The 135,980-nt window shown below is 43.2% G+C and overlaps 5 protein-coding genes across 8 annotated transcripts; all 5 read left to right on the top strand.

The window, feature by feature from the left end:
* Window positions 1–13,748: 13,748 nt before the first annotated feature.
* On the top strand, window positions 13,749–28,849 carry LOC309385102 (thiol S-methyltransferase TMT1A-like; the record flags this gene model as incomplete). Its single annotated transcript, XM_081939201.1, is given in 3 exon segments — window positions 13,749–14,008; window positions 14,014–14,253; window positions 28,613–28,849. Coding segments are annotated over 3 exon segments (723 nt in total). The 5' UTR covers window positions 13,749–13,762.
* A 2,455-nt stretch (window positions 28,850–31,304) lies between these two features.
* Window positions 31,305–39,496, top strand: LOC309384128 (transmembrane protease serine 12-like; the record flags this gene model as incomplete). Its single annotated transcript, XM_081937320.1, has 5 exons — window positions 31,305–31,383; window positions 34,171–34,372; window positions 36,396–36,667; window positions 37,919–38,061; window positions 39,260–39,496. 5 exons carry the CDS (start codon window positions 31,305–31,307, stop codon window positions 39,494–39,496), a joined length of 933 nt encoding a protein of 310 aa, XP_081793446.1.
* A 5,396-nt stretch (window positions 39,497–44,892) lies between these two features.
* On the top strand, window positions 44,893–70,498 carry LOC309385313 (transmembrane protease serine 12-like). Its single transcript, XM_081939648.1, has 5 exons — window positions 44,893–45,232; window positions 50,982–51,177; window positions 64,773–65,038; window positions 69,344–69,486; window positions 70,109–70,498. The coding sequence occupies exons 1-5, from the start codon at window positions 45,142–45,144 to the stop codon at window positions 70,337–70,339; spliced, it is 927 nt and encodes a 308-aa protein (XP_081795774.1). The 5' UTR covers window positions 44,893–45,141; the 3' UTR covers window positions 70,340–70,498.
* Window positions 70,499–72,775: 2,277 nt separating this feature from the next.
* On the top strand, window positions 72,776–93,244 carry LOC309385322 (transmembrane protease serine 12-like). Its single transcript, XM_081939659.1, has 5 exons — window positions 72,776–73,011; window positions 78,919–79,114; window positions 89,878–90,143; window positions 92,191–92,333; window positions 92,951–93,244. Exons 1-5 carry the CDS (start codon window positions 72,921–72,923, stop codon window positions 93,179–93,181), a joined length of 927 nt encoding a protein of 308 aa, XP_081795785.1. The 5' UTR covers window positions 72,776–72,920; the 3' UTR covers window positions 93,182–93,244.
* A 908-nt stretch (window positions 93,245–94,152) lies between these two features.
* On the top strand, window positions 94,153–119,541 carry LOC309385299 (transmembrane protease serine 12-like). 4 transcript variants are annotated; one of them, XM_081939605.1, is made up of 7 exons: window positions 94,153–94,365; window positions 98,580–98,781; window positions 105,345–105,610; window positions 110,342–110,484; window positions 111,129–111,185; window positions 114,117–114,208; window positions 118,603–119,541. In XM_081939605.1, exons 1-7 carry the CDS (start codon window positions 94,275–94,277, stop codon window positions 118,619–118,621), a joined length of 870 nt encoding a protein of 289 aa, XP_081795731.1. In that variant the 5' UTR covers window positions 94,153–94,274; the 3' UTR covers window positions 118,622–119,541. The 4 variants fall into 4 exon arrangements, with proteins under 4 accessions (XP_081795731.1, XP_081795732.1, XP_081795730.1 ...); XM_081939606.1 differs by lacking the exons at window positions 114,117–114,208; window positions 118,603–119,541 and having other exon boundaries at window positions 105,345–105,461; window positions 105,546–105,610; window positions 111,129–111,647; XM_081939607.1 differs by lacking the exons at window positions 114,117–114,208; window positions 118,603–119,541 and adding an exon at window positions 95,714–95,775 and having other exon boundaries at window positions 94,239–94,365; window positions 111,129–111,647.
* The last annotated feature ends 16,439 nt before the right edge of the window (window positions 119,542–135,980 follow it).

Raw genomic sequence — 135,980 nt, 5'->3', positions numbered from 1 at the left:
ATATTGTGGGTTGTTTAAGTAACCATGGAATAATAAGAAGAGGCATGTTGTTAAACTTTAACCTGATTCTACCACATTTATAGAAACATTTTGGGAAATCAATTTGGCACATTTGTTTAGTGCTACCCCATCCTATTTCTATTATTTACAAAAGGTCCCAGGTTTGTGGCCAATTAATGGAAAGCAGTGGTTGCAGCACAAAGAATCTTCCCTGTTGATGGCCTCTGAGAGATTCCAGATTTCCAAAATCATAGCTTTATATGCCCTCAGCCTAGTGCTTTTTTTCATTTTTAAAATTTATTATGATAAAAGACTTATATGGAACAAAACAAAGTGTTTAGAAGGAAAAGAGGAAGGATGGATGTAAAGCACAAGGTTTAAAAAACATACAGAATATTACAGGACAAAGGGGACTTGCAATCCAGATCTGAAGTTCCAATGGTTGGCCACACATCACAGTCACGTGACCACAATTCAAGGGTTTGTCAGCACAGCTGCATTTAGTCCTTGTTCTTGGGTGTCCCATTTTCTAGGATTAAGCCTTTCTGGCAGATCAAAAAATAAGCCTTTGGAACTCTTTGCCATGCTAGTTATGTGAGTTATTGTAATACTAGTAGCCCTACCATTAGAAAGCTAAACTATTATTTTCATACACGGGCACTATCCAGGTAATCCTTGATTGATGAGTGGTAACTTAGCAACTGTTCAAGGTTACATGGATCCACCTAAGGGCTACTTATGACCTAGATTAGAAGTTAGGACAATCCCATCCCATCCATGGGAAAATGACCAAACTTTGCGAGCTCAGCTCGGCAACCACACCATACCTGTGGCTGTGGATAGTGTCCTGAGGTCATGTGACATCATTTTACAACAGTTTTAACAAAAGCCAGCAGTTTCAGATGAATTATTGGTTTGTTTGTTTGTTTGTTTGGATTTATATTCCGCCCTTCTCCCAAAGGACTCAGGGCGGCATACAACATTAAAAAACACACATCCCAAAAGTTAAAAAGAAGATTAAATCCATATCCAAAAAAACAAACCGAATTTAAAAGACAATACATTTAAAAGGAGTTAAAATTAACAGGCCAGGCCGGTTTGTTTCAATGACCATGGCAATTGCTTAATAACCAAAAAAAAAAAATCCACACTTATGGTCTGGATTCATAGGTTCCATTATGGCCATAAGTTGCATACTACCAGAGGTGGTATTCAGCGGGTTCTCACCAGTTCTGGAGAACCGGTAGCAGAAATTTTGCGTAGTTCGGAGAACTAGTAAATACCACCTCTGACTGGCTCTGCCCCCATCTATTCTCTGCCTCCCTAGTCCCACCTGACTAGGAGGGAATGGGGATTTTGCAGTATCCTTCCCCTGCCACACCCACCAAGCTATGCCCACCAAGCCTTGCCATGCCCACACAATTGGTACTAACAAATTTTGAATCCCACCACTGCATCCCTCCCTCCCTCTCTCTAATTCTACTTATTCTATTATTGTTATATCCCTCCGTGACATCTTCATTTGCTCCCTTTTCTTTTAGGACAGCTTGCTTCCTGTCAATGATAGACTAGGGAAGCATATTTCTTGGGGGTGGTCTTGAAAACCATGATATTTTTTGGTTTATCAGGAGGGTTAGCAGACACAGATGAGTCTATGACTTTCATCCCAGCAATGGTTGACTTAACTATGTGCTGGATCAAAGGGATGAAACGGGAGGAGAAGAGGACCACCAAAGGCTAAGAACACTAGAAACCCAATCCTTTTCTAGGCAGAGAAACTAGGAGAAGTCGACTGCCCCAGTCCAAGTCTGTACTGGGACGTGAATGACTTTCCCCACTTTGGCAGTTTTCTCCTCTATAGCTTGTCCTTGATCATCTATTTACAAATCACAATTTGTGAGATTAAATTTTCCACAGACACCTTCTTTTGCTAACAAATAGTGTAAAGCAAGTTTATTCTGATACATTGCTGTTACAAACTGTGAGAAAAAATATCCCAGATATATTTTCTACATCTCAAAAAAATGGTCAAGAGTATGATCAACAAAAAGCATCTATTTTATTACACTTGCGCAAGTGGATTCCCAAACAAATGAGAATAACAACAAGGTGCATAGGCGCACCTTAAATACACAAAATGACATATAAAATGCATCATAACTTGGATACAATAATACAGTTGCGTGCAAAAAGTACAATGTGAAAAATACATGGAAATTCCCCAAATGTTCCGAAAAACCCAGGTAAATTCCAGTATCATATGTGTTCAGAAAGCACAAAAGACCTCGCTTTCCCAGAGCTAAACAATAAGATCATTACCGGCTTCCTGAAAAACATCTCCTATTCCAACCCATCAGGTTATTTCTGGTCAAGTCACTATAACTTTTTGATTTTGCTCAAAGCTGTGATTTTCCAGAGTAGCTTACTAGCTAGTCACATATTCAAGATGGAGTCTATCAGGTTCCTCAAATAACCTCAACCAATTAATAACTAGGATTTCACCCCTATTCTCACAATTCATCCTTTTCCTTTCAGGAAAGTTTATTTGGGTAATTTGAACAAAGGGAGTAAATTGATTAATTACCAGCTAGACAAATCAAACAGCACTGGCTACATTCAATACATTCTAAGCATAAAGGAGCACATCTGACACATGGAGGCATAACTCTCGCAAACGCTTCCTTCCTTCAACCAAGAAAAGTCTGGCAACCAGGAAGTCAAGAGATTCCAAACAATCCTAAAAGCAGAGCTTTCAGTAGCATGAGGGAAATGTGCAATTATATTGTGCAAAGCCTTCAGCTTAGCCTCAAGGAATTGAAACGATCTCCAACTTTGAAACAACAAAGTCTCTCACACATCCATCTCATCAGCAGCTATCGCTGAGGAAGTTTCATTGGTGCCCTCAGCCAAGGCACAAGCAAGATGACCAAGCTGGGCACGATTGTGTTGGGGATACCCCAAGGGGATTATTCTCAAGATCCCAGCCTGCACTTTATCTACAATATCACTTTATTATTATATCCAGTATCATAAACATATCCCCCTATACCACAAGTCTGGTAACATTCACTGGTGTTATCTTTCATCTTACAGGATATGCATCTGCATATATAACAACATGTGGCTCTTGTCCCCTTATAGGTGGTTCCACATGTTCATGTTGCCTTCCACCATCATGTTCATAGGCGCACCTTAAATACACAAAATGACGTATAAAATGCATCATAACTTGGATACAAAAATACAGTTGCGTGCAAAAAGTACAATGTGAAAAATACATGGAAATTCCACAAATGTTCCGAAAAACCCAGGTAAATTCCAGTAACATACGTGTTCAGAAAGCCCCCAAAGATCTCGCTTTCCCAGAGCTAAACAATAAGATCATTACTGGCTTCCTCCAAAACATCTCCTGTTCCAACCCATCAGGCTATTTTTGGTCAAGACACTGTAACTTTCTGATTTTGCTCCAAGCTGTGATTATCCAGAGTAGCTTACTAGCTAGTCAGGTATTCAAGATGGAGTATATCAGTTCCTCAAATAATCTCAAGCAATTTACTCAAATAACTAGGATTTCATTCCGATTCTCACACAAACTGAGTATGCTTTTTAGGTATTAAATTTAAAGCAATAGTGGTTTCATTAGTTATTACGTCAAGCACTGCCTATAACCTTATCATTCTATTCAGAACATTAATGGGAGTTCTATAACCATACATTTGCAAAAAGCGGGTGAAAAACAGGTCATTTTTCACAAAAACGGAGGCATTTTTGCCTTCCCACCATCCCCCAACAGCACTCTGCAGGCTTCAGCAGGGCTGGGAGAAAGCAAAAACACCTCAGTTTTTGTGAAAAACAGCCTGTTTTCCACCCATTTTCCACATAAATGGGGGTGTTTTTGCCTTCCCCCAGCCCTGCTGAAGTTTGCAAAGTGCTCCTGGGGTACGGGGAGGAGAAAAGCTTTTCTTACTCACCTCTTCAAAAACTTGGTACGTCTAGGGACTTCCGGTTGTTCCTGGTGCCGATGGCAGGCTTTTCTTTGAGCCTGTCAGATCAAGAGACAGTTAGAGGTGTTTTTTTACGATCTTTAACACCTCGGACACTCGTAAATTCTTGGAATTTATGAGGGAGAGATTCAGCTGCTGCGTTGAGCCCTCGTGTACCCTCCGGAGTCCGGAGTCAGACGAGGTTTGCCCCCCTTCGCAGTTGTTGTATTCTCCTGCCTTTTTGATAACCTCTGCTATAAAAAGCAGAGCCAGTCGCCGGGAGCAGCCTTAACATCTTAACATCTTAACATCCCAAGAAGGAAGCAAGACTTTTGCAAGTATTTTAAGTTTTAATTGGGGGAAGAAAAAAAAAACTCTTTAAAAAGAACGCTACTGCTGAGTTCGAGAGGCGGGGGCTTAGAACAAAGGACTCAAAATGGCGTTGATTTATAGCTGAAAACCTACAGAAAACGAAAGCTAATTACCTGCTGATAGCCGGGGCAGTAAAGGCGGAACGGCTGAAACAACCCTAACTATTAACAATTTTAAGCCAGTTTACATAACCTGAACTACTTAAATGTCAAAGTTTTAATTTCGAGCAACTTAGAAAGAAACATTTGCAAGTATTAATTTACAGCTGAATACCTAAGGAAAACGAAAGTTAATTGAATGGTGACAGCTAGAGGCGGCTGTAAGAATTATTAATTATGGCAACGGAAAAAAAAGCCTCACCGGGTGCCACAATAAATTATCAGGATTTCAAGGACTTTATAAGGGAAGAAAATGCTTTTTTACGCAAAGAAATTAAGGAGGTTAAAGAAATGGTTCAGGATACCATTAAAAAACATGATCAACTTGATAAAAAACTACACACTTTAGCCACAGGTCTGTCAGAAGTTGTTCTTAAGGTGGACAGCAAAGTTGATCATCTGGCTTTGGATTTGGAAACTAAAACGAAGGAAACAGATTTGAAATTTGTTGAAATGGAGGGGAATATGCAGAGGATGGATAAGGAGATTATCATGATGATCTCAGAACCACTGAATTATATCTTTCAGAGATCCTGGAACACCGGGGAACTACCAGAGGACTGGAAAAGAGCTGATGTGGTTCCCATCTTCAAAAAAGGGAAAAAATTAGATCCAGGAAACTACAGACCTATCAGCCTAACCTCAATACCAGGAAAGATTCTGGAAAAAATAATCAAGCAACGAATTTGCGAACACCTAGAAGCAAACAAAGTAATAGCCAAAAGCCAACATGGATTTGTCAAAAACAGATCATGCCAGACTAATCTTATTGCATTCTTTGATAATGTGACAAAATTAGTGGACCAGAGGAATGCCGTTGATATAGTTTACTTGGACTTCAGTAAGGCTTTTGATAAGGTAGACCATAACCTACTACTAGATAAAGTAGAAGAATGTGGGTTAGACAGCATCACCACCAGATGGATTGGTAACTGGCTGACCAACCGCACTCAACGTGTAGTTCTCAATGGAACTGCATCTACATGGAGGGAAGTATGCAGTGGAGTACCCCAAGGCTCTGTTTTAGGCCCAGTACTCTTCAACATCTTCATCAATGATTTGGATGAGGGAATAAATGGGGAACTCATCAAATTTGCAGATGATACCAAGCTGGCAGGAATAGCCAACACTCCAGAAGATAGGCTTAAGATACAGAAGGATCTTGACAAACTTGAACATTGGGCACTATCTAATAAAATGAAATTCAATGGTGAAAAGAGTAAGGTTCTACATTTAGGCAACAAAAACGGAATGCACAGGTACAGTATAGGTGATACCTTACTCAGTAGTAGTAACTGTGAAAGGGATCTTGGAGTCCTAGTGGACAACCATTTAAATATGAGCCAGCAGTGTGCAGCAGCTGCCAAAAAAGCCAACACAGTTCTAGGCTGCATCAACAGAGGGATAGAATCAAGATCACGTGAAGTGTTAATACCACTTTATAATGCCTTGGTAAGGCCACACTTGGAATACTGCATTCAGTTCTGGTCGCCACGATGTAAAAAAGATGTGGAGACTCTAGAAAGAGTGCAGAGAAGAGCAACAAAGATGATTAGGGGACTGGAGACTAAAACATATGAAGAACGGTTGCAGGAACTGGGTATGTTTAGCTTAAGAGAAAGAAGGACTAGGGGAGACATGATAGCATTATTCCAATATCTCAGAGGTTGCCACAAAGAAGAGGGAGTCAAACTATTCTCCAAAGCACCTGAGGGTAGAACAAGAAGCAATGGGTGGAAACTAATCAAGGAGAGAAGCAACTTAGAACTGAGGAGAAATTTCCTGACAGTGAGAACAATTAATCAGTGGAACAGCTTGCCTCCAGAAGTTGTGAATGCCCCAACACTGGAAGTCTTTAAGAAGATGTTGGATAGCTATTTGTCTGAAACGGTATAGGGTTTCCTGCCTAGGCAGGGGGTTGGACTAGAAGACCTCCAAGGTCCCTTCCAACTCTACTATTGTATTGTATTGTATTGTATTGTATTGTATTGTATTGTATTGTATTGTATTGTATTGTATTGTAAACCAGAGGATTACAGGCCGATATCTCTTCTGAACACAGATTATAAAATATTTGCTAAAGTATTAGCCAACAGATTGATGCCGGTTATTCAAGAGATTATTCATCATGATCAAGCAGGATTTATTGAAGGCAGACATATGAAGGAGAATGTAAGGCAACTCATAGATTTAATTGACTATCTTGATAAGAATAAGCAGATCTCTGCAGTGCTGGTTTTCTTGGATGCAGAGAAGGCCTTCGATCGAGTGAATTGGAACTTTCTAACCAAGACTTTGGAAAAGATGGATATGGGACCACGATTGCGGCAGGCGATTGGAGCAATTTATCAGCAACAAAATGCACAACTTATTATTAATGGAAATTTGTCAACAACATTCGAGATACAAAAAGGCACAAGACAAGGTTGCCCATTATCCCCATTGTTATTTATTTTAACTTTGGAAGTCTTGTTGAACGCAATTCGGGACTCAAAATCCTTAGATGGCATAGCTATCAGGCAAAAGGAATACAGAACTAGAGCATTCGCCGATGATCTGGTTGTTACCCTTTCACATCCTTTGAAATCAATAATCCAGATGAAAAATATCATAATAGAATTTGGCATGGTGTCTGGGTTTAGACTAAATCAAAACAAAACGAAAATGATGGTTAAAAACATGACAGAGACTCAAAGAAAGAGACTTGTAAGTTTAGCAGGTTTTGAAATAGTTTCTAAAGTTAAATATTTAGGAATACAAATTTCAGAATCAAACACAAAACTTTTCTCAAATAACTATGAAGTGTTGTGGCAAAAGATACAGAAAGATCTTGAAGCGTGGAAAAAGTTACAATTGTCTTTGCTTGGAAGGATCTCAGCAATTAAAATGAACATTCTACCTAGATTTATCTTTCTATTCCAGATGATTCCGGTGCTCAAGTCAGATAAAACCTTGTTAAATTGGCAAACAACATTAAATAAATTTGTTTGGAAGGAGAAAAAACCGAGAGTAAAGATGAAGATTATGCAAGATACACGTGAAAGAGGCGGCCTTAGACTCCCAAACCTTCGATTGTATTATGAAGCTGCGGTATTAACGCATGTAGCAGATTGGTTCGGGAAAACAAAAATGGAATTGCTCAATATAGAAGGCCATGATCTTGTTCTGGGATGGCATGCATATCTTTTTTATGAAGACAGGGTGGATAAAGTGTTCAACAACCATGTTCTCCGTAGTGCCTTGATGAGAATATGGAAGAAGCACCGGCCCAATTGGGATTATAAAATACCGCTTTGGTTGGATCTTGCAGACACCATGGGGATTATGAATATTAAGTCACTCGGGGGGTGTTTATATAAAGATGTGCTTATTGCTGATGGGGGCGAATGGAAGTTAAAAACTTTGGAACAGCTGTTGGAAGAAGGAATTACTTTAAATTGGTTACATTACATACAGCTTCAGAAGAGATGGGAAGAAGATCGCAGGGTCGGCTTTATGGATAAAGAAGTGGAACTGATTAAGCAGATAAAAGAGACTGGTCCAAAACAAGTTAAAAGAATATATAATGTACTGTTAGAAAGAGACTCAGAAAGTGAATTGGTTAAGGATTGTATGATTAAATGGGCTCAGAATTTTGGTGAAGTGGTTATGTTGGAAACGTGGGAAAAAATATGGGTTCAGAATGTTAAATTTACACAGTCACAGAATTTAAGGGAGAATTTTTATAAAATGTTTTACAGATGGTATTTAGATCCTAAAAAATTATCATGCATGTACCCAAATGTTCAACCAAAATGTTGGAGATGCGGGTGTCAAGATGCTACCTTTTTTCATGTATGGTGGACTTGTAACAAGGTTAAAGCTTTTTGGATAAAAATATGGTGGGTTATGCAGAATGTATTTAAGAAAAGAATACAATTCACTCCACAAATGTTTTTATTGGGTATAGTTAAGGATTTTACCAAAGGGGAAACAAAATTGGCCTTGTATATGGTTACAGCAGCTAGGTTGTTGATTGCGCAACATTGGAAAAAAGATTTTTTGCCGACAATTGATCAATGGATTCAGAAGGTGGCGGGGTTCGCTGAAATGGCAAAAATTTCAGCTTTCTTAAAAGCTCAGAAACAGGAGGATTACACACAGGAATGGGCAAAATGGATTGATTATATACAGAATAAATACCAGACTAGGAGTTATTACCTAGCCTTTAGGTAAGAATGTTTAGACCGATAGATGATCTGAGTAAATAGTATATGGGATGTTTGGAATTGTTAGAGTGGTATACAGCGGAAGTCAGGGGGGTGGGTTTGTGTGGGAGGTGGGGGAGGGTTAGGGTGGAGGGTGGGGCAATATATATGTATGAATAAATTAGAAGATGGGACTAATGAAACATTGTTAGGCTAGGAGAAATTTATATTAAGAGTTATAGATGTTAAATTAGCTTAGAAAATGATCAATGTGTTATTATTAATTTAAGAGTAATTTATATAGTTTTTGTTGGGAGGAGAGGGGTTATGAGTAATCTATTTTAAGATGGGGGGAGAGGAGGGGGTAAAGTGTTTGGTATAATATTTGAATGTGAATTTTTGCGGGGGGGGTTGGGGGGGTATAGCATTTGTATGAGATTTATATTGTGTGGAGGGGGGGTGAAAAGGGGGAAAATTTGTTTGTACAAAACTCTTTTAATAAAAAAAAAAAACTTGGTACGTCTTATACACTGGTGGGTCTTAATAGTCCTAAAAATACAGTATATGCCCTACTCTAGATGTTTTTTCAGTGCCCAATTACTGGGTCTACCCTGAGTCCACCCAGGGCACTGCTCCCCTCCTTCACAAGCTCATTTCCATTGTTGCAGCATACTAATATACTTGTGGTCAATAGAATATTGCTTCTCATTATCTGAGCATGGTATTATGGAACAAATATCTACCTGAAAGATTACATTAAGTGAAGAAAACATCCTTGCTTGTAATATATGATTTTTCACACTTATCACTGTATTATATTCTCATCCTATTATTCCTTTTCCCATGAAAAAAAATATTCTGAAATATTTAACCATTGCATTAAATCAATCCATTCTATATCTTCAGGGATCATTATATCACTATCTCCTAGGAGAGTGGTTCTCAACCTATGGGTCGGGACCCCTTTGGGGGTCAAACAACCCTTTCACAGGGGTCACCTAAGACTATTGGAAAACACATATTTTCGATGGTCTTAGGAATTGAGACACCAATTTTATGGTTGGAGGTCACCACAACATAAAGAACTGTATTAAAGGGTCGCAGCATTGGGAAGGATGAGAACCACTGTCCTAGGATCATGATGGCGAACCTATGGCACGCTTGCCACAGGTGGAACGTGGAGCCATTTGTCCGGGCACGCGAGGCAAAATGGTTTTAGCCCTCCAGAGCCTTCAGGAAAGCCTCCTGAAGGCCCCTAAAGGCTCCGGAGGTCTAAAACTGGCCCTATGAGCAAACCGAAGGTTCGTTCCCGAAGTTCCAGTTTGCCCAAACGGACGGTTTTTCACGCTCTGGAGCCTTCAGAGAAGCTCCTATAAAACCTCTGGAGCCTGGGGAGGGCAAAAAAGGCACACCAAAAATTGGGGGGAGCGCTGGTCAGGCACGCAGGCGTGCTGGGGTCATGTGCATAGCATTATGGGTGTGGCACACCTGCGTACCACCCTGTACTCCCCCTCCTTTTGGCACGGGAGCCACAAAAGTTTCGCATCACTGTCCTAGGACTACTGTGTTCAGTTACTATCACAGAACCAACACATCTTGTAGGGTGAAAAGTTCTACAGCTTGTTTTGGGATCTTCAGATGGAATAACGTAGGCTACCACTCAGTCCCAAAAGACCAAAATTACTACTCCTGCAACGAGAAAAATCACAAACAAAACCCATTCATACCACAACAACCACATCAGTTTTTGGTAATTTTTATTCTCAGTCAGTCTTCTCCAGAATCACATTCTACTCTTGAAGTTCTTCCACTGGTCCTTTTACACATGTGTAGTGGATTGTCCCCATCCCCCCCTTTGTCTTTAGTTTGAACTGCTGTTTCAGTGGTCAGCAGGACTTGGTAGAACCTGTCCCAGGCTTGGCTAAGTTTTGCCCCACCTCAGCTTTTTATCAGGACCCAAACACCAGGGTGGAACTTATGGACAGCAAATTAGAGTGGAGGCATTTGAGCTAGCAGTCCTTTGTTCCTGAGGTAAGGTGAAGAAGAAGACAGGCCAAGTATACAGTTCTTTACAAACATATCCTTAGCTTCCACATTGTGGAATCACCTCCACTCTGCCCAAAGGTGGTAATATCCCGTTTTGGGAAGGTTCAAATTGTGAGCAAGGCCAATGGTAAACATTCGCTTCATAGCATAAAAGAATTTTCATTCTATGGTACATTGCATTCCACAATACATGATATTCCTCCTAATTCCCACTAAATTGCCACTGCCCCCATGATTGATTGAAGCCCTTTTGCAGTAAAACAAGTCCCTTGGTTGCTGTATATAACTGCTATTATTCCATACCTAGGTATTATCTGTTCCAATACAATTTTGGTGACTACTAATGCAGTGGCCCTCATGGCTGGATAAGCTTCAGCTCATCCAGTCAAGTGAGCCACTCTCACCAATAAATATTTAAGTCTCCTCACTTGAAATAGTTCAGTAAAATCAACTTGAATGCATTGAAATGGTCTCACACTAAATGTCACTCTCCCTTTTCTTTATGTTGTAGAACTTGTTTATTAACTCTTTTACATACTGTACATTTGTCACATATTTGTTTAGGTGCTGTATACAATCCACAGCATCCATAAGCTTCCCAAAGCAAATCACATCATACCTTAGTCCCCCGATATAGTCTTCCCAAAATCAACATTTCCCTTCCATCAGGTACTACCCACATAGCTCCTCCAGTTTCTACTGCTCCTACTTTCTCTAACTCCTTCTTCTCAGAATATTAAATATTCAGTTTGTTCTGCCACTGCCATCCTGTCTTACAAGTCAGCTAAATCACTGCACACGAGCTTCAAAAGAATTCAAAGCTTCATTTAAGACGGAACTTTCTGGCTTCCTCCAAGATTCCTTCGCTTCCCTTCTACTACGTTTTCTTCCCATCTACAAACAAATTAACCTCTTTTCAGCAACACCATCCAATCGTCCTTCTAAATCTCCTCTTAAAACTGAGAGGGAAGCAACCTAAGATCAGTGGTTAAGGCTAAATCATTTTGTTCCATAAGCACATTCTCATATTTCAAAATCCTTGAATCTGTCAGCCACTGACTGGCATTTGTTGTTATTGTTGTTGTTCTTCTTCTTCAAGATGACAGCCTCAGCTTCCAGCACACGTGGTCCCATTCCCTGCCTTCCTGATGACAACACCAGCCTCACCAGCCATAAACCTCACTGCACGTCACTGCTTCCAAGCCAGCAAAATTATTGCCTCGAGCTTCAAAGGAATATTCAACTTGATTTAAGACATAATTTTCTAGCTTCCTCCAAGATTCCTTCGCTTCCCTTCTACCATGTTCTCTTCCCATCTACAAACAAATTAACCTCTTCTCAGCAACAACATCCAATCGTCCTTCTAAATCTCCTCTTAAAACTGAGAGGGATGCACCCTAAGATCAGTGGTTAATGCTAAATCATTTTGTTCCATAAGCACACTCTCATATTTCAAAATCCTTGAATCTGTCAGCCATCGACTAGCTGTTGTTGTTGTTGTTGTTGTTGTTGTTGTTGTTGAAGATCACCTTCACATGAAGTGGGGCACAAGGGCTCCTTCAGAAGTCAATCTTCTCCTTTCTCTCATTAACAATGCCATAGTCGCAGCCGCTTGAACACTGTCTGGTGACCCTTGAGAGAGTCTAACAGTTTAGACAAAAATGCCACTGGTTGCCTCTTTCCTCCCCACTTCTGGGATAAAACCTTCAAAGCCATTCCCTTATCTGTGTAACACTAGGATCTTCTTCTGATAGTTTTGCATACCAGTCTTTATTCAAAATAGCATAATTATCTATTCACAGCCTACAATATCCAGTCAATCCTAGAAATTTCCTCAACACTTTCTCCTTTTCAAAATCATTTCTTATATATATGTTTAATTAAGCATTTTAAACCTCAAAGATTTCCAGGAAAAAAAGCAAAATCAAAATTGTAACAGAATTGGGGGGGGAAAAGCAGTAAAAGACAAGACTAGGTATGGAATGTCACCCCTTTACCTCGGTGACAGGAGTCTCGGTGGTACAGTGGTTAGAGTGCAGTACTGCAGGCTACTTCTGCTGACTGCTGGCTGCCTGCAATTTGGCAGTTCAAATCCCACCAGGCTCAAGGTTGACTCAGCCTTCCCTCCTTCCAAGGTCAGTAAAATGAGGAGCCAGTTTATTGGGGGCAATATGCTGACTCTGCAACTGCTTAGAGACAGCTGTAAAGACACTGTGAAGTGGTATATAAGTCTAAATACTATTGATATTTAGCCCCCTTTTCTGGAGCTAGCTCAGTGCAAGTAAGCAGAGAGGGAGGAATGGTTAAAAGGGACAGAAAACTGCAGGGCCCCCCATTCCTGCCTCTCTCATCTTCCAGGACAAAAAGTCCATAACAGAGTTGGAAGGGATCTTGGAGGTCTTCTAGTCCAACCCCTTGCTTAGGCAGGAAATTCTACACCACTTCAGACAAACGATTATCCAGTCTTTTCTTTAAAACTTCCAGTGTTTGAGCATTTACAACTTCTGGAGGCAAGTTGTTTCACTGATTAATTGTTCTAACTGTCAGCAAATGGTCGCGCAGGCACGGCACGCTGTGAGCGCATGCGCAATTGGCCGGTCGCGTTATAAACGGTCATAGAATGAGGGTGGCCGGGTGGGCCAAACGAGCCACTGTACCGGTACGGTGGACGCTGCTCCTGTCTACTACCGGTACGCCCGTACCAGGCCGTACAGTCCAGAACCCAACAACTGTCCTGGTTCCAGTAATCTCCATTTTTTTTCTCTGGAAATCCATCCCTACTCCTACACCATTCAAAGCGTGTTCATCCCAAATTGTATAACTGAAAGATTTTCTTACATGACTAAAACAGTCGCTGTCGCTTTAAGGAAGAACTGGAACAGATTCAAACTGAGGACCTGATGTAGACGCTTTGCTTACGAAAAATCATTAAAGGAACAGGGAATAACCAGGAGTATTTAAAACAAATCATTGAGGTAGTCAAGCAGGAAGGGTTTCTTTTCTTCCATCAAACACAATGCTGGTTCTCATCTTCCAACAATGCCTTAAAATCCTCATCCTGCCCATCTATGTGCTTGCCTATTTTGGCTTATGGGATCCAATTTGCAAAAGAACTTTCCCACTTTTCATGACGCAGTTCAACAAAATCTACAATAAAGAATTGGGCAAAGAAAAGGAGAAGCTGTTCCAGAACATGCGGGAATTCACCGATGCCTCGGGAAAGCTCCACTTGCTAGAGATTGGCGTGGGCACCGGCCCCAACTTCAGTTTTATCCCCCCCAAACTTACGTGACCTGCTTGGACTACAACCCCAACTTTCAAAATTACCTCCTGAAAAGCATGGCTCAGAACACGCACCTCCAGTTCGAGAATTTTGTGGTCGCCTCCGCCGAGAACATGCCTTCGGTGTCAGACAACTCTGTGGACGTGGTGGTTTGCACGCTCGTTTTTTGCTCTGTGAAGAGCACCCAGGCTGCCTTGAAGGAGGTCCTGCGAGTGCTCAGACCGGTAAGTCAAAGGGCAAAGAGAGAAAGTTAATTCTGGGGTGTCCAGACAAATGAATAATGGGCACTAGGTAGGTGCACATGTACACTATGCAGGTGTGGATGGGAGCAAGGGCTTTAGATCCCACAAAAACAGCATCTCTCTGCTGCTCTTTATGCTGCTGATTTTCAGGCTTAACCTAAACCGGATCCCTTATTTATTTATTTTTATTTATTTATTTTGTACAAGCTAACAGGTATTAGTATAGACATGGACATTATCGCATGAGATTGGTACAAATAAATGGATATAAATGAGTATCACATGAACACATAAAATGTGCACATATCAAAGGGGACAGTAGGACAGGGACGGTAGGAATGCTGGTGCGCTTATGCACGCCCCCTTAGGGACCTCTTAGGAAACGTGTGAGGTGCACAGAGGACAATTTAAGGTTAAAGATATGGAGGTTTGAGGAACTAACAACAAAATCAGGTACAGCAGAGATGTCGACGCTTTTTGTACAGAGAAATGTAGCAGTCATTTCAATGGGTGAAATAGTTATTCTGCAGCATTATCTTCCAAATAGGAACTGTGGGATTGTTCCTAGCACCTGGAATGTGACTAAAATCCATATATTATTTTTTTAAATCTTTTGTGTTAAACAATGTTTAATGCAATGTGGCTTGGTGGGGGGGTTGTCATGTGACTGGGTGGGCGTGGCCAACTTTTTTCACTTTTTAAAGCATTTTTTTCCCTGCCAGTTCACCCAAACCGGCAGGGAAAAAATGCTTTTAAAAGGGGGGGGGGAGAGCTTCCAAGGATCGTGCAGCTCAGCTGTGAGCTACGCAATCTTTGGAAGCTCTTTTTTTTAGTTTTTATAGCATTTTTCACTGCCGGTTTGCCTGAAAAAAAGGGAAAAAACGCTTTAAGAAGCAGAAAAGTTTCAACTCCTGAAATATAAGAGAACAAGCTCTTTTTAATCAATGAAGATACAAAGTGTTATGGCACCAAATCCTGCAAAAAATATCCAATTCTAAACAAAACTCTATTCGTATCCAAAATTATTCTTATTGAGCGGAAACTTTCTACTCCATGTCCAAATTATTCCACTGAAATTACAATCTGACCCACAAACAGGGGAGTCTCCTTTTTTCCCCTTTGATCCCCACAATGGATAACATTATTCACAAGTAAGCCAAGGTAGGCTTGCTTCGTGCATCTTTTTTAGCAAGAGGGCTTATATATTTATGGAAGCCGCTTGTTCTCTGAGCAACCAGTGACAGAAGGAACAGTTCGGGGGCTTGGCGCAAACCTGTGCGAACCAGCTGAATACCACCTCTGGAAAGAGGATTATCAAGCATTACCATCTGGACATTACCATCTGGACATTACCAAATTAACATCTGGACATTAAAACTCTTGGTCCTCCATTGAGACTCTAGCCCTGCTGGCTATTAACTGTTAACTGTGTTTCATCAGCACCCTTACCCTATAGAGACTTTTAACATTCAACAATTTACTCGAGGTTAGACCTGCTCCACCTGCGAGAAGCCCCTTGGCTCTTTCAAGGGCCAGCCTTGATGACAGGTTTGTGAACCCCGAGAGGTGGAAGAAAAGGAAGCTGAGGGGCTTTTTATCAAAATGTTTTTTATTATTTTTAGGGGGTTCTGGGAAGGGGGGGGACAACAACGCCAGGAGGGAAGCCAGCGCCAGACGAACGGGTGAGTCCAGGAAGGAAGTGAGCGGGGTGAGGGGGGAGAGGGAACAAGTTATTCCAGCAGAGGGTTGTTTTATTACAACGGTTGCGGGGAGGGGAGGATGCGAGGACAAGAAAAGATCACATGGTCGGTTGGGAGACCGTGGCTGCTGGCTACGCCCGGTCGTTTGCACCAACCCCCACAACCTAGGTGGTCAGGAACTACAGAGCCAGGGCCTGAGGCTGATGCTCTGCAATGCAAGGTCCGTGACCAACAAGGCCCCCCTCATTAATGAGTTGATCTCAGAGGGGGAGCTGGACCTTGCAGGGATAACGGAGACCTGGTTGGGCCACGAGGGTGGTTTACCCCTCGTGGAAATGTGCCCACCGGGTTTCCGTGCATTCCATCAGCCTCGGGCCCTGGGTAAGGGTGGTGGGGTGGCGGTGGTTATATGGGACTGTCTAGAGCCGAGGGAGTTCACTGTTCCTCAGATACCCGGGTGTGAGTCACTAGGTATGAAATGGGGCCCAGGGAGGCAGTGGGGCCTGCTGATTGTATACTTGGCTCCTCGCTATACGTCAGCGGCCCTGCCCGAGCTCCTCGAGCTGGTCTCAGAGACGGCGGTTGAGATCCCCAAACTTTTGGTTATGGGGGATTTCAACCTGCCGTCGACGGGAGCAGCGTCTGAGGCGGCTCGGGAGTTCATGGCTTCCATGACAGCCATGGGCCTGACCCAATTAATTCAGGGCCCCACACACGAAGGTGGCCACACACTGGACCTTGTCTTTGTATCTGAGCAGTGGACGAGTGATCTGGGAATAGGGGATTTAGATATTACTCCCCTGTCATGGTCAGATCACTCATGTCTCCGGCTGGACTTCCCTGGCGCTACCCTCCACCGTGAGGAGGCGGAGCCAGTTTGTTCAAGCTGGTACCGCCCCAAGCACTTGATGGAACCGGATAGGTTCCAGGCGGAGCTTGGGCCACTACCTGTAGCCCTGACCCGCGCTCGGTCGGAGGACCTAGTCGACGCCTGGAATAGGGCGACGGCAGGGGCCTTGGGCCAGGTTGCGCCTTTGCGACCTCTCCTACGGCAACGACTCACCCGGGCTCCCTGGTACACTGAGGAGCTAAGGGTGATGAAGCGCCATAGGAGACGTCTAGAGAGCAGGTGGAGGTCCTCACGCTCCGAGTCTGACCGAACACAGGTAAGAGCCTATTTATGGACCTACCTTGTGGCATTGAGAGCGGCCAAACGTAGACATTGTGCCGCTCTCATTGCGTCTGTGAATAACCGCCCTGCCGCCCTGTTTAGGGTGACCCGCTCTCTCTTGTCGCAGGAGACGTGGGGGGCACCCTTGCAGGGAAGAGCAGAGGAGTTTGGGGAATATCTGCAAGACAAAGTCACTCAGATCCGGAGCGGATGGGCCCCCCTCAGTGGCCCGGACGAGCCGTCAACAGTGAGTCTTGTGAGTCCACTCTGGGAGGAGTTTGACTCTGTTGCCCCCGAGGATTTAGACGTGTTGCATGGACGGCTGCGACCCACCACATGTTCAATGGACCCGTGTCCCTCCTGGTTGGTACTGGCATCCTGGGAGGTGATGCGAGGCTGGCTCCTGGGCCTGGTGAACGCCTCATTGAGTGAGGGTTCCTTACCGACTGCCTTGAAAGAGGCGGTGGTGAGGCCCCTACTCAAGAGGCCTTCACTTGACCCAACGGAGCTAGCTAATTATCGTCCAGTCTCCAACCTCCCCTTTTTAGCGAAGGTTGTTGAGAATGTGGTGGCCCAGCAATTTCCACGTCGCCTTGATGAATTCGTATATCTAGACCCACGCCAGTCTGGCTTCCGACCCGGGCACAGCACAGAGACAGCCTTGGTCGCGTTGGTTGATGATCTCTGGAGGGCCAGAGATAGGGGTTGTTCCTCTATCCTGGTCCTATTAGACCTCTCAGCGGCTTTTGATACCATCGACCATGGTATCCTATTGCGCTGGCTGGAGGGGATGGGAGTCGGAGGCACCGTTTTATGGTGGTTCGGCTCCTACCTCTCCGGCCGGATGCAATGTGTGTTGACTGGGGGGCAGAGGTCGACCCTGAGGCCACTCTCTTGTGGGGTGCTGCAAGGGTCGGTCCTCTCGCCCCTTTTGTTCAACGCATATGTGAAGCCGCTGGGTGAGATCATCCGTGGCTTTGGGGTTGAGTACCATCTGTACGCTGACGATACTCAGTTGTACATCTCAACCCCAGGCCACCCCAACGAGGCTGTTGATGTGATGTCCCGGTGTTTGGAAGCCGTCGGGGTCTGGATGGGGGACAACAGACTCAAACTCAACCCCTCCAAGACCGAGTGGCTGTGGCTACCGGCACCTCGGTTCAGCCAGTTAACTCCATCACTGGCCATAGGGGGCGAACAATTGCCCCCTGTGGAACGGGCGTGCAATTTGGGCGTCCTCCTAGATGCCCGGCTGTCAATGGATGACCATGTGGCAGCCGTGGCAAGGGGGGCGTTCCACCAGGTTCGCCTGGTGCGCCAATTGCGCCCCCTTCTGGACCAGGATGCCCTACGCACGGTCACTCATGCACTGGTGACGTCTCCAAGACCGAGTGGCTGTGGCTACCGGCACCTCGGTTCAGCCAGTTAACTCCATCACTGGCCATAGGGGGCGAACAATTGCCCCCTGTGGAACGGGCGCGCAATTTGGGCGTCCTCCTAGATGCCCGGCTGTCAATGGATGACCATGTGGCAGCCGTGGCAAGGGGGGCGTTCCACCAGGTTCGCCTGGTGCGCCAATTGCGCCCCCTTCTGGACCGGGATGCCCTACGCACGGTCACTCGTGCACTGGTGACGTCTCGCCTGGACTACTGTAACGCTCTCTACATGGGGCTCCCCTTGGGACGCGCCTGAAGACTGCAGCTAGTTCAGAACGCAGCCGCGCGGGTAGTCATGGGGAGTACCAGGTACTCCCATGTAACACCTCTCCTGCGCGAGCTGCACTGGCTGCCTGTGGTCTTTCAGGTGCGTTTCAAGGTTTTGGTTACCATCTTTAAAGCGCTCCATGGCACAGGGCCTAATTACTTGCGGGATCGCATCCTCCCACACACATCCCTGCGGCCAATTCGCTCTCACAGGGAGGGGCTTCTCCTGGTGCCGTCCACTAGGCAATGCCAACGGGCGACACCGAGGAGTAGGGCCTTCTCTGTGATGGGCCCAACCCTCTGGAATGACCTCCCCCCCGACATTAGAACCACTACTGACCTCCGCTCCTTCCGACAGAAATTGAAGACTCACCTGTTCTGACTGGCTGGTCTGGCATAATTATAATGTTTTCCTCCTGGCATACACACTTTTATTGGTTTTTAGAGGGATTGTCTCTTTTAAATTTAATTTTACAGGATATTGGGATTTCAAATTTTGTATATCCTGATTTATTTATTCAGCTGTACAGTTTGGCATATCTTTTATCCTCCTCACATATCTATTTATTTAATAATTTTAACTTGTTGTATTTTTGCTACGGACTGTACACCGCCCCGAGTCCCTTTTGGGAGAGGGGGCGGTCTATAAGCGCTAATAAATAATAAATAAATAATAATAATAGCAGCAATCCTGGCAAGAAGTTCAAGAATGAATCACAAAGCTCACAATGTTCCAATGTCCTGGGGGTTGGGTGGTTTTTCCCAGGAAAATATTGCATGCCAGAAGTTCCACCTTTCATATAAACCAAGTCACAATTCAGGCATATTGCTATTTGAGAGCAATAGTTCTAAGCAAGATGTAATTCACAATATGCCACCCTTGAAATTTGGTACTTCTGCTTTGAGTCATTGGCACATACAGAACTGTGTCCTGACCAGAGTGATCTGAAGTCTTTGGTGAGATCTGGCTGTTGAGAATCAAAAAAGGTCAGCAACTTAATTGCAAGATACTATAGGCAAGGATTTATTGGGTTTCTACGGCATGACAAGATTTGGTGGTATCACATAACATCTTTCTTTAACACAACAAAAGTAGAATGGATGAGAGAAGATCTAGAAAGGGGATTCTCAAGGTGATATGGTATCTAATGTTATGCATAAAGTTAAGGCACAACTTTCTATTACCGTATTTTTCGGAGTATAAGATGCACCTTTTCCTCCGCTAAAAGAGGGTGAAAATTTGGGTGTATCTTATACACTGAGTGTAGTGTATCCCCCACCCACTGGCCTCAACCTTTTTGCCTCTGCCTTCCAGCAATTTACCTCTTTGCAGCAAATGGGGGCTTGCGGAGGCTTCAATAATCTATAGCCGTGATGGCGAACCTATGGCACGCGTGCCACAAGTGGCACGCGGAGCCATTTGTCAGGGCATGCACGCGCTGGCCAGCTGAGTTCACCTTTTTAAAAGCTATTTTTCGCCTTCCCCAGGCTCCAGAGGCTTTATAGGAGCCTGGGGAGGGCGAAAAGAGCCTCCCACGTCCCCGCCCCCCCCCCGGAGGCTTCAGGGACCGTCCCTGAAGCCTTCGGAATGCTTAAAACCACCCTCCGAGCAAACCGGAAGTTCCGGGTTGCTCAGAGGGTGGTTTTAAGCGTTCCGAAGGCTTCAGGGACTGTCCGAGGCTTCCCTGATGCCTTCGGAGCACTTAAAACGACCCTCCGAGCAACCAGGAAGTCACTTCCGGTTTGCTCGGAGGGTCGTTTTAAGCACTCCGAGGGCTTCAGGGACCATCCGAGGCTTCCCTGATGCCTTCGGAGCGCTTAAAACGATCCTCCGAAGGCATCAGGGAAGCTCAGACGGTCCCTGAAGCCTTCGGAGCGCTTAAAACCACCATCCGAGCAAACAGGAAGTGACTTCCGGTTTGCTCGGAGGCTGGTTTTAAGCACTCCGAAGGCATCAGGGAAGCCTCGGACGGTCCCTGAAGCCTTCGGAGTGCTTAAAACGACCCTCCGAGCAACCAGGAAGTCACTTCCGGTTTGCTTGGAGGGTCGTTTTAAGCACTCCGAGGGCTTCAGGGACCATCCGAGGCTTCCCTGATGCCTTCGGAGTGCTTAAAACGATCCTCCGAAGGCATCAGGGAAGCCTCAGACGGTCCCTGAAGCCTTCGGAGCGCTTAAAACCACCATCCGAGCAAACCGGAAGTGACTTCCGGTTTGCTCGGAGGCTGGTTTTAAGCACTCCGAAGGCATCAGGGAAGCCTCGGACGGTCCCTGAAGCCTTCGGAGTGCTTAAAACGACCCTCCGAGCAAACCGGAAGTCACTTCTGGTTTGCTCGGAGGGTGGTTGTAAGCGCTCCGAAGGCTTCAGGGACCATCCGAGGCTTCCTTGATGCCTTCGGAGCGCTTAAAACGACCCTCCGAGCAACCCGGAAGTCACTTCCAGTTTGCTCGGAGGGTGGTTTTAAGCACTCCGAAGGCTTCAGGGAAGCCTCTGGACAGTCCCTGAAGCCTCCGGAGGGCCTCCGGGGCATCGGGGGAGGCTCTTTTCGCCCTCCCCAGGCTCCTATAAAGCCCCTGGAGCATGGGGAGGGCAAAAAAAATGTAAAAATGGGGGGGGGTCCACGCGTTTTGCGTGCATGCGCACTGGTGGGGTCGCGTGTTGCATTAAGGGTGCGGCACGCCCACACTCGACCCCCCTGCGCTCCCCCCTCTTGTGTCACACGAGCCAAAAAAGGTTCGCCATCACTGATCTATAGCAATCCCTGCAGCCTGTACAGTTGATGATCGGGAGAAACTGAAAGTGAAACTAGCTGTTTGCTCCAGGTGGCAAATTGCTGGGAGGCAGAGGCAGATATTTTCCCCTTGTTTTCCTCCCCAAAATCTAGGTGCATCTTATACTTCGGAGTATCATATACTCTGAAAAATACAGTACTTTTTATTTCCACAGAGGGTGAAGTGAATGAGTCTTCCCTGCCCAGCTAATAGTTATATTTAGCAATTCAGCTTTCAAACGAACATCATCCAGTACTTTTTTCTTGCTGCAAAATGGATAAAAATCCCAATACATTGTCAAAATCTTGTTCCCAACATTTATTATTTATATTTCCAATTGTCACTTTTGGGGAACAAATTCAAAGCACACGTGAGCAGAATGCAAAGGGATGAGCTACTCCATAGTTTTGGATATATTTTTCTTGCATCTATTAACTCCAAATGTGTTTTTTCCTAGAGTTTATTAAATTTATATGCTATCCAGTTCATGGCTCAAGGTGATTCTGGACATATAAATAAGCTCCAAGGTTTATTTAAAACTGTAGTTAACAATACAGCAATTTATTCATTTATAGAATTTAATGCTGTCCATCTTGAAATTCAAATTGACTGGGTGGTTTTAAAATGTATTTAAAACTTTAATACACAAATTTATAAAATCTATAAGCCGCCCATCTCAATATTCAAGATGACTCTGGGTGGCTTTAAACTTTGTTTAAAACTTTAATTAACAATAATGTTGTTGTTAGTTGCAAAGTCGTGTTTGACCCATCATGATTCCATGGACAACGTTCCTCCAGACCTTCCTGTTCTCTTCCATCCATTTAAGCAAGACCTATGCATTAGGGTACTGGAGACTAAAACATACAGGAACTGGGCATGGCTAGTCTAGGGAAGAGAAGGACCATGGGAGACACGATAGCAATGTTCCAATGTTTGAAGGGCTGCCACACAGAGGAGGGGGTCAAGCTATTTTCCAAAGCACCTTAAGGCCAGACAAGGAATAATGGATGGAAACTCATCAAGGAGAGATTCAACCTAAAAATAAGGAGGAATTTTCTGACATGAGAACTATCAACCAATGAAAAAGGAAGTTCCCTTCGGAGGTTGTAGGGATTCATCTGAGACTTTTGAGAAGAGATTGGACTGCCAATTGTCAGAAATGTTGTAGGGTCTTCTGCTTCAGCGGGGGTGGAGGGTATTGGATTAGGTGACCTACAAGGTCTCTTCCAACTCTGGTAATCTGTTAAAGAAAAATTAGACAATGTTTAGACAAAAGGCAGATGAGTCCCCAGAAGCACTGGGGACATGGCAAACTTCCCTAGTTTCTTATACTGGAAATATGTGCTTTCAGAGAGGCAAGTTTCTGTGAATTTAACATTACAATAAATCAAGAGCTAGAACGTCTGGATGTGCTTCTTGTCTGGATTATCTTGCAAAGCTTATTTTTATGATATAAAAAAGCATATATATATATATATGTTTTCTGAGGTTTTCGCGGGTGTTTGTATGTATGTCTTTGGTTGTTCGGGTTTTCTCCCGCGTAGAATTGGAAGTATCTTCACGACGTTTTGATGAAGTCTCATTCATCATCTTCAGGCTGCTGCTTCCGGCTTGGTGCTTCTGGCTTGGTGCTTCCAGGAGCAATGTGAGATCTCAGCCGGTTCCTCTTTTTAACTGCCAGTGGGGGTTTGTGCTGATTGGGTGGGAGCTTGGCTGCATTCTGATTGGGTGGAGGTGTATTCTGATTGGTAGGGGCCTTGGCTGTGCTCTGATTGGATGGGAGTTTGGCTGTGCTCTGATTGGATGGGGACGTGTTCTGTTTGGGTGGGGGCCTGGTTGTGCTTGTGTTAGTCTGAGTTGCAGAGAGATTTGAGCTGGTGAGCTGCGTTACTGTTGTTTGGCTTCGCGTTTGTGGTCGTGCCACATCTCCGTGGTGGGCAACAGTTTGCTTCATGTATGGATTGGAGGGGTTTAAAGTGGCTAATAATGCAGCTGTGGTCTGGCTTCTGGTTTGTGGTCGGGCTTCTGGTTTGTGGTCATTATCGGTGTGGGTTTGGGCTTGCTTTTTGCGTGGATGTGTGATAGTGATATCCTGTGTGGTTTTCGTGAGTGTGGGTCTGGTATCATTCTTAGTGTTAGGGACTCGTTTGTCAGTGAGGGCGGGTTTCCAAATGGCTGGTAGGCGGGAGGTATCATCTCGTTTATTCATGCTGTGTGGTCGTTTTTCTATCTCAATAGCTTCTCTGATTATTCTGTTGTTAAAGTGTTCAATTTTGGCAATAGTTCTGGTCTTTTTAAAGTCTATATCATGTCCTGTGGCTTTGAGGTGTTGGACCAGGGAAGAAGTTGGTTCCTCCTTTCTGACTGAGTTTTTGTGTTCTTCAATGCGTGCCTTTATTCTTCTGTTGGTTTGTCCGATGTATGTGATGGGGCAGGTGGTGCATGGGATTTCATATACTCCTTGATTTTCTAACTCTATTTTGTCTTTGGGGTTTCTCAGGATAGTGGATATTTTTCGGTTTGTGTAGAATGCTGTCTTGATGTTGTGTTTGTGGAGGATCTTGCTGATTCTGTCTGTGGTGCCTTTTATGTATGGGAGGAGGGCTTTGCCGTTTTCTTGTTCACTGTCTTGGATTTTAGTGGGGTTTTCTTTTTGGATTAGGTTAGTGATATTGTTTCTTTGGAATCCGTTGGATGTTAGTACGTTGGTGAGAGTGTGTAGTTCGGTTTTGAGGTGTTGTTCGTCAGCTAAGCGTTTTGTTCTGGAGATGAGTGTCTTGGCTACAGAGTTGATCTGTGCTGGGTGGTGGTGTGAGAGTGCGTGCAAATAGCGGTTTGTGTGTGTTTTCTTCTGGTAGATGGTGTGTCCTAGGGATCCATCGGATTTCTTATAAACTAAGACATCCAGGAAGGGGAGTTGGTTATTGGCTTCTGTTTCCATGGTGAACTGTATTTTGGGGTGTAGGCTGTTGAGGTGTGGGAGGAAGTTGTCCAGTTTATCTTTCCCGTGTGGCCAGATTATGAAGGTGTCGTCTACGTATCTGAGCCAGAGTTTGGGTTTGTGATCGGATTTTTCTAGAGCTTGGGTTTCAAAGTGTTCCATGTAGAGGTTAGCAATGACAGGTGAGAGGGGTGATCCCATGGGTGCTCCTTCTGTTTGTTTGTATTTTTGTCCGTTATAGATGAAGTATGTGTTGGATAGGCAGTGGTTGGTCAGATCTAGGATATGTTTGGGGGGGTTGTATTTGTTTTGGATAGCTGTCAAGGCTTCTTTGATTGGTACTTGGGTGAAGAGTGATACAACATCGAAGCTCACGAGTAGGTCGCTGGGCTGTAAGTTTTGTTTCTTTATGATCTCTATGAAGATCACACGTAAAAAACTCATTCCAGTTCGTAGAGATCATAAAGAAACAAAACTTACAGCCCAGCGACCTACTCGTGAGCTTCGATGTTGTATCACTCTTCACCCAAGTACCAATCAAAGAAGCTTTGACAGCTATCCAAAACAAATACAACCCCCCCAAACATATCCTAGATCTGACCAACCACTGCCTATCCAACACATACTTCATCTATAACGGACAAAAATACAAACAAACAGAAGGAGCACCCATGGGATCACCCCTCTCACCTGTCATTGCTAACCTCTACATGGAACACTTTGAAACCCAAGCTCTAGAAAAATCCGATCACAAACCCAAACTCTGGCTCAGATACGTAGACGACACCTTCATAATCTGGCCACACGGGAAAGATAAACTGGACAACTTCCTCCCACACCTCAACAGCCTACACCCCAAAATACAGTTCACCATGGAAACAGAAGCCAATAACCAACTCCCCTTCCTGGATGTCTTAGTTTATAAGAAATCCGATGGATCCCTAGGACACACCATCTACCAGAAGAAAACACACACAAACCGCTATTTGCACGCACTCTCACACCACCACCCAGCACAGATCAACTCTGTAGCCAAGACACTCATCTCCAGAACAAAACGCTTAGCTGACGAACAACACCTCAAAACCGAACTACACACTCTCACCAACGTACTAACATCCAACGGATTCCAAAGAAACAATATCACTAACCTAATCCAAAAAGAAAACCCCACTAAAATCCAAGACAGTGAACAAGAAAACGGCAAAGCCCTCCTCCCATACATAAAAGGCACCACAGACAGAATCAGCAAGATCCTCCACAAACACAACATCAAGACAGCATTCTACACAAACCGAAAAATATCCACCATCCTGAGAAACCCCAAAGACAAAATAGAGTTAGAAAATCAAGGAGTATATGAAATCCCATGCACCACCTGCCCCACCACATACATCGGACAAACCAACAGAAGAATAAAGGCACGCATTGAAGAACACAAAAACTCAGTCAGAAAGGAGGAACCAACTTCTTCCCTGGTCCAACACCTCAAAGCCACAGGACATGATATAGACTTTAAAAAGACCAGAACTATTGCCAAAATTGAACACTTTAACAACAGAATAATCAGAGAAGCTATTGAGATAGAAAAACGACCACACAGCATGAATAAACGAGATGATACCTCCCGCCTACCAGCCATTTGGAAACCCGCCCTCACTGACAAACGAGTCCCTAACACTAAGAATGATACCAGACCCACACTCACGAAAACCACACAGGATATCACTATCACACATCCACGCAAAAAGCAAGCCCAAACCCACACCGATAATGACCACAAACCAGAAGCCCGACCACAAACCAGAAGCCAGACCACAGCTGCATTATTAGCCACTTTAAACCCCTCCAATCCATACGTGAAGCAAACTGTTGCCCACCACGGAGATGTGGCACGACCACAAACGCGAAGCCAAACAACAGTAACGCAGCTCACCAGCTCAAATCTCTCTGCAACTCAGACTAACACAGTGCTTCTCAATTATTTTCTGTCATGCCCCCCCTAGGAAGAAGAAAACATTTCGCGCCCCCCCCCCCGCGCGCGACTGTAAATAGTATAATTTGTCTATAAAATTGTTATAAGTACACCTCTGCATAACATAGCACACCGGTCTTTCCTCGTCTCCCACCGTAGTCACATGCTTTCTTTCCTCTTTCCCTCTTGCTTGTCTATCCTTCCTTCCACCCTCCCTTCCTCCTTCCCTTCCTTCCTGCCTCCCTTCCAGTTCCCTCCTTCCTCTTTCACCCTGCCTGCCTGCCTTCTTTCCTCTTTCCCTATCCTCCTATCCTTCCTTTCTCCCTCCCTCCTTCCCTGCCTCCCTTCCAGTTCCATTCTTCCCTCCTTCCTTCTGCCTCCTTCCTGCCTGCTTGCCTTCTTTCCTCTTTCCCTCTTGCTTGTCTATCCTTCCTTCCACCCTTCCTTCCTCCTTCCCTTCCTTCCTGCCTCCCTTCCAGTTCCCTCCTTCCTCTTTCACCCTGCCTGCCTGCCTTCTTTCCTCTTTCCCTATCCTCCTATCCTTCCTTTCTCCCTCCCTCCTTCCCTGCCTCCCTTCCAGTTCCATTCTTCCCTCCTTCCTTCTGCCTCCTTCCTGCCTGCCTGCCTTCTTTCCTCTTTCCCTATCCTCCTATCCTTCCTTTCTCCCTCCCTCCTTCCCTGCCTCCCTTCCAGTTCCATTCTTCCCTCCTTCCTTCTGCCTCCTTCCTGCCTGCTTGCCTTCTTTCCTATTTCCCTCTTGCTTGTCTATCCTTACTCCCTCCTCCCTTTCTTCCCTCCCTCCCTGCCAGCAGCTCCTCCAGCATCCCAGCTGGAAGCAGCAGCACACCAGGGGCGAAGGGGTGGCGGTGGCAAGATCGGGCGACCGCCGCCCCTTTGTCCCTTCCCCAACAGCGGCTGTTGCGCTTCCGCTTCCAGACGGAATGCTTGCGGGTGAGCTGCTGGCGGGGAGGCGAGCTACCTGCATAAAGACGCCGCCGAGGGCATGGCAGAATATATCCCGGCTTGAAGTGGCAGCGCTGGGGACTGCTCAGAGACTCATCAGAGCCGCGGGCTGGAGCTGTGCAAAAAGTCTGCTTGGGCCGGGGGGGGGGGAAGGGAGGGAAGCCTGGGACAGCCATGCTTCCCTCCCTCCCACCCCCGCCCGAGCAGGCTTCTTGCACAGCCCCAGCCTGCGGCTCCAATGAAAATCCACAGTCCGAAGTGCTGCCACTTCCAGGCGGGATATATTATGCCTCGCCCACGCCGCCGCCGTTGCACCGATGGAAAGGGAGCCTTCACGCCCCCCTTTACGGAGCCTCGCGCCCCCCCAGGGGGGCGCGCCCCACTATTTGAGAACCGCTGGACTAACACAAGCACAACCAGGCCCCCACCCAAACAGAACACGCCCCCATCCAATCAGAGCACAGCCAAACTCCCATCCAATCAGAGCACTGCCAAGGCCCCTACCAATCAGAATACACCTCCACCCAATCAGAATGCAGCCAAGCTCCCACCCAATCAGCACAAACCCCCACTGGCAGTTAAAAAGAGGAACCGGCTGAGATCTCACATTGCTCCTGGAAGCACCAAGCCAGAAGCACCAAGCCGGAAGCAGCAGCCTGAAGATGATGAATGAGACTTCATCGAAACGTCGTGAAGATACTTCCAATTCTACACGGGAGAAAACCCGAACAACCAAAGACTAATTTAATATATATATATTAACTTGCCACCAAAATCTCCACTATAATGTTTAAAAAACAAAAAAGGAAAAATAACACCATGCACCAGCTTGCTGCTGGAGGTGGCTGATGGGATAAGGCCTCATCCCCATCCTGTCCATCTCTTAGCCCTTTTAGTTTCAGTTTTAGTAAAATATAGTACAGTTTTTAATAATATTTTAATCTATGTAATTTTACTATTTTAATTACTTTTTATTTGTTTCATAACTTGTAAGCAACTCAAAATCATCTCGTAAGGGAGATGGGTGGCATAAAAATGTAATAAATACACAGTGATGCTTACAACGTTGCAAACCCTTATGGATTTATATATATAATATTATTTTACTTTTTCCAGGGTGGTGCATTCTATTTCATGGAACATGTAGCAGCTAGCAGATCGAACTGGACCTCCTTCTTGCAACAAGTCTGTAACCCTACTTGGAGATATTTGACAGACGGATGCTCCTTGTTAAAAGAGACCTGGAAGGATTTGGAGAATGCTGGGTTTTCTAAACTGTACTTGCAACACTTCACAGCCTCGTTGTACCTAAGTATGGTTAGTCCCCATGTTTATGGATATGCTGTGAAGTAATTTAAGAGAAAGTATCTTTCTCTTAAAATCAGATTTTTGACTTTAAGGAATTAAGAGTAACAATGCATACGCTACAATAAGAAAAGTGTTTTCTCTATTCTATACAATTTGGAGTGGAGAAAGGCTGCTAAAAGTTCAGGCTGCACTAAACCTAAATCAGGGATGTCAAACTCAAAGCCCAGGGGCTGGATCCGGCCCATGGACTGCTTAGATCTGGCCTGGAAACAGCGAAGGACTGGCCTGTACTGCCTTCGCCAGCAAAAATGGAGCTTGGGAGGGCCACCCATGGCCTCCTCAAACTCCATTTTCTTTGGCAGAGGGTTGCAGGAGGCTCGGAAGCCTGTTTTTGCTGGCAGAGCGCTCAAGCCACCACAGGAGCCCTCGACATGAGTGACGTCGAGCTGGCCATGCCCCCCTGGCCACCACCCCCTCCTGCCCCCCCAACAAACACAACCCTGATGTGGCCTCAATGAAATTAAGTTTTACACCTCTGACCTAAATGGGTACCTTGGATCAGATTTGGAGGGAGGACAAATAATTGGTAAAATCAATATAAATGAATATTAATATAAAATAATTAATATAAAATATAAAAGAAAAGAAAAACAATCCTACTAGCAAAAGACCATGTGAGGGTGAAAAAAGCCTACCTCCATTTTGCTGTGGCATCATTCAGTCCACCATGTCAGCTTCCCGGGAAGGAAAGCTAGAGGAGGCCTGTGTTTGAGTATCACTCGCAACCTGTGTGGAGTTCTCTAAGAACAAACTGGGGATGGACAAAGCTCTAACTTAAGCACTAGCAGAGCAGGGAATCTTGGTTAAATAAAACTTCAGGCAGAAGGCTTTGTTGGCCTTTAGGAGAGGCCTACGCAGAAAGATTTTTCTCTGCTTCTTATCCCCTATAGTTGTAGAGCGGGTAAAACTCTGCATGCGTTGTATGGAATTAGACTGAAAGCTAAAAATGTAGACACTGATAATGTATCAAGGCTTGCTAACTGCTGAATTGTGTATTTCTTTGTTTTACTTATGCTTTACTTGTGCTTTTTTCAATAAAAAAAGGTTTGGGGTTTTGTTGTTGTTGTTGTTGTTCTCTGGTGAACTTTGTCTCATGACTTTTTCTGAATATGGCAAATGCAAATATCAAATCTCGTGGTTCTGGGGTATATTGTGGGTTGTGTAACTGACCCTTGAAAAAGGATATGTACTATACACAAGCTAAAGATTACTTACAGCTACAATTTTCTCTTAAATATGTTTGGGAAGCTTTTGAAGTTTTCTTTAAGTTCCTCTTCTGTTTTTCCTGTCTCTCTGAGAATCGTAGATCCAATGACACCATTAAATAAACAGAACATGGCCCATTCTACTTGATCTAATTACTTGCATAGGGAGTATACTTTATACTATTTATGTTATTTGTATTTTTTGTCATGGATTGCACCATTGAGGATAAAACCAATTTCGTTGTATACATGATCTACAATGAAACTAAAGGCTATACTATCTAGTCAACAGGCAGAAGAAAGGATGTCCTGCAAAAAAAACAAATTGGCCCTGTTCCATATTGCATCCAGAAGTCTATTGGGAGTCAGTGCAGGTTTTCTAATGCACAAAATTATACATACCAAGGGAAGTGTCTGAGGATATAACAAGCAGAATTATTTTTTGGCTTTAATCATTTCTTTCCTAACCTTGAGAGCATTCCATACTCTAGCTTTAATGTGAGGGGAATTATGAATTTCAAGAATCTGAATAGCTATTTATCAAACCACTTTCTCTTGAATTATCAGATCAGGATATGTAATGGCATTTATTTTTATATATCAAAATAGGGGAAGGGCTATTGAGTTTTCTGAATGTATAGAAAATCGGATTATGGTAGAACAACCTTAAGGCATTTCCAATTGCTTGTGCCTATGGCTAGTTAACTGCCAACGAGTACAAGTGGGTTTCTCCCTAACAGAACTTGGAAGAAAATAACGCTTAGTTGCAAGGACACGGAACTGCCCCGCCTGGATAGAGAACTTGGTTTCCTCCCAAAGTTTTGAACTGCAACATCCCATCCAGACCATTTTAAATATAGTATGGCTAACAACAAAGCATAGATATCTTGAAGTGAGATTTTTTTAAAAACTAAAAGTAATTCATTTTAGACTTTACAATTTAAATCTAAACAGTGTGTGTCCAGGGGAGGTCAGGTGAGCAAAGCCCGACGAAAGAAAGAAAGAAAGAAAGAAAGAAAGAAAGAAAGAAAGAAAGAAAGAAAGAAAGAAAGAAAGAAAGAAAGAAAGAAAATAAAATAAAATAAAATAAAATAAAAATCGTGTTCCCGTGTGCTGAAACCGCGAAGCGCTCACGCCACGTGAAACTCGCCCCACGAGACCCGCGGCACCCGAGAAGGACAACCGCAAAAGAAGCCGTCCAGAGGCTCGGCCGCCATTTGCTTCCTGCATTGAAGATGATCCGTTCGTCCATCCTCTCTTTGTGGCCGTTGTTTCTGCTGCTGGGGCTCTTGCCCCCCGCCTCCCTCACAGAGGGTGAGAGCGAGGCTGCCTTGCTTGAGCAGGGGGTTGGATTACAGACCTCCAAGGTCCCTTCCAGCTCTATTCTGAATTTTAACCATTTCATTTAACTTAACCTGTTGGGTGCTCCGTAAGGCAATGGCCCTAGAATCAGCTTGCTCCCAAAAGACCGAGTGGCAGAAAGCACCGCTGTTATTAGGAAAGCGGCTCCCTGCAGCCCCAAGGGTTTTCAGGGCGGCTCTAACCGCTGCCCCCCCCCCCCAGCTTGAAACCTCCGTAAGGAAAGAGCTCCGCTCGTCCCCCTGAGATTTCTGCAATCTCCTGTCAACAAGCATCAGATTCCTCTGTCCTCTTCCTCTCTTTTGGCTGCGAAGGTGAGCCCAGAGCCCGGAATCTCCAGCTATTTCTGGGAGTTGAAGTCCACAAGTCTTAAAGTTGCCAAGTTTGGACACCCCTGCCTTAGGTCATTCAGAAGACATTCTATCCTCTTGCCCAGAAGAGAAGGGAAGGGTTGCTGACCAGCTAATTGCCTAACCTGAAGTTGGCTCCTATCCAGAGGAGGTGGAGATAGTAGCCTGGAACTGGGTTTTCCTGCTCCACTTTGAAAGTGTTTCCAACTTGGATTGACATGAATCCAGTCCTGCACTTTCACTGCTGTGCTTTCACTCAACTCAATGACAGCAGTTCTTTTGGGGGATGTAAGGAGCTGCCATCACATCCTCTGCCCCAGGGAGCCCTAAATCGCACCCTGTATTCCCAAATCCTCGGTATATCTGTCCTGAAGTAGAATGTGGTAGTGTGAACAAGTTCACTTTGGTTTGTGAACTAGGTCTCCACTGCTTGGCAATTTCTTCATCTTCAACAAGCAGAAACACTGGCTCGTTGGTTCCTAACCACACAAACAACCAGTGGTTAGGGCATAAAAGAAGTACTGAGCAAGGATTGATGAATGACTGCCCCAAGATAATGAATTGGTGATTTAAAAAAAAAAAATTGAGCCAAAGTGATTAGTATTCCACCAATTTATCCTTCTAAGTCAAACCACAGGCAGGTAAAACTGGGGTTCTGCTTTCTTTAACCAGTCAGCTACGGTAGTAGACATGCCAAATGGGAAGTTGTTAAGTACAAGGAGAAGTTGGTGAAGGAGTCTCACACGAAAGCTCTATCGGTAAAAACTGCACATTGTAATAAGTATCCTATTATTCCCCACTGTTTTGTTAGACAAGAGAAATGTGCAGGTGTTGAGCAGTGACTGCAGGAAATTTCACGGGCGCATACTGCAGACCGTCTCTCCTCCAACTTTCAATTGATAACTTGGACCTGGGGTGGGAGGGCGTTTGGGAGCTTCAAAGATCAGAATACTTATTACCTTGCATATTGTTGAATATAGCCCCATTGTGTATTACAGTCATAGAATTACTAAAAGCATTAATAATACAATTTTTAAAAGGTTATTCATGTGGAGATACAATACTGTATGTCTATGAAGAGGCTTAATCATCCAGGTCATGGTTGTCCCAAAGGTGTTTTTTTCCAAAAAGCAACTGGACTTCCTTGTGTTTTTTTGTTGTTGCTTATTTGTAAAATGTTTCACTTCTCATACACTGAAGAAGCTTCTTGGTTAAGAAGCAAAATGTTTTCAAAGGGAAAAAAAAACAAGCAAGAAAGGCCAGTTGCCTTTTAGAAAAAGCACCTTTAGGACAAATATAGAGATATCAAAGAAGCATGATATAGGACTAGTGCTCCTTCTTTCCAGTACAAAGCAGGTAAGTCTTGCTAGCATACCTTGTAGTGTCATGTGGATAAGGTATTTTTTTAAAGTGATTGCAAAGCCATACTTGTTAGGTGCAAGTGGGGAAAAATCTGTCATAATGCCCGTAGTAGCTCTATAAACGCTTTGAAAGTGGTTAATAAATCATGGATTTTCAATTAAGACATACTTTTGTTGTTAACCATACCCTATTTAACATGACCTTAAGCATTTCACTGAGACCAAACATTTATTCCACATTTTCAAGCACTAGGAACAATCTAGCAAAAAAAGAAGTATGCACATTGTATTGATTACTGATGCTTTTAAAACTGTAGGATGAGAGCTGGGCTAGTCTGGATAACAAAAAATCAGAAGGGACCTGGTTCTGACTAATTTTACTAAGTCATAAGCTTTTGTGAGATGCAGCCTTTTAATAGATTTGGTTAATCAGAAAAGGTTAATCAGAATAATAAAACCTTATATCAAGCTGTTGAATTTTTAATATTTATATCGTTATCTTCTGAACAAGAAAAGTGGTAATTCCCTCCCCTCTCAATTTCTAGTACAAGTGATCCTTACAGCAGTTCCTTTAGTGACTGTTCAAAGTTACAATGGCACTGAAAAAGTGACTGACTGTTTTTCACTTACAATCATTGCAGTATCCCCATGGTTAAGTGATCAAAATTTGGATGCTTGGCAACTTGTTCATATTTATGATCATTGCTGTGTCCCAGGGTCATGTGATCACCTTTTGCAACCTTTTGACAAGCAAAGTTAATGGGGAAGCCAGATTCACTTAACAGCTGTATTACTAACTTAAGAACTGCAGTGATTCACTTAACAACTGACAGCAAGATAGGTCGTACAGTGAGGCAAAATTCATCCAAAAAGTGTTTTGCTTAACAACATAAATTTTGGGCTCAATTGTGGTTTTAAGTCAAGGACTTACCTGTAATTTCTAATTCTCAGGAGCTAGTTTTAATATATTGTTGAACATTGGTTTTGTTTTAATCTTTCATTTCTCACCATTAAACTATTTTGATTTCTAGAATGTGGAATAAGGCCTGCGGTAGATGAGTCCACAATGGCCTCCCGGATTGTAGGTGGACATGATGCTGAACCTGGAGCATGGCCGTGGCAAGTCAGTCTTCAAATTCATTACAGTGACAGAGCATATCGTCATATATGTGCAGGAGTTTTAATCAGTAACAACTCAGTGCTGACTGCAGCACATTGCATTCAAGAATATCCGTATGTATCTTTCAGTTTTAAATTGTTTTCTGTCCATTTGTGATGCATGTGTACATAGAAATAGTAATAGCACTTGGAATTACATACCGCTATAGAGGTGCTTTGCAGCCCTCTCTAAATGATTTACAGTCAGCATATTGCCCCCAACAATCTGAGTCCTCATTTTACTGACTTTGGAAGGATGGAAAGCTGAGTCATCCTTGAGCTGATCAAGATCAAACTGCTGGCAGTCGGCAGGGTTAGCCTGTAATGCTGCATTCTAAGCACTATGCCACCACAGCTCTGGTGAAGATGAGTATATACACACAGACACACACTAAAATCTGGATTTACAAGATTATGTGGCAACAGACTGATTTTGGAATTCATCCTCCAAAGAAAGAAGGAATGTTTTGGGAAAAGGAAATGAAAACAGGAGACTTCCTCTTCCCATTAATTGGTACACATGTGTACACTGTGTATATATTACCTGTCATATTTGAAAGGGGAAAAATAGGAACCAGGGCAACAAAACATTTTAATTAATTCCTGTAAAATAAGCAAAAATGAAAGAGAAGGAAAAGAGAAGGAGAAACTTGTTTATGTATTATAGAAAGACACCAAATTGTATGATGCATATAATTTACATTACAGGGTATGAGGCATTATGCTCATGGCAAGTACCTAAAGGAAAGGGCTGTTTTAACTCTGAGAGTGCTGTCATAAGTAACACTGATGTGCCAGTTATTTATTTATGAATCTCCTTCCTATACTTTGTCCTTCTTCCACATATCTTTTGCTTATAAGGACAGGAAATATTCTGATACCTTAACCGACAGTTAAGATACTTAATAAGTGTAAAAAAACCACCCCAAACCTTAAAAAGCATTTATTGTAGGCTTCAATGTTTGTAGGTCAAGTACCAAAAAATTACTTGGCAAAAATTGCAATTAATAAGTTTATTAATCAAGTCCAGTTGTTTACTGTTTTGCATCAATCTCTGGCATTCAAGAGAAATCTTCAAAGCTTTTATCAGCTAACTTTGTAAATTCCATAGAGATATTGTCCAGACTTTCTTGTTGCAGCTAAAATACATTTTATTGCTGAGTTGTATGTCTTTTCCACTCCTGAAAGCATTGAACATCTAGGTTTGGGATGAGGGGGAATTAGGGTAAGTTTCAATTGTTTATGCATCCATTCAACTGTCAAATCAGGATAGGAAACAGTACTATTACTTCCCCTGTGAGATTTCACAGGTTGCACTCATCTGCCATTTTAAGTTCAGAACAAATCCTGCAGATCACAAAATAAGCTATCTTCAGGAAAGGCAAATGGAAGAAATATAGACTACTTGTGTGCAGCTTTTGCATCCTCAGGGGCCAGTAAATGTATCTCGTTGCATTTTTGTAAATCAAGATAGGAAAGTAGGGAAAAATATCTGGGAACCTAAAAAGATCAAAGCAATTGGGGGCAAAGCAAGTGGTGGCAAAATAATCAAAATATCTACAGGATCGAGGACTGGCAGCAAGACAGCCATTGAAGAATGGAAGAAGTCACAAGGCGAAAAAAAATGGGGTGGGGCAAAGCATCTAGCTTCAAGAAAAAGAAGCTGGATTTGGTACTTTGTGCTTCTTGCTCAATACTAGTATTAAAATTCTGTAGAAGTATTTTTCCTGGATTCTCACAAGTTTAAGTACTGCCAATAACATACTTCGATGAGTATTAATTCTGAAACCTTTTACTAGCAGCGAAAATTATTTCTGTAGTTCTTTGAATTAGTCCTCATTCTATGGGCAGACTTCCAGTTTCTAATAGGAATTCCTTGCTTAATTTTGAACAGAATTTCCAAGATAACTGCCTTCATTTTAATGACATAAATAAGAAGATTGTTTTTGGCAAAGATTGGCTTTGATTTCCAACCTCAACATTCTTGAAATGAAATTACTGAATTATTTTGACTCTGTTATCAGTATCTCTGATGTAACAATTCTATAGTATCTATTGACTCTTATGGACTTTTGATTTCCCCCCCCCCCCCACCTAGGAAACCAGACAAGTGGAAGGCTGTAGTTGGTTTGCATCATCTTTACATACATTGGCCTTTTTCTAAAGCATATCCTATCAAAGATATCTTTATCCACTCTGGTTATGAATTTGGAACTTTTGAAAATGATGTTGCCTTGTTCAGACTGATGCAATTTGTGAAGTACAATGACTATGTCCAGCCTATCTGCTTACCTGACTCTGCTCACTTTCTGAGTGATAAATCTAAGAATCCATGCTACATAAGTGGGTGGGGAAGCACAAAGGAAGAAGGTAAATCTATTCTTATTATTTTAATATTAAGATCAAGGTTTTAGTTATTTTAAGCTGCAATCTTATTCACAAATTAAATTAAATCATGGCTGCTAATAAATGGACTCACTAAAAAGTTACCAGCCATAGTGATAGTACCTTTTTAATCACCTTTTCACCAAACGTTTAGATGTGTATCCATAAATAACACCGTTATCCATAAATAACCAAACGTTTTAGATATGTATCCATAAATAACACAATGTATTCATTTTTTAAATTTTCTTTTTTTTCCTGGATATTGAACTTTTAAAAGTAATCCTCTTCAGAAACATTATGTAAGGGATGTTATTATCAAATAAATTATTTTTATCTGGATGTAACAGTAGTGGAATTTTCTTCTCTTGTTCTTGCATGCATTATTGACAAAACCTGGATAGGACAGAATAGTAGTTTACTTCAACAAATGGAAAAAATTTAAAGGTGCAAAACCTGTGGGCTTCTATACGTTGCTAAGTGAAAGCTTTCACTGCCTTGGTAATGGTAAGAGATGCTGGGAATCAATACTATAACATCTGGAGGGCCAGAATTTGCAATTTCTCAAGGTCCTCCAGATGTTGTTACACTTTGATTCCCAGCATTTTTTCATCATCACAATGTTACTCTTACCCATGCCACAGGCATGCCTACCATGCATCCTGAATTGGCAATATACCAATCCCTTATTGGTATATTGCCAATACATAAGATGCAGGCTAGTCCATTACTATTAGACATTACCTACAGTAGCCAGGATTGATGGAAATGCTACTACCACTAATGATCAATGAAAATTGAAAGCAAACTCGTTCCAAATGCAATAATCTGACCTAAAAACAAAACAATTATTCAATACTTGAATGTTATGATTTAGCACAATGGTGTAATGGTTTGTGAGATGATAGCTTACTGCACAGATAACATGAATTTTAAAATTCTCCATAGTGATATTTGACCTTAATACTGTCACTCAAGAGTTGTAGTAATGAAAAGATGAAAGTGAATAGATTGACAATATAGCAGTCAAACAAATAATATGGATTTGTTATATAAAATTTGCAAAGATTGTCAATGACTTGTGGATACAGTATGAAGTATATGGGGCAGGAAATTTGACTTATAGTCGAAAAACCTTCAACATTCCATCAGTTTTTCCTACCAGATTCCCTACCCTATCCCTACATGACACAAATACAAACATACCTCCAGCTTTATTTTATGCTTTCATTACAGGTAAAGGTGAACATATATTACAAGAAGCTCAGGTTGACATTATTCCATTGCAAATCTGTAATAGCTACGATTGGTATGGAGGCACAGTATCCCTGAAAATGATTTGTGCTGGCTCTGAAAGTGGACATGTTGATAGTTGCCAGGTAAATTGTTAATTATTTCATTATAAACTATTGTGAAATAATCTATATAGCTTTTGCTTGATCAATTTTTAATAAGTAGAAGCACAGAGGTATGCCAAAATAATAGGAATGCAATCAGTTTGGGAAGGAAAAAAATAATTGGTGACAGTCTATGTCATAAAATGATTATTTGAATTTATTTTAGTAAAATTCAAAGGATAGTTTGCTTTTTCTAAAATCATTATAGTTACAAAAGTGACTATTAATGCCCACAAAGAGAAAAACAAGTCAACCAACTCATTAAAAAAAAATTCCTGAAAGCAAAAAGATGTTACAGGAAAACTAAATTTCTTATAGAAATGTGTGAGATATATTTTTATTTTGTGCATATGAACATGAATATAAAGAAAAATAAATAATTATTTTTCCCCAGTCTTTCAGTGAAGGTTTTAGCAGTGGCTGTGGCATAGCAGTAGGACATCCCTTCCGTCTCCTAGTTCTGGTTTCAGTATAGTTTTTTTTAATATGTGGTTTTAATGTTTTTATACTGTATATTACTTTGTTTTATAACCTTATAGGGGAGATGCATGGCAAAGAAAATTAATAAATAATAGTAATAATAACATATATTTTTTTCTGAATCAGATTACCTCTTTACCTCTTTTCAGAATAGATCACTTGGAAATACAGGGTGATTCTCAATACCTGTGTACAAAAATGCTTGATAGTAGATAAGCCCCTAACATGCTGAGTTTATAGTGCAATTTTGGTAAAGTGTAGTCACTAAGATGTTGGGCTGAGACTAGGGAGACTCAAGTTCCAGATTGCCTTCAGCCATGGAAACTCACTGGGCCACTTTATTCTACTCAGTATTTGTAAAATCTACTTCAGAAGGCTGCTGTGGGAAAAATAGGAGAGACTATTACGTATTCTGCCTTGATCTTATAATTGAAATGCATCTTATGAATAAATAATCTGCAATTTACCCAATCAAGGTATTAATGTATGTATATTTAAAGTAATTGAATTTTAAATCTTTTTGGTCCAACAAAAACAAATATTTCCCCTTCAGGATATTCAAATTCCCAAATGATCAATATTTTCATTTGATACGTCATGGCAAGTACAACTCAGACTAATAGGGTTATATGCTAAATCTTCAAAATAGCCATAAGGCAACACTTAACTTGTCTTATCTTATCTATTTTTCACATTGTAGGGAGACAGTGGTGGTCCTCTGGTGTGCTATTTCCCAGATACAAACAAATATTATTTAATAGGAATCACCAGTTCTGGTGTTGGCTGTGGCAGACCAAGATTTCCAGGACTCTATGTGCGTGCTGCAAGTTACAAAAAATGGATACATTCATATTTATCTAACAAAACAAATATTGTAAGCCTTCAGCTTGTCCTAATTTTGGGAACTGCAGGATGGATAACTTTCCATATTGCATAAAATTCAATTTTTTATTGAAATAGGGTAACAGCTGATTATATTTTAAGTTTTTTCCTTTCCATCGCAAACATAACATTTTTCAGAAAATTTTCAGTAATGGAACTAATTGATTTAAGTGGTAATTCAATATAATAAACTTATATTCCAATCTTAGTATTCTAATTTGCTACTTATGCACTCATACTTAGAATTTAACATTTACTTAATCTATATTTTAAATATTAGCACCACTGTTATGTATCGTTTATGAGCTATAAAATATATAAAATCTATCACACTATTAAAAAAATATTTATTTATAGACTCTATGATTGCTTAATGAATTATAAGTCCTGTCTTACACATGTTCCTAACATTTCCATACTTTTTACAGCATTTCAAAAGTAACCATTATTTTACAAATGTGTGAAATTGCACAAGAAAATACAGAATAGCCATTCTCTTTCAATTGATTACTTAGAAGTAGAAACAGAGACACATATATAAAATAATAAAATAATAAAGTGACTAAATTAGTGGATCAGAGAAATGCTGTAGATATAGTTTACTTGAACTTCAATAAGGCATTTGGCAAAATAAACCACAACCTTTGTCTTGATAAGATAGAACAATGTGGGATAGACTGTACCATCACCAAATGGATTTGCAGTTGGCTGACCACCACAGTGTATGGTCCTTAATGGAATTATCTCTACATGGAGGGAAGCATGCGGTAGGGTACCTCAAAATTGTGTCTTGAGTCCAATGCTCTTCAACATCTTCATAAGTGATCTAGATGAGAGACAGAAGGAGAACTGATAAAATTTGCAGATAACACCAAGCTGGAGGGGAAGGGGAGGAGAATTGGCAACACCTTGGAAGATAGGCTCATGGTTCAGAAGGATCTTGACAGACTTAAGCATTGGGCCCTAGCCAATGAGATACAATTCCGTGGTGAGAAAAGCAAGGTTCTGCACCTAGGCAGGCAAAACTAAATGCATAGCTATAGAATAGGTGGTATCTGGCTCAACAACAATAACTGCAAGAAATATCTTGGTGTTTTAGTGAATCATCACTTAACTTTGAACCAGCAGTGTGCTGCAGCTGCCAAAAATGCCAATGCGATCCCGGGCTGCGTCAACAGAAGGACAGCATCAAGATCACAAGAAGTGATAGCACCTCTTTATATTGCACTATGAGTACTGCAACCAGTTTTGGTTTACCGCACTACAAGAAAAGTTGTTGAAACACTTGAAAGAGTGCAGAGAAGAGCAACAAAGATGAGAGGCTAAACTGTATTGGATTGGATTGGATTTATTAGATTTATATGCCGCCCTTCTCCCAAGGACTCAGGGCGGCTTACAGCATTGAAAAACACATAGTACAAAAGTTAAAAGGAAATTAGAAACAGTCCAAAAAACAAACCCAATTTATATAACACTCACATTTTAAAAATTAAATAAAATTAACAGGCCAGGCCAGCTTGCTGGAAAAGCCAACTTTTTACGGTGCGTCGAAAGGACCAGAGGTCAGGGATTATGCGAAGCTCTGGGAGCAGCTCATTCCAGAGGGAAGGCGCTCCCACAGAAAAGGCTCTCCCCCTGGGGGTCACCAGTCGACACTGTCTGACCGACGGCACCCTAAGGAGGCCAACTCTGTGGGATCGTACTGGACGGTGGGAGGCTATTGGTGGCAGTAGGTGGTCTCGCAGGTACCCTGGGCCTAAGCCATGGAGCGCTTTAAAGGTCATAATTAGTACCTTGAATCGCACCTGGAAGACAACCGGTAACCAGTGCAGGCCGCCTAAAAGGGGTGTAACATGGGAGCACCTAGGTACCCCCATGATAACCCGCGCGGCCGCATTCTGGACCAGCTGAAGCCTCCGGGTGCTCTTCAAAGGCAGCCCCATGTAGAGAGTGTTGCAGTAGTCCAGGCGAGAAAGGACGAGGGCATGAGTGACTGTGCACAGAGCATCCCGATCCAGGAAGGGGTGCAACTGACGTACCAGGCGAACCTGGTAAAAGGCCCCCCTGGTCATGGCCGTCAGATGTTCTTCTAAACTAAGCCGCCTATCCAGGAGGACTCCCAGATTGCGAGCCTTCTCTGAGGGGGCTAAAATTTCTCCCCCTATCATCAAAGATGGAACAAGATGCACAAATCGGGATGACGGAAACCACAGCCACTCAGTCTTGGAGGGATTGAGCCTGAGCCTGTTCCTCCCCATCCAGATCCGCACAGCCTCCAGGCATTGGGACATCACGTCGAGGGCATCGTTTGGGTGGTTTGGGGTAGAGTTGAAAAGTTGGGTATCATCAGCATATTGATGATACCGTACCCCAAAACCACGGATGATCTCACCCAGCGGTTTCATATATATGTTGAACAGTAGGGGTGAGAGAAACGACCCCTGGGGCACCCCACAAGTGATGCGCCTGGGGGTCGATCTCTGCCCTCCAGTCAACATAAACTGCGACCGATCCGATAGGTAGGAGGAGAACCACCGTAAAACAGTGCCCCCCACTCCCAACCTCCCGAGTCGTCGCAGTAGGATACCATGGTCGATGGTATTGAAAGCCGCCGAGAGGTCTAATAGGACCAGGACAGAGGAGCAGCCCCTGTCCCGGGCCCGCCAGAGATCATCGACCAACGCGACCAATGCCGTCTCCGTGCTGTACCCGGGCCTGAAACCCGACTGAAACGGATCCAGGTAGACAGCTTCATCCAGGTACTGGGGAAGCGGACGTGCTACCACACTCTCAACAGCCTTCGCTACAAAGCGAAGGTTGGAGACCGGACGGTAGTTGGCTAAAGAAGCTGGGTCCAGGGAAGGCTTCTTAAGGAGGGGCCTCACCACCGCCTCCTTCAAGGCAGTGGGAAAGAACCCCTCTCTCAATGAAGCGTTGGTAATCGCCTGGAGCCAGCCTCGTGTCACCTCCCGGGAAGCCGAAACTAACCACGAGGGACACGGGTCCAGCACACAAGTGGCAGCACTGAGTCTCCCCATAATCCTGTCCATGCCCTCGGGGGTCACAGGGTCAAACTCATCCCAGATTGTCTCCTCAAGATTCATCCCCGTCGGCTCGCCCAAATCTATCCAGTCAGAGTCCAAGCCTGTCCGGATCTGAGCGATTTTATCCTGCAGATACTGAACAAATTCTTCAGCCCTACCCTGCAAGGGGTCTTCCCCAGTTCCTTGGTTAAGTAAGGAACGGGACACCCTGAACAGGGCGGCTGGGCGGTTATCTGCGGACGCGATAAGAGGGGAAAGATGTTGCCGTTTTGCCGCTTCCATCGCCACTAAGTAGGATTTAATATGAATTCTTACTAGTGTTTGATCAGATTCGGACCGGCTGGCCCTCCAGCCACTCTCTAGGCGTCTTTTCCGGCGTTTCATCTCCCGGAGCTCCTCGGTAAACCAGGGAGCCGTCCGGGATCGACACCGGGTCAGAGGCCGCAAAGGCACAATGCGATCCAAGGCCCCAGTGGCCGCCCTATCCCAGGCTTCCACTAGGGCTTCGGTCGAGTTGTGAGCAAGGGATTCAGGAAAAGTCCCAAGCTCCATCAGGAACCTTTGGGGGTCCATCAGGTGCCTGGGGCGGAACCATCTGGTCGGTTCCGCCTCCCTGCTGCGAGGGGTAGCTGTATGGAGGTCTCCTGCTTTTACTAGGCAGTCTGCCTTCAGCTCTCCAAGTGGGTTTATTTTGATAGTGTGGTTGTAATCTTTTCAAAGAACACTAAAGTCATACTCAAAACTATAGTAAAGCTGAGCCATGTAGTGTGGTGTGTGTGTGTGTGTGTGTGTGTGTGTGTGTGTATGTGTTGCCTGATAAAAGGACAGAAGTTGCCCTGATGTTGCTGTATTCTGAACATGATTGGGTTAATTTTAGAAGTTCAGAGTTCAGACAACTCATGTGGATGGTGAAAGGTAATCAATATGGAGAAAAGTCTGTATTTCTGAACCCATCACTTCCAGTATAGTATGTATAATGTACATATATAGTACCAGATAATCCATACTCTCTATGGATAGAGCTGAAGAGCCCAGTGAAATAGTTGGGATTTCTGATTCTCCAAAAGAGGAAAGGGCATGAAGGATACTGCCTAAGATTGAGAAGGGAGTGGGATGCATGATCAACTTTCTGTGTATGTGTGTATGTATAAAAATTCCTGTCTTACAGAATATTGTTCAAACATGGATTTCTGAATTAAAAACTACACATTAGAAGATATGATATAATGAAAATAATGCAATGTCTCTTCTTCAATGGATTGCTTCTTGCAAATTAAATCTGTAAGAACAGCAAACTGTTCTCAGGCTAGCCCTAACCCTAACCCTAAATTGGGTTCTACTGTGGAGACAGCACTTTCGTACTTACTCAAGGACTAGAGGAATGCACGTTAATGTGACCATGAGGAAGACCTAATTCTTTGTTCTGAGTTTGACATATTTGGCTTATACTATCAGAACCCTGAATGTCACTGAAGTTATTTGGCTGCTGTATCTTCACTAGAAAACTAGTGGTGAGATAGCCTTTATGCATGCATGCTTATAAATAATATGAATCACTAATTGTTCTTTTTCATTTTTCAGGGAGATAGTGGTGCTTAAATGTGTTTTTTTCAGATTCTAACTACTATATTATAGGAATCACCAGCTATGGTGTTGGCAGCTGCCAACCAAAATTCACAGGGATTTACACTAATAAGCCTAAATACATGCTCTGGGTGAGGAGACAGCCTAGCAAAACCAACACTGTGAATATTCAGCAGGTTCTTTTTTTGCTTGTGGTGTGGAACATTTTCCATCTAATTGTATGAAGCAGCAAACCTGCTTTTTAATGCGCTATAAATATATCACATTGCTTTTTAAACACATTGAATTATCTCATTATTTCTGAAAAAAATATTATTTAACAATAAAGTTTATCATTTTAATTTGCTCATTGATATATTAAAGCATGCATTTTCATCTGTAATAAACTCTATGAACGCTCTTTATTGTTGTAGGATAGAAAGTCTGTTTCTTTCTGCCCCATATTATACCAAACAGAGTCAAGGTGGGGTTGAGTTAATGGGTGTATTCAGTTGCCCAGAAGAGGGAATGAGAGAGTGATGTTCTGGTTTAGGTATCCGACTGGCACCTGGAGACCCAGGTTCCAGTTTACCCTGAGCCACAGAAGCTCAGTGGGCGAGTTTGGGGCCATCATTTCCCCTCAGCCCAACCGAAGGCTGCTGTGCAGGATAGTGGTGAGGAAAATGGGAGGAGGGAGCACTACTGTATGTACCTCGAGTCAAGTTCCTGAATTAAAAACCAAATATAGGCCCAGGCTATAAATACGTTTATTGGTTTACCTTTCATGCCTATTAAAAAGATACAGGAAGATAAACGGCGTAGAAATCGATTACTTCACGGGGATTAGAATCGCATCTCGACAATTGGTAAATAACCGCAGGGAAGCGGATTAAAACCTCTCGCGCTGGTCGAAAAACCCGGACCTTTCACGTGTCGGCGAAGCCTGTCGGAGGCCGAGTTCCAAGAACCTGTTGCGGGAAGGCGCGCGAATCACTTCCCTAGGCCTGGTTCAACCGCCTCGTCGGCTCCTTCCAGCCTCCTCCGTTGCGGACGGCGAGCGGGAAAAGAGGCCGCCATTTTCTCCCCTGAGAGGATGATTAACCGGAGTTCCCTACTCGCGATCGTTTCCCTTTTTTCCCTGGTGCTATTCTGCGCGACCTCTTCCCTTGCGAGTGATGGAAACGGTGAGGCCACCTTCTCTCGCCTTCGGGTAGCGGGTTGGGCGGGCGCTTAGCCTAGGCAGGCTCGGCTCCTGGTACTTCGGGACGAGGCCAGCGAGCGAGCAGCGAGCCTGGGTACGACGGCCGCAGGCCCTCCCAGGAGCCTTGGGAAGGGGTATAGGCGCCAAGCGCTGGCGGTCCGCTCCCGGCTCTTACTTTGCGGCACCTCTGACTCGCAAACCCAAATAGCCGGCTGGTTCGTTTGATATACCGGTACTTTCAGGAACATATTTTGGAAACTGGCTGGCTTTCTTTTTTTAACCTTACTTTGGACCTTCATAGAATCAGAAAGCTGGAAGTAACCTCAGTGTTTTCTAGTTCAACCCCCAGCTGAAGGCACAAGCCTTATCAGTCAAATGGTTGTCTGATCTGTTCTTGAAAATCTCCAGTGAAAAAGCATCCACAACTCCAGGAAGGAAGCTATTCCACCGATTAATCCCTCTCACTGTCAGAACATTTCTTCTTACTTCTAGGTTGGATTTCTCTTTGGCAGGTTCCCCTCATTACTTCTTGTCCTGCCTCTGGAAGTACTGGAAGACAGCTATCATGCCCCCCCTCCCAACCCTTGGCTTCAGTAGGCTAGTTATGCCTAACTCCTCCAACTATTCATTGTACAATTTAGCCTCCAGACACTTTTTTTTTGTTCTTCTGTGCACACTTTCCAGGGTCTCAACATCTTTATTGTATCATGGTGACCAGAACTGGATACAGTATTACACAAGCTATGCAGGTTATCTTTGACTTATGACCATTGGTTTAGTGACCGTTTGCAGCCCTGGAAAAAGTCTTATGACCATTTTTCATACTTAAGTCTGTTGCAACATCCCCATGATCACTTGATTACATTTTGGGCGCTTGGCAACTGGCTTGTGTTTATGCTGTTTGCAGTTTCCTGGGGTTATGCGATCATCTCTGACAAGCAAAGTGAGTGTGGAGGCCAGATTCATTTAACAACCATGTTACTAGTTTAACAACTGCAGTGATTCACTTAACAACTGTGACAAGAAAGGTAAAAACAAAGCTCACGTAACAACTATCTTGCTTAGCAATTGAAATTTAGGGCTCAATTGTGGTCATAAGTCAAGGACTACATGTATATTAACATTAGCTTGAATGACAGCCACAACCCACTTTGGAATGCTCTCTGATTCTATACATGTCTTACCTCACTTTTCAATTTTTATATTAACAGTCTAGGCAGGTTAGGATTTTTGTCCTAATTTGTATATGTTTACATTACTTACATCAACACATTTTCCACTTTAATTATGATCACTGAAGGGATGGGAAATAACTTTGGAATTCTTAACCCAGATGGTGTAGCCAAGAAATTTGATAATATTGTTTCTCACTCCTTTAGTTCTAAATTATTGCCAAATGTTTTTGAAAGATCAGGAAAACAAGCCCAGAGCAACTGGGAGAGATATCCAATATAGAATGCTCTAAGCCCTGTTCTAAGAAAATTAGACATTCATGTATTCACAATTGTTGCAAATTTAACAAAGGGAAGGAACTTAAAAGAACAGTTGGTTTTAGAGAAATGTAAAAATGGTCATGTAGGGCAAAAATCAAAGCTATCCATATAGCTAGTTATTTTAGAACAGCATTATAAAGTATCACAAAAGAGTAGAAGCAATTATCTTTACTAGGCAAAATATTAGAAGAAGAAAGGGAGGGAGGGAGGATTAGGTGCACATCTCCAGGTGATTTTTCTTCTGACAGGACGCCAAGTTGGCTCCATGTCCAACTGTGCCAGGGTGACTTGTTCTGCACCCACCTGACCATGTCCCTCCAGCCACACTCACCTGGCTGTTGTGAGTCATTCTATTCTGACTCTGTAAGGCAGGAGAGGCCTCCTGCTTTTACTGGACAGCTTCTCTAGCCTGCTTCAGCTCTCCAAGTGGCCTATGTTAAAAGTGGGTTTGTAATGTTTTCAAAGAATACTAAAGCTGCAATCAGAACTATAGGAAATCTGATTCACGTAATGCATGTGTGTGGGGTGTGGGGTGTTTGTGATAAAGTGAGACAGGCTGCCCTGGAGTTGCTATATTCTGTACATGATTGTGTTTATCAGACAACTCATCTGTGGAAGGTGAAAGATAGTCAATATGGAGAAAAGTCTGTATTCCTCAACCCATCACTTCCAGTATAGTATATATATAGTATAATGTAAAGTACAAGACCAAGATAATCCATGGTCTCTGTAGATAGAGCTGAAGCTGATTTTTCACATCTTGAAGCTGACAATGATCACAATTAGCCAAAGGCGGAAAAGTACCCGTCACCTTAGAACAACTGAGTATAGAATAGGATTTGCTCAGTTGTAGATTAACAACAAAATAAAGGCAATGCCATGAGAATGTGGCAGCAAAAGAGGACTCAGGAGCATATTCTCCTATACGTAAATGCAAATGAGGAAATTATATTATTATTACCAGAGGTGGTATTCAGCTGGTTCTCTCCAGTTTGGTCGAACAAGTATCGGCTTCAGGAGGCTCCACCCCCCACCCCCCTGCTCCGATGTAGTGCGCGACCTTCTGCGTGTGTGTGCTTCTTTTGTGAACCAGTAGGGAATGTAAGTGAATCTCACCGCTGGTACAAACCAATGTAAAACCAATGGCCTTGGTATTCTATATAATACAATCTCAAGTTTAAAAAAGTGGAGTTTGGATTTGTGCTCACTTATTGGTTCCCTGAGACTGTGTTTAGCAAGAGAACAGTTATGTAGCTAGATATGGACTTATGAGCCTTATTAAAGGACCCACATTGTACGAGATTTGGCAGCTGATGGGTAATTTTCAAGAAAATGATCAATCAATCAATGAAAAGCACCACAGAAATGTGATTTTTTCCCTTTGCTTCGTGACTGCTAAGTGCTCTGGAGAAAAGATCTGGCAGGAGGTGGGATTTATTTATTTGTTCTGTTTTATGATTGCTTGTTGGTGTTTGAAAGCCCCTTTCTGAGATTTATGCCCAGGAATGTGGAATAATAAATAGAATTTTTAATCAATATCTGTATGGCCAAGTGTCGGGTAATGTCAAGTGCCAGACAATTGATTCTTTGAGGATCCAGGGACAATAAACACAACAGTATGTAACAAGTTTTAAAGCCTTATTATTAAGTTTAGTAGACAGATTTAAACAGAAATACATGTCAAACAAGATAACAATTCTCTGTTCAGTTATTGAAATCTCCAGTGGTAGAATAACAGAGACTCCATGACAGCCAATGCACCCAGGACCCAGTGCTAGGTCTGGGTGTGGATAAAGCTCCCATCTGAAGGGGGAATATACCATTGTTTTATCAAAGACTGGTACCAAAACCTCACGACCTTATTTTCAAGATATCAAGAATGCAAGACCTTGGCTAGATTGAACATTTGTTTCTCATGCAAGCTGACAAACCCTGGGATATAAACAAGAACCTAATAAGTCAGATAAACCTGTGCCAACCCAAATAATCTTAAAAGTTGCCCTACAGCCATGTAAAGATTTCTCCTTTTAGTAGTTATTCTGAAGTATTATATCCTAAAGTCTACTGTTTTCCAAAACAGTGGAATTATTGCAATGTTCTCCTACATGGGGCTACCCTTTAAGAGTATTTGAAAGCTACAATTGGTTCAGAATGCAGTGGCATGAACAGTTTGGAAGACACCTAGGGTAATACACAACAGTAATAGCAATGTTATCTGAGCTGCAATTGGCTGCCAATCTGCTTCTGGATGCCTGTACTAACACCTTAAGCCAAGGTCTTGGTTTAAAGCCCTTTTTGGCATGTGTTCAGGATATCTACAGAATTATCTTTTCTCAATAGGATTGGCTCGCCTACTTGTGCTGACAGAAAGGGCCTAATGTGGACACCATCAGCCAAGGAATTTTGACTGGTGGGATCCAGGAGAAGAGCCTATATTGCTACAACCCCTACATTGGGCATGACAGGAACAGCCAAAGGGCCAGATGTTGCCCTTTAATGGGCAGGATGGCAGGATGTGGGCTATAATGGGCAGGATGTGGCCTGCAGGTCATAGAATGCTGAAGTCTGTTTCAACACCATCAAACATCAACATCTGCCTATCCCAGGACTTGATAGGTGGATAAAAATGCCAAATCCAGGCTGAACATTTGGCTGACTATGCAAAGAACCATAATATATTGAGAAGACAAGCAGAAACAACAAATGCTACTTCTGCAAAGAAGCTAAAGAAACAGTGGACTAGCTGGTTAGCTTTTACAAGAAGATCACACTACAAATAATGGCATGACAAAGTAGCAAGAACACTGCATTGGAAGATTTGCAACAAATACCATTTGCCTGCAAGCAAGAACTGAAAGACCATAAATAGAAAAAGTAATAGAAAATGAAGCTAAAGTGCTCTGGAACTTTAGAATTCAAAAGACAGGCACCTGCTACGTAACACACCAGACTTAACAATTGTCGATAAACAAAAATCTAGATAGCAGATGTGGCTGAACCTGGTGGCAGCAGAATAGAAGAGAAAGAACTGGAGAAGGTAACAAAATACAAAGACCCACAAATAAAAATAGAATGACTGGCAAAAGAAAGCAAAAGTAGTACCAATAGTAATAGGTGCTTTGGGTACAATCCCCAAACAACTGAAGTATTACATTTTCAAGAGCATTGAAAAATCATCAGTTGATTACAAAAGTAGCTTTATTCAGAACAGCTTAGTTCCTGCGACAATATCTTTCCCACCATCAAGCATCAATATCTGCCTATACCAGATCTATGGGAAGGATTCAGTAGGTGAAATAAAAAAGCAAAATTCAGTCTGAACATCTGGTTGACTGCGATGAATAATAAGAAAACTCTGGGCCTAATTACATACATACACACACACACACACACACACACACACACACAATACAATAGAGCTGGAAGGGACTTTGGAGGTCTTCTAGTCTTCTAGACAAATTCCTTGCACCATTTCAGACAAGTGGCTGTCCGGTCTCTTCTTAAAAATCCCAGTGATGAAACACTTACAACTTCTGAAGGCAAGCTGTTCCACTGGTTAATTGCTCTCACTGTTAGGAATACTGCTATCATGTCACCCCTAGTTCTTCTTTTCTCTACACAAGCCAACTGTTCTTCATATGTTCTCACATATGTTCTCACATGCAGTGGTTCTCTTAACCAGAAATTAATCCAAAGACCCAGATGTGTGTTCGTTCTGATACAGAAGTACCAAAGTTTCTTTCAGTAGTTTCAGAGCACCCAGTTTTTTTGCTGCTTGTGATGCTCCATGAAAGCATTAGCAATAAGTTGTCCTGCTATACAAACTAAGTAATTTTTCTGCAGTATAAATGAATTAATGAGGCCTTTTTCATTAATTTCTGTGAACAGCTTTTATTTTATCCTGAAAACTATTTTTAAAAAATGAAAATGAAGAGAATATATGCCTTAAATGTTCCCCACTGAGTTATTTTCAGATCCACTTCTTATCTCCACCCAAGGTAAGTAAATGGAAATAAAATAAAGGAGGAAAAGAAATTATTTTCTATCATTGAAATAGAGCAAGTATTTATATACAATGATGTTAGGAAATAGTTTAAAAATATTTATTGAAATCAACTTCTTGATTCTTTTTGACTATGTATGTATGTAGGTGTGTGTACTGAAAAGTATGGCTATTCAGATAAACCCTAAAATTTGCATTTATAAAGTCAAATCTAACAATTGTGATTTCATTTCTAGAGTGTGGAATAAGGCCTGCTATAAGCACATCAGGGAGTCGGATTGTAGGTGGACGTGAATCTGAGGAGGGGGCATGGCCATGGATAGTTAGCCTTCAAGTATATAAACATGGTGGAGGATTTATCCATTTATGCGGTGGAACTTTAGTTAATGACCGCACAATATTGTCAGCTGCACACTGCTGTATTAAAAAAACGTACGTATTACCTATCCCTATATTTTTATAGATTTTAGTGTAAGAAAAAATACATGGATAAAAAATAGGTGCCAAATTTAGAAATTTATATTTTTAAATATCTATTTTGAATCATCTTCACCTGAACCGTTTTCCAGATTGAGAGAAGTATCTGGAATCTTCATCTGAGTTCTCAGATTCGAAATTAACTTTAGGAACAGGAAGAGTAACAAAAAGACATTCAATATCAATTTCTGCAATTGTATATTATCACCATAAACTCCAAAATAAAAATCAAATCAGATCTCACTAAGTGTGGCAATACAATACAATACAATAGTAGAGTTGGAAGGGACCTTGGAGGTCTTCTAGTCCAACCCCCTGCCTAGGCAGGAAACCCTATACCGTTTCAGACAAATAGCTATCCAACAACTTCTTAAAGACTTCCAGTGTTGGGGCATTCACAACTTCTGGAGACAAGCTGTTCCACTGATTAATTGTTCTCACTGTCAGGAAATTTCTCCTCAGTTCTAAGTTGCTTCTCTCCTTGATTAGTTTCCACCCATTGCTTCTTGTTCTACCCTCAGGTGCTTTGGAGAATAGTTTGACTCCCTCTTCTTTGTGGCAACCTCTGAGATATTGGAATAATGCTATCATGTCTCCCCTAGTCCTTCTTTCTCTTAAGCTAAACATACCCAGTTCCTGCAACCGTTCTTCATATGTTTTAGTCTCCAGTCCCCTAATCATCTTTGTTGCTCTTTTCTGCACTCTTTCTAGAGTCTCCACATCTTTTTTACATCGTGGCGACCAGAACTGAATGCAGTATTCCAAGTGTGGCCTTACCAAGGCATTATAAAGTGGTATTAACACTTCACGTGATCTTGATTCTATCCCTCTGTTGATGCAGCCTAGAACTGTGTTGGCTTTTTTGGCAGCTGCTGCACACTGCTGGCTCATATTTAAATGGTTGTCCACTAGGACTCCAAGATCCCTTTCACAGTTACTACTACTGAGTAAGGTATCACCTATACTGTACCTGTGCATTCCGTTTTTGTTGCCTAAATGTAGAACCTTACTCTTTTCACCATTGAATTTCATTTTATTAGATAGTGCCCAATGTTCAAGTTTGTCAAGATCCTTCTGTATCTTAAGCCTATCTTCTGGAGTGTTGGCTATTCCTGCCAGCTTGGTATCATCTGCAAATTTGATGAGTTCCCCATTTATTCCCTCATCCAAATCATTGATGAAGATGTTGAAGAGTACTGGGCCTAAAACAGAGCCTTGGGGTACTCCACTGCATACTTCCCTCCATGTAGATGCAGTTCCATTGAGAACTACACGTTGAGTGTGGTTGGTCAGCCAGTTACCAATCCATCTGGTGGTGATGCTGTCTAACCCACATTCTTCTACTTTATCTAGTAGTAGGTTATGGTCTACCTTATCAAAAGCCTTACTGAAGTCCAAGTAAACTATATCAACGGCATTCCTCTGGTCCACTAATTTTGTCACATTATCAAAGAATGCAATAAGATTAGTCTGGCATGATCTGTTTTTGACAAATCCATGTTGGCTTTTGGCTATTACTTTGTTTGCTTCTAGGTGTTCGCAAATTCGTTGCTTGATTATTTTTTCCAGAATCTTTCCTGGTATTGAGGTTAGGCTGATAGGTCTGTAGTTTCCTGGATCTAATTTTTTCCCGTTTTTGAAGATGGGAACCACATCAGCTCTTTTCCAGTCCTCTGGTAGTTCCCCGGTGTTCCAGGATCTCTGAAAGATATAATTCAGTGGTTCTGAGATCTCGTCTGCTAGTTCCTTCAGAACTCTGGGGTGTAATCCATCCGGTCCTGGTGATTTGAACTCGTCTAGGGTAGACAGGTGCTTACTTACCATTTTCTTCCCTATTTCAATTTGTGTTCCTAATTTTGTGGTGCTGCTTTTGATAGGTTGGACTGTTTTATCCCTTTGTGTAAAGACAGATGCAAAACATGAGTTAAATAGTTAAATAGTTCTGCTTTCTCCCTGTTGCTTGTCACCTTCTTGCCACTTTCTCCTAGCAATGGACCAATTGTTTCCTTAACTTTTTTCTTGTTTTTAACATGTTGGAAGAAGCTTTTTTTGTTAATTTTTACTTTTGTGGCAAGCCTTTCTTCATTGTGAGCCTTAGCTTTCCTCACTTCATCTTTACAGGCTCGGGCTATTTGCTGATATTCTGCCTTAGTTATGTCCCCCTCCTTCCACTTTTTATACTTACCTTTTTTGTCTTTCAGTTTGTCAGATAGTTGTTTATGCAGCCATGCTGGTTTCTTTTGGGAGCTGTTGTTTTTCTTCTTCATTGGTATTGTGTTAGACTGGGCTTTTCTAATCTCATTTTTCAATATTTCCCAAGCTTCTTGAGTTGTTTTCCCCTCGAGGATTCTCATCCATGAAATTTTTCCCAAGCTCTCTCTAAGTTTATTGAAATTAGCTTTCTTAAAGTCCAAGACTCTAGTTTGACTTTGTTCTACTACTTGTGTTTGGATAATGTTGAATTCCAATATTGCATGGTCACTTGCCCCCAGGGTTCCTATGGCTTCAACACCTTCTATCATTTCCTCTCTGTTAGTGAGAATTAAGTCCAGTATGGCTGATCCCCTTGTTTCCTTCTCTACTTTTTGGAAAACAAAGTTGTCTGCTAGGTTTGTTAGGAACCTGTTGGATCTTCCACTTGGTGCAGAGTTTGTTTCCCAGTTGATGTCAGGGTAGTTAAAATCTCCCATTACTATTGTGGTGTGCTTCCTACATACCTTAGTTAGCTGACTAGCAAAAAGTTCATCTTCTTCCTCTGCTTGGTTGGGTGGCCTGTAGTATAGACCTATGGCAATGTCATTTCCCCCACAACCTTTAATATTGACCCAAATGCATTCAAGATAGTTCTCATTATTGTTGTGCTCTATTTCTGTAGAGACGTAGTTATTTCTTATATATAGTGCAACTCCACCTCCTCTTTTATTTGGTCTATTTCTTTTAAATAATTTAAATCCTTCTAGCTGTATGTTCCATTTGTCAGTTTCATCCCACCAAGTTTCTGTAATGGCAATAATATCATATCTGCCCTCTTTTACTTGAATTTCTAATTCTCCCTGTTTATTCCTCATACTCTGTGCATTGGTATATAGACATTTGAGTCCATTTTGATTGACCTTGTGTTTACTGTCTACATAACCTGTATTATGCCTGACTGCCCCTATTTTCTTGCCACTTGTGTGATTCATGCACATGGTATGACAATCACTATTACATGCTTGGTTTTGCTTGACAGCAGGAGTGATAATCTTACCCACACACACATCTATGTTACATGCATTTATAACCCTATGAATTTTAGTTTGCTGGGGACAGAGATGTTCTGTATCTATTAATTCTCTGTCCCCGCTCTTCAGTTTAAATGTTTATCAAGAAAATCTGTGAATTTAATGCCAAGTAACTCAGTTCCTTTCTTGGATGGGTGCAACCCATCTCTTTTGTACAGTTTTTCATTGGACCAGCTGCAGGCATCATGACAAATAAAACCAAAGCCTTCCCTTTTACACCACTCCTTTAGCCAAACATTAAACTCTGCTCCACGCTGGCCCTTCCCTTTTTGTTCCTTATATACAGGTAAAACCTCTGAAAAGATAAGCCTACAACCTATACTATTAAGTTCATACCCCAAGTTCTGGAAATCATTCTGCACAGAAAGTACATCTTTCTGGGATAGATCATTAGTGCCAAGATGTATAATAGCATCAACGTCACAGTCCTTACTTGCATTCTTGACTATCTTAAGAATACGCCTCTTGTCTCTGCTGGCAGTAGCACCTGGCAGACACCTGACCTCTTTTAAAACCTCCGTATCCTCTCCTAAATTAACATCTCTTACGATTGAATCACCAACCAGAAGGTGACTTCTCTTTTTACATACCTTGATCTTCTTCTGCGACTGATGTGTGATACCTGGTTCCCCTTTTCGCCTTTCCGAAGAAAGTTCTTCGTTTTGGACCACGATCCCCTGCTTATTTGAGTCATCATTATCACAACTGCCTTGACCTATCTCTTTAGTGTCCCCATTAAGGTCAGCAAGGGCACTATATCTGTTTTGCTGGGTCACAGCAAAAGCTTTGGGTTTATGGTTCACAGCTCTCAACCTGCCAGATCCCACAGTTGTCCAGACTGCTCTTCTCCTGCAAGATCTTTGTGGTAGAGGGGGCTGATAGTGTGGCTTCACCATAGAGTGGAATGGCTGACGTAGACACCTAGTTTCTGCTTGGAGAGCACAGATTACAGATTCTAGATAGGTAATCTGCCTATGTAGACTCGTAATTGGTTTACAAAGGGGACAGTATCCAAATTTGAAAAGAGTACTGCGAAAGACAGGTGCAAAACAGCTATTACATTGAACTAAGCCAGTCATTTTGAAATAAATAAAATCACAATCTCAAACACACTAATCCAGAATGTATTATTGCTATTTTGTTTTATAGATATATGATTCTCGCGCCGTTAGGCGCGCGGGCCCCCACCTCAGTGTCTTTGTCTCTGTGACTCACCCCCCCTTCTCTCCAGCAGCTCCAATACTAGCTTCAGGAAGGTTCAAATGATATGGAGTTTAAGGGCCCCCACCTCAGTAAATAAAGAACATAACCTCATGATGTTGCTTTCCTTTCACTTTTAACCCTCTGCAGGAGCAGCATACATTAGCTATTCTGGTTTAAAAATAGTATTTTCCCTCTTCTTGGAACATAAGTCTTGCTCTACAATATAGGATGCCTCTTCAACTATGCCAATAGTGATGGTCAGGGCAAGGCTAAACTCCTGCTGGTCACTGATTAACCTGGATGCAACCCATGTCCTTACAACCCACCACCTCTCCCTTTCTCCCATCCCTCCCCACCTGGACCCTGAGCACTTGCAGCTGCTTCCCATGCCTCCTGAGAGTGGCTGCCATTTTCAGCACTGGCAATTCCTTATGGAAAGAGCATCTGTTTTCAGAACTGTCTGCCCCAATCAGCTGACTGTTGGGAGACTCCAAACTCCCTTCTGGCTCTTGCTATTCTTTGGGGAGCCAGCCCTTGCATGCAAAAGCAGCAGCAGCTGCAGAACAAGCATCCCAAAACCTTTCCCTTCCATTAACTACCTCCTCCCTCCCCCAGAAAGCCACATTCCTTCAATAAAACAAAAACAAAAAAAGCTGGGAAGGTGAGACTTGTTGATCTTTCTCCCCCTCCCCATTAGGTGTTAAAAACTAAAGCCTCCATCTCTGCCCTCAATCTCTGTCCCTTTTAAAAACCTTACTTTGACTCATGGTGAAAGGAAGCAAGCAAGCAAGCACAGAAAATCTTTCTACAGCTTTTTGTCCTGAGGAGTTGAAGAAAAGCGGCTATAGCAGAAACAGTCACAACAAAAGCTGGGTCCTAAAGGGAGTCAGAGAGGCTTCCAAGCTCTTTGTTTGCTTCCTTGCTTACTTTCCTCTACTATCAAGAGATTGGATTTTGAAAAATGGGGTTCTATGGGTCTACTCATCTATCAAACTTTGCCTAGTCAAGGAAAATATGTGTATGAATAAGATAGGTAATCTTAGTGAGAGAACAAGAAAAAGAGAGAGAGATGAGATGAGAGATATAAGAGAGAGAGATGAGATGAGAGAAACCTCTAAGTAAAAACTAAATGCAAGCAAAATACTGTTGGTACTAGGAAGAAAGATTTTGTTAATAATGCTATGCCTATAAAGCTGATGTGTGTTTTTATCTGCATGATCAGGGCTTTTTGATTTTTTTAAGAGTGTTGTCACAATAATAATGTATATACTTGTAACTAAGTTGACTCTTAAATTTTTAACCAAAATACCATGAAAAATGCACCATCCACCAATGAACGAACCCACATTTTTCATGGCGTTTGCTTAAAAATTCCATGATCTACTTAACCACCAATGGACTTATTTGCAGGCATATTATATGATGTATGGGTGCTTTTGAAAAGTTATTACTGCATACGCCCACATAAAAGCCAAATGTGGATAAGCTGAATGCAATTTTTAGGTGCATTTTGGCACCTAAGATTTTTGGCTTCTCCACAAGTATCTGCAGTAATAATATTTTTAAAGCGCTATTTGTAAAAATGGTGTGAAGATAACCTTTATTTAAGGTAGGAATTTCAGGAGTATATAGATACTAAGAATATGTATGGCTTTATAGTTGTTTAGATTTCTGTGTAAGCCACAAAGCTTTTCCAAATTAACTCAGATTGTTATTTATTATCAAATCCGTATAGACTCTGGGCAGTGAACAATAAAACTAAAACATATATAACTAATACTGGGCATGATTTGATATTTTCCAATCATTCTGACCAACACAGGATTTTAACTGATACACTAGCCAAAGATGGGCAAAGACCCAGCTAAGCATCCACAAAGGGTCATGAGTCATATAGAATTATTTCAGGAGTACAATCCAAACCCAGACTAACTGCTTTGATGTTTACATATCAATAGCAGGTTCATCTTGGTAGGATTTAATCTGATTTTAATCAGATCTCCCCCCCATCCCCCGCCCACAGCTACACCCTTGCAACTTTCAGACACAGCTTCAGGGCTTCAGGACTTTGTGGCATCTCCAGATTGGCCCAAAATACCAAATGGGTTTTAATCACTTTATTTATGACACCTCATCTTGAACTGATGATTGACTCCCTCACAAGTTTCATGTAGATGTTAAATAACAGTGTCCCAAGGGCTGGAACACTGCCTCTCCCAATCATTGACTAATACTGCCCACTTAGGTGCCAATGCAGCAGGGGTGGGTTCTGGCCAGAGTTACTGCCGGTTCATTCGTGCGCGCTTTGCGTGCTTGAAACACGCTGTGCATGCATGCACAGTGCAATGTAAATTGTTGTCTGCATGCGCAGAACTGAAAAATAAGTTGGCGGTGGCAACTGGGGAACCATTTCGGGGGTATGGCAGGCCTGGGTTGCTGCTGGTTCCAGCGACCCAAGCTGCCAAACCACAACTGGTTCTGCAATGTGGCCACCACTGAATGTGCCCCAAACTGCTATTTCTTAAAGGCAGTTCAGAAGGTTATCATTGTTGATGGTACAAAGCCCACGAAGAGGTCTATAGAAGGTAGTATGCGCTATTCCAAAGAAGCATTGAGTATCTCTCAAATACAGTCATTCACACTCCACCTGGCCATCCAGAGGAGTGCATGGATCAAGAATGCACGTGGCAGAATTGCATTGTAGAAACTCAAAAAATCCCAGATTATTATACAGAAATAATTATTTCCGTCTCAATCTCCACTAAAGCCTTTGTACACTATAGACTCTGTCCAGGGGTGGGATTCTAACGGTTCGGTAGAATCCCGCCATGGAGGGATGACCACGAACCACATGACCACGGAGACGTCTTCAGTGCTGACTCTTCGGCTTTGAAATGGAGATGAGCACCACCCCCTAGAGTTGGGAATGACTAGCACATATGTGCCAGGGGAACCTTTACCTTTTCCTTTTATAAAGATCCAGAGCATCTGTGAGCTGTAATTCAATGAGAAAGTGATCTAATTATGGCAAAGGAAAGATTAATGACCTCCATCTTCAGATTGCATATCATCTGCTCTGAAGTAAAGGTATGATTAAATGTACATTATCTTATGCTGGCCACAATTAGTTATGATAAATCCCTACCGTGTTAGAGTATAATATGGAAAGAAAATACAGTAAGATCTGGCTAGAATGAATTCATATTTATGAAACAAATAGAGTCTATCTCACTTTATGCTCGTGTGGTGAGGAAGGAGAAGAAACAGGAGTTAATAATTTAAATAACCAGGTCGATTTTAAAGGTGAACTGAGTATGACCCAAACTTTTAACACAATTTGAAACTCAAAAGAAAATATTTGGTATTGTCTTTGTAGTGTCCTTATTCCTATACAGATGAAACTCGAAAAATTAGAATATAATGCAAAAGTTCATTTATTTCAGTAATGCAATTTAAAAGGTGAAACTAATATATGAGATAAGACTCATTACATGCAAAGCAAGATAGTTCAAGCCATGATTTGTCATAATTGTGATGATTATGGCGTACAGCTCATGAAAACCCCAAATCCACCATCTCAGAAAATTAGAATATTACATGCAATCAATAAAACAAGGATTGTACATAGAACAATATCGGACCTCTGAAAAGTATAAGCATGCATATGTACTCAGTACTTGGTTTGGGCCCCTTTTGCAGCAATTACTGCATCAATGCGGCGTGGCATAGAAGCTATCAGATTGTGGCACTGCTGAGGTGTTATGGAAGACCAGAATGCTTCAATAGCGGCCTTCAGCTCTTCTGCATTGTTTGGTCTCATGTCTCTCATCTTTCTCTTGGCAATGTCCCATAGATTCTCTATGGGGTTCAGGTCAGGCGAGTTTGCTGGCCAATCAAGCACAGTAATCCCACAGTCATTGAACCAGGTTTTGGTGCTTTTGGCAGTGTGGGCAGGTGCCAAGTCCTGCTGGAAAGTGAAGTCAGCATCCCCATAAAGCTCATCTGCGGAAGGAAGCATGAAGTGCTCCAAAATCTCCTGGTAGATGGTTGCGTTGACCCTGGACTTAATGAAGCACAGTGGACCAACACCAGCAGATGACATGGCTCCCCAAATCAACACAGACTGGAAACTTCACACTGGACTTCAAACATCTTGCAGTGTGTGCCTCTCCATTCTTCCTCCATACTCTGGGTCCTTGGTTTCCAAATGAGATGCAAAAGTTGCTCTCATCAGAAAGGAGGACTTTGGACCACTGAGCAACAGACCAGGTCTGTTTTTCCTTAGCCCAGGTAAGACGCTTGTTGTTCAGGAGCGGCTTGTCAAGAGGAATACGACATTTGAAGCCCATGTCCAGGATCCGTCTGTGTGTGGTGGCTCCTGATGCACTGACTCCAGCCTCGGTGCACTCCTTGTGAAAGTCCCCAACACTTTTGAATGGCCTTTTCCTGACAATCCTCTTCAGGCTGCGGTCATCCCTGCTGCTTGTGCACCTTTTTCTTCCACACTTTTCCCTTCCACATAACTTTCTATTAATGTGCTTGATACAGCACTTTGGGAGCATCCAACTTCTTTTGCAATTACCTTTTGAGGCTTTCCCTCCTTATGGAGGGAGTCAATGATGGTTTTCTGCACAACTGTCAGGTCAGCAGTCTTTCCAATGATTGTGATTCCTACTGAACCAGACTGAGAGGCCATTTAAAGGCTCAGGAACCCTTTGCAGGTGTTATGGCTTAATTAGCTGATTAGAGTGGGACACTTTGAGCCTAGAATATTGCACCTTTTCACAATATTCTAATTTTCTGAGATTGTGGATTTGGGGTTTTCATGAGCTGTAAGGCATAATCATCACAATTATGACAAGTCACAGCTTGAACTATCTTGCTTTGCATGTAATGAGTCTATCTCAAGGGTGTCCAAACTTGGGAACTTTAAGACTTGTGGACTTCAACTCCCAGAATTCCCCAGCCAGCTGGCTGGGGAATTCTGGGAGTTGAAGTCCACAAGTTTTAAAGTTCCCAAGTTTGGACACCCCTGGTCTATCTCATATATTAGTTTCACCTTTTAAGTTGCATTACTGAAATAAATGAACTTTTACACGATATTCTAATTTTTTGAGTTTCACCTGTACATATTGATTCTCCCCTTGCACAGAGTCTCCTTGGGAATTATAAAATTGGACTAAGTTCTAGCAGTTCCCTTGGCCCCAACTCTCTCTGCATACGTTTCCTATTTGGTAATAGCAAAAGTAGCAAAATGTATGTAATAATAATAATAATAATAATAATAATAATAATAATAATAATAATAATAATAATAATAATAATAATAATAATAATAATAATGAATTTATTAGCCGCTCCCTTTCCAGGCAGGACTCGGGGCGGCGTACACTAGAACATATAAAACATAACACGTGTGTACAAACACATAAACATACATATATACAAAGACATACATGCATGGAGGAGGTAATAAATTACAACATTTAGACAATTAAAACCATTAACATACCCCAATAATAAAAACCCAATATACAATAAAAATTTAAAATTTAAAAAGACAATCAGGAGGAATACGAAAAAATTACGGTTGAGCCAGGCCAGATAATTGAAAGAGGTGGGTCTTCAACTGTACACGGAAGGAGCGGAGATCGGAAATAATCCTGATGTCACGGGGGAGGTCATTCCACAGGGCTGGGCCCATCACAGAGAAGGCTCTGCTCCTGGGTGTCGCCCCCCGACACTGTTTGGTGGACGGCACCCGGAGAAGTCCCTCTCTGTGTGAGCGAATTGGTCGTAGGGATGTGTGGGGCAGGATGCGATCCTGCATGTAACTAGGTCCTGAGCCATGAAGCGCTTTAAAGATCATAATCAAAACCTTGAAACGCACTCGGTAGACCACAGGAAGCCAGTGCAGCTCGCGCAGGAGAGGTGTTACAGGGGAGTATCTAGTCCTCCCCATAATCACCCGCGCGGCCGCGTTCTGGACCAACTGTAGTCTCCGAGTGCATCTCAAGGGAAGCCCCATGTAGAGAGCATTGCAGTAGTCCAGGCGAGACGTCACTAGCGCATGGGTGACTGTGCGTAGGGCATCCCGGTCCAATAAGGGGCGCAATTGGCGCATCAGGCGGACCTGATGGAACGCCCCCCTAGCCACGGCTGTTACATGGTCATCCATGGACAGCCGGGCATCTAGGAGGATGCCCAAATTGCGCATCTGTTCCATGGGGGCTAGTTGCACGCCCCCAATGGCCAGAGATGGAAGCACCTGGTTGAACCGGGGGGCCGGAAGCCACAGCCACTCCGTCTTGGAAGGGTTGAGTTTTAGTCGGTTGCCATCCATCCAGACCCGTACGGCCTCCAAACACCGGGACATCATTTCGACGGCCTCATTGGGGTGGTTCGGGGTGGAAATGTATAGCTGAGTATCATCAGCATACAGATGATATCCCACCCCAAAACCACGGATGATCTCGCCCAGCGGTTTCATGTATGTGTTGAACAGGAGAGGCGAGAGCACCGATCCCTGTGGCACTCCACATGTGAGTGACCTCCGGGTCGAACTCTGCTCCCCTGCCAACACACGTTGCGTCCGGTCAGAGAGGTAGGAGCCAAACCACCGTAAAACGGTGCCCCTGACTCCCAACCCCTCTAGCCGGTGCAACAAGATACCATGGTCGATGGTATCGAACACCGCCGAGAGATCTAATAGGACCAGGATAGAGGAACAACCCCTATCTCTGGCCCTCCAGAGATCATCAACCAATGCGACCAAGGCCGTCTCCGTGCTGTGCCCGGGACGGAAGCCGGACTGGCGCGGGTCTAGATAATCATTTTCCTCCAGGTGACGTGGGAACTGCTGTACCACCACACTCTCTACAACCTTCGCTAAAAAAAGGAAGGTTGGAGACTGGACGATAATTGACTAGGTCCGTTGGGTCCAGGGAAGGCTTCTTGAGCAGGGGCCTCACCACCGCCTCTTTCAAGGCGGCCGGTAGAGACCCCTCACCCAACGAGGCGTTCACTAGGCCCAGGAGCCAGTCGCGCATGTAATTTTCCACCCTTGTTGATTTCACAAAATGTTGATCATGAACAAGGTGGAGCCAGGGGAATATTTACAGAGAATGCTCTTGGCATCTATTGGAGAAGGTAGAACTGCATAGGTCCTATGGAGTTGCCTGAGCATAGCCTTAACTGATTAGCTGGGAAGAGTTTGAACCTGTTAGCCTGATGAAATGAACAGGATCCTCAGAGCTATTAATTTCGCTATCTCTGCTTTACATCTCTGTCTCTCTTGGCTGGTTAAGGCCTTGTGGCAGGTGATGTGGTTGGGTCCATCTAGTAGTTAATGCTTCTTTACAAGATGAAGTGGTTCTGCTGATCTTGAAAGAAGTGTACCCTTTTCTCAAGAAGCCCATGCTAGACCCAAAGGAACTGGACAAATTTAATCCAATCTCCAACTTAGTTTTATCTTTTCAGGATAAAGCTCAGGATGAAGGAAGGAAATTCTCTTTTCACTCAGGATTCAGACTTGTTGAAGCACTGAGATAGTATTAGATGTGCCTGTTAATTGCCTCTGATGGGTCATGAATTAATCCTGGCCCTTACTGATTTCTCAACAGTCTTCAGTGCTATCAACCACAACTTCCTTCAGGAACAGCTCAGGAGATTTGGATCAGGGAGGCACCATCTCTCAGGAGATTTGGATCAGGGAGGCACCATCTCTCAGGAGATTTGGATCAGGGAGGCAACATCTTGATGTGGTTCTACTTTCTCCAGGGCTAGTTCCAGTCAATGCTGATGGGAAAAAATAAAGACTGAGACTCCTGCTTTATGGAGTTCTTTTGGGGTCCAATCTCTCCATTCCTATTTAACATCTACATGAAACCACTTACTGGGGTCATCCATCAACATGAGGCTTCCATCAGAATGTTGATGATATCCAACTATACTTTTCTGCCTTGGAATGATAAGTGATGACACTGGAGTTCTTTCAGTGTCTGGAAGCTTTGGAGTCTGGGTGGGGAAGAACAGGTTTCATCTGTGATCTGAATTTTTCTAGCAAAACTAAGTATCTGTGGGTGTTAGAGCCAAATGAGCTAATGAACAGTTTGGGAAACCTCTTGCACTCTGATTCTTTTTCAAAGAGCTTGTGGCAGGTGTGACCAAGAAGGCTCTTTGGATAGGTTCATCCCATGTACCAATTGAGCCCTTTTCTGCATTGGGAGGCCCTAGTCACAGAAACTCAGATCTGTCTACTGTTTGGATTACTGTAAGGCACTCTACATGGAACTACCTTTCAAGAGCATTCAATATTTGACCAGAATGTATAAAATACAGTGACATGAGCAGTTTTAAGTGTTTCCGGTTGTATAATACTACTGCAGTGTGAACTGCACTGGCTTTCAAGAAGCTTGAAAGACTGTTTTCTACCTATAAAGTTTCAAATGGCACAAGGCCAATTGCCCTACCAGAACTAACAGGGTAGACATTCTCTGACGCCTTCTACTGAGCAGTGTCATGGGAGCAGGGATTGGGTCCTGTCTGTAATAGCACCAGCCCTGTAGAGTACATCTCTCTGGAGATCCAGTTGGACCCCACTCTGTTCGTCTCTCACAAGGCAGTTAAACCTGATTGTTCCCTTAGACATTGGGGCCAGAATGCTAAGCAATCTCTGCTGTTGAGTGGGTTGGTGGGTGTTTTTTAAACTAATTGTGAATATATGTTCTTAGACCTTGGACATGTGTTATATTGATGGTCTGTGGTTGTTTTGGTTTATAATCTTTTGTTCATTGTGAGATAGTTGGCTGTATAAAATCTATTTAAATTATAAATTTCAGATACATTATTTGAGAATTCTTGATTAGGAATATTGCAATTGTTTAAATTACTATTTAAACTGGTTGTATTTTCTATAACAGCCTGCCTTTTGTCATCGTCTGAATAAAACCTGGCTCCATGCTTATTAGCCATGCATACATTTTGAAATAAACAATTTCATTTCTCTGGAATTACATTTACATAATAATTACTAACTTTTAAAGATACTTTATTTTCTCCCAGGCGTCCAGAGATGTGGAGGGCTGTGATTGGCTTGCATCATCTTTTCAAACACAAAACATATACTATAAAAAGACGCATAAAAGCCATCAAGGTCCATTATTACTATAACTCAGCAAGATATGAAGATGATATTGCTGTGTTTCAACTAAGCAAACCTGTCATATTTAATGACTATGTTCAGCCCATCTGCTTGCCTAAACCTAATCTTGCCCTGACTTCTGATATGGAATGTTTTATAAGTGGGTGGGGAATGAGAAAAGAAAAAGGTAAGTGCTTTATTTTTGCTTTAAAATAACCTATTGTTGAAAGTTAAAATGAGTTTAGTGACCTCAGAAAGTTTATTTGCACTGTTGGAAGAAATGTCCTTCTGGGTTCGACTCCAAGTGGGGAAAAAGACACTGGAGACATGGAGGCTGCTTGGAAAGATAGTTTAATGGTGGACCACATGGCTTGAGTCCTGAACAGAAAAGGTGATCACATGCTTCAATATTGGGTGAAGAAGAAGGAAGAGCTGAAAGTTCCTGGCTTTATACCCTCTGTTCGGCCCCACTTCTCTATTTCCTGGTCCTGTGTAAGAAATGTATTCTGGTTGGTTGTCAGACTCCCATGGGGCCAAATTTTGAGTTTCCAGATGCCATGTGGTGAGTTTCTGTGGAAGGCTAATATTATCGCCGACCCGAGTCCCTTTGTGGAGAGGGTGCGGCCTATAAATTGAAATAATAATAATAATGATAATGATAATGATAATAATGATAATATAATAATGATAATAATAATAATATCATGCCTTAATCCCATCAGCCTGGAGCTGAAGGGGAGAACTCTTTATTATGTAGAATAGACTGCCTTGGGCATTTTAATGGCCCATTAAGAAAAGTGAGGGCTATTCAGAGTGAGTCTGTTTCCTGCCTAAAAACATGTTTCTCCATTTCTGATCCAGGGAAATATAATATTCTGCCTTTTCAATACTTCCTAGGTTATTTCATTTTTCTGGGAGAGGGCTGGGTGCTAACTTCCTACAGCACTAAAAATAATGTATTTGGTGGGGGGAAGGGAAACTTCAAATCATCCTGACTCCTGGTGACTGCCTGGACAAATCGTACAGTTTTCTTGGCAACTATATTTTCAGAAGTGGCTTGTGGTTGTCTTATTTCTAGGGCTGAGAGAGAATGACTGACTCGATGTCACTTAGCTGGCTTCATGCCTAATCTGGGACTAGAAACTGGGACAAGCCAGTTTCTAGCTTGGTGCTTTTAACCTGTTGAAAGAAATGTCCTTCTGGGTTCAGCTCCAAGTGGGGAAAAAACACTGGAGACATGGAGGCTGATTGAAAAGATGGTTTAATGGTACATAAAGAATAAAGAAAACATGAACAAGGCTCCACTGCACCCAACAGACAGGCGGCTAGAATAGGCGAACCATCTGGGTGGAGCTGGATGCTCTTTCCCCCTTATTAGAAGAGGCATATCAGGTAAGTACTAATGCCCTTTCTCAATAAGGTGGAGATAGCATCCATGTATGGGACATACCCAAGCCTAACTGGTCTCAGGGCAGGATCCAGACTGTTCTAGCTGACAATCCTCTGCCCTGACAGCTTGCAAGACCCTATGACCAAGGCCGCATCCAAGGAAGCGAATTTATCCAATTTGTAGTGTCTAATAAAGGGCGAAAGAGATGCCCATGCTGCAACCCTGCAGATCTCATCCAATGAGGCCTGAGTAGCCCATGCCATGATGGAGGCAGCACTCCTCGTGGAATGGGCTGTGATGCCCTCTGGCACCGCCAAGTCTCGCGACTCATAACGCCAGTCCAATGCAATGCTTGACCCACCTGCCTATGCAAGCCATAGAGACCTGACCAAGAGATTGTTCCTGAAAAGAGATAAAAGCAGTATTGGACAAGAGGTTGACCTCAGCCCATGTTCCCAGAGTACTGGCATCTAGCATTAGGTCTTTAGATTTGGTACCTCCCTGTCTACTCCCGGTGCCGGAGAATTAGCAGGGCCCTCGCACGCGTGCATCTGAGCGGCAGTTGGGGTGAGCATGGCAGTGAGATGACAGAACGCTTCAGCAGGCTTTGAATGACAGGAGAAGCCCCGCTGCGGCTCTGGCTGCCAAGAAAACGTACGCTCATCTTCTCCCAAAGGGAAACCTCGCTGAGGCAAGAGGCGCACTGGTAGGAGATATACAAATTGCACGCAAGCCTGTGGGCCGAAGTCCTTTGGCTAGAAAATGGGTGCCTCTGAACTGTCAGTTCAGGAGTACTCACAGCCCTTACAGTGATTGCTCTGTCATTGTAATAATTTCTATTGCTGGAAGAGTTATCAGAAGAAAGGTTGGATAACCTGATCGTCCCAGAGTGGGCTGAGTCAGAAACTGCGTAGTGTCACACCAGGAGGGGTTTATAAAGCTCACTAATTAATTAGTAATTCAGACTCAGTCCAATCAGAGTACGGACAGTGTCAGCCCGTACATGGATGCTATCTCCACCCTTGAGAATTCAAGATTTTACATCACTCTGCAATTAGGCACATGGGTCGTCTTTAGCAAGCACAGTTGGGTCTGGCAATTTGGAAAGTAAAGTAGCTGCTAAGAGAAAAATCCCACAACCACAACTGTGCTTATGGGTTTACTTCAGTTTTCTTTTGCTTTACACCGTCAGAAGTATATGACCCCCAAACAGTTGGATGAAGCCAAATGAGGGATATGTTTTCTGAAATTTGACTCATGAGTAAGTTGGGTTAAGGGGCAAATTCCTATAACCTTTTTCCCCCACTCCCCCACCCTTTTGAATGCTAACCCTGGCACTGGAATAATTAGAAGAGAATTTATGTTTGTATTTACATTCATTGACAAGAGATTACAAGAGAGTAAGCAGGCACAAAATGGGGAATACACATTAAAGAATGTGCCAGCCTGCGCTGTATTGCCAAGCAAGCTACCAGGCTTAAGAGGCAAAAAAAAGCCTTAAGTGTGAAGGCTTTTACATTAGAACCTCCAGGTCTAGTTCAGGTAGCAGCACAAGATGGCAAAAGGCTATAATCAACTAATTAAGCTGACAGAGCTGAGCTTGTTAATTTGCAGTTAACATTTTTCAGGGACACCTTATGCTTTGGGGGGAAAAACAGGAAGAAAAAAAACTTGTTTAGGCAATCACTCCACTCTGTGAGAGGCCAGAAAGGGGACCAGGCATGTGTATTAACTGATTTTAATGGGAAACATGTGACTCAGATGTTGCAAAGGTTATAAATGTGGGCATTGGTCAAAAAACGACTTCATCAGCACTGTAACTGAACAATTGCTATCCAAGTCAGTTGCTAAATGAGGACTACCTGTAGTAATAGATATGCAATGGATATTTCATTGGATGAATGCTTAAGTATATACACAAAATATACTTAAGGAAAATATTTTTATCATTGATATATTACCCCAGACCTGTTTGCTAACTAAGCTGTATATTCTTACATCTATTGAACTGGCTTTGCATGTACTAACTGCTGTGAGGATATGTTACATCCCTTATTGAAAAGGATGTCTGATTCCCTCCATAGAATAATGGCTAAATTGATATCAGGAAGCCATGAATAGATGTATGTTTACATACTTGTGAATCTATAGAGCTTGCAAAGACCCTCCAGGTAATCAGTACTTGTACTTTCTGGTAAAAAAAAAAACAAAGTTCAGGTAACTGTCAGCCAGACAGTGCTTTCTTGCCAACTATTAACAGCACCTCATCCCATCCCTCAGTCTATGCCTAAACATATGTTTATTCCCTCTTACAAAAGGAATAATAAATATATACATCTATCCATTGTTTTCAAAATTCATAATACTAACAAGTGTGCTCTTCATTTGGACTACTCACTTGGACTACTCAACCATGACAATATTTTTCTCAGGAATTGTCAGACACTAGAAAGAATAAGCCAAAAATCTTTTCCAGTAAGCACAAGGCAGTAATTGTTGTTTCTAAAGTGGCAGTGTTAAAACCACTTTTTTTCTTATCCACAGATAACAGTGCTACCAACACAAGGATATGTCAGAATTGCTTACCGTTGCAAGTTCTTACTTGCATTATAGAAATTGAAGTATAGATAACAGATTCTATTAAACTATTAAAATATGTAACTATAAAATTTGCATGTTTTTGTAGTTTTCTAAATAAATGGTTCCTCAGTTGTTTGCTTTAGTCATAACCCTATATATTATTATTAGATCTTGCACATGATCAACTTTCTGTGTATGTATGAACATTCCTGTCTTACGGAGTGTTATTCAAATACGGATTTCTGAATTAAAACTTACATATTAGAAGATATAATGAGGCACATTCAAGGATAAATGATATTCTCCCAATATTGCAGTTTTAATCTGCAGACAATAGCTGGCAATTAGAATTTGGCACATCTCTAAACATAAACATTGTGGCAATATAGATCCTCCCAATTGCATAAGGATAATTGGACTGGTGGGTTAGCATTAGATCAAGAACTGCTAATTCACGATGTTTACATATTTCTTGCTGCAGATTAGAAATAAATAAACTAAAAGCTATTGCTTTCCTTACAGGTAAAGCCAGCCTCACATTGCAAGAAGCTCAGCTACAAATTTTTTCACTAGACACATGCAATCGATATGACTGGCATGCAGGATCAGTATCAAGTACTGCTTTCTGTGCTGGCTCTGAAACTGGAGATGTTGATACCTGTCAGGTAAATGGACCTAGATTTAACTCAAATCACACTCACTAAGTTTACTAGATTAACAATTTGCAGATGCACTACAACAGATAGGAAATTTTAGAAAAGAAAATTAAAATTGATGCAATTTTAGAATTTTATAAGTGGGATATTGGTGAATTGAGGTAAAAGATCAATTACCACTGCTTTTGCTATTCTAGAGCCCAGCCAAATAATGCTTTCATTCTAATATAATCAGTGAGAGTGAAGTTGACTAATTTATCCTACTGATTTCAATGCAAATAAACCAGAGGTAATTTATGAAATCAACAAAATTTCCCTCCTTCAGTGGACTGCCTCTTGCAAATTAAATCTGTAAGAAAAGCAAACTGTTCTCAGCCTACATCAGGCTCTACTGTGGGGACAGCGCTTTCATACTTACTCGTCAGGAGGAATGGACACTAATGTGGCTATAAGGAAGACCTATTTCTTTGTTCTCAGTTTGCCATAATGGAATGAGAACCGTGATTGTCACTGAAGATACATGGCTGCTGTACGTTCACTAGAAAACTAAATAAGAGGAGGGATAGCCTTTATGCATTCATGCTTTCAAATGCTAGAATCACTACTCATTGTTATCTTTTTCATTTTTCAGGGAGATAGTGGTGGACCTCTTGTATGCTATTTATCAGATTCTAAATATTACATTGTAGGAATCACCAGCTATGGTGTTGGTTGTGGCCGACCAAAATTTCCAGGAGTTTACACTAATTTGCCTAAGTACATGAACTGGGTAAAGAGACAACTTAGCAAAACCAACACTGTGAACATTCAGCCGGTTCTTTTTTTGTTTTTGGTGTCGAACATTTTCCGTCTAATTGTATGAAGCAACAAACCTGCTTTTTTAATGTGCTATAAATTTATCATTGTTTTTTAAACACATTGCATTATCTTGTAATCTCATTATTTCTGAAAAATATTATTTAACAATAAAGTTTATCATTTTAATTTGCTCATTGATATATTAAAAAATGCATTTAATCTCTATGAATACGCTTTATTGTTGTAGGATAGAAAGCCTCTGTGTTTCTTTCTCTTCCATATTATATCAAAGAAAATCAAAGTGGGGTTATTTTGTGTTTCTCATACGTCTCTCCAAAGGAGTGAGTTGCTGCGTTCATCTCCCTTAGCAGTTCACTGTTCTCTTTTCAAGGCCAGATCTACACTTCATGAAAAACATCTGGAGGAAAATAATGGCAAGGCACTTCTGTGCTGCTGTCAAGAGTTGGGCCAGCATCTATCTCTCTGTGGCGATAACTAGTAACTGATCTTGGTGCTGTTGGAAGAAATGTCCTTCTGGGTTCAGTTCCAAGTGGGGAAAAAGACACTGGAAACATGGAGGCTGCTCGGAATGATGATTTAAATGGTGGACAGGACCACATGATTTGAGGTCCTGGGGGAAAAGGTGATCACATGCTTCAGAATGGTGGGTGAAGAAAAGAGACAGATGCTAAAGCCCCTTGTTTTATGCCTCTCTGGGCTTTGATCTTGTATTCTGATTGGTTGTTAAGACTCCCATGAGGACCTGTAGGGGCAATTCTGTAGGGTGTGTTTTGGGTCCAAGTTTGGTTGAGCATTGCTTCTTCAGAGGTGCCCTGTGGTGAGATGGGTAAAGGACTAATACTATCATGCGTTAATCCCATCACCCTGGGGCTGAAGGGGGAGGTCTTTGTTATGTAGAACAGACGGACTCTTGCCTTTTTCTTTTCTTTTTTTAAATTTTCAATAAATTTTACAATTATCATCCCTTCCCTCTTCCCTCCCTCCCTCCCCCCGCCCTCCCAGAGCAAAGTACAGGGTATACACATTTAACAACCATACGCTAAGATAAGCTAACTAATTTTAACCTATTACTATACTTGTGCTTTAACTCCCCCTTTATTAAACTAGTTTTGAATAAATTGTAATGTCCTTTATGCCTTCATTCATACGCTAACTGAATTTTTTTAGTCCGGTATTTATTTTGAATATAGTCAATCCATTTTGCCCTATCCAGCTTGTACTTCTCATCCGAATGATCTTTCAAATATGCTGAAATTTTGGCCATCTCTGCTAAGTTTGCTACTTTTAATGTCCATTCTTGGATGGTAGGCAACTCTTCCTTCTTCCAGTATTGCGCCACCAACAATCTTGCTGCAGTCGTTAGGTTCAAAATCAGATTAGTCTCTATAACAGTACAGTCTGAAACTATACCTAACAAGAACAACTGGGGTGTAAACTTTATCCTCTTTTTCAACATATTTTGAATAACCCACCATATTTTTATCCAAAATGCTTTAACTTTTTTACAACTCCACCAGATATGGTAATACGTGGCATTAACACAATCACATCTCCAACATTTAGATTGTAGGTTCAGATACATACAAGCTAGCCTTTTTGGATCTAAATGCCATCTGTTCAACATCTTATAGAAATTCTCTCTCAAGTTCTGGGCTTGTGTAAATTTTACATTTCTTACCCAAATCTCTTCCCATGTTTCCATCATTATTGGTTCCTCGAAATTTTGTGCCCATTTTATCATACAATCTTTAACTAATTCTGTTTCTGAGTCTATTTCTATCAATACATTATACAGCCTTTTTATATGCATTGGACCCTGATCCCTAATTTTTTTGGCTCTCCCCTTTTAATGGCCCATTGACAAAGGTGGGGGCTATTAAGAGTGAGCCTATCTCCTGATTAAAAACATGTTTCTCCATTTCTTATCCAGGGAAATAGAATATTCTGCCTTTTCAATATTTCCCAGGATATTTCATTCTTCTAGGAGAGGGGTGGGTGTTAACTTCCTACAGTACTTAAACGGCTGTATTCAGTTGCCCAGAAGAGGGAATGAGAGAGTGATGTTCTGGTTTAGGTATCCGACTGGCACCTGGAGACCCAGGTTCCAGTTTACCCTGAGTCACAGAAGCTCAGTGGGCGAGTTTGGGGCCATCATTTCCCCTCAGCCCAACCGAAGGCTGCTGTGCAGGATAGTGGTGAGGAAAATGGGAGGAGGGAGCACTACTGTATGTACCTCGAGTCAAGTTCCCGAATTGAAAACCAAATATAGGCCCAGGCTATAAATACATTTATTGGTTTACCTTTCATGCCTATTAAAAAGATACAGGAAGATAAGCGGCGTAGAAATCGATTACTTCACGGGGATTAGAATCGCATCTCGACAATTGGTAAATAACCGCAGGGAAGCGGATTAAAACCTCTCCCTTTCTCTCGCGCTGGTCGAAAAACCCGGACCTTTCACGTGTCGGCGAAGCCTGTCGGAGGCCGAGTTCCAAGAACCTGTTGCGGGAAGGCGCGCGAATCACTTCCCTAGGCCTGGTTCAACCGCCTCGTCGGCTCCTTCCAGCCTCTTCCTTCGCTGACGGCGAGCGGGAAAAGAGGCCGCCATTTTCTCCCCTGAGAGGATGATTAACCGGAGTTCCCTACTCGCGGTCGTTTCCCTTTTTTCCCTGGCGCTATTCTGCGCGACCTCTTCCCTTGCGAGCGATGGAAACGGTGAGGCCACCTTCTCCCGCCTTCGGGTAGCGGGTTGGGCGGGCGCTTAACCTAGGCAGGCTCGGCTCCTGGTACTTCGGGACGAGGCCAGCGAGCAGCGAGCCTGGGTATGACGGCCGCAGGCCCTCCCAGGAGCCTTGGGAAGGGGTATAGGCGCCAAGCGCTGGCGGTCCGCTCCCGGCTCTTTGCGGCACCTCTGACTCGCAAACCCAAATAGCCGGCTGGTTCGTTTGATATACCGGTACTTTAAGGAACATATTTTGGAAACTGGCTGGCTTTCTTTTTTTAACCTTACTTTGGACCTTCATAGAATCAGAAAGCTGGAAGTAACCTCAGAGTTTTCTAGTTCAACCCCCAGCTGAAGGCACAAGCCTCATCAGTCAAATGGTTGTCTGATCTGTTCTTGAAAATCTCCAGTGAAAAAGCATCCACAACTCCAGGAAGGAAGCTATTCCACCGATTAATCCCTCTCACTGTCAGAACATTTCTTCTTACTTCTAGGTTGGATTTCTCTTTGGCAGGTTCCCCTCATTACTTCTTGTCCTGCCTCTGGAAGTACTGGAAGACAGCTATCATGCCCCCCCTCCCAACCGTTGGCTTCAGTAGGCTAGTTATGCCTAACTCCTCCAACTATTCATTGTACAATTTAGCCTCGACACTTTTTTTTTTGTTCTTCTGTGCACACTTTCCAGGGTCTCAACATCTTTATTGTATCATGGTGACCAGAACTGGATACAGTATTACACAAGCTATGCAGGTTATCTTTGACTTATGACCATTGGTTTAGTGACCGTTTGCAGCCCTGGAAAAAGTCTTATGACCATTTTTCATACTTAAGTCTGTTGCAACATCCCCATGATCACTTGATTAAATTTTGGGCGCTTGGCAACTGGCTTGTGTTTATGCTGTTTGCAGTTTCCTGGGGTTATGCGATCATCTCTGACAAGCAAAGTGAATGGAGAGGCCAGATTCATTTAACAACCATGTTACTAATTTAACAACTGCAGTGATTCACTTAACAACTGTGACAAGAAAGGTTGTAAAAACAAAGCTCACGTAACAACTATCTTGCTTAGCAATAGAAATTTAGGGCTCAATTGTGGTCATAAATCAAGGACTACATGTATATTAACATTAGCTTGAATGACAGCCACAACCCACTTTGGAATGCTCTCTAATTCTATACATGTCTTACCTCACTTTTCAATTTTTATATTAACAGTCTAGGCAGGTTAGGATTTTTGTCCTAATTTGTATATGTTTACATTACTTACACCAACACATTTTCCACTTTAATTATGATCACGGAAGGGATGGGAAATAACTTTGGAATTCTTAACCCAGATGGTGTAGCCAAGAAATTTGATAATATTGTTTCTCACTCCTTTAGTTCTAAATTATTGCCAAATGTTTTTGAAAAATCAGGAAAACAAGCCCAGAGCAAATGGGAGAGATATCCAATATAGAGTGCTCTAAGCCCTATTCTAAGAAAATTAGACATTCATGTATTCACAATTGTTGCAAATTTAACAAAGGGAAGGGAACTTAAAAGAACAGTTGGTTTTATAGAAATGTAAAAATGGTCATGCAGGGCAAAAATCAAAGCTATCCATATAGCTAGTCATTTTAGAACAGCATTATAAAGTATCACAAAAGAGTAGAAGCAATTATCTTTACTAGGCAAAATATTAGAAGAAGAAAGGGAGGGAGGGAGGATTAGGTGCAGCTGGCTCCACCCATATGACTTGGAGTAGATGAGGCAGGCTTTCCCTTCCCTTTAATTGCAAACTTGCAGGGAAACCTGTCCTCATAAAGGAAAATGAGAGTATTTCTGCAAGGGGGGAGGGAATCCATTTTCATTTCAAATTTTGCTGCTTCCTATTTGCCGGCACATCTCCAGGTGATTTTTCTTCTGACGGGACGCCAAGTTGGCTCCATGTCTAACTTGGCCAGGGTGACTTGTTCTGCACCCACCTGACCATGTCCCTCCAGCCACACTCACCTGGCTGTTGTGAGTCATTCTATTCTGACTCTGTAAGGCAGGAGAGGCCTCCTGCTTTTACTGGACAGCTTCTCTAGCCTGCTTCAGCTCTCCAAGTGGCCTATGTTGAAAGTGGGTTTGTAATGTTTTCAAAGAATACTAAAGCCGCAATCAGAACTATAGGAAATCTGATTCACGTAATGCATGTGTGTGGGGTGTGGGGTGTTTGTGATAAAGTGAGACAGGCTGCCCTGGAGTTGCTATATTCTGTACATGATTGTGTTTATCAGATAACTCATCTGTGGAAGGTGAAAGATAGTCAATATGGAGAAAAGTCTGTATTCCTCAACCCATCACTTCCAGTATAGTATATATAGTATAATGTAAAGTACAAGACCAAGATAATCCATGGTCTCTGTAGATAGAGCTGAAGCTGATTTTTCACATCTTGAAGCTGACAATGATCACAATTAGCCAAAGGCGGAAAAGTACCCGTCACCTTAGAACAACTGAGTATAGAATAGGATTTGCTCAATTGTAGATTAACAACAAAATAAAGGCAATGCCATGAGAATGTGGCAGCAAAAGAGGACTCAGGAGCATATTTTCCTATACGTAAATGCAAATGAGGAAATTATATTATTATTACCAGAGGTGGTATTCAGCTGGTTCTCTCCAGTTTGGTCGAACCAGTATCGGCTTCAGGAGGCTCCACCCCCCACCCCCCTGCTCCGATGTAGTGCGCGACCTTCTGTGTGTGTGTGCTTCTTTTGTGAACCAGTAGGGAATGTAAGTGAATCTCACCGCTGGTACAAACCAATGTAAAACCAATGGCCTTGGTATTCTATATATCTAATACAATCTCAAGTTTAAAAAAGTGGAGTTTGGATTTGTGCTCACTTATTGGTTCCGTGAGACTGTGTTTAGCAAGAGAACAGTTATGTAGCTAGATACGGACTTATGAGCCTTATTAAAGGACCCACATTGTACGAGATTTGGCAGCTGATGGGTAATTTTCAAGAAAATGATCAATCAATCAATGAAAAGCACCACAGAAATGTGATTTTTTCCCTTTGCTTCGTGACTGCTAAGTGCTCTGGAGAAAAGATCTGGCAGGAGGTGGGATTTATTTATTTGTTCTGTTTTATGATTGCTTGTTGGTGTTTGAAAGCCCCTTTCTGAGATTTATGCCCAGGAATGTGGAATAATAAATAGAATTTTTAATCAATATCTGTATGGCCAAGTGTCGGGTAATGTCAAGTGCCAGACAATTGATTCTTTGAGGATCCAGGGACAATAAACACAACAGTATGTAACAAGTTTTAAAGCCTTATTATTAAGTTTAGTAGACAGATTTAAACAGAAATACATGTCAAACAAGATAACAATTCTCTGTTCAGTTATTGAAATCTCCAGTGGTAGAATAACAGAGACTCCATGACAGCCAATGCACTGAGGACCCAGTGCTAGGTCTGGGTGTCGATAAAGCTCCCATCTGAAGGGGGAATATACCATTGTTTTATCAAAGACTGGTACCAAAACCTCACGACCTTATTTTCACAATATCAAGAATGCAAGACCTTGGCTAGATTGAACATTTGTTTCTCATGCAAGCTGACAAACCCTGGAATATAAACAAGAACCTAATAAGTCAGATAAACCTGTGCCAACCCAAATAATCTTAAAAGTTGCCCTACAGCCATGTAAAGATTTCTCCTTTTAGTAGTTATTCTGAAGTATTATATCCTAAAGTCTACTGTTTTCCAAAACAGTGGAATTATTGCAATGTTCTCCTACATGGGGCTACCCTTTAAGAGTATTTGAAAGCTACAATTGGTTCAGAATGCAGTGGCATGAACAGTTTGGAAGACACCTAGGGCAGTGGTCGGCAAGCCGCGGCTCGCGAGCCACATGCGGCTCTTTACACACTTTAATGCGGCTCTTCTGTGTGCCGGGCGCCCGCTCCCCTCCCTCCTCTCGGGCGGCCGCCCCAAAAGTCAGGACTCTGCAGCTAGCCTCTGTAATTGCGCCGCTGCTCCACGCCGTGGAAAACATAGGCGCAATTACAGCCCGGAGCAGGAGCAAAGCCCCTTTCCCAACTGGCCCTTCCTCCCTCGGAACACTTCGGAGGGAAGCTTCTGCAAAAGCCCAGACGAGTGACAACAAGTTCCCGCCGTTACGAAGTCTCCGAGGCTGTAATTTTCTGAGCTGTGCGCGCGCTCCTGTTTTCCACGGCATGGAGCAGCGACGAGCGATGATTCCGGAGGCCATCAGTGGGGGGGCAGGGTCCCACCTCGCGTTCCTCTTCCCGGATGGCCCCCGGAATCATCGCTCGCCGCGCAGAATCTCACCGCTGCTCTATGCCGTGGAAAACAGGCACGCGCGCACAGCTCAGAAAATTACAGCCTCGGAGACTTCGTAACGGCGGGAACTTGTTGTCACTCGCCCGGGCTTTTGCAGAAGCTTCCCTCCGAAGCGTTCCGAGGGAGGAAGGGCCAGTTGGGAAAGGGGCTTTGCTCCTGCTCCGGGCTGTAAGCTTCCCTCCGAAGTCTTGGGATGTTCTGAGGAGCCCCCCAAGGCAAAACGCCGCTGCCAGGTAGTTAAAAGTACCTCTCTGATTCTGTCAGACTCTGTCAGTCTCTCTCTGATTCCCTCTCTCACTCACTCTCTCTGTTCCTCTGTCTGTCTGTCTGTCTGTCTGTCTCACTCACACACACACACACACACTGTGGTCACCTTGTTGAGTGTTCCAATCACATTTGAAACACTCAATAACTGGCCTGCATTTATGGTATTTTGCAGCATTCTGCAGTCATAGGACAGAGGGAGAGACAGAGACAGACACACACACACACAGAGTGACAGAGATGGGGGAAGGAGGAGAGAGAGACAGAGATACAGAGAGAGAGGCAGACAGATAGACACCCAGAGAAAATGACAGAGGGAGACAGAGAGGGAGGGAGGGAGAGAGAGACAAAGAGCCAGAGAGAGAGAGAGAAAGAAAAAGAAAAAAAGAAAGTGGGAGAGAGAGATGAAATTAAAAACAACAACATACAAGCCTGACTTACTCAAACTATCCAAGGAAATGCAAGGCCAATGTTCACATTAGTGGTTGTGACTTTGTCAGTCATTGTCAGGATGTAATTTTCTCTACATTGTAAGGCAAATTTTACGGAATTTAACGTTATCGATAAATAATATCGTTCTAAAGTTTTTGTTTTATTAGTTGTGTTATTTGTATCCTCCCGACCTATGTGGATACTTGCATGCAGAATATTCTCAATAAAAACTTATTGAAACTAAAAACAGTGTACCATCCTATGTATTTTCAGTTTTAAAAATGTGGCTCTCAAAATAAATTTCAATCGTGGTTTTGGCGAGATTTGGCTCAGTTGAAAAAAAAGGTTGCCCACCACTGACCTAGGGTAATACACAACAGTAATAGCAATGTTATCTGAGCTGCAATTGGCTGCCAATCTGCTTCTGGATGCCTGTACTAACACCTTAAGCCAAGGTCTTGGTTTAAAGCCCTTTTTGGCATGTGTTCAGGATATCCACAGAATTATCTTTTCTCAATGGGATTGGCCCGCCTAATTGTGCTGACAGAAAGGGCCTAATGTGGACCCCATCAGCCAAGGAATTTTGACTGGTGGGATCCAGGAGAAGAGCCTACATTGCTACAACCCCTACATTGGGCATGACAGGAACAGCCAAAGGGCCAGATATTTTCCATCATTGAAATAGAGCAAGTATTTATATACAATGATGTTAAGAAATAGTTTAAAAATATTTATTGAAATCAACTTCTTGATTCTTTTTGACTATGTATGTATGTAGGTGTGTGTACTGAAAAGTATGGCTATTCAGATAAACCCTAAAATTTGCATTTATAAACTCAAATCTAACAATTGTGATTTCATTTCTAGAGTGTGGAATAAGGCCTGCTATAAGCACATCAGGAAGTCGGATTGTAGGTGGAAATGAATCTGAGGAGGGGGCATGGCCATGGATAGTTAGCCTTCAAGTATATATCCATGGTGGAGGATTTATCCATTTATGTGGTGGAACTTTAATTAATAACTGCACAATATTGTCAGCTGCACACTGCTGTATTAAAAAACCGTACGTATTACCTATCCCTATATTTTTATAGATTTTAGTGTAAGAAAAAATACATGGATAAAAAATAGGTGCCAAATTTAGAAATTTATATTTTTAAATATCTATTTTGAATCATCTTCACCTGAACCGTTTTCCAGATTGAGAGAAGTATCTGGAATCTTCATCTGAGTTCTCAGATTCGAAATTAATTTTAGGAACAGGAAGAGTAACAAAAAGACATTCAATATCAATTTCTGCAATTGTATATTATCACCATAAACTCCAAAGTAAAAATCAAATCAGATCTCACTAAGTGTGGCAATAAAGAACATAACCTCATGATGTTGCTTTCCTTTCACTTTTAACCCTCTGCAGGAGCAGCATACATTAGCTATTCTGGTTTAAAAATAGTATTTTCCCTCTTCTTGGAACATAAGTCTTGCTCTACAATATAGGATGCCTCTTCAACAATGCCAATAGTGATGGTCAGGGCAAGGCTAAACTCCTGCTGGTCACTGATTAACCTGGATGCAACCCATGTCCTTACAACACACCACCTCTCCCTTTCTCCCATCCCTCCCCACCTGGACCCTGAGCACTTGCAGCTGCTTCCCATGCCTCCTGGGAGTGGCTGCCATTTTCAGCACTGGCAATTCCTTATGGAAAGAGCATCTGTTTTCAGAACTGTCTGCCCCAATCAGCTGACTGTTGGGAGACTCCAAACTCCCTTCTGGCTCTTGCTATTCTTTGGGGAGCCAGCCCTTGCATGCAAAAGCAGCAGCAGCTGCAGAACAAGCATCCCAAAACCTTTCCCTTCCATTAACTACCTCCTCCCTCCCCCAGAAAGCCACATTCCTTCAATAAAACAAAAACAAAAAAAGCTGGGAAGGTGAGACTTGTTGATCTTTCTCCCCCTCCCCATTAGGTGTTAAAAACTAAAGCCTCCATCTCTGCCCTCAATCTCTGTCCCTTTTAAAAACCTTACTTTGACTCATGGTGAAAGGAAGCAAGCAAGCAAGCACAGAAAATCTTTCTACAGCTTTTTGTCCTGAGGAGTTGAAGAAAAGCGGCTATAGCAGAAACAGTCACAACAAAAGCTGGGTCCTAAAGGGAGTCAGAGAGGCTTCCAAGCTCTTTGTTTGCTTCCTTGCTTACTTTCCTCTACTATCAAGAGATTGGATTTTGAAAAATGGGGTTCTATGGGTCTACTCATCTATCAAACTTTGCCTAGTCAAGGAAAATATGTGTATGAATAAGATAGGTAATCTTAGTGAGAGAACAAGAAAAAGAGAGAGAGATGAGATGAGAGATATAAGAGAGAGAGATGAGATGAGAGAAACCTCTAAGTAAAAACTAAATGCAAGCAAAATACTGTTGGTACTAGGAAGAAAGATTTTGTTAATAATGCTATGCCTATAAAGCTGATGTGTGTTTTTATCTGCATGATCAGGGCTTTTTGATTTTTTTAAGAGTGTTGTCACAATAATAATGTATATACTTGTAACTAAGTTGACTCTTAAATTTTTAACCAAAATACCATGAAAAATGCACCATCCACCAATGAACCAACCCACATTTTTCATGGCGTTTGCTTAAAAATTCCATGATCTACTTAACCACCAATGGACTTATTTGCAGGCATATTATATGATGTATGGGTGCTTTTGAAAAGTTATTACTGCATACGCCCACATAAAAGCCAAATGTGGATAAGCTGAATGCAATTTTTAGGTGCATTTTGGCACCTAAGATTTTTGGCTTCTCCACAAGTATCTGCAGTAATAATATTTTTAAAGCGCTATTTGTAAAAATGGTGTGAAGATAACCTTTATTTAAGGTAGGAATTTCAGGAGTATATAGATACTAAGAATATGTATGGCTTTATAGTTGTTTAGATTTCTGTGTAAGCCACAAAGCTTTTCCAAATTAACTCAGATTGTTATTTATTATCAAATCCGTATAGACTCTGGGCAGTGAACAATAAAACTAAAAAGGGCATTGGTATCTTACCTGATACTCCTCCATCCATGCATGGGTTGACACTGTCCGTGCTCTGATTGGACTGAGTCTGATTACAATTAATTAACCACTATATAACCCCTTCCATTAGTGGTACCACCCAGTTTTCCTGCTAAGAGAAAAAAAGACAGACTCCTCGTGTTATCCCAATAAATTCAAGTTTAGTGATTCCAAGAAAAAAAGGTTACAACATTAAAGGGAGCAATATAAGCATTCGAACTCATCAACAGAAGAAACAGTCCCAGGAAGACGAAGAACAGTCCAAGAATGGCCGGGGCTGGATGCTATCTCCAGCTTATTTGAAGAGGCTTATCAGATAAGATACCAACGTCCTTTCTAAATAAAGGTGGAGGTAGCATCCATGCATGGGACATACCCAAGCCACATAATACTCAAGGGTGAGCAAACGACTGTTCCTGGACTGGTTCAACTGATCGAACTGCCTGGAGCACCCTCCTTCCGAAGGGAGCTTCTGCTGAAGCGAACCTGTCAAGCTTGTAATTGTGAACGAATGGGGACGGGGAGATCCACGTAGCCGCCCTACAAATCTCTTCCAGAGACACGTCGCCCATGCCGTAGTTGTGGCAACGCTCCTTGTAGAGTGGGCGATCACCCCAACCAGTCTCGGTTCATGGCACAAGTCATGCGCCACAGCAATGCATCGCTTGACCCACTGTCCAATGGTCGCTGTTGAAACCCTCTGCCCCAGGGGAAATAAATGGAACGAAATAAAAGGGCCTCGGAATGCCTGTGGCCTGCTGTGTGCTCAATGTAAATGCCCAGCGCCCAGCGCACATCTAACTTGTGCCAGCGATGTTCCAGTTCATGACTGGGAGAAGGATAAAATTTTGGAAGTACCACTTCCTGTGTGCGATGAAACCAGGACCCTACCTGTGGTATGAAGGAGGGGTCCAGCCTGAGGACCACTCTATCCTCATGGAACCTGCAGAGATCCTCCCACACAGACAAGGCATGCAGTTTAGATATACGCCTTGCGGACGTTACGGCCACCAGGAAGGCTGACTTCCAGGTAAGCATCTGCAAGGACACCTCCCGCAAAGGCTCAAAAGGTGGATCAATCAGGACTTCCAGGACCTTGGCCAGATCCCAGGTCGGATATTGATGTACCGCTGGGGGTTTGAGGTTAACCGCCCCTTTCAAAAAAGCCCAGATGTTGGGATGATGTGCTAACTACTGACCCCCACCCCAGGTAAGTACACTATTAAGGGCCGCCACCTGTCGTCTAAGGGTGTTGGGAGACAGCCCCTTTTCCAAACTGTCCTGCAGAAATTCCAGAACCTGGGAAATGGTAGACTGAACTGGTGAGATCTGCTTGTCCACGCACCAACGTGAAAATTTTTTCCAGGTGGCATTATAAATGCGGACTGTAGACGCCCTCCTGGAGGCCTGTATGGTAGAAATGACCCTATCAGAGAGATTTCCCTCCTTCAGCGCGAGCCACTCAACCGCCAGATGGTCAGTTGTAACCACTGTGGTTCCGGATGTCGTAGAGACCCCTGGGTGAGGACAACCCGGTCTGGTGCGATCCTCCAAGGTCTCTCCACCAACAGTGACCGAAGGTCAGCGAACCAGGGGCGCCGAGGCCAGTGAGGTGCCAGAAGGATGACCTCCGCTCCCAGGCTGATGATTCTGCGGATGACCCTGTGAAGAAGAGGGATCGGAGGAAACGCATAAAGTAACCCCCTGGGCCAGGGGCAGCGAAGGGCATCCATTGCTTCCGCCCCCAATGTGTTGAACCGTGAGAAAAACCTCAGCAGCTGGGTGTTGTCCGCGGTGGCAAACAGGTCGACGATAGGAAGTCCAAACAACTGTCTTGTTTCCTGAAAAAGACAAGGGTGCAGAAGCCATTCAGCTTGGTCAACCCTAGATCTACTAAGCCAATCCACCATGATATTAGTGATGCCCGATATATGCTCTGCGGAGATGGACCCGAGGGTCCCCTCGGTCCAGGAAAATAAGAGACTCGCCTTTGCCATGAGGCCACCTGACCTAGTACCCCCGTTATTAATGTGGGCCCTGGCCATCATATTATCCGTAAGAATGAGGAAATGGCATCTAGAGACAGATTCCTGGAAGCTCAACAGGGCTAGTCTTATAGCCCATAACTCTAACCAGTTGATGCTCTTCTCCGCCTCCTCTCTTGACCATTGTCCCTGAGCCATTTGCGTTCCCATATGGGTCCCCCAACCGTAAAGGCTGGCATCAGTGGTAACCGTCACCCTATCGACCGCCCTAAAATGGCATCCCTTCTCTATGGCCGGGGACCTCCACCAGCTGAGGGACTGGCGAACCTACTCGGGTAACAAAACCTTGGCTAAGGAGACACTGCAGTTGGCCTTCTGGTAGGGGAGGAGGAACCATTGCAACTCCCTTGTGCGTAACCTAGCCCAGGGTACTATGGAAAAAGTAGAAACCATTTTTCCCAACAACTTGGATAGAGGGGCCAAGGATACCCTGTGACCGCGTAGCACCTCTGTCACAATATGCCTAAGGCTGTTGAGCCGTTCCTCCGAAAGGAAAACCTGACCTCCCACTGTATCTATCCAAGCACCTAGATGTAAAATACGAGTTGTGGGAGTGAAATGGCTTTTGGCTTCATTGATGGAGAACCCATGCTCCCTCAAGACATCTAATGTGAGATGGAGATCTGACACCGCCCTGTCCCTGGAACTAGATTGAATCAATATATCATCAAGATATAGCTGTACCCTGACCAGGATAGAAGGTAGATGGGCCGCCAAAACTGCCAATACCTTGGTGAAAACCCGGGGTGCGGAGGAAAGGCCAAAGAGCAAAGCCCTGTATTGGTAATGATGTGACATGTAACAGAAACACAAGAATTGCCTATATTCCCTCTGGATAGGCACATGCAGGTACGCCTCTGTGAAGTCAATTGAGGATAGAAAATCACCTTCGCGAATACCTTCCAGGGTAGCGATTAAGGAATGCATCTTGAAACGTCTATATTTGACAAACTTGTTTAATGTTTCAAATCAAGGATGGCCCTCCACTCTCCAGAGGCCTTAGGTATGACAAACAGAACAGAATAGAAACCACAGCCGGCTTGTCCGGCTGGTACCTCCTGAATAGCCCTAGCAATCAAGCAAATGTTGTATAGCGGACTACATAAGGGACCTCCTCTGGGGGTTGTTAGAAACTGGACAACAAAGAAAAAACTTTGGGGGTGTGGAAACAAACTCCAAGGCCAGACCGAACCTGACTGTGGTCCTAACCCAGGCATCAGTGGTTGTGATCTCCCATTGGTCAGCGAAAAAATGCAACCTGCCTCCAATGGGGGACTGTTCCTGAGAAGGATTAAGGTCTGCGGTAGTATCGGTTACCGCCTCCTCGAAAGGGGTGCTTAGACTGATTACTCCTCTGCTGCTGATACTGTTGTTGTCGGGACCTCTGAAAGAATCCCCCCCTGTGGGCGATACCATGAGGAGGAATACTCCTGCTGCCTGTTGGAACCTCCATATTCTTGATTGCGAAAGGGTTGCTTTTAGGGTAAGGAGCTGAGATTGGGATTGGAGGGGAGGATTTTATGTTTATCCTTACCCTCAATCAACAGGGGAGTGAGAGAGTCCCCAAAGAGCGTGCCCCCCGTGTATGGCTCAGAAGCCAAGCGCCATTTATGTTTGACCTCCATCTGCCACTGTCACAGCCACAAAAGCCTGTGTGACGCCACCGATGACCCCATTGCCTTAGAGGCAAACCGGGTGGCGCTCAGAATGACATCCACAGTGAACTGTACAGCAGCTATAATTCTATTCAGGTCCTGATGGGGCCTTGAATCCCTGACCGGCATCCGCCGCTGCAACTGCTCCAGCCAGCTGAGGCTGGAACGGGAGGACGCCGCTGTCAAGGCCCTCACCGCCCAGGCAGCCACCTGGTGGTCCCGCTGGATGACCTGGTCAGCCCATCTATCCTCCGGTTTGAGGATGTCCTCCTGCACCCCCGGCATTGTGGTGTTGGTGTAGGGGGCTGCAATGGGCAGGTCAATTGTTGGCCATAACAGTGCCTTGTTGAGGCCGTCTGCCACATTATAGAAGTGTTTGTCAGTGGTCGACGAGGCCGGACCCGACGTAGGTGTGGACCACTGACGTTGAACAGTGTCGACAAACAGCTGTGGGGCCGGAATGACGTCGGATTCCATCTTGTGTTCGGTGAACCAAACACTCGTTGACTGGGGCTGAGGCGTGGGCTCCCTTGCTGCTTGGTCTCCCAGCTCCGATGCCGCCTTGGCTTTGCAGAGTAAAGGTGTGAACAGGTTAGACGGAAATAGGCCCGTATAAGAGGGCTTGTCTGCAACTGGCCCCTCCTCGTCTGACAGGTCGACATCTCTTCTGAGGTGGGGGAGGGGCAGCAGTCAGGCTCAGGTGTCTGGGAAGAGTCTGAAAGCGGTGGAAGCCCCCCTGCACGTGTCGACCCCCGAGCGACCGTATTAAGCGAAGCCTTTTCCTTCAGGCCAGCTGCAATCCCCCGTTTTATAGCCTCTGCTATAATGTCCTGACAAGCAGGGGGCATGGCATGCATGGCAGTAGGTGCACACGGGGGGGGGCATGGAAGCCTCCCCTGGGTGGAGCCCAGCTGCAGTTGGGGTGAAGGTAGCCTCAGCGCTCCTCCCTTGGCCCTGAGAGCCAGAGGTGCCCCAAAGCCCTGATGTGTTAATCGGTAACATCGGGCTGAATGGGCCCTGAGTCAAATTAAATGTGGGGGCAATGGGCTTGGTTGTGCCAGTGCCCGCGGCTCCTTATCAAGTTGGTGCTGGGACGAACCCGGTGGGTCAGAGTGCTTACTTTTGGAAGAGGCCTTAGAAGCCTTCCTTGTCTTGGAGCTTTTGCTGTCAGAGGAGGGGTTTTTGTGCGCAGGCTTAGTCTGTGACGAGGGCCCAGAGGTGGGAGGAGGGGTCGCCACCACAGCCAGGAGGCCAGGCTCCATCAGCGCTGCCTCCCTGCCAGCGTTAAAGACGATTCCGGCATGCTGCTGTCGGCCATGTCCCCAGGGAGCTGCAATGAGGCTTAAAATGGCGCCGGCGGCTGGTCGCTCACACTGGCTCTGCCCCCTTTCAAAATGATGTTCGCGCCTTTATTTCCGGCTGGGCCCAGGCTCCCCGGCGTGGCACTAGGCCCCTGAGAGGCCTGCACGCTCCTTCAAGTGATTCGCAGCCTCTAAGCCTCCCCTTGCTCACCGCAGTGCCTGTGGTCCTCGCGCTGCTGCTAGATCGATCCGGCAAATTTGTGTGCCGCTGAGCGGCATTCTGGGCTCTCCCCCTGTGTGCGCGGTTGTCAAAGGCCTCTGCCGCCTGTCTCTCACCGCTGCTGCTGCGTGCCGTTTAGCCCAATCCACAGGTGAATCTAGAGCTCACTGAGGTGAGCAGGGGGAAGGCGTGAGGCCTGTGGACAGTAGCCTTCCTCCCAGGGGTCGGAAGGCCTGGTGGTAGGAGCAGGCTGTACTCACAGCAATGGTAGAGTAATAATAGTAATAATGAATAATAGAATTGAAATTCTGGTCTAATTATTCAAATCTTGCCAAAGAGTGAAGGATAACACGACTGTCCCAGAGTGCACTGAGTCGGAAAACTGGGCGGTACCACTAATAGAAGGGGTTATATAGTGGTTAATTAATTAGTAATCAGACTCAGTCCAATCAGAGCACGGACAGTGTCAACCCATGCATGGATGCTATCTCGACCCTTATTGAGAACATATATAACTAATACTGGGCATGATTTGATATTTTCCAATCATTCTGACCAACACAGGATTTTAACTGATACACTAGCCAAAGATGGGCAAAGACCCAGCTAAGCATCCACAAAGGGTCATGAGTCATATAGAATTATTTCAGGAGTACAATCCAAACCCAGACTAACTGCTTTGATGTTTACATATCAATAGCAGGTTCATCTTGGTAGGATTTAATCTGATTTTAATCAGATCTCCCCCCCATCCCCCGCCCACAGCTACACCCTTGCAACTTTCAGACACAGCTTCAGGGCTTCAGGACTTTGTGGCATCTCCAGATTGGCCCAAAATACTAATGGGTTTTAATCACTTTATTTATGACACCTCATCTTGAACTGATGGTTGACTCCCTCACAAGTTTCATGTAGATGTTAAATAACAGTGTCCCAAGGGCTGGAACACTGCCTCTCCCAATCATTGACTAATACTGCCCACTTAGGTGCCAATGCAGCAGGGGTGGGTTGTGGCCAGAGTTATTGCTGGTTCGCTCGTGCGCGCTTTGCGTGCTTGAAACGCTGTGCATGCATGCACAGTGCAATGTAAATTGTTGTCTGCATGCGCAGAACTGAAAAATAAGTTGGCGGTGGCAACTGGGGAACCATTTCGAGGGTATGGCAGGCCTGGGTTGCTGCTGGTTCCAGCGACCCAAGCTGCCAAACCACAACTGGTTCTGCAATGTGGCCACCACTGAATGTGCCCCAAACTGCTATTTCTTAAAGGCAGTTCAGAAGGTTATCATTGTTGATGGTACAAAGCCCACGAAGAGGTCTATAGAAGGTAGTATGCGCTATTCCAAAGAAGCATTGAGTATCTCTCAAATACTGTCATTCACACTCCACCTGGCCATCCAGAGGAGTGCATGGATCAAGAATGCACGTGGCAGAATTGCATTGTAGAAACTCAAAAAATCCCAGATTATTATACAGAAATAATTATTTCCGTCTCAATCTCCACTAAAGCCTTTGTACACTATAGACTCTGTCCAGGGGTGGGATTCTAACGGTTCGGTAGAATCCCGCCATGGAGGGATGACCACGAACCACATGACCACGGAGACGTCTTCAGTGCTGACTCTTCGGCTTTGAAATGGAGATGAGCATCACCCCCTAGAGTTGGGAATGACTAGCACATATGTGCCAGGGGAACCTTTACCTTTTCCTTTTATAAAGATCCAGAGCATCTGTGAGCTGTAATTCAATGAGAAAGTGATCTAATTATGGCAAAGGAAAGATTAATGACCTCCATCTTCAGATTGCATATCATCTGCTCTGAAGTAAAGGTATGATTAAATGTACATTATCTTATGCTGGCCACAATTAGTTATGATAAATCCCTACCGTGTTAGAGTATAATATGGAAAGAAAATACAGTAAGATCTGGCTAGAATGAATTCATATTTATGAAACAAATAGAGTCTATCTCACTTTATGCTCGTGTGGTGAGGAAGGAGAAGAAACAGGAGTTAATAATTTAAATAACCAGGGTCGATTTTAAAGGTGAACTGAGTATGACCCAAACTTTTAACACAATTCGAAACTTAAAAGAAAATATTTGGTATTGTCTTTATAGTGTCCTTATTCTTATACATATTGATTCTGCCCCTGCACAGAGTCTCCTTGGAAATTATAAAATTGGATTTAAGTTCTGGCAGTTCCCCTGGCCCCAACTCTCTCTGCATACGGTTCCTACTTGGTAATAGTAAAAGTGGTAAAATGTATGTAATTTTCCACCCTTGTTGATTTCACAAAAAGTTGATCAGTGGCTCTTTTTAAGGTTGCCCAGCCTGTCATGAACAAGGAGGAGCCAGGGGAAGATTTACAGAGAATGCTCTTGGCATCTATTGGAGAAGGTAGAACTGCATAGGTCCTATGGAGTTGCCTGAGCATAGCCTTAACTGATTAGCTGGGAAGAGTTTGAACCTGTTAGCCTGATGAAATGAACAGGATCCTCAGAGCTATTAATTTGGCTATCTCTGTTTTACATCTCTGTCTCTCTTGGCTGGTTAAGGCCTTGTGGCAGGTGATGTGGTTGGGTCCATCTAGTAGTTAATGCTTCTTTACAAGATGAAGTGGTTCTGCTGATCTTGAAAGAAGTGTACCCTTTTCTCAAGAAGCCCATGCTGGACCCAAAGGAACTGGACAAATTTAATCCAATCTCCAACTTAGTTTTATCTTTTCAGGATAAAGCTCAGGATGAAGGAAGGAAATTCTCTTTTCACTCAGGATTCAGACTTGTTGAAGCACTGAGATAGTATTAGATGTGCCTGTTAATTGCCTCTGATGGGTCATGAATTAATCCTGGCCCTTACTGATTTCTCAACAGTCTTCAGGGCTATCAACCACGACTTCCTTCAGGAACAGCTCAGGAGATTTGGATCAGGGAGGCACCATCTCTCAGGAGATTTGGATCAGGGAGGCACCATCTCTCAGGAGATTTGGATCAGGGAGGCACCATCTCTCTGGAGATCCAGTTGGACCCCACTCTGTTTGTCTCTCACAAGGCAGTTAAACCTGGTTGTTTCCTTAGGCATTGCGGCCAGAATGCTAAACAATCTTTGCTGTTGAATGGGTTGGTGGGTGTTTTCTAAACTAATTGTGAATATACTGTACGTTCTTAGATCTTGGGCATGTGTTATATTGATGTTTTGGTTTATAATCTTTTGTTCACTGCCTAGATTTACTGTTGTGAGAAAGTTGGCTATATAAAATCATTTAAATTATACATTTCAGATACATTATTTGAGAATTCCTGAATTAGAAATAATGCAATAAATTGTTTGAATCTGATTTTGCAAATGCTACATTTTTAGGTCAGTTTAAATGACTATTTAAACTGGTTGTATTTTCTATAACAGCCTACCATTTTGTCATCATCTGAATAAAACCTGGCTCCATGCTTACTAGCCATGCACACATTTTGAAGTAAACAATTTCATCTCTCTGGAATTACATTTACATAATAATTACTAACTTTTAAAGATACTTTATTTTCTCCCAGGGATCCAGAGATGTGGAGGGCTGTGATTGGCTTGCATCATCTTTTCAAACACAAAACATATACTATAAAAAGACGCATAAAAGACATCAAGGTCTATTTTTACTTCGATTCAGCAAAATATGAAGATGATATTGCTGTGTTTCAACTAAGCAAACCTGTCATATTTAATGACTATATTCAGCCCATCTGCTTGCCTAAACCTAATCTTGCCCTGACTTCTGATATGAAATGTTTTATAAGTGGGTGGGGAATGAATAAAGAAAAAGGTAAGTGTTTTATTTTTGCTTTTAAATAACCTATTGTTACAAGTTAAAATGAGTTTAGTGGCCTCAGAAAGTTTATTTGCACTGAGAATAATACTTGGCAGGGGGGGGGGGTGTCTTCAAATCATCCTGACTCCTGGTGACTGCCTGGAAAAATCCATGCAGTTTTCTTGGCAACTATATTTTCAGAAGTGGCTTGTGGTTGTCTTATTTCTTGGACTGAGAGAGAATGATTGACTCAATGTCACTTAATTGGCTTCACGCCTAAGCTGGGACTAGAACTCAGTCTCCCAGTTTCTAGTTTGGTGCTTTTAATCACTACAGTCAACTGTTTCTCTCTTATATTACACACAGAAAAGTACAATCAAGAGGGAGCTCCTTTTGGATACTATTCTCAGTTAGACATACTTGATATTCACAGATTTGCATTTCAAGATTTTCAAATTTGTACTATATACACAAGAGTCATGGTAGCTGGATATAATGGGAGTTGTATGTACTACTTCTGGAAAATAATAACATGGGAATGACTCATATAAACAATATGTGATAATTTTTATTCACATCTTTTCCTAGATTTCAGTCTTTAAAAATGATCTGTTTGCAGGGCATTTGTTCCTCTTTACTATGTCCTTCTCTTTGCAAAAGGATAATATGTCATGAAAATAAAATTTGAGAAGTTAAAATACTAAGATTTTATTGTATTCTGAATATAAATTGGAATTAAACATTGATGATATTGTACCCAGTTACCCAGCAAAAGCACTAAAATGGAAAAATGGACTATATACAGCAATATGGTTTTGTCAGATTATCGGATCAGTAAAAAGAAAATTCAAATTCTGACATGTAACCTAAAGAGGAAGAAAAGAAACATTCCCATCTAATTATGCATTGTACTATTGCAAAAATGCTTAAATAGGAGTTTACTAATAATGAAGACCTGTTCACAATTCTGGAAATACGTAACAGTAGACATTTCAAGAGAGAAAATTGTTCTGGTTAGAATTGTAGCCATTAAAATGAGTATTTTACTGAAACTCACATTTCTGTTCCCAATGATTTTAGTAAATATTTTTTAAAAGGTATCAAATGATTGACACGAATAGCTCATGAGCAATACAAGATTCAGATTCTGAGGCACTGGGCCTCTTCAGATTAAGCATTTATTTTAAAAAGCATCATTTTGTTAGGTTGTCAAGAACAATAATAAAGCAGTTTTTTAAAAATAAGTCTTAATAATTTGAACATTCTATATAGGCATTTGTACTTATTGACTTACCTCCTTGCAGCAAAGAGCAAACAGCCTGTTTCAGTTTAGCCTAATTAGAAGAAAAAAAATCTGCCTCTGCCTCCCATCAATTTGCCTTGTTGCAGCAAACAGCAAGTTTCACTCTCAATTTCAATTTAAGCAGGGGCCTCCAATGATCAGCTGTTTCAGGATGCAGGAGGTAAATTGCTGGGAGGCAGAGGCCAAAGTGTGGAGGCCGGTGAGTGGGCGGGGCTACATTTGGTGTATAAGATGCACCCAAATTTTCACACTCTTTTAGGAGGGAAAAAGGTGCATCTTATACTCCAAAAAATAGAGATAGATCAGTGGTGGGTTCCAGATCCTGGTGCAACAGGTACAGTGCAACAGAGCCGGGCATCCACTATGGGCACACGCGCAGCACACATGCAGGGCACGCATGTGTACTTACCTCCCATGACACTGCGACGTTCCAGCTGCTCGAATGTTGCGCAGGCACTGTATGCTCCGTGCGTGAAAGCCCCGATCAGCTCAAATACAGGTAAGGAGGTCGGGCAGGCCAGTGGGGCCTCCAGAGCACCGTACCAGAACAGTACCTGGTGCTCCCAGCAGGCACCGGTATGCGCATACCGGGACATACTGGTCATATCCCACCATTGAGATACGTATATCCTCTCAATTGCATAGGATAATTGGACTGGTGTGTTAGCATTAGATCAAGAACTGCCAATTCAGCATTTTTACATAGTTCTTGTTGCAGATTAGAAACAAATGAATTAAAAGCTATTGCTTTCCTTACAGGTAAAGGCATCCTCATATTGCAAGAAGCTCAGCTACAAATTTTTTCACTAGACACTTGCAATCAATATGACTGGCATGCAGGATCAATACCAGATACTGCTTTCTGTGCTGGCTCTGAAACTGGAGGTGTTGATACCTGTCGGGTAAATGGACATAGATTTGACTCAAATCACATTCACTTAATATCAAGCTAGGTTTACTAGATTAACAATTTCCAAATGCACTACAGCAGATAGGAAATTTCAGAAAAAAATTAGAATTTTATAAGTGGGATATTGGTGAATTGAGATAAAAGATCAATTACCACTGCTTTTGCTATTCTAGAGCCCAGCCAAATAATGCTTTCATTCTAATATAATCAGTGAGAGTGAAGTTGACTAATTTATCCTACTGATTTCAATGCAAATAAACCAGAGGTAATTTATAAAATCAACAAAATTTCCCTCCTTCAGTGGACTGCCTCTTGCAAATTAAATCTGTAAGAAAAGCAAACTGTTCTCAGCCTACATCAGGCTCTACTGTGGGGACAGCGCTTTCATACTTACTCAAGTCAGGAGGAATGGACACTAATGTGGCCATGAGGAAGACCTATTTCTTTGTTCTCAGTTTGCCATAATGGAATGAGAATGGTGAATGTCACTGAAGATACATGGCTGCTGTACGTTCACTAGAAAACTAAATAAGAGGAGGGATAGCCTTTATGCATTCATGCTTTCAAATGCTAGAATCACTACTCATTGTTATCTTTTTCATTTTTCAGGGAGATAGTGGTGGACCTCTTGTATGCTATTTATCAGATTCTAAATATTACATTGTAGGAATCACCAGCTATGGTGTTGGTTGTGGCCGACCAAAATTTCCAGGAGTTTACACTAATTTGCCTAAGTACATGAACTGGGTAAAGAGACAACTTAGCAAAACCAACACTGTGAACATTCAGCAGGTTCTTTTTTTGTTTTTGGTGTGGAACATTTTCCGTCTAATTGTATGAAACAACAAACCTGCTTTTTTAATGTGCTATAAATTTATCATTGTTTTTTAAACACATTGCATTACCTTGTAATCTCATTATTTCTGAAACATATTATTTATCAATAAAGTTTATCATTTTAATTTGCTCATTGATATATTAAAGCATGCATTTTCATCTGTAATAAACTCTATGAACGCTCTTTATTGTTGTAGGATAGAAAGCCTGTTTCTTTCTGCCCCATATTATACCAAACAGAGTCAAGGTGGGGTTGAGTTAATGGGTGTATTCAGTTGCCCAGAAGAGGGAATGAGAGAGTGATGTTCTGGTTTAGGTATCCGACTGGCACCTGGAGACCCAGGTTCCAGTTTACCCTGAGTCACAGAAGCTCAGTGGGCGAGTTTGGGGCCATCATTTCCCCTCAGCCCAACCGAAGGCTGCTGTGCAGGATAGTGGTGAGGAAAATGGGAGGAGGGAGCACTACTGTATGTACCTCGAGTCAAGTTCCTGAATTAAAAACCAAATATAGGCCCAGGCTATAAATACATTTATTGGTTTACCTTTCTTATATCTGCATGAAAGTATCTGTCAATCTTCCCTTTCCCTCATAATATAGAAATCCTCTTACATGAAGCAGACCACTGGGCCTGGCTCAGAGTTGTCCATACTTAATGGCAGTTAATGGGCTTCACCAGAGCCATTATTGAGGCAAAGATTAAACGTCTATCATGGATCCCTATAACTTCGTCTTCTTCCTCATCTGTTTCTTTGTTTATCCCATTCAATAAATCTTATTTCACCAATTTCATGCCTATTAAAAAGATACAGAAAGATAAGCGGCGTAGAAATCGATTACTTCACGGGGATTAGAATCGCATCTCGACAATTGGTAAATAACCGCAGGAAAGCGGATTAAAACCTCTCACGTTAGTCGAAAAACCCGGACCTTTCACGTGTGGGCGAACCTGTCGGAGGCCGAGTTCCAAGAACCTGTTGCGGGAAGGCGCGCGAATCACTTCCTAGGCCTGGTTCAACCGCCTCGCCGGCTCCTTCCAGCCTCTTCCGTTGCGGACGGCGAGCGGGAAAAGAGGCCGCTATTTTCTCCCCTGAGAGGATGATTAACCGGAGTTCCCTACTCGCGATCGTTTCCCTTTTTTCCTTGGTGCTATTCTGCGCGACCTCTTCCCTTGCGAGCGATGGAAACGGTGAGGCCACCTTCTCCCGCCTTCGGGTAGCGGGTTGGGCGGGCATTTAGTCTAGGCAGGCTCGGCTCCTGGTACTTCGGGACGAGGCCAGCGAGCGAGCGAGCCTGGGTACGACGGCCGCAGGCCCTTCCAGGAGCCTTGGGAAGGGGTGTAGGCGCCAAACGCTGGCGGTCCGCTCCCGGCTCTTATTTTGCGGCATCTCTGACTCGGAAACCCAAATAGCCGGCTGGTTCGTTTGAAGTATTACCTCCAAAAAAATACAGTCGTACAGGACTTTCAGTAGAGCCGTCAAAAACCCAGTATCCTGTCAGAGCTGAAGAAGCTTCTTGGATGAGAAACGTTTCCATTCCTCACTATCCTATTGCCTCCTGAGAAAGCACCCTTGGGACTTGGTCCTTAGAATATCTTTAGTCTGAAATCTCTTTCCTGCTGTTCTGGCGAGAAACTTCCTAGCAAATCGGGCAGTTCAGTTAAGATTATAGCTACTTGAGCAGAAACAACGATCTCTGTGGTGGAAACTTTCAGTTTCTATGCTATTTGTATACGTTTTTTCTCCTCCTTCCTTCACTATAATATGCACTGAGTTTCGATGTTGTAGAGTCAGGAAAAATTCACTGAGAACAAATTGGAAGAGGGTTTTTTTTTCTTCTTGATGCCAACAAATGTAGCAGTTTCTGTTAGGCTTAAGTTGCCCATCCTGGGCCGAATTCCCTTTAAACTACTGATTTCTACTTTTGAAATTATAGAATGAATCATAGGTTGTGCTTTTGAAAACCCTTATTGATCTGATAAAACTGTTGCTTAATTGTCTTATTTTGGTTCAGGAGTTCTCATTTGACTTCAAGAATATTATTTTTATAAAACCATGTAAGTACCCTCAGATTAGTATTTCTGAAATTTGATTTCATTGAAGCAGCTTAGTTGTCAGATACTTATGTTTTGGCTCCATGACAGCTGTTTGTATTTGCAAATTCACAACCTAAACATCTGCCTTTTCTTTCTTCATTGATATTGTATACTTTTGTATACTGTTAGTCTTTTACAGGTAGTCCTCACCTTACCATAGATCATTTAGGATTTCTGGTGTTCTCATTGATATATGTTCAGGAACATATTATGGCTGCCTTTCTTTTTTAACTTAAGTTGGACCTTCTTAAAATCAGAAGGCTGGAAGTAACTTCAGAGTCTTCTAGTTCAACCCCCAGTTGAAGGCACAAGCCTTATCAGTCAAATGGTTGTCTGATCTGTTCTTGAAAATGTCCAATGAAAAAGCATCCACAACTCCAGGAAGGAAGCTATTCCACTGATTAATCCCTCTCACTGTCAGAACATTTCTTCTTACTTCTAGGTTGGATTTCTCTTTGGCAGGTTCCACTCATTACTTCTTGTCCTGCCTCTGGTGCCCAAAGAGTAAGTTAATCCCCTCTTCATTGTGAAAGCCCCTCAAGTACTGGAAGACAGCTATCATGTCCAGTTTAATGCATTTCATCAACTGAATCAGACACTAAAGAAATAGGCTTGAACTTTCCTATATCGTTTCTATATGTCACATAGGTATACTACTTGTTTTTCAACCTTCAGGAATTCGTAGAAAGCAATCTTAGGAATGTGTTATAAAACTATGTTGGAAAAACAGTTATTTCATGTTTTAAATTATTTCAGCAGTGAAAAGAATTGTGTATTAAGTTTTGAAACAATGTAGCAATTTCTTTTGGAAACAAACTAACAATGTACATACAGTACAATAGAAGTGGAGCCATCTACAGTCCTGTAATGATCATCTTTACATATAGAATTCCCATTCCTCTACTTCCTTGCTATTCTGAGAGGAAATCATTGTGGTATTCTCAGATTTCATGTTGCAATCTTTTTCCCCTTGAATGGGCCAGTATTGGAATCAGATTGGCTTTAAGATCTGTGTTGCAGTTCATCAGCCATAATTATCTCAGACATATCCAGCATGCTACTGGGCACTGCCCAGATTAATAGTCAGAACATTTTTGCTATGTTATTTATACTTTGACTGAGGTAGTCACAGAGGCCATTGGTGCTATGTTTACAGCAGGGTGACAAACTCAAGGCCCGGGGGTGGATCTGGCCCCCGGGGCTGCCCTGGAAACTGGGAAAGACTGGCCTGCAGTGCCTGTGCCTGTGAAAATGGTGTTGGGGGGTTTCACTGGCAGAGGGTTGCAGGAGGCCATCGCAGCCGAAAACGGAGCTTGGGAGCCCGTTTTCACTGGCAGAGCACTAGGGCCACCACAGGCGCCTCTGACATGAGTGATGTTAAGCTGGCCATCCCCACCCTGGCCATCCCCGCCCTCACCTCCAAGGTCAAACACAACCCTGATGCAGACCTCAATGAAATTGAGTTTGATACCCCTGGTCTACAGTATTCCTACTTGTGCTCTATGCTGTAGGGCAGCGGCCCACAACCTTTTGGGCACCAGAAACTAGTTCTGTGGTGAGAGGTTTTTTTCACAGACCAGAGAGGATGTGGTTTTGCATGCTGCCTGCATCCCACAGATGAGGCTTTGCTTGTTTTTGTGGCCCACTTGCTGACATGCCACGGACCGCAGTCCATGGACTGGAGGTTGGGGACCCCTGCTGTAGGATGTCCATTTTCCTTTCCTCTAGCTATCTAAGGTGGTTTGTCCCCATCTTTACTTATTATCCCTGAAACCAATATTGCTATGGGGAATTTGTAAGGGACTCTGAAAAATCATAGAGTTGCTAGTCAGACGGTACATCTTTCCCACTCATGGATCCATTAAGTGATATATGGAAATGAAAGTTCTGGTTCCTTCAGCCCTAAGGTTTTGCAGATTTTATTAAGAAGCTGTGGGAAAGGGTGGTTTTTTTGTTTTTTGGAAAAGCCTGGTAGATTCATAGACTGGCTGTTTGGTCATCTTCATCCAAGACAAACTTACCCTCAGTATGACTAGTCATGAAAGAAGGTATCGGAGAAGGGGTGAGAATATAAAAGGCATAGGGAATGACATTGAAGGATAGGAGAAAGAGTTGCTACAAGGCATTGATCAGCTAAAAGAGGCTTGGGACTTTGTCCATGACAATAACTTGAAAAAACATCAGACATTCAACAGTTCAAATAAAGATAAGGTTAGGGAACACATTCAGACTTGCAAGATCCTGTTGCTATAACTGCTACAATAAAAATATGCAGCATTGGTTTCTTTGTCTGATCTAGCTCGTGGAGCTGTTGGAACGGGGAATAGGGAAGAGACCGGGTACCCTTTCTTCTTTTCATTGCCTGAATCTTGGCCTCAGTCTCTGCACTAACGATTAGGAAGGAGGTCTCTGAGAAGGTAGATGGAAAGCAGAACAAATTTCCCCCTCCCTGTCATTTCCCCCACTATAGTTTGATACAATTGAGGAGTCCAATACTATTCTGGTCCTCATGATTATTGATTGTGGTTTGACCATGGAGACTGCCACTCAACTTGAAATCCCATGCCTTTTGGAAGGAATTACCTGATGGAATCAATAAAGACTGGAGATTGTAATTTTTTTAGTGAAGAGTAGGAAGGGGGATTGGGTTAAAGGATTGGGTGCTTATGTCATCAGTTTCTGTATTCTTTAGTATCTAGATTGTTGGGTTTTCCCTTTTACTTAGTTTGCATTTATTTATTAAATTTTGAAACCATCCATCTCCTTCAGAGAGGTTTTGTGGCTGTGAAGTTTACATGGGTAGTAATTTGCAACTCAGCAGCTGCAGCATTGATCAGTTTTCCTAGGTAAGTACACAGGGAAATAAGCACACTGATGAATCACTAGAGGATGGACCCATGGCGTAGCCCAACTGTCGGAGAGTGACTGACATAACCATGGATAGCAACTTGAGAAGGAACTTGCAAGAAGAGTTGGTTTTAGACAAATATAAAGATGGCCATGCAGGACAAAATCAAAGCAATCCATATTAACACTAGTTATATTAGAGCAGCATTATAAAGTATCATTAAATTATATTTACTAGACAAAATATTAGAGGGAGGGAGGAAGGAAGGCTGAAAAAATCCTAAATTAATAAATTCTGCATGATCAGTGTTTAGAAATAATGTACAAGAAGACTATGGACTCTCAGAATTATATTCTAATTAGAAATTGCTTCCAGGATCTGTTTTAATGCCAACTGCAGTGTGTTTTATGGACTATTTATAAATATTACATTTAATTAGTATTTGTGTTTTGTTTTCTAGAATGTGGAACAAGGCCTGCTATGGATGAGACAGCATCAATCAATCGGATTGTAGGAGGACGCGATGCTCCACTTGGAGCATGGCCATGGCAAGTTAGTCTTCAAGTTTACAGCTTAGGTGTAGGATACCATCATATTTGTGGTGGAGTAGTAATTACTAACAACTCATTGCTGACAGCAGCACACTGCATTAGAAGATGGAAGTATGTATCTTTTAATTTTTAACATTTTTCAATTAATTTTAGATTTTTAAAAAGTGAGGTAAAATTGATTTGAAAATATTTGTATATTTTATGAATATTTTTCCCCCTGAATTGATTTATCAAGCAATAAAAATACTATTAGAAATTTACAGTTTTATATGGGGCAAGATGAAATATTCCACCTAGTAAAGTATACTAAATTAGCAACTTAACAGGATTGATTGTACAGAAAACAATAAAGAACTTGTATATATAGGCAACCTTTGACTTTATAACTTAGAAAGGTAGCTAATTTTCTCACATTTTATTTAAGGTCATGGAATATATATTAAAAAATAAATTCCATGCCAATCAAATCAGATTTTTAGGTATGCCCCATACCTTAGGTCAGTACTATACACAAGATTTATACAAAGCAATACTCAAAACCAAAACCAAATTAAGCTGAACAAGATAACAGAAAATATCTATTGTATAAAGTATTGTATAAAATTATCTATACAATAATTTTATTAAAAATATATAATTAAAATAAAACTAATGCAAACCGAAAAAGTAGAAGATAAAAAAGAAAGAGTAGAAGGTGCAGAAAAAAATTGAAAAACATTAGAAAACAAAGAAAAATAATATTGTGAAGAGAAAGAAATATATAAAGTGATTTCCCTTCCTCACAATTGTAAACAATGTTTATAACTTAGCATCTTCTTTTAAAATATGATAAATGATCTCTTCTTCCTATATCCAATCTCTTAATTAAATCCTTACAACCTTGTCATTTTAGTTCTAATGTCAGCCAAAGTCTATCAAGAGTTACCAGAAATATATCATATGTTCATATGATAAACAACATATCATAAAAACATATATTTTAAGCTTAGCCAAATAAACCACCTTTCTTTTACTTCTCCCTCACTTTTATTTAAGGGGAGGAAGTCTTAATTTTTGGTCCCTCCAACTAATGTAGAACTTGATTTCTTTTATTTTTTTCTTTGTCCCTTCTCATAAAATTATTCAAACTTTCGGTAAGCCTCTTTTGTAAATCCCATATAAGAAATTATTCCAGTCGCTCTTTGTTTTTTTGTAAATATCACTTTTATTTACAATAAAAAGGGTTTGTAAATATCCCTTTTAATTATTAATATATAAGCCAACTTCTTTTGTATATCAAATGTAAAATCTTCTATGTCATTCTCATAGTCTGTTAATTCTATTTTCACATCAGTCTCAATCATGTCTGGTAATACTTGCTTCTCTTCGGTAGGATCTTTTTATCTATCTATAAAGGCAGACAATTAAAATTAACTTCTGGGACCATTGATCAAAAATATTTTTAAATATGTCCAATTTTGCTTCATTGTAAATCAAAATTGGATATTTTTTTCCTTTAATTGTAATTTTTTAGTTCCCTTTAGTTTCTAATTTTTAAATCTTTTTTTTAAAAAATCAAAAAGATAGACATTTTTCCATGGAAAGAATTATTTATAATTCTTTAAAATTAATTCCCAGAATTTATTTCAAATTTATCTGGCACCCTAGTATCTTTTTAAAAGCAAAGTTTTAATCAGCCTGTTGCTTATTGGAAAAAAAATAAGTTCTTAAATTTGTAGTTAAAACTTATTTTGTTAATGATTGAAGAAAACTCTGCCAAGTGGTGGAAAACTTATCAATATTCCTAACAGCTGAAAAGCTACGAAACAAGATGGTTATTCATTGGTCTCTCGGCACTGTTCCCTCTAATTTTTTTTCAGTGTGTGCGGAAAAGTCTAGTGTTTGAATGGCACATTTTCATGCTTGAGCACCTGAATTTTTTTTAGCCATAATTGCCATCAGAGCAGATGTTGGGGAGGGGGGCAAGGAGGAAAAGGGCCCCCTCCCTCTCCTTCAGATCCCCAGGAAGGAAGGGAAGGGAGGGAAAGGAAATGGGAAAGAAGAAAAAGGAAAGGAAAAGAGAAAGGAAAGGAAAAAGGGAAAGGAAAAAGGAAAGGAAATGGAAAAGAAGGAAAGGAAAAAGGAAAGGAAATGGGAAAGAAGAAAGGAAAGGATGAAGAAGGGAGGGGAAGGGAAGGGAAAAGAAAAAAGAAGGGAAAAGGAAATAAGGAAAGGAAAGGAAAAGAGAAAGGAAAGGAAATGGAAAAGGAAAAAAGGAAAAGGAAAGGAGAAAGGAAGGGAAAAGAGAAAGGAAAGGAAATGGAAAAGAAAGAAAGGAAAAGAGAAAGGGAAGAAAATGGAAAAGAAGGAAAGGAGAAGGAAAAGGAAAGGAAGATAGAAGAAAGACAGAAAGGGAATGGAAAGAGTGGAATGGATTGGTACTGCTCAAAAATCAAGTCTCAAGATCCAATGTACCCCTTTGGCTCAGGCAGTCCAACTCCACGCTGCTTCCTTCTCTCCGCAAAGCGAAGGGATCGCAGAAAGACTGCCGAGCCCAGAACGGGGCTTCAAACAACGCAATGCCTGAGAAACCCCAGATGTGCAGAGAAACGCAGCCTACAACCAGCGAATTGCGTTTTCCCAGGAAACAACGAAGACCCAAAGAACAAATGGGAATTCTCCCTTCTGCAGCGTCATCAGTCTCCAAGCAGAGTCTTCCTTGATTTCACCAATCACCAGATGGAGGAGAGAGTTCGGTGCAGAGAGAGAGAAGGGAGGGAGGGGGGATATTTTCAGTCATATTTTAAGACATTTAAAAACACTGCGCGGCAGTTTGAAACTTCTGCACAGTGTTTTCTTGTTACGTGCACAGCCGTGCAGCTTAGAGGGAATATTGTCTCGGAGCTCTAAACCCACTAGAGCTGTGATGACGAACCTATGGAATGTGTGCCATAAATGGCACGCGGACCCATATCAGCAGGTATGCGAGCTGTTGTCCTAGCTCAGCTCCAGGGCACATGTGTGTGCTGGCCAATTGATTTTTGGCTGCCCCGCCCACACTGCCCTTCCCTTCCCCGGAGTTTCCATGCGATGCCAGGCAAGTACAGGGCTTGCACGGAGACTCTGGAAGGATGTTTTCAGCCTCCAGAGCTCCTCCAGGGGAGCGGGGGGGGGGGCAGAAGGAGTAGGGAAGACATGATAACAGTATTGCAATATCTCAGGGGCTGCCACAAAAAGGAGTCAAGCTATTCTCCAAAGCATGTGAGAATAGGACAAGAAGCAATGGGTAGAAACTAACCAAAGAGAGAAGCAATTTAGAACTAAGGAGAAATTTCCTGACATAACAATTTATCAGTGGAACAACTTGCCTCCAGAAGTTGTGAATGTTCCAATAGTGGAAGGTTTTAAGAAGATGTTGGATAACATTTGTCTGAAGTGGTGTAGGGTTTCCTGCCTAAACAGAGGTTTGAACTAGAAGACCTCCAAGGTCCCCTCCATCTCTGTTTATTCTATTCTATTCCATTCCATTCCATTCTATTGCAGTCTACTTGCTGACTCTTTATTCCGCTGCAATTGTCATCTTCAGTGTGCCATTTTTTCCTCTGGAAGTCCCATAAAATGATCAAATCCTAATAGTTGCCATGTCTTTCATTGGTCCTTCCTATTAAGATTGTCATAATAAAAGAAACCTTGCACTGGAGGTTAGCAATCTAATAACAAAAATGTCACTAAGTGCTCATTAGGCTCTAGATATTAAGAGCCTAGCAACTTTGCTAAGGATAGACATTTATAGGTGTCTATAATAGACAGTAAAGCAGATAATGAGGCAGATTTTCAATTTGGAATTGACAGCATCTATAAAACCTTGGAAAAGGAAATTTGTCAACCAATATATGATATTAAAAGAGAAAATGGATATTGGAAAGAGAAAATGATTAGGTGTACCTCAAGTTGAGTGTGACCTTTTATAATTACAGGTAATTATAGATCCAAATAATATTCTTGCCAATAATATAGAACTAGTTTTGTCATTTTTTTTTTGAGATTTTTTTTCGGGGGGGGGGAGCTTCTCAGTGTGGCCTACAGGCTTGAGATTTCCTAAATATTCCCACTGAAATACCATGTAGGTCCTAAATTGCTTACATTTCAAGGTAAGTCAAAGCTAGCTGGGTGCATGTTATCTTTAAAGGGGAAATCAGCCAACCAAAAATATTCCAGAAATTAGTAGTTAAGAGAAAGGAATATTTGTCTGAACCAGATAATTGGAGTCTTATCAGCAAGTGGTCTGACAGTAGCAATGGAGAAAGCCTGTATCTCCCTCAAATCCTTTTTTTGGGGGGGGGTGATTTCTTTCATTTTTAATTAGTTTTAAGCAAAAAAGAGAGGGGAGAATGGACTCGCTTAATGACATGAGTCACTTAATAACCATATAATTATCTTAATGGCTGCATGACTCACAACCATCATAAAAGTGGTTGTAAAACTGAATTAGTTACATGATGACCCACTTAATGATTGCAATGACCTATGAACAGAATTCTGGGTTCAGTTGTTGTTAAATGACAACTACCTAAATTGTGAATTGAAAAATAAAATGTAGTTTTCCAATGATTTGGTACACAAAATCTGAGAGCTAATAGCAATATCATTTCTATCTTGTACAATTTAATAAAGGTTGGGGGAATTGTGCAAGAGAATGACCAAATGTGCTGGCATTTTTCCAAATTCATTAAAAACCTTTCAACCATAATGTTTAATTATTATTACTAATAGAGACAGTACGATCTACTAATCTGAGGATACCTCATATGCACTTTTTAATGCAAATTTAAGAATGTCGCACTATTATAGTCAGTTTTTGATGAATCACCAACATAGATTTAAATAAAATTTTGTACTGTCAAGTGTTTCGAGTAGACCCACCGAGGTCCAATTCCAAGATCTCTTCTGATAATTTTTAAACACTTTTGGGAAAGTGTTTTAATAAAATTGTTTTATATTGGGGATACTTGGTCAATACTGCAGAATTCCAGACAAGTATTAAATGACAGCAAGGGTAAATGTATTCTAGAAAACCTGTGATTAGATTTGCACAGCCTGGATCTGATAGTTTAACCCTACCAATCATGATATGATTGCACTTGTTTTATATGAAACCAGATTGCATTTACAACTAAATATTCTACAATATAGATAGATGATAGATAGATAGATAGATGATAGATGATAGATAGATAGATGATAGATAGATAGATAGATAGATAGATAGATAGATAGATGATAGATAGATAGATAGATAGATAGATAGATGATAGATAGATAGATAGATAGATAGATAGATAGATGATAGATAGATAGATAGATAGATAGATAGATAGATAGATAGATGATAGACAGACAGACAGACAGACAGCTATGTGAAAAAGTCCTGCATGCTTTCAGTTTTAAGCTGTATTTACATGGTTAATCAACTTTTCACTCATAGAAACCATGCAAAATTAGTACTTTGATAAAACTTTCTGTAGTTGGATTGAGATGCATAATTTTTATTAATATAACCAAAGTCTTTTAAAGGTTTTGAGTGAGTTTATGTGCTAAAACAAACACAACTTGAATTTTCAAGAATGTTAGGACCAAAAGTAGCTAATCAGCAGCGAGCTTGGCTGACCAATCAAAATGCACAGAGGCTAAATCTATGAGCCAATCAATGTTGTCATTCTCTCTGACTATAAATAGACATGAAAAGCATCAAGAAATTTAATTTAGCTCTGGATGCAGGCAAGGATGAAGGCCTTTGCTTTCATCAGTACTGAGCAGTGGCATCGCATCATTGTACTTGATGAAGAGGATTACTCCTGTACAGAAATAACCAAGAGAGTGAAATGCCATTGCACCACAGTGAGCAGAGTGATTGACCAAGTCTATCCAGCAGTGGATGAAGAAGCATAGTGTTTGACTTCTGGATTGGCCAGCTCAGAACCCGGATTTGAATCCAATTGAGAACTAGTGGACCAAGATTGGTTACGAAATAAGTAAGAAGCATCCGAAGACCAAGCAGGAGCTGTTTGAATCCATTATTGCAGCCTCGCACCACATTGTCACCAAAGATCATGTGCAAAGGCTTATATGCCGAAGTGATGCCGCCTGGTGATAAGCAATAAGGGTTGGCCAATTTCATATTAATAACCATGTTTGGTTACCTAAATGGTCCTTTACAGGGCCATAAACAATAAAAATGTTAACAAAATATTAGCATCAGCCTTAGTAATTGCAATACATATGCCATTGGGTATGGATCAGTTAATCTGTTTTCATAGTCATTGTAAGCATGCAAGAAAATTCACAATCGCTATCCAAACAGCACCAAATTGCAAAAAGTTTGTGCTTTTCACTTAAAAAACCACCAGTATTTATTTAAATATAACAATATTTGCATAGCAGTTAGCATAAAATATAAAATCAATGGCCTATCCCAAAAATGTCATAAACAGTAAAGCGTGCAGGACTTTTTCACATAACTGTAGAAAAGCAGGTTTCCTATCTAATCAAATTTCTGATTCTACATAGGATTCTTGATTCAAATTTTGGTCTGGTAATTTTGCTCAGAACAGATGTCATGACAATTCTTAAATAGTATTGGTCATAATTCTATAATAAACATTATCTACAATATATCATTTTTCCCCCTCTCCTAGGAGCCCAGAGTTTTGGAGAGCTGTACTTGGCTTACATCATCTTTATCATCCTCAGTATTACACTATAAAGAGACAAATCAAAGCAATTATAATCCATTCTCATTTCAAGAGGGAAACGTATGAAAATGATATTGCATTATTCACATTAAAAAATCCTATCAGATTTAATGATTATATCCAGCCTATCTGCTTATTTCCAAGTTCTCTTTTTCTAGGGAATGATACACTATGTTATATAACAGGATGGGGAACTGCAGATGAGAAAGGTAAATGTTTTAATCTCCCTGTAAATTTAATGTTGAGTGCAGTCATAATTTCACTGAACTCATAAAATCTTCCTATGTTACTTCCATTTATCCCATTAAGTAGAAAAAAGACTATGGTGACCCTTATGATACATAGGAAATTGGGGGGAATATGTGTATTTGTATTCAACAGTTTGTGCTTATATTGCTTTTCTTTCATCAATTACTAAGCATTATATACAGCTATTTCTTCAGTTATTACAATTTCAATAAGCATTGCTCCTGTTTTTATAATAAGCAATAAACAATGATTTTTTTGAAAAATGAAAGTGTATATGTGTGTATACACTTTTATGTACATACATACATATACATACATATATGTACGCACATATATACATACACACATCTACATACATACTATATGTATATGTATATGTATATATGTATATATATAAATGTAATGTTTGTTTGTTCAAAATCTCAAATCTCCGAAAGTTCTTCACCGATTGCTTTGAAATTTTGATACAACATTGCATTCGACTACGCGCATATTTTTATATACGTATATTATATAGATGTCACACCTGTGACAGGTAAAAATATGCTTTTTTGTAAAAACATGCTCTTTTGAAAACCAGCGCCATCTGCTGGACATAAAAGCAACACATGCTATACCATAGCGTTCATTTCATGAGTATAGTACAGCAATGGCGAACCTTTTTTGGCTCGCGTGCCACAAGTGGGGGGAGCGCAGGGGGGTCATGTGCAGGCGTGCCGCACCCATAATGCAACACGTGACCCCCCCCGTGTGCATGCGTGCACAACGCGCAACCCCCCCCATTTTTACATGCTTTTTTCGCCCTCCCCAGGGTCCAGAGGCTTTATAGGAGCCTGGGGAGGGCGAAAAGAGTCTCCCCCGTCCCCCCGGACGCTCTCCGGAGGTGTCAGCGAAGCCTCCGGACAGTCCCTGAAGCCTTCGGAACGCTTAAAACCACCCTCCGAGCAACCCGGAAGTCCCTGAAGCCTCCGGAGGGCCTCCGCGGGGGTGAGGCTCTTTTTGCCCTCCCCAGGCTCCTATAAAGCCTCTGGACCCTGGGGAGGGTGAAAAATGGCTTTTAAAAAGGTGAACTCAGCTGGCCAGCGCACGAATGCGCACTGGCCAGCTGACAGGGCAGCGCCTCGCGTGCCCTGACAAATGGCTCCGTGTGCCACTTGTGGCACGCGTGCCATAGGTTCGCCATCACGGGTATAGTATATCCGGAACAGTTCGGCCTCTCTCCAGCTTTGTTCCCACGGTCCCTTTATATGTGTGGCTGGGCTGCGGCTGCACCCTTTCTGCCCCTCCTTCAATGAGCTTCGCCATTTCCACCAAGGGGAGCTGAAGCGTTTCAGCCTCCCCCTCCCCTCTCCTCCCCTCCCGCCAGGCGTTTGCTGTCTGCGGCAGGACGACACCTGCCCCATCCCTCGGCCACCTCCCCCCACCCTTAAGCCAGCCTCCCACCGCCCAGCCCAGTGGAGCTCCAGAGGAGGTGGAGGTGGAGCGTCTTCCCAGCCCAGCTGGCTGCGTGTGCTCTCCACCCCCCTCACAGGGAGCCAGCTACGGCCTCGCCAAGGCGGCTCCGACGGTGTCAGCCTGAGGCGCAGCAGGGCTGGGGCGGCCGCTGGGTGCCCCGTGAGGCGGTCACTGCAGTGGCGACGGCGTGCCTGGATGGGGCCACGCCCAGTGGGGGCTGCCTCGTGTCCGCGTCGCCAGGGGCGGCTCCCTCCTCCTGCTCCTCAGGGGACGCTGGCCGCCTCCTCTTGCCGCCACCGCTGAGGGAAGCCGGGTCAGGGGCGGCGGCTGCCTCCTCTTCTCCTCCTCAGTTCGGCCAGTCCGGGGCCTGTGGGAGCGTCCTCCGTGGCGGCTGTTGCAGGGGCCACCATGGCTCACTTCCATGGGGGGGGCCGCCTCTGCCGAGGGACTTGCGCTTTCTCTTTTCTTAATTTCCATTTAACCAGACTGGGCCACAGCAACGCGTGGCCGGGTACAGCTAGTTATATAATAAATCTATTGACCTTTTAAGTTATTATAATATATATATATGTATGTATGTATGTATGTATGTATGTATGTATGTATGTATGTATGTATATATATATATATATATATATATATTTATATATATATATATCCGTGTTTCCCCGAAAATAAGCCACGCCCTGCTAATAAGCCCAATCGGGCTTTTCAGAGCATGCGCCACAATACGCCCTCCCCTGAAAATAAGCCCGCCCCCAGTCCCCGCCATTAACACTGTACCACCTGCCGGTACAGCTTCCGGGGCAAAAAGAGGGCTCGCCGCAAAAACAGCGGCAGGCCAGCAATGTGATCACCCCCTCCTGCCTGTTCCTTCTCGTGCAAAAAAACACCGCCAACCCCAATGGCAAAGGCAGCCTGCCTGGTTCCCTTCCTCGCGTTCCTCGCCATTGTGCTCAGGGAAGCGGCTGGTGAAAAAAAAACTTCTCACGAGTTCAAACAAACATCTTGAAATCGCGAGAAGGTTTTTTTTTTTTATGCACCAGGGGCTTCCCTGAATATAATGTCGAGGAATGCAACAAAGCTAGAAAGGTAGGAGGCACGCCCCGCGGCCCAACACCGCCCACTTTGCCCCAATGGTAAAGGCAGCCTGCCTGGTTCCTTTCCCCGCCGTCCCTTTAACGAGGGGCGGCAGGTGGGGTGGGGGGGAGAAGCGAGGCACACCTCCTACCTTTCCAGCTCCGCCGTGTTCCTCGTCCTTTCGCCGATTGAATCCCCTTGTAAAAAAATCTCATTAGTTCAACTCGCGAGATCTTTTTTTACAAGGGGATTCAATCGGCGAAAGGGTGAGGAACGGAACGGAGCTGTCAGTCTCTGGTAGCGCTAGGACACGCGTCTCGCTTCTCCCCCCCACCTCTCCCCCCTCACTAAAGGGACGGCAGGAGAGGGAACCAGCCAGGCTGCCTTTATCATTGGGGCGAGGTAGGTGGTGTTGGGCTGCGATGCGCACCTCTTTCCAGCTTCATCGCATTCCTCGCCCTTTCGCCCATTGAATCCCCTTGTAAAAAAAAATCTCATTAGTTCAACTCGCGAGGTTTTCCTACAAGGGGATTCAATGGGCGAAAGGGCAAGGAACTTGACGAAGCTGGAAAGATAAGAGGTGTACCTCACAGCCCAACACCGCCCACCTCGCCCCAATGATAAAGGCAGCCTGGCTGGTTCCCTCTCCTGCCGTCCCTTTAGTGAGGGAGGAGAGGTGGGGGGGAGAAGCGAGACTCGTGTCCTAGCGCTACCAGAGACTGACAGCTCCGTTCCGTTCCTCGCCCTTTCGCTCATTGAATCCCCTTGTAAAAATAATCTTGCGAGTTGAACTCATGAGGCTTTTTTTACAAGGGGATTCAATCGGCGAAAGGGCGAGGAACGAAACGGAGCTGGAAAGTTAAGAGGCATGCTTCGCTTCCCCCCCCCCCACCTGCCACCCCTCGTTAAAGGGATGGCGGGGAAGGGAACCAGCCAGGCTGCCTTTACCATTGGGGCGAGGTGGGTGGTGTTGGGCCGCGAGGCGTGCCTCTTACCTTTCCAGCTCCGTCGCGTTCCTCGCCATTGTATTCAGGGAAGCCCCTGGTTAAAAAAAACCTCGCGATTTCAAGATGTTTGATTGAACTCGCGAGAAGTTTTTTTTTTTTACCAGCCACTTCCCTGAGCACAATGGCGAGGAACGCGACGCAGCTGGAAAGGTAAAAGGCACGCCTTGCTTCTCACCTGCCCCAGAAATAATAAGCCTTCCCCTATAATAAGCCCAAGGCCATATTTTGTGGGGCAAAAGAAAATAAGCCCCTGTCTTATTTTCGGGGAAACACGGTATATATAATGAAAATTTGCTCTAAGCAAAATGTTTTGACTGAGGAGTTGTACTTTGGTATATTTATGTCTCAAATAAGGACATAAATCAAGAAATAATGATTATTGGAGAAGGAGAATCAATTCAAAGCAAGGACAAAGAACAATGAGTTGGTATACAGTATTTGCATCCATATAGATAAAATTGTTTGACATTGTTATGAGAGAAAAGGACTTGGACAAAATCATGTAAATCTTGTAAGAGAAAAAAAGCTGCACATAGTTTAAGTTCACATAACAGAGGACAAACAATAACCTTTACTATCACGTGCTTTCAATTAAAATATTCTGTTCCTCACACATCCTGTTTCATGAACTTTTTCAACTTTGCCATACATGTGCTGACATTCTACCAATCACTGAAACTTCTGATCTTAATATTCTAACCTCTGCTTTGTAAATAGTGTTCACATTCTTCCATACTGAGCTAGTAAGAGTAAAGTATTTTGCCTTAAAAATTCATTCATGAAAAATCCACTTAACTCCTTTGCGTAGGATTAGTAAATAAATAGGTTTATTGTTGTGACTTCAGATCATAATAATGTTTATTTGCAGAATACCATATATTTATTTCACATCAATCATGTAGGACTCCACAAAATAAAAAAAAATACTAATCTCTATGTCACATTGTATAAAAATATATGCCTTCCCACCCAAATACATATACGTCATTGTGGATAAATCTTTAAAACAAAATTCATTTTTATCTTTGAAAACATTGCTGCTATTCAGAAAGTAAATAGCTGTCAGTTGGCAGCAGTTTTGCTTATTGAGTTATATATTTTTAAAGTATAAATATACTTGTAGCATTACTTTTTATTTTTTCATTAAAGGTGAAAAAAAATATATATTACAAGAAGCACAGGTTGATATTATTCCACAAAGTATCTGTAACAGACATGATTGGTATGGTGGAGCTGTAACAACAAATATGTTTTGTGCTGGCTCTGCAAGTGGAGGTGTGGATACTTGTCAGGTAAAACTGAAATCATTTCATTTTTAATTCTTTTGCCATAAAATCCTGATTGGTACCATTTGACTAGTCAATCAAATAAATTTACAAATCTAGGAAATAAAATTAATTGATACTTTTTGTGAGAAAACAGGCATCACAATTTAGTTCAAGTAATATTTTTTACTTTGCTTAGAATATTTCAACCACTTTGTGTCCATACAAAACTATTTTGAAATAAAGGTTGAAAGTGGTTCATTTCAACATTGTATATGTAGTAATAATAAAACTTAGCAGAGGATGAATACTGTTATGTATTTCTACATGTACCATATATCTTAACTTTTAAAGTAAGCATATTTATACTAGAAATTGAATTCCCAAAATATTAATGAAGATATTTAGTAATGCTAATCATTTAACTAAATCACTGATTTAGCAATCTTGCGCCACTTACCCAAAAGGAAGCCCCATTGAATTAAATGGGCTGAATGCTAAGTGCACTTTGTAACACTGCTCTCTAAATGACTCACAAGATTGCCTAATTCAAATTTTCCATATATTCTTAGAAAAAATATTTTAACAATTCATGTCCAAATAGGCCCTCAATATCTTAAAATGTAAGTGCATTCTAAGCAACATTCAAATTAATTCCTTCATTTTTTTAGGGAGACAGTGGCGGACCATTGACGTGTTATATCCGAGATGTGGCACAATATTATCTGGTAGGAATAACCAGCTTTGGCCGTGGTTGTGGCCGACCACAAAATCCAGGGATCTATGTACGCCTAGATAATTACAACAATTGGCTAAAACCTTTTTTACAAAGCAGAACTACTACCATGAACATTCATAGTGTTCTAATATTGTTGATAATAAGATGGATAACATTCCATATTTCTCTATGAAAAATTGACATTATATCATATGGTCTTTTAAATATTGCTTCCTCTTGTAAACACGTATAAAGCAATTTTTAACAATATGAATATATTATGTTTAACATGCATTTTGTAATATTTCAGTAACCTAACCTAAATAAATTTAAAATATGTATTTAAACTGTTACTTTAAAAAGGAAACAAAAAGTTTAAATCAATTACATATAGCTGTCAGAGAGGACAAGGCAGAGGAGTCATTGCAAAGATAAGAAGGGGGGGAGCTATGAATTTCATTGTGACTATCAAATGGATTAAAATATAAGAATATTTTACTATATCAATAAGACTGGTCTCTCTATTGTGAAAACACTTTTCCCTCCAGGATGGAACTAATAATTTATAAAATAATCTTATTTCACATAAATTCAAAAGAAATGCATATGACAAGTGCCTAATGTTGCCATGTATTCACTATTATAAAAATAATAAAGCATATCGCAATTGAATACAGATTGTATGCTTGGAATTCGAGTGTACAATTTTACTTTCATTCTCAACTAAGTAACTATCATATAAGGCTGTTATGGCGAATCTATGGCACGCGTACCACAGGTGGCACACGGAGCCTTCTCTATGGGCACGGGTGCTGTTGCCCCAGCTCAGCTCCACTGCGCATGTGTGCGTGCCTCCCGTCAACCAGGAATTTGGGATCTCTACTGTGCATGTGCGGGGCACGGGGTTGCAGCACTCCTCCCCCCCCCCCGCAGCCCATTTTTGATCCAGAGGAGGAGGCTGCAGGGAGGCCTGCTAGGCCCAAAACGAGCCACGGGGGGGGGGGGCATTATGGGTGTGGGCATGCACACCCACACTGTCACACGTGCATGCTCACTTTCGGCACGGAATGACAAAAATGTTAGCCATCATTGATACAAGGATTTGGCTTGGCTAATTTCATAGTATTTTTTAAAAAACAAACCACAAATTTTAAATGTCAGAAAATTGAAACTTATTCATATCTCTTCTCAATCAGTAAATTGTACAGCATGAATTTCTGCCTCTAAGCAGCAATTCATTAGAACTTCATTAGAAAAACTTGTAAATTGAAGTAATAAGATTTTGCATATGACCTATACTGGCAATATACTATAAGTAGTAATAAACTATAAGTGGGGATATAATGTTATAATAAAGTAGTTCAAAAATACTGATTCATAGTAGCATGTTAAGCCAAGAAAAAAAAAACTTTCCTTTAAAAAAAACCCTTTAAAAACCATAAAGAGCACAGTGATATTACAGTTCCAAAATCATTTTTATGTATTGATGGTAAAAGATCTAAGAAATTGTCCATCAGTCCATTCCTCCATCCGTCTGTCTGTCTATTTAGGCATAACAATTGGGCAGAAGCAAAACTCAGATCAAGTTTTCCTTTACAATTGGATATACTACCTTTGTAATTAGTTTGTTTTCCTGTATGAAGGGTGTTCCTGCATGGCAGGAAAATTGTCCCCAAAATCTTTCTGTGCAGCTACATACAAAAGTTTGATTTTTTTTTTTAGAACAGAAAGGTTAGGTACAGGACTGGGAGAAGGAATAAGAACATGCCAAAGGGGTTCTCAATTACCCTTGACTCAGGGATTATCAGGGATTTTGGAGGAAGGCATTTTTTATCTACTCTGCCAGTTTTAGAACAGCCATCAAAACATGTTTTTTTTCCCCCAAAGCCCTTGGGATGGAAATTTTGTGAGCTGTTTGCTCTTTTATCTCTAGTGGTTATTTTCAACCTTTTTAAAAAAAATGGGTATGCAAGGTGCATAGTATTAATTGCAATGGCATCTAAGCCAAATAAATAAATTTTAGTGAGCTCCCCATGGCTTGGGACCAGGTTATCTGAGGGACCATCTCTTCCCGGTCACATCTACCTGATTCATCAGAGCAGGGAGGCAGGGAATGTTGCGGGTCCCATCCCCGAGGGAGATTCATCTGGTGGGACCCAGAAGGGCCTTCTCTGTGGTGGCTCCCTCTCTGGAATATCATTCCTCCTAAAATTAGAACGGCCCCCACTCTTTCTCTTCCGGAAGGCGTTGAGGATCTGATTCTGCCAGCGGGCCTGGGGAACCCAGAGCAGGATGGAGCCCATTAAATGGCTTGCTGTCACGGGGGGTATTATATTAATTTATTAGAGTCTTTTTATTAGTTTTACTGCTTTAAATGCGGTTTTATATTTTGTAAGCTGCCTTGAGTCGCCACAGGTGAATAGGCAGCAATGCAAATTCAATTATAAAATAAATAAATCATAAATCTTAAAAAGAATGTAATACTATTAAAGCATTATAAAATAAATATATATGGTAGCAGGTAAAATTATGATGGATATTAATACAGCCAGGAAACAGAGCCCTTAACAAACTTGAAGCCCCAGGCCCAGACACACAATCAAATCTTCACATTCTTGCAAAGGCTAATGGGGTTGGACTTATCCTGATATCTAAAGGAAAAATATTCCAGAGGGAAGAGCCTATGGTTTCTGCCAGCTGACATTTCTTGGCTGCCAAGACCCGCAACATGTACAACTTGCCTGACTTAACTGGACAGGTAGAAGCAACTGGAGGAACATGGTTTCTTAGGTAACACACACACCCAGTCAGTAAGGGCTTTAAAGGTGATACTGAATTGCACCCAGAAACACCCTTGCAAATAATCCAGCTCACAAAGCAGTGGTACATGTGACAACTAACCAACACCTTTTAATACCATTGCAATTGCATTCTGTACTAGTTGAAGCTTCTGAATGCTCTTCAAGGGCAGCCCCATGATTGCACTGCAGTAGTCCAGATGAGAGATTACAAGGACACGAGTGAGCATAATTGGTAAGCAACTTCTGATACCCATGATGGACATTAGTTCCATAATAGTAGTGCTACAAGAAACCTGAATATTTAAAATAATGCTAGTTAGCATTTACTTCAAATGATGCTATTGAATACAGGATATGTTTTATGGAGTGTGCATTTTACCAACATCACTTTATTTCTAGAATGTGGGAAAAGACCTCTTGGAGCTGAGATAGTGACTGAATCTCGGATTATAGGTGGACATAATGCTCTACCTCTGAACTTGGCCATGGCAAATTAGCTTTCAGATCTATGAATTCCCCTCAGGATACAGTCATGTATGTGGTGGATTTTTAATTAATAATATCATAGTATTGACATAATATCTCATTGCATTAGATTATGGATGGATGTATCTTCCAGATTTTTCCTGATTTACCTTTTAAAATTAACTTTTACTATAAAGTATACAGCTTAATACCTCTTTATATGTGTGTGTGTGTGTGTAGTGTTATAACTAGAATTATAAATATGTGAAAGTTTGATCTTAATTGCTCTGCTTGAACTTCTTAGCAATATAATTATGTATAACACCTTCATTAGGTGAACTACAGAGACAGGGCCTGCGGCTGATGCTTTGCAATGCAAGGTCCGTGACCAACAAGGCCCCCCTCATTAATGAGTTGATCTCTGAGGGGGAGCTGGACCTTGCAGGAATAACGGAGACCTGGTTGGGTCACGAGGGTGGTTTACCCCTCGTGGAAATGTGCCCACCGGGTTTCCATGCATTCCATCAGCCTCGGGCCCTGGGTAAGGGTGGAGGGGTGGTGATAGTTATACGGGACTGTCTAGAGCCGAGGGAGTTCACTGTTCCTCAGATACCCGGGTGTGAGTCACTAGGTGTGAAATGGGGCCCAGGGAGGCAGTGGGGTCTGCTGATTGTATACTTGGCTCCTCGCTATACGTCAGCAGCCCTGCCCAAGCTCCTCGAGCTGATCTCGGAGACGGCGGTGGAGATCCCCAAACTTTTGGTTATGGGGGATTTCAACCTGCTGTCGACGGGAGCAGCATCCGAGGTGGCTCGGGAGTTCATGGCTTCCATGACAGCCATGGGCCTGACCCAACTAATTCAGGGCCCCACACACGAAGGTGGCCACACACTGGACCTTGCTTTTGTATCTGAACAGTGGACGAGTGATCTGGGAATAGGGGATTTAGATATTACTCCCCTGTCATGGTCAGATCACTCATGTCTCCGGCTAGACTTCCCTGGCGCTACCCCCCACCGCGAGGAGGCGGAGCCAGTTTGTCCAAGCTGGTACCGCCCCAAGCACCTGATGGAACCGGATAGGTTCCAGACGGAGCTTGGGCCACTACCTGTAGCCCTGACCCGCGCTCGGTCGGAGGACCTAGTGGCCGCCTGGAATAGGGCGACGGCTGGGGCCTTAGACCGGGTTGCGCCTTTGCGACCTCTCCTACGGCAGCGACCCACCCGGGCTCCTTGGTATACCGATGAGTTGAGGGTGATGAAGCGCCATAGGAGACGTCTAGAGAGCAGGTGGAGGTCCTCACGCTCCGAGTCTGACTGAGCACAGGTAAGAGCCTATTTACGGACCTACCTTGTGGCATTGAGAGCGGCCAAACGCAGACATTATGCCGCTCTCATTGCATCTGCGGATAACCGCCCTGCCGCCCTGTTTAGGGTGACCCGCTCCCTCTTGTCGCAAGAGACGCGGGGGGCACCCTTACAGGGAAGAGCAGATGAGTTTGGGGAATATCTGCAGAACAAAGTCGCTCAGATCCGAAGCGGATGGGCCCCCTCCAGTGGACTGGACAGGCCGTCAACAGCGAGTCTTGTGAGACCACTCTGGGAGGAGTTTGACTCTGTTGCCCCCGAGGACTTAGACAGGTTGCGTGGACGGCTGCGACCCACCACATGTTCAATGGACCCGTGTCCCTCCTGGCTGGTACTGGCATCCTGGGAGGTGACACGAGGCTGGCTTCTGGGCCTGGTGAACGCCTCATTGGGTGAGGGATCCTTACCAACTGCCTTGAAAGAGGCGGTGGTGAGGCCCTTACTCAAGAGGCCTTCACCTGACCCAATGGAGCTAGCTAATTATCGTCCAGTCTCCAACCTTCCCTTCCTGGCGAAGGTTGTTGAGAATGTGGTGGCACAGCAATTTCCACGTCACCTCGATGAATCCGACTATCTAGACCCACGCCAGTCTGGCTTCCGACCCGGGCACAGCACAGAGACAGCCTTGGTCGCGTTGGTTGATGATCTCTGGAGGGCCAGAGATAGAGGTTGTTCCTCTATCCTGGTCCTATTAGACCTCTCAGCGGCTTTTGATACCATCGACCATGGTATCCTATTGCGCCGGCTGGAGGGGATGGGAGTCGGAGGCACCGTTTTACGGTGGTTCGGCTCTTACCTCTCCGGCCGAATGCAATATGTGCTGACAGGGGGGCAGAGGTCGACCCTGAGGCCACTCTCTTGTGGGGTGCCGCAGGGGTCGGTCCTCTCACCCCTTCTGTTCAACGCATATGTGAAGCCGCTGGGCGAGATCATCCGTGGTTTTGGGGTTGAATATCATCTGTACGCTGATGATACCCAGCTGTACATCTCAACCCCAAGCCACCCCAACGAGGCTGTCGAAGTGATGTCCCGGTGTTTGGAAGCCGTCGGGGTCTGGATGGGGGACAACAGACTCAAACTCAACCCTTCCAAGACTGAGTGGCTGTGGCTACCGGCACCTCGTTTCAGCCAGCTGACTCCATCGCTGGCCATAGGGGACGAGCAATTGCCCCCTGTGGAACGGGCGCGCAATTTGGGCGTCCTCCTAGATGCCCAGCTGTCAATGGATGACCATGTGGCAGCCGCGGCGAGGGGGGCGTTCCACCAGGTTCGCCTGGTGCGCCAATTGCGCCCCCTACTGGACCGGGATGCCCTACGCACAGTCACTCATGCGCTGGTGACGTCTCGCCTAGACTACTGTAATGCTCTCTACATGGGGCTTCCCTTGGGACGCGCCCGGAGACTGCAGCTAGTCCAGAACGCGGCCGCGCGGGTTGTCATGGGGAGTACCAGATACTCCCACGTAACACCACTCCTGCGCGAGCTGCACTGGCTGCCTGTGGTTTTTCGGGTGCGTTTCAAGGTTCTGATCACCATCTTTAAAGCGCTCCATGGCACGGGACCTAGTTACTTGCGGGATCGCATCCTCCCACATACTTCCCTGCGGCCAATTCGCTCTCACAGGGAGGGGCTTCTCCAGGTGCCGTCCACTAGGCAATGCCAGCGGGCGGCGCCAAGGAGTAGGGCCTTCTCTGTGATGGGCCCAACCCTCTGGAATGACCTCCCCCCAGATATTAGAACCACCACGGACTTCCGCTCCTTCTGACAAAAATTGAAGACTCACCTGTTCCGACTAGCTGGCCTGGCATAATTATAACTGTTATAACTGTTACCTCCTGGAAATATACTTTTAACTGGTATTTTAAGGGTATTGTTTTAAATTTAATTGATTTTAGGGGTTTTAAAGCCATATTTATATTCTTGCTGTACAGTTCTTTTAATTCTTTTAACCTCCTCCATATTTATTCATTTATTCATCTGTTTTTCTATTTAATGAATTTTACTGTGGATGATGTATTTGCTGTGTGGACTGTACACCGCCCCGAGTCCCTTTTGGGAGAGGGGGCGGTCTAGAAGTGCAAAGAAATAAATAATAATAAAAAAATTAGAACAAAATTTTTATCCAATTTTTAAAATGTTAGTGTTATATTAATTCGGTATGTTTCTTGGATTGTTTCTAATTTTCTTTTAAGTTTTGTAATATGTGTTTTTTAATGCTGTACGCCGCCCTGAGTCCTTTGGGAGAAGGGCGGCATATAAATCCAATCAAACAAACAAACAAAATAAATAAATTATGTAAAAGAATATATAAAAGTCACATCATAAATTCATTAATACACATTTTGTTGATTGGAGCTTGTGTATTCAAGCGGAACTTTTCCCTTTCTTCGTGGTTTGTCATTACAGAGCGATAGGGGTAAGCCAAATGCCCCTTTGAAGCGTGTTTTCAACCAGAGAAGGGGGGGGGGAATGGCTTTTGTGAATCCATGTCTTAACTTAAAAAAACCTTCCAAGCGAGAGCTCTTTGTTTAAGATGGCAGAGTGTCAGGAAAATGGAGAGATTGTAAGCCTGCAGACAATATTTTCAGAATTACTAAAATTAACAAATACATATGAGACGATTGAACAAAAATTGGAACTTTTGGAGCAGTTAACAGAAAGATGTGATCAAAAATTTGATGATGTTCACCAAATGCAAAATGAGGGGATTAAAATCCAAAGAATTGAAGTGGAAAATGAATATAAAGCGATTAAACTTGCTGACATTTATGGTAATTGGTTTGTTTTTGAAAAGGCAAAGAATGGAATACTGAAAGAGGAAATAAATGGAGAGGAAACCTATTTCAAAGGGCAAGACATAGAAAAAGAAGAAAAAGTAAAGAATTTATGGACTATGAAACTTTATTAACGAAAATATGGATAACACTGCTGACAACTAAAGACAAGTGGAATAAAGAAGCAGAAAGAGGGCATCAGGATTATATGAGAGATCTTACAAGCAAGAAGTTGCTAGGATTAGTCTATACAAAGCTGATTAAGAAGAAGCTTAGAAGATTGATACCACAAATGGCAGAGGACATAAGATTGTTTTGTTATTGGAAAGATACAGGTTGATAGATGGAAGAATATAATTTAAAACTACTAGCTAAACCTAGTGAAATTTAGTGACAATAGGTATAGTCAAATAAAAAATTGATAATGATAATACTGTATACTGTATAATACTGTATAATGTGTAGTGTTACGATAAGCAATAATTGGATATGAATATTGAATGATACCTGAGATTATATATAAAGGTTAATAATAATAATAGCAATAAAAAAGAGAACTAAATTAGACACAGTTAAGTTTTGATTATTAGGGGGGAAATGTTGTGACATATAATATAGCCAAATAAAGAAAGGATAATAATAATAATCTATATATATGTATGGGTATAACATAAGGAAATTGGATGTAAATTGTAAACAGCGATTTGGAAAGGAGTATTAGAAAACTTTTGTTATTAAATATTATGGAGGTTTAGCTAGAATAGGATATAAGGATTTAATGTTAATGGAGGATTTTATAAATAAGTAAATTAAATTCCAATATGTGGTTATGTATTAAATTTTGCTATATTTCATGATGAAGAACGTTTAAACAATTATAGTCAAATAAAAGTGGAGGTATGATGATGGTAATACGTATAAACATTTGAGTTAAGATATTAGAGTTAATATGAATTATACTTGATGACGGTAGAAGAGATGCACAAAAACTGTTTGTAACCAACTGATACACTTTCTATAGGATGTAAAGAAGAAGGATTTTTATGTTTGTTTTGAAAATTAAAAATAACGTTTTTGGCCAAAAAAAAAATCATTAATACACATTTTGTGAAGAAGTTGTTTTTGATTAATACCCATAATGATAAGAAACACACAATCATTGTCAGTAATCATAATCTTGTTATTATATTAGTCTGCAGTTATACAAATTACCATACATTAATTTTACCTAGTACTTTCGATCTTGATGACTCAAGGATATAGACCAGGAGTGTCAAACTTGTGTCGTCACGGTGACATCATGTGACATATCGGGACTTTTTTCTCCTTCACTAAACTGGGTGTAGGTGTGGCCAGCATGTGACATATCAGACCCATGGGCCGGAAGTTTGACAGCCCTGATATAGAACATATTCTTATCAGCATGAGGAAAAAATGGAGACTGGGGTAAGATGCTGAAGAGAGTAGCTTTGGGAAAAAGTAAATTCCTCTTTCAGGGGTAAAATTGCACCTGATGCCTTCAAGTGGTGCTTGAAGAGCCAAGTCTTAGTCTATTGTTAGGCTACTTTCAGACCATCTCCATTTTTTTCAAAAAGAGAAAAAGGAAGACTTTGGAATACAGGTAATCCTTGAGTTACAACCATAATGGAGCCTGCCCATCAGTTGTAACCCAAAATGTTTATAAAATGGGTGAGTTATATGACCCATTTTTACAACTTTTTGTTACAGTGGCCAATAAGCAAATCTGCAATTATTAAGTGAACCAGTGGCTTTTGATGGATAGGGTTTTTTTTGAAAATCGGAAGTAAATGCTGGTTTTCTGCAAAATCATCATAAAATGTGGTTAATGTCACTGCAGGATGCTGCAAATAGCCCAGATACAAGTTTCATTCCTTCCTGACTGGGCAGTATCAGTGGATAATCAAGGATGAGCAAATTAGTCTCTGTGGTTGCTTCTGGGTTCAATACTCTGTGTCTCTTCACATTCACACATACAGTATAAGTGCTCAGAGGTGAATAGATGTCATGGAGGTTCATAGCAATACTTGGAGACTGGAAAGGATTGAATAAGACAAGTTAAACAGAATCCCAAGAAAAAAGTGCTATTTATGTAGCAAAGACATTGTTGTTTACTGACCTCCTTACTAGTCTTGTGAGGTGTCCATAACTTGGAAATGAAACAGCAGATGGAAATTATGAGGAGGAATGTCTTTGTCTTGTTATACCTAGTGCAGTTTTTAGGCAAAAGGATTTGGCAACAATATCGCCATGGCCTTATTACCTCTACATTTAATTACCAATGCACTCAGAATTGCACTTGAAGTATACTCAGAAACTGCAATTGATACATAGTACAATAGCTCACATGGTTTAATAGCTTCCAATGAGGTACACTGAAATGTGTTTGAATAATAGGAGCTCAAGTTGGTAGTTAGGCTGTTGGTTTGAGCTCCGAGCTTGGCAATTTGGTTACAAACATTTTGTAACCATTCGAGGAGATATCGTCAGTGCAGACAATTTTGGAACCTGGGGTTGATCTAATAAAACTGCTTATTTACAGGGCTTACACGCCATCCATGTAAAGTGGAAATACAGTACTTTGAGAAGGTTAACTATACTGAGGTTAACTACTGAAGTTAAAATATATACAGATAATAGAACACAAAACCCCAAAAATACCTCTCGAGGAATATCTCCTCCAATATCTTACATGAGGAAGCTGCTCATGACATTCCCCCATAAGCCATAATGAATCTCACAAGGGCAGCCTCATTGAAGATCTAAGGCTGCGTCCCCCATTACTTCGGAAGGTAAGCAGGCGGAGTCTGCCAGTCAGCATGAGAGTAGACAAAGGGGTCCGTATTGTTAGATACTTGTGCTAACTACAGTGGTTTCCACCAAGGTCCTCTGTTCTGATGGGAACAGAGGTTTAATCCTATTGGTCGAAGGGTCTGACAGCTCCCTATAAAAGGGCTGCTGTCAGACTCAACCTTCACTGGATTGTTCTCACTTGTACTTAATAAAGAGCTGTTGTTACCGTTAAGCCTGTGTGTGCCTATCCATTACCCAATTTAACACTGGTGACGAAGGTGGGATTGGAAGGCAACCAGGCGAACTGAAAGAGCGTAGCAATCCAGCAAGTACATCCTGCCCAGAGCTCAGCGCTGCTTCAAGCAGCCATTTTTGAGTGGCAAACTCAAAGTGCCCTCTGAACACAAAATGGCCTTGCATGCCCCACTGACTCCGTATGACCCAGTCACCAAACACTGGGAATCGTACATGCTACAGTTTGACTGCTTTTGCTCTCGGCTGCTATTGAAATGGGAGGGGAGCATGGTATTTGGGAAGGGAAGTTTTAAGTACAGGAGAGATTGAAAATAGGGAGTTTTGTTCTCACCATCTACTGCGCATGTTGGAGATAGTGGATGAGCCCGCCAAGGCCAACTGTCCTGCATACCAACCTGATGATGTTTTTTGAAGATGGGTCCCACATGACACCTGAGGGATTTACACATTGGACAAGGGATGGGGTTACCAGGGGGAGGGGGTTGGGTTACATATTGATATCCATGATTACACATGCTTTTGCCTCAGATCTTGCTTTGCTTAGCTGCTATCTTTTCATAACCAGTGAAAGTACTCTTAATTCTGAAAACATGGAGTTAAGTGTTTTCTTTCTTGGTTACTGATGGAGGCTGCCGTCACATTAAGCAAGATCTCACTTTCGCACTCATCCTGGAGCTAATACCTTCCGAGGGGAGTGTAAGTAAAACCAAAACCTTCCAAAGAATGTCCTACCCAGACAGCGACCAGGAGGATGACATGGGGGCTGCTGCATCGTCATGTCCCTTGGCGACGGAGTGAAAGGCGGAACTGAATTTAGAGGAACGATCCATCCGCCCCAGGTGGTCATTGGGAGTGGGATAGAAGTATGAACTTGAGGAAATTCCGGCTGGAGTTACCACAAGGCAATACCGGCGGCCAGCAGCTGTTTGGCAGGACACTGATGAGGAGGATCTTATGATGTCCCAGGCTATGAAACTCTTTCAAGAGGCTTGGGAGAAGTGATGCTTACGCGAGAGCGGTCCCAAAAGAGAAGCTGATCTCCATGAAACAGGGGAGAGAACTGTAGAGGCCCTGTTCCGGCCAAGGGGGGCCCTGGGGGCAGACAGTGGAGCTCAACAGGATGAAGAAGCCCAGACGCAAGCAGCAGCCGCCGCAAGAGCCGTTCCAAGAAGGGAAGCCACCACCACCCCCACGGACGCCAGGTGGCTAAAGTTTCTCCACTTGGTGTGAAATTTGGTGGGGACTCAAAGGACTTAGGATTTTTCCTGGTCCAGGTCTGGAATTTCATGCAACAGTTCGGAGAGGATCTCCCCACAGAGGAAGCCAAGGTAAGAGTTATCATGGTGCTGGAGAATAAGGTCCCTCAATCGGAAAGAGCCCAAATTATAAAGCGTCTGGATGCAGTTAAGTCCAAGCTTCGGAGTCTATCAATCTCTGACAAGGATTCCTTTGGACCTCATGGGTTTTATACTGATTTACCAGCAGACACTCCATTGGCATTTCCTTCAAAAAGTTTAATTCATAAACCTGGAGACGCAGGGCTAACTCAAACCCTGCTTGATGACACTGCCGAATACCTTCCAACTAAGCAACCAGTCAATGCCACAAGTACGAACTGGAGTGCGCTTAGAGTCTTACAGCCCCACGAGCAAGGCTCACCTCCCCTCTCTTTTCCCCTGCTTCTGCCTCCCAAGAGGATGACCTTGCCATCTAATAATGGATGTATTTTTTTGGATCCAAAGGGTGCTCTGGAAAAAATTAACACAGAATGACTAGTAAACCCGGTTACCCCCCCCCCCCCGCCCTGCACACTCAAGTGCCTTTCGTGGAACATTGCAGGCTGGGGGCGAAGATGCGGCACTACAGAATTTGCCAACTATATCCACTCATTCGATGTGATCCTGCTTCAGGAGACCTGGGCTTGTGATAAGGTATCATTTTCAGGGTTTACGACCATCTCATTGGCCGCTATTAGACAATCTACGGCAGGGAGGCCTAAAGGTGGTCTAGCTTGTTTGGTCTCTACTTCTTTGAAAGTGGAGACAATGGAACTACCCTCCTGTGGCTCTTTAGCTATGGCGCTTTTAATTAAGAAAGGACGTAGAAAACTGTTAGTGTTCAATGTTTATCTTCCCCCGGCGAGGAAGCAAGCCGATGTCAAGGCTCAATGGGGCCCGCTGGAGAACTATATTACCTGTATGGAAACTAAATTCCCAGCAATGTACATCCTAATAGGTGGTGACTTTAACGCCCGTCTGGGAGCTCAAGTCCCTCCAGTGATAGAGGCACTCTACCCACGAGAAACCCTCCAGGCCATAGGCCATCTGACTTCAGCCAGACATTCTAAGGACGAACTAACAAATTTTGCTGGCATCCAGTTAGCCCTTCTAGCAGCCCAACACAACAAGATAATTCTTAATGGGAGTACCCTAGGTGATCTGGCTGGCGAATTTACTTTTAGTTCCTTACGTGGGAGTAGTGTTATTGACTTTGTACTGGTATCTCGACCCTTAAGAGAGGCAGTCCGTGCTTTTTATGTGGATTGCCTTACGCAGAGTGACCACTACCCCCTGGTTACAATCATTGAGCTTTTTTCAAATATACATCTCCCTAGGGGCCCTCAGATATTAGACCCCTATGTGGCCTCGTACGCAAGGAGGATCAAATGGTCTCCCAATATTGAAGAAAAGTTTCACTCCTTTTTATCATCTCCGGAGTGTCTCAACTTGTACAATCAGGTACTAGCAAGCAGTGGCTCGGAGATAGTCTTGGCCTTTGAATCACTAATTAACAGTGTCCAAAGGGAGCTTGGAGCCATCTGTGGGCCGAGTGGTCTACATCAATCATGAAGTAATACTTGGTTTGACAAAGACTGCTTGATGCTTAGGAACCAGATTAAACGGGTTTACCTGCTCTACCACAACCGAGGGGACCAACACCCGCCAGAGGACTACTACCGCCTGAAGCGGGAGTACAAAGGATTAATTGCTAAGAAAAAGAAAGCTAAAGAGAGAGAGAAGTGGGGTTTACTTCTCTCTATCCAGCAGAAGGACACCCGATTATTTTGGCAAATTGCTGCCAGCTCTTTGCCGGGCCATTGGGAACTCCCTCTATGCTGCATTTCTAACAGAGACTGGGAAAACCATTTCTTGGCAATTTACCAGGCGTCAGCAAGTTCAACCGTGCCTGACCTACAGCTATCTCCTGTAGCCCCTGACTGGCAACCTGTGACCCATGCTGAGATCACCGAGTTTATCTCCGAACTTAAGTCAGGCAAAGCTCCTGGCCCTGATGCTATTCCCCCTGATCTGCTAAAATCCAACCCTGAATGGTGGATTCCTCTTTTGGCAAGACTCTTTACATATACTAATTCCTCTGGCAGAGTACCTTCCTCCTGGAGCTTAGCAATTATCGTGCCAGTTTTTAAATGAGGAAATAGAAACAACCCAGCTGACTATCACCCCATAAGCCTGCTCTCCATTATTGGGAAACTGTATGCCAAATACCTCCATTGCAGACTCCTCACTTGGGTTGAGGAATCCAATATCATTGGCGCTGAACAAATTGGGTTTAAAGCGGGCTGTGCCACACTAGATCACTGCTTTGCCCTAGCCCACCTGGTCGACAAATATACCACTATACCAGGTGGCAAACTCTTCACTGCTTTCATCGACCTAAAGTCAGCATTTGACTCAGTCCCTAGGGGTTTGTTGTGGTCAAAACTACTTAAAAGTTCTATTGACAGACGTTTGCTGTTCTTAATTAATCTCGAGAGGTGGAGGAAGCGGAGACTTAGGGGGTTTTTAGTTAAATGTTTTTTAAAAACTTTTAGGGGTTTAGGGGTTGGGGGGCGGGTGGGTCAGATCAGGAGTGATGACAGAGCCAGGTCACCAGGTGGGGTCACGAGCAGAAGGAGCGGAGGGGAGGAGGGAGGGGAGGATATCATTCCTATACGGGGCTCCTTGATTCCAACAGTCGTAGGGAGGGGCAGATACGAGGACAGATTAACAACTCGCAGTCGGTTGGGAGACCGTGAGTGCTGGTTACACCCGGTCGCTTGTACCAACCCCTGCGTTCTAGGTGGTCAGGATCTGCAGGCCCAGGGCCTGAGGCTGTTGCTATGCAATGCGAGGTCCGTTGTCAATAAGGCCCCCCTCATTCACGATCTAATTTTGGAGGGGGAGCCGGACCTCGCGGGAATAACGGAGACCTGGTTGGGCCACGAGGGAGGTTTACCCCTCGTGGAAATGTGCCCACCAGGCTACCAAGCATTTCACCAGCCCCGGGCCTGGGGAAGGGGCGGTGGGGTAGCAGTGATTATTCAGGAGGACTTAGAGCCAAGGGAGTCCACTGTGCCACAGACGTCCGGGTGTGAATCCCTTATTGTGAAATGGGGCCCTGGGAGACAGTTGGGCCTGCTGATAGTATACCTGGCTCCTCGCCATACATCAGCGACCCTGCCTGAACTCCTCGAGCTGATCGCATCGGTGGCGGTTGAGACCCCCAAACTCTTAGTGATGGGGGATTTTAACCTGCCATCGGTGGGAGAAGCATCAGAGGGGGTTCAGGAGTTCATGGCTTCCATGATAGCCATGGACCTGACTCAATTGATTCAGGGCCCGACACACGAGGGAGGTCACACCTTGGACCTTGTTTTTGTCTCTGGCCAGTGGTTGAGTGATCTGGGAGGAGGGAACTTAATCATCACTCCTCTGTCATGGTCAGATCACTCACTCCTCCGACTTGACTTCCCTGGTGCTACCCCCCGCTGCGGGGAGGCGGAACCGGAAAGCACTAGATGGTTCCGCCCCAGGCGCCTGATGGAACCAGATAGGTTCCAAACGGAGCTTGGGCCACCTCCTGTAGTCCTGACCCGCCCTCGGGTAGAGGACCTGGTAGCCGCGTGGAACAATGCGACTACCGGGGCCTTGAACCGGGTGGCGCCTTTGCGGCCTCTCCGGCGGCAACGATCCACCCTGGCTCCTTGGTTCACCGAGGAGCTAAGGGTGATGAAGCGCCACAAGAGATGCCTAGAGAGTCGTTGGAGATCCTCCCGATCCGAATTTGACCGAGCACAGGTACGAGCCCATTTAAGGACGTACCTAGTGGCATTGAGAACGGCCAAACGTCAATATTGTGCCACTCTCATTGCATCCGCAGAGAACCGCCCTGCCGCCCTGTTTCGGGTGTCCCGCTCCCTCCTGTTTCAGAGGCCGCGGGAGGCCCCTTTACAGGGTAGGGCAGAGGAATTTGGGAAATATCTGCAGGATAAAATCGCTCAAATCCGGAAGGATTGGGTCCCCTTCAGCGGCCCAGTGGAGACGTCCGTGGCGAGTAATTAGGTCCTTGTACAATCAGACCTCCAGCCAGGTCAGGTGTGGTCTGCAGGGAGAACTTTCTAATCCTATCCCGATTAAGAATGGAATAAAGCAGGGATGTGTTCTGGCTCCTCTTCTATTTAATATATTTTTATCTGACCTGGAATTTTTACATCGGACATATTGAGTCCCACGCCCCGAAGTTGACAACTACAAAGATCCCGCTTCTTCTTTACGCTGACGATGCGGTTCTCCTTTCATTGTCAAGGCCAGGACTGAAAAGATTACTTTCTGCACTTGGGTCCTACTGTGCTGAAAACCATTTGGCTATTAACTATGATAAATCAAAAGTACTAGTGTTTACTAGAGCCCGGAAATTGTATAACTGGGATATCAGTGGCAATGCTGTTAAGCAGGTTTTCCATTTTAAGTATCTAGGTATTCAATTTCAGAACACTGGTGCCTGGACTAGACATCGAACCCGGGTGCTGAACTCGGCCTCCTGTAGTCACCAGCAGATTTTAAGATTCTTTTATACCCAGGGTGGCCATTTCATTCCCTCTGCCCTACGTATTTACAAAGCCAAAACGCTGGCCCAAACTCTTTATGGCATTCCCATATGGATACGGGGCTTCAAGGACTGCATTGAAAGAACCCAGGCTACTTTCCTTAGAAAACTTCTGGGTCTTCCCCTTATGTTGGTTTTGCCTCGATATACCTGGAACTAGGCATTCGATCGGTGGAATGTATGGCCTGGATAAACACCTTTAAATTGTGGTTTCGGGTGCTCTTTCTGGCAGTTCCTGGCAGCTACCTCTCCCTGGTGGTTCATGGACTCCCATATTTCTCGCTGGGAGAAAGAGCTGCTGAAGAAACTTCATTTGCTAGGTTTCACGGAGGATGCCTTGGGAAACTACGACCTCAATGATGCCCAATTTAGGATAGTCCAACGGCTCATGGACATTGATTTACAATATCTACGAGCCAGAGCCAATAAAACTTGTTCCCCCCTGACTCTCAACCAAGTTAATAACTATGGAATGAGGATGGCTTCCTATTTTTATACCCTAACCATTCCCAAGTATAGAAGAGCTTTTTCCCTAGCTCGCTTCAATGTCTTGCCCTCAGCACTTCTGGATGGTCGTTACAAGAGGCTCCCGATTAATAAGCAGCTGTGCCCTTGTGACAGAGCCAAGGTTGAGACAGCGGAGCATGTCCTTCTATTTTGCCCTATGTATAGCGTGGACAGATCTAGGTTACTGTCTCTTCCTGAAATCGTCCCTCCTGGTCCTGATGGCTGGGATTTGTATGTGCATTGCCTTGGGGATGTCTCCTCGTACATCACCTCTCAGGTTTCCAGGTTTTTCTTGAGAGCTGTGACCATTAGAGGAGAGAGCTGTAACCTCCCTTAGTTGGGCTTTTGGTGACTGGCTGCTGTGTCTCTTTTGTACTGTTCATGTTTGGTCTGTGACTGTAAATAAAGTATTATTATTAAGGCAGCGGCTTGGATGGTTGCCCTGCATAACAATGACTCCCCCCTTCTGAGAGACTATAATAGGTTTATGGCTGCCCCGAGGAAACACTTTGATGATCCACTCATAGAGGGGAAGGCCAGAACCAGAATGAAAACCCTTACCCAGGGAAAAAGCCCAGTGGCTGAGTATATACAAGAGTTTTGTGAATTATCTGTATACATGCGCAGGTGGTCAGAAGAGGCTTTAATGGACAACTTCATGGATGGCTTAAACAAAGATCTATATACCAGAACTGTGTAAACGGGGGGGGGGGGGGCGTACCTTGCAACGCTGGTACGAATTGGCAGCAGATGTGGAAATAGATCTAGCCAAAGACAAGTACCATGAAGACAGTGAGAAAGAGAAAGCTACCCCTCCCAGACCCCCCAAGGAGTTCCCAAAGGAGGGAAAAACTGGTCTACAAGCAAGCCCCGATCGATCACTTGCTTCCGCTGAGGAAAGGAGGGGCACCAGGAAGCAAATTGCCGCTCCAAGATGGGCCCAAAGCCCCCTGCTGGGGGGGAGTGGAAACCAAACAAACAACCCGGGAAGAGAAGGGACACCACCATGAAAGGGGTGGAGCCTGCGGCGCATTTCCCTCCCAATCCAAGAGAAGAAGAACCATCCTCCTCGGAGAAGACTTCCAGTTCCTGCAGGCGACGGACGTGCTGTCCGCCGCTCGTCTCCTTGGTTGGCTCCGTAAGGAGCACAGGGAGCCTTGGAGGGGTCTTCTGCCGAATGGCAGCTTGCTGAAACCCCCCGGAATTGGTGGCAGCTGGCAGAGGTGTTTTCAGCCTCGTCTAGGAGCCAGGGAGCAGAGGGGGGGTTTGGGACAGCTTCGGGCTGTCCGCCCTTTCGCCAAATGGGCTCCAGGAGGAAGGAGTTTATCCAAGGAAGAGCGGCTGAATGCTGGTGGTGGGGGAGCCACTCTGATCTCCTTAATCGTCATTAAAGGATAAGCAGCAGACTACTGTAAGTTCGTGTTCAACTTATTTGAAACTGAAGATTTGAGGGGGGGTGTTTCTTCTCTTTACCCCCCCCCCTCGGATTAAGCGGCATTTGAACTATCTCTCTCTCTATTGCAGGGGTGGCGAACACGCGGCTCGCGAGCTGCATGCGGCTCCCAGCCAAAATAAATGAGGCTCTTTGCCTCTTATCATTATTTAGTATACTGTGGCTCGGATCGCGCGCTCCCTTTCGGAAGCTGGGGAGGTCCTTTGCAGGCAGCTAGAACGGGCCGCCTGCAAAGGACTTCCCCAGACTTGCTTTGAGGAGCACGGGGCGACTGAGGCTAGTTGTGAAGCCCCAAAGCCCCCACCGCCACCGGAAGAACTGCTGCCACCTCCTCCTCATCCTCCTCTAACAGGCAGCACTGCCGGATTTGCCGCCCGGCGCTGCGGCTGAGATGAAGCCACCAAAGCTCCAGCTGGCATCTCCGCGCGTGGCAGCGGTGCCTCCCCTCCGCTCGGAGCAGCTGAGCTCAGTCAGCGCTGGGTTACCCCTGCCCCCTCCTCCTCCTCCGCCGTGCTTTTGAGGAGCCATGAGGCTGCAGGAGCCAGTAGGAAGGTGGGGGGGGAAGCAGGGGAAAAAAAGCCTCATGGCTCCTCAAAAACACGGAGGAGGGGGAGGGGGCAGAGGTAACCCAGGGCTGAGCTCAGGAGCAAATCTGGTGATTCTGTTGGAGGAGGAGGAGGAGGAGGTAGCAGCAGTTATTCTGGTGGCAACTCGTACTCGTCGGCATCTTCAGCAGAAGCCCTGCCCACAATGAAGAAAGCAAAGATGGAGCAGATCCACGCAGATGATGTCGCTGCAACATGACTGGAGGAGGAATTCTGGGAGTTGAAGTCCACAAGTGTTAAAGCTGTCAGGTTTGAAGACCCCTGGGGTTTTTTTTCCCTAAAGGGTTAGGGGTGCAAGGGTCTTGTAACTTGACAGCTTTAAGAGTTGCGTGCTTCAAATGCCAGAGTTTCTGAGCCAACATTTTGGTTGCTAAGCAGGAGCGTTGTTAAGTGATACTGATATTCTATAACACTTTGAATTAAGCGGGTACCTTGAAGAAACATAACTTTGAGTTTCAAATAATACTGATTTTGTTGTTGTCTTAGGTGACATCTGTGAAAAAAATTCGGGTGCTCAGGCATGAAAATGTGCCGCTCAAACACTATACTTTTCTGCTCACATCGAAAAAAAATTAGAGGGAACATTGCTTCCGGGTCTGTTTTGGCAGGTCACTGCGTGGTGTGGCTCTCTGACTCTCACAGTTTAAAATTTTGGCTCTTTTTGTCAAACTTGTTCGCCACCCCTGCTCTATTGGAATGGAGAGAAAACAAAGGCTGACTCGTCACTTGAACCAACGATGTGAGAAAGATCGCTGAGCTGTCTTTTTAAAAAAAACTTTATGGAGATCTCCGTTCTTCCTGGACTTTGATTATCTGACCTTCCCCTTTCTGGTATGCCTCGGTGCCTTGGAAATGTGAAGGAGAATTAACTCTTCGCTTTCGGGTTTGCCTGCCTCCTTGGACCGGCACAGCTGCGCAAACCAATGGGCAAGTCATTTTCGGCTCCTGCGTCTGCCACCTCCAGTCCAAGCATGCAGCAAATGAAAATTACTTCATTGTTACAACAAGAAGGGTCTGGAGAGAGCCCAAAAGAGCTATCTGTTTCCCAAATGTTTCAAGAAATTATGAGGGGTCAAAATGAGTTGAAAAAAGAGGTGACAGATCTCAAAGATAAACTCAGAGATGTTAAACATCATATTTCAGAAAATATGCCGCTGCAGGAAGTCAATCGGGCACTGCATGTCCTGAATGGCCTGGTCCCGGGATGATGATAGGACTAGGAGATCGTCTAGGTAACAGTTCACTCTGTCTGGTAGTGATCGGAGGGAGGCGGCTACGACTGCCAGTAGCTTCGTGAAAGTCCGTGGGGCCGATGAGAGGCCGAACGGTAGGGCCTGGTATTGTAGATGACGGCCCGCAAAATGGAATCTCAGGAACCTCCGATGTGCCGAATGGATGGGCATGTGGAGGTACGCCTCCTTGATATCGACAGAGGTCAGCCAGTTGCCCTGTCGAATGCAGGCTAAGATGCTTTTTAGGGACGGCATCTTGAATCTTTGAAATTTTAGATAAAGATTGAGCCTTTTCAAATCTAGGATGGCTCGCCATCCTCCTGAGCTCTTGGGGACTAGAAAGAGGATAGAATAGAATCCTAGACGTTCCTGTCCCTTTGGCACCTTCTCTATGGCATTGATATCGAGAAGGTGTTGGATCTCAGTGTCCATCAGATGCCTCTTTACCTGACCCCTGGGTATGGGGTACCTAATGAACCGCCTCGGGGGGATGGTAAGAAATTCCAGAGTGAGGCCCAGCCTCACTGTCTGAAGGGCCCAGGCATCTGAGGTGGTCTCTGCCCATCGGTGAGTGAAGGCTGATAACCGCCCACCAATAGGCACCCTGTCGCGCAAGTCACTGGTATCTTCAAAACGACCGGTTGGTGGTGCCACGAAATGGCTGCCGACCCTGAGATTGGTTCTGGGCCTGCTGGCGCCCCCTATCCCTTCCCACGGATCGGTCCTGTGGCCGATCCTGTGGCTACGTGTAAGATCTGTTGAATTGGGGGACGTAAGGGGTCGCATTGTACTCGGAGTCCCCAGCACGAAAGGGCTGACGCCTATTGTAGGGTGCTGTCTTCTGTCCGTGCACCTGTTGGTGACTGGGAGCACCTTGCGCTTGTCCCTTGTCTCAATCAGGATAGGGTCAAGCGCGGCGCCAAACAAGGGTCCACCCTTGAAGGGTGTGGATGCTAAGCGCCATTTGGAGCGGAGGTCCGCCTGCCAATGGCAGAGCCAAAGGAGGCGACGGGACGCCACATTGGATGCTACTGCTTGAGGTGCAAATTTTGCTGCATTGAGGGCAGCATCCAAGGAAAATTCCAGTGCCACCATCAGCTTGTTGACATCCTGGTGGAGGCGCATGTCCTTGGGAGCAAGCCTGCCCTGTAATTGTCGAAGCCAGACCAATGAGGTCCGGTTAAAGAATGAAGCCGCTGTGGCTGCCCGCAAGGCCCAGGCCGCAGCCTGATGGGTCTTGCATAAGACCAATTCGGCTTTGCGGTCTTCTGCCTTAGGCCCTCCAAAATTTCGGACGGGATTAGGGTTGGAGAGGCCAATGCCCCCACTGGCGGATCCACCGTGGGGAATTGGAGGATGCCATCTAGCTCTAGTGTGGAGGCATAGAGCTTCCTGTCCCCGTTGCTGGGGGGGAGGGATAGCTGTGGGTTGTGTCCATTGCTTTTGGACCACATCCAGGAACAATTTTGGAAAGGGGATGACCTCCTGTTCCTGCACTTGTTCTGCAAACAGCCGTCCGGTAGAATCAAGGGCTACCGCTGTGCTTGCCTGAGTGGTGCCCACTCCCCCATGTTGTGGTGGCCTTCGCCTTATACAGCAGGGATTTGAATAGCACTGGGTGGAACAACCGTGAGGAGGTTGGCTTGCCCTGTGCTAAGTCCTCATCATCCGAGAATTCAATGTCAGCCACCTCATCCTCCTCGCCTAGGATCGAATCCTCGCTATAAATTGAGGGGAGGGGCAATGGAGGGTCAGCCTGAGTGGTAACAGGGTCCCTGGCTAAGGCAGCTGGCCTGGGTAATTGGGCCCTGCGTTGCAATTCCGCATCCACCCCTTGCGATATGGCCGCATAAATTAATTGATGAAGGCCAGGGGGAAGGTCTAACTTGACTCTCTCCTCAGGCCTGAGGCCTGCGGCCGTAGGCATGAAGGTAACCGTGGGCCTAGCACGCGAACGTGCCTGGGCCGAGGCTAGGCAGGCTTCAGAAAGGGTGGGGGGAGATTGGGCCTCCAACTCCCCCTCCTCATATTCCGCCCTCTGGATCAGTGGACCACCCGTGGGTTCCCACGGGGCGATGGAAGAAGCGGGGGAAGGGCCCAAAGCGGTAACCATGGGCGGTGATCTGCCAGTGGCCACTGTGGATTTGGCCGCAGCTTTGACCTTGTCCCACGCCTGGCGGCCCTGTCTGGCACCGCAGAAGAGGCGCACGCTCTGCTAGAGGCCCTGGTGGTGGCTCTGCCCGACCTAGCGCTCGTGGCAGATGGGGGTGAGGGCGAAATGGAAGCCCCCACGCTACCCCCAGAGACAGCCTGACAGCCGCTATGCTAATATACAAACAGTTCGAATTGAAAGGGCTCAACCTCAAGGCCAAATGCTCAGTAGTGCTGCTACGAATAGCGAAGCTCCTGGCTGCAGGCAAAACAGACCTTGCAACGGCAGAAACTCAGAGGAAAATGAGGCATTAAGAAGAAAGGGCGCACAGCCCCAGATACGCTCCCTTCCATCTGAACTCAGCGCGCAACAAGGCAATTCAAAATGGCGTCCGCTTCAAAAATGGTGCCAGTTGCAAAGGGCGCGCAATTTAAATAAGCGGAACCAACTGCCCGCTGCTCGGCCGGAGCCCTGCTGACGGGCGGAGGCCTGCGCAACCAACGGCGGTAAGAAGCGGTGGCAACAAATGGCGCGGCCATGCGGAGCAGCCATATGCTGAGAGAGAGTAGCAGCGGTATTAGCGGGTCGCGCCTTTTGAGCCCAGCACGGGGGCAGCGAACCGGCCCCCCTAACCGCAGCAATGCAAACAGAGAGTGGCGCACCTACAGTCAAGCGCATGCAATAAAACGGCAAAATATTTTTAAAAGGGGGGGGTGATCCTGAACAGCTGGAACTCTCCTTCTCCCCCCCTCCCCCGGCCACTAGAGCCGTGGGGGGGGGGTTTGAAAACCGAGCGAATGACTGTCGGGCTGACAGCGAACTGTCGCCCTGCCACAACAGTCAGATTTATAATCACCGCTGGTTAATCTTGTAGATTTGGAATCCTGAAGAATGAGATAATTTGTCTATTAGCCCTAGAGCAAATTGTTTTACGTCTCCTTAGGCTGGACTGAGTTAAAAAACTGGCTATCCAGTCAGAGGAGGCGTGGTTAACAATTTCATAACTCAGTCTCTAGGCTAATGGACAAAGTTAACCCATGCTTGGATTCCCCAAGCAGTGCAAAGGAGAAGGTAAAGGGATCTGATTCCAGGAGGCAGTGCTCATCTCAGTTTTCTAGTCAAGGAAGCCAGCATTGTATCATGTGTTCACGGTCATTGGCTAACATGACTATATGCCGAGATGCACGTAATACTGTTAATTTCCCACTGAAGTGCTCCTATTTATCTACTTGTATTTGCACATTTTCAAATTGCATAGTCCAATCCATTTAATCTACATCTAGCACAGTTTTATATATAAAAACCTTCTGAACAAAAAACAACTTGAGAGACCCTGCAGGACCTGATGTCCACAATCCTCCATTAGAAGAGATTATCATCAATAGCCTGTCAGAGCAATTTCAAATAACAAATCTTAGTCTTCCATTTGTTAACTGGAACTTTAGAGTTCATTATCAACCTTTTCAAAGTTTGATATTAACATTTTTAACATTGCAGTCTTGGCCTCTTTTCTAACTTCAGAAAAACATGTTCTTTTTCTTCTTAGCCAAAGCTATTTTTTTGGTATAGGTACAGGAGAACTTGTCTTTTCAGCAAATAAACAATAGTATATTCTCAAAGCAAGGACATACAAGTTTTAGAAAAGTACACTTTGAAAAAGGAAGACCTAATGCAATCCATAAATTTGCCACTTGTGGAATGTAATCTAGAATCAGTGTTTCATTGTTCAAGTGTCACACATAATGCCTTTCATTGTTTTATTGCTTTCTTTCTGAACTATCAAGTATGCTGAACGTATAGTTTCTTCCTGTACCTTATCCAAACATTTGACTCTCAATAAATGCTTTTTGCTTTGTCTTACTGTTTCCTAGTTTTAGGTAGTAAAGAAGCACTTATGCAACATTAAATGTTTTATCTCTAAAATTCTGATATCAAGTTCTTATCAGCTTCACACCGAACTCGGAGTGCCAGAATTTAGTGGCAACATATAGTTTAACATTTTTGCCTGTAATACCATTCAAGCAACGAGTATGTGTTTTGCATCCAAAGGATCGTGATTTGCATGGGAGTCGTTCCCTTTAGCTCGTCTTTAATTGGAAACATACTTGGGGTGGGGTGGGGGAGAACGTTGAACGAAATGAATCCCTCTTATATGGGGACTTTTGCTCCTGATAACAGACCGGCAATATTTTCTTCTGCCCCTCTCCTAAGATGGTCGTGACTAATTTAAGTCACTCATTGCTATATCATGAACATGGCATGTTCCCAGCAGTCGGACATCGAAAGGCAGCCTCCAAGATACTTTAAGAGCAGTTTTTATATTTAAGTTATTAAATGTTTTATTTATGTATTACATTTATTTGCCGCCCATCTCGTCACAAGGTTTCTCTGCGTCCCCCATTACTTCGGATGGTAAGCAGGCAGAGTCTGCCAGTCAGCATGAGAGTAGCCAAAGGGGCCGCATAGTGATGGGGAGGGCCCGGAGTCGCCCGGTTCA

The sequence above is a fragment of the Natrix helvetica genome, assembly GCF_964273705.1.
Source record: "Natrix helvetica genome assembly, chromosome: 1".
NCBI classification, from domain to species: Eukaryota; Metazoa; Chordata; class Lepidosauria; order Squamata; family Natricidae; genus Natrix; species Natrix helvetica.
This window is presented reverse-complemented; position numbering and strand designations above follow the sequence as displayed.

Excerpts from the sequence above, each read along its gene's own strand:
- LOC309385322 (XM_081939659.1), top strand. The coding sequence starts at position 72,921 with ATGATTAACCGGAGTTCCCTACTCGCGGTCGTTTCCCTTTTTTCCCTG. Across the intron at positions 79,115-89,877 it reads CACTGCTGTATTAAAAAACC|GGATCCAGAGATGTGGAGGG; the intron begins GTACGTATTACC and ends ATTTTCTCCCAG. Across the intron at positions 90,144-92,190 it reads GGGAATGAATAAAGAAAAAG|GTAAAGGCATCCTCATATTG; the intron begins GTAAGTGTTTTA and ends CTTTCCTTACAG.
- LOC309385299 (XM_081939604.1), top strand. The coding sequence starts at position 94,275 with ATGATTAACCGGAGTTCCCTACTCGCGATCGTTTCCCTTTTTTCCTTG. Across the intron at positions 105,611-110,341 it reads GGGAACTGCAGATGAGAAAG|GTGAAAAAAAATATATATTA; the intron begins GTAAATGTTTTA and ends TTTTCATTAAAG. Across the intron at positions 110,485-111,128 it reads GAGGTGTGGATACTTGTCAG|GGAGACAGTGGCGGACCATT; the intron begins GTAAAACTGAAA and ends TCATTTTTTTAG.
- LOC309385313 (XM_081939648.1), top strand. The coding sequence starts at position 45,142 with ATGATTAACCGGAGTTCCCTACTCGCGATCGTTTCCCTTTTTTCCCTG. Across the intron at positions 45,233-50,981 it reads CCTTGCGAGTGATGGAAACG|AGTGTGGAATAAGGCCTGCT; the intron begins GTGAGGCCACCT and ends TTTCATTTCTAG. Across the intron at positions 51,178-64,772 it reads CACTGCTGTATTAAAAAAAC|GCGTCCAGAGATGTGGAGGG; the intron begins GTACGTATTACC and ends ATTTTCTCCCAG.